Source organism: Haematobia irritans, chromosome 4 (genome assembly GCF_050003625.1).
Source record: "Haematobia irritans isolate KBUSLIRL chromosome 4, ASM5000362v1, whole genome shotgun sequence".
Lineage (NCBI taxonomy): Eukaryota > Metazoa > Arthropoda > Insecta > Diptera > Muscidae > Haematobia > Haematobia irritans.
The window spans coordinates 221,806,584-221,950,762 of NC_134400.1; the positions used below are offsets into that span (position 1 = coordinate 221,806,584).

Here is a 144,179-nt window from a genome sequence, read left to right on the forward strand (position 1 = left end):
ATTTGACGCCTTTAGACTATTTTTTGTGGGGCTACGTCAAGTCTAAAGTCTACAGAAATAAGCCAGCAACTATTCCAGCTTTGGAAGACAACATTTCCGAAGAAATTCGGGCTATTCCGGCCGAAATGCTCGAAAAAGTTGCCCAAAATTGGACTTTCCGAATGGACCACCTAAGACGCAGCCGCGGTCAACATTTAAATGAAATTATCTTCAAAAAGTAAATGTCATGGACCAATCTAACGTTTCAAATAAAGAACCGATGAGATTTTGCAAATTTTAAGCGTTTTTTTTTTTTAAAAAGTTATCAAGCTCTTAACAAATCACCCTTTAGCAGCAATACTTAGATTATCTTATAAATAAATTAAAACGAATTAAAAAATTATTTTTTTCAACTAAAAATAAATGTAAGAAGTACAATAGTTGTATCCACTGACTTTATTATACCCTCACCGAGATTGAATCTAATTACTTATTAATTTAATTAAGATTATTTGATTTTTTTAAATCAATTTATTTTACTTTTTTTATTGTATAACATTAAATTAATATAATTTGATTTATTTGTCTTAAGCTATTTCTATTCGTATTGATATAAATAATATTTTAAAGAAAAACTTTTGATAAAGATTATTTGAAACATTGCTACTGCTTCGCATCGAAATGGCATATTTGAAAATCCATTACAGTAACACTACCCTTTTCTGTTCATTCTTTTAAATCATAAGTAATGAAAATGGAAAATGAGTTTAGTGAAGCATATACCGTAATCTCGGCTTAATTACCAAACTTTAGGATATTTATCAAGCTCGCTTAACCACCTCAAAGAATGTCGTATAGTGGAAAGTGGGCAAAGTTAAACAGGCTTGACGAAATCACATACAAAATTTCTGAGAAAATAAAATGTTTGCGACAAACATGTTACATATTCACAGTACTTTTTCTGGATACATGGTCAAAAAATGTTATAAAGGGTGATTTGTTAAGAGCTTGATAACTTTTTAAAAAAAAAAAACGCATAAAATTTTCAAAATCTCATCGGTTCTTTATTTGAAACGTTAGATTGGTCCATGACATTTACTTTTTGAAGATAATTTCATTTAAATGTTGACCGCGGCTGCGTCTTAGGTGGTCCATTCGGAAAGTCCAATTTTGGGCAACTTTTTCGAGCATTTCGGCCGGAATAGCCCGAATTTCTTCGGAAATGTTGTCTTCCAAAGCTGGAATAGTTGCTGGCTTATTTCTGTAGACTTTAGACTTGACGTAGCCCCACAAAAAATAGTCTAAAGGCGTCAAATCGCATGATCTTGGTGGCCAACTTACCGGTCCATTTCTTGAGATGAATTGTTCTCCGAAGTTTTCCCTCAAAATGGCCATAGAATCGCGAGCTGTGTGGCATGTAGCGCCATCTTGTTGAAACCACATGTCAACCAAGTTCAGTTCTTCCATTTTTGGCAACAAAAAGTTTGTTAGCATCGAACGATAGCGATCGCCATTCACCGTAACGTTGCGTCCAACAGCATCTTTGAAAAAATACGGTCCAATGATTCCACCAGCGTACAAACCACACCAAACAGTGCATTTTTCGGGATGCATGGGCAGTTCTTGAACGGCTTCTGGTTGCTCTTCACTCCAAATGCGGCAATTTTGCTTATTTACGTAGCCATTCAACCAGAAATGAGCCTCAGCTGAACAAAATTTGTCGATAAAAAAGCGGATTTTCTGCCACTGATTTTGGTAATAAAATTCAATGATTTGCAAGCGTTGCTCGTTAGTAAGTCTATTCATGATGAAATGTCAAAGCATACTGAGCATCTTTCTCTTTGACACCATGTCTGCAATCCCACGTGATCTGTCAAATACTAATGCATGAAAATTCTAACCTCAAAAGAATCACCCTTTACATCTAAACGAAAACTTATTTAAAATTCTTCATTTCACATTAAAAGTAACGGAAGTGAACAATTCTATAAAAAAAAACAAGTATATACGGCCGTAAGTTCGGTCAGGCCGAAGCTTATGTACCCTCCACCATGGATTGCGTAGAAACTTCTACTGAAGACTGTCATCCACAATCGAATTATTTGGGTAAATACGTATATAATTAAGTTTGACAAAATATTCTATAGAAATAAAATTTAGACAACATTTTCTATAGAAGTAAAATTTGGAAAATATTTTCTATAGAAATACGATTTTAACAAAGTTTTCTATAGAAATAACATTTTGACAAAATTTTCAAAAGATTTACAATTTTGACAACATTCTCTATAGAATTAAAATTTTGACAACATTTTCTATATAAATAAAATTTGACAAAATTTTCTATAGGAATAAAATTTTGCCAAAATTTTCTACACTGAAAAAAATATTGTCGTGAGGTCAAAGTTTTCATGCACTCAAAAAAGCCAATTTAACTATATTTTAGTTCATGAAATTATTATATTTGGAGAAAGTTTCATTTACACTAATAATTTTTTGCGTACGTTAGTTAAATGAATTAAAAGACGGGAAAAAATTATACACAAATGAAGTAAAAAGTTTTACTAAATTCGTACTTCTCACAAAATAGTTCATTATTTCTTTAAATTTGTAAATTTTACTACAACAGCGTCCATCATGAACTTCGTATGTCACTAAAGACATTCTTGCAATTTTGAACTCCAATTTTTTCCTTCAAACTGAAAATTTTCTTTAAAAAGGGAAAAAAATTATTTATGTCTAATAAATTTTCTTGAATTTGAATTTGTGATATCGGCGTGATGCCAGCGCTTGTAATACTGTTTAGTTAAAAATTTCTAAAACTATTCAAAATTTTCTAAAATTAATGAAAAGTTTTCTTCCTGGTGGGTTCACCGTTTTTTCAGTGTGTCTTTAAAATACGAATACAAATTTTGCTTAGCATATAAGACGCATTGCTCTAAAATAAAGTTATTTTCCTTGTCCAAAAGTCGATAAACTTTTCAATGAAGTCATATTGTCCTTATAATTAAGTGATTTTACTTAAAAATGGGTATCTTAATTTTAAAAAATTTATAGGCTAAGGTCAACTTGACTTTAATAATTCAGAAAAATTCTTTAAATTTAATGAAATTGTCTTTAAATTTGTTGTCTTTTTGCATCTTGACTACAAAGCAAAAAATCGTTCAAATATAGGACATGTTTTGCAAAACTTTATTTTAAAGAAGTTTTTTACTTCAAACATAGCATAATTTCTACTGGAAGTCGAGTCCTAATTTGGAAAATAAAGTTGCCGTTAACTCGTTTTTAAAGGACTTTGATAGCATATGAAGAAAAAAAGCTGAGAAAGCGAAAAATTAAAATTTGCTTCCTAGAAGCAAGTACACAAAACCTAAATTTAAAAGAGAATTCTGTCTTAAAAGTATCCTTACTTGTATTCTCCGCTTCTTTGGCTAGGAATCAATACCAAATTTTTTAAAGTAAAGACAAAATCTTTGGAATAAAATTTGACAAAATTTTCTATAGAAATAAAATTTTGCTAGATTATTTTTGACTCGAATATCAACCATGATTATGAACCGATATGAACCAATTTTTGTGTGATTGGGGATCGGCTATATATAACTATAGACCGATATGGACCAATTTTGGCATGGCCATTAGCGGCCTATACTAACACCACGTTGCAAATTAGAACCGGATCGGATGAATTTTGCTCCTCCAAGAGGCTCCGGAGTTCAAATCTGGGGATCGGTTTATATGGGGGCTATATATAATTATGGACCGATATGGACCAATTTTTGCATGGTTGTTAGAGACCATATACTTATACCATGTACCAAATTTCAGCCGTATCGGATGAAATTTGCTTCTCTTTGAGGCTTCGCAAGCCAAATCTGGGGATCGGTTTATATGGGGGCTATATATAATTATGGACCGATGTGGACCAATTTTTGCTTGGATGTTAGGAACCATATACCAACAGCCGGATCGGATGAAATTTGCTTCTCTTTGAGGCTCAACAAGCCAAATCGTGATCGGATTGGTTTATATGGGGGCTATATATAATTATTGAGCGATATGGACCAATTTTTGCATTAGTGTTAGAGACCATATACCAACACCATTTACCAAATTTCAGCCGGATCGGATGAAATAGGCTTCTCTTATAGGCTCAACAAGCCAAATTTGGGGGTCCGTTTATATGGGGGCTAAACGTAAAAGTGGACCGATATGGCCCATTTGCAATACCATTCAACCTACATCAATAACAACTACGTGTGTCAAGTTTCAAGTCGATAGCTTGTTTCGTTCGGAAGTTAGCGTGATTTCAACAGACGGACGGACGGACGGACATGCTCAGATCGACTCAGAATTTCACCACGACCCAAAATATATATACTTTATGGGGTCTTAGAGCAATATTTCGATGTGTTACAAACGGAATGACAAAGTTAATATACCCCCCCATCCTATGGTGGAGGGTATAAAAATACTCGTATTGTTTGGATATTGGTTTTCAAAATTTTAATTTCGAAATTCTCAATTTCTTCTACATTAAATTATACGCATCTAGCAAACCATGGCGCTGTAAGCTAAATGACCAATCGGAGATAACAAAATCAATATTTATTGATTCATTAAACCTAAAAACAGGTAATTACTCTCGATGAGGGTATAGCAAATACAGTTCTTGTTTTTTCCGGCAATTCTCTTCTAGTGTCATACATCGTATTAGTAGTTTTTTAAGTAATCACAGACTTCAATCCCATGTTTCTTATAGCTATTCTTAAGATATTACATAGTAGCGAACTATGTTGTATACATATTCTGTTTTGAGTATTCACACTAAAACAGATCTAATGTACATTTATAATAATATTAATATGTAGGGCATGTGCTTTAAACTTTGATATATTTGATACATTAAGATATTTGACTTTAAGTTTAATTGAGAAAAATCAATAATAGTCTTTTCTTTATTTTACATGAAATTTGTTTCTTCATTTTGATTTGATAGTGTCATAATATTTTCATTTGTTTCGATGGAATTTGAATTTTCCAAACTGTGATTATTTCCGTTGGCTTCTACTCTACTCTCGAAATCGGCGATATCCTCTTCACACAATGGATGTTTGTTGCGTACTAACACAACTTCTTCACCGTCTTCACATTCCAGTAATTCTGGATGCAAAGGTTTAAAATTATTCCTTTGCCATTGTAAGCCAGCATTTGCAATTGCCAAATCCTTTTCATGTTGGTGGCCAACATCAGCACCATTAGACTGGATATCATTGAAAATGGTCTCCTCACCATTGCTGTTGACATTGTAGGCAACAATGTTTTGGGGTTTTTTGGTCGCCCATTCATTGGAACTTTGTCGATTGTAATGACTGTTGCCATTAAAGATCTGGTTGCGTAGCCTTATTTGTGTCGGTCCAAAAGTGGAACGTAAAGAACTTGCCCGAGTGTGCATGGACATTGTTCGCTCGTGCATTTCACCACCACTTGTCTGGAAACGACAAAAACATGTGTGGAATCTCTTGTTGAATTCACGTTTGAATTTTTCCTAAGAGAAAAAGAGAAAGAGAGAGATGAGGAAATTAAAATGCTATTGGTTTGATTATTTTGAAAACAAAGCAATGGACCTAAATTATAGTTGTTTATGGTACAAAATCTCTGTTATAGTGGTTAACGGTATAACTCCAAACGGGATTCCACAAAAGTAGTTTTTATTCCCAACTTATGATCAGGAAGTACAAATTTGCTAATGCAAAAAAATTGAAAAAATTCTCTAAGTAAATAATTTTCGACAAATTCGAGAAAATTCATTAGACAAAATTATTAATTTTCACTTATCAAAGTAAGCTTCGTAGTTTGAAAAAAAAATCGAGTTCAAAATTGAAAAAATGTCTTTAGTGCCATACGAAGTTCAAGATGGGCGCATTATTGGTAAAATTTAAAAATTTTAAGAATTTCTGAACTACTTTATGGGAGACTAATTTAGTTAATTTTCATGCTTCTTTTGTGTATAAACGTGTAAACGTACGCAAAAAAATTATTAAAGTCTTGGAAACGTTCTTAAAACGTAATAATTCCATGAACTAAATTAGAATGAAATCCGATTTAGTGAAATATTGGATTCACTTTTGTTGGTGTAGTATCATTCAAAAAAACACTTTCCTCCGGAACTAAATTTTGGACAAATGAAATTCCGCTCTTTTATAAAGTACTTTCATTTAGAATAAATAAAACCGAGTTTATGATAATTGAATCAACGATTGCTTCTATTTTTGTATTTGCTTTTAAATACAGTTTTCAAAAGAAAATTTTGAATTTCGTTCCTCAGAAAAGAAAACTTTTCTTTCAGAGATAAAGTCGAAAAATTAAGAAAAACTAATTATTTTATTTTCTTTTGAATTAAATGTAAAATATTGAAATAGCATCGCACCTGAAGAACTAATGCGAAACCAATGCAGCGGATGCTATTTTTATACCCTCCACCATAGGATGGGGGTATATTAACTTTGTCATTCCGTTTGTAACAAATCGAAATATCGCCCTAAGACCCCATAAAGTATATATATTCTGGGTCGTGGTGAAATTCTGAGTCGATCTGAGCATGTACGTCCGTCCGTCCATCCGTCTGTTGAAATCACGCTAACTTCCGAACGAAACAAGCTATCGACTTGAAACTTGGCACAAGTAGTTGTTATTGATGTAGGTCGGATGGTATTGCAAATGGGCGATATCGGTCCACTTTTACGTATAGCTCCCATATAAACGGACCCCCAAATTTGGCTTGCGATTGCTCTAAGAGAAGCAAATTTCATCCGATCTGGCTGAAATTTGGTACATGGTGTTGGTATATGTTCTCTAATGACCATGCAAAATTCGGTCCACATCGGCTCATAATTATATATAGCCCCCATATAAACCGATCCCCCGATTTGGCTTGCGGAGCCTCTAAGTGAAGCATATTTCATTCAATCCGGCAATCCGGTGTCTAACAACTATGCAAAAATTGGTCCACATTGGGCAATAATAGCCTCCATATAAACCGATCCCCCGATTTGGCTTGCGGAGCCTCTAAGGGAAGCAAATTTCATCCCATCCGGCTGAAATTTGGAACATGGTGTTAGAATATGGTCTTTAATGACCACGCAAAAAGTCCACATCGGTCCATAATTATATATTTATAGCCCCCATATAAACCGATCACCAGATTTGACCTCTGGAGCCTCTTGGAAGACCAAAATTCATCTAATTCAGTTGAAATTTGGTACGTGGTGTTAATCAATCATCTAACACCAATGCAAAAATTGGTCCACATCGGTACATAATTATTTATAGCTCCCATATAAACCGATCCCCAGATTTGACCTCCGGTGCCTTTTGGAGAAGCAAAATTCATCCGATCTGGTTGAAATTTGGTACGTGGTGATAGTATATTTTTTTTTAACAACCATGCAAAAAGTGGTCCATGTCAGTCCATAAGCATATGTAGCCCCCATATAAACCGATCCCGAGATTTGGGTTTGGAGCCACTTGGAGGATCAAATTTCAGTCAGTTGAAATTTGGTACATTGTGCTAGTATATGACCGTTAACAACCATGCCTAACTAGGTCCATATCGGTCTATAGTTATATATAGTCCTCAGATAAACCGATCCCCAATCACAAAAAAAAAATTTGCATATCGGTTCATAATTGTATATATCCCACATATTTCAATTCTGGCTCACTACATATCGTGCAAAAAGTCAATATCGATTCGTAATTATTTGTAGTCTTACCTATACATACCTTTTTTGTCCAATATATACCACGTATGGACTAACTCACAATATAGAAAACGATGTTAAGAAGTTTTAAGATACCACAAACCAAGTAAGTCGATTGTCTTTGACAGTCTTTCTTTAGAAGTTTCTACGCAATCCATGGTGGAGGGTACATAAGATTCGGCCTGGCCGAACTTACGGCCATATATACTTGTTTTTATTTTTATTGTTTTCAATGAGAAATACATTTAAGTAGCTTTAGAAAGAGAATACGAGGAATTTGATTAATTATCCCAATTTCTAAATCAAAATTTAATTTTTGTGGCACGTACACTCAAAATAAAGTTTACTTGGATCCAAAGGTTTTGACCTACTTTTAAAGATTTTGGTATTGATTCCAAGCCAAAGATGCGGCTTCTTTAAAATGAAGACATTTTCTCTTTAAATTACTAATCGCTTTAAATTTAATATTAAAATTAGGATACATATCTCATTTATCGAATTTTCATTCTCTCTTCGTGGTATATTAATGAAGCTATTCACATACAAACAAATGCCAGTTTAAAACTCCGAATTTCAAAAAAAAAAACTTTTGCTATATTTTCATCTTAAATCTAAAGATTCAATATTTCAATTTATTTAAGGACGATTTCTTTAAATCAAAAATGTGTTTCTTTACTTTAAGGAAAATTTGCCTTTAGTTAGAGACATGTAACTTTAACGGAGGTATGCAAATTTCCAAAATGTGTGTTCTAAATTTAATGGAAAAAATTGAAGCAAAGATTATAAACTTTATATTAATTAAAATTTCATTTCTTTAAAGAAATTTGCCTTAATATTTTATAAATTGCCCATCCTAAAATATAGATGGCGTAATCTTTAATATCATGTAAATATTTTTTCAGTGTAGAAAATGTTCAAAAAAATAGTTTGGCCCTAAATTACATCCACTATTAACTTCCACTACTATTTTCTGTCATATAACATATTTTATAAATAATTAAAATGATGACTAATAAATTCATAAGAAATTGGTTTTTAAATGTCAACCATTCATTATTAACTGGTAGTTTCGACAGAGCATAAAATTGGTGTCACTGAATCCTTTGCACTCTAAGGAATTTATACACTTTATATTCCTAAAATCAAATTCTCAATGACAAGAACTTGCTAACCATTAACAAATTTCGTTGAAATTTTTAATTAATGGACGATGTCCCAAGATATTTTCCCAAATGTGTTCTATTACTTGATGTCTTTTCTCTATAAAAAGCTAATACTAAAATTCAAAGAATCAAATACAAATATGACAGTTCCCACTGGGAGAATAGTGGACAAACCCCAAATTGTTTACTTCATCCCATAGAATTTCATTGGCATTGGTGGCACTTGGGATGCATCACTGATTAAAGTGTTTGCTATTGAATTGGTAACCGAACAGAGATAAAAAATACCAAACAATAGATATCAATAGCCTTCATTGAAAATTTGCTAATCATGTGGAAGAAAAGGAAACCCCGTTCCAGACGTTGAATGACCATAGAATTTGTATAGCAAAAAAAATACAAAAAGGACATTTTTTATTTTTTTTTTAATTTTCACTATTCTCATAACCCCTGACCCCTTGCAATAATTTGTTTATTTCAATTGATTGCTTTATTTCTTACTTACATTGTAAATACCATATATGAAGGGATTATAACAGCTGTTGCTCATTGCCAACCAATCGCAACTAAACCACACAATACCAATGAACTGATACTCGTTTATTTCCGGTATGGTAACATAAAGGATATTGTATAACTGCAATGGTAGCCAGCACACTCCGAATACAATGACAACAATAATCAGCATTTTGATAACCTGCAAATAAATAAAGAACAGAAACATGAGAACAACGGTCAACGGCTATTTCCATGTAGGAACTCATTTCAACAAAAGCTTATTATGTTTTTAATAATACATTAAACCGGAGACATCAGACATTTTCAAAACCAAGTATTTTCTTTATGAGGAGACAAACCCAAATGTATGACAATGGTTGTCTCTACTCTTTTTTATTTGCTTTTAAAGAAGATTTTTTAGAGCTAAAAAAAATTTCCGTTGTCCAAAAAAATTTCGTTCCTAAGAAATGACAACTCTTCTTTCAGTGTACATAATTTATGTCTCCAAGTTCATATGCTTGATGTTTTCATAAGATTTTCTTAAACACTTCGACAGAAATTTAAAATTCCCCCTAGAAATTAAATAAAAAAATTACTTGCAAATCTAAAATCTGAAGACAACACATTTCAATTTTAATTTTATATTCTCGCATATATTCTAAGCGTTTCAATAACAGCAAAATGCCAAAATAAACATAAAAGAAACACCACAAAATCATCTCTAGAGGATGCATGCTCCAAAACCAAGTACAAGTGTGGATGCTTACCTTTTTCTTATTTTTCAATAAAGTGATGTCACGCGAGTCTTGGGCATTTCCCGGTGCTCGTGTGCCCCACAAGCGTACAGCCATTTGAATGTACACAAAGCTGATGACGCAAAATGGAACCAAATACTGGACAAAAACCAATGAATAGCGATATGTTTGCAGCTGGCTCTCGGACAGATTCACATTACTGCAGAATGGGATAGTCACATTGTAGATGGTATCATTGTCATCTGTTTAATAAGAAAATTCTGGTTTAGGCAAAAGTCTGTGAGATGTTTTAATGGAAGTGTTGGCGGCCTTGATTCCTAGTATGCTAAGACAATTTGGACAAATTTTCATAAGATTAAGGATTTCTAAAGTCGTTGAAACCTTAATCAAATTTAATGCCAAAAATAGTTAAATGCTTGGGCTTTTATTTCCTAATGGAATTATGTGATGGATTAAATTGGTTTTTGGAATTGGTACTTGGCTTAGCATGCTATGATATGAAGGCAACGTGACACTCTTACCTTTACGCCTTTCATGGATTAATTCAACACGAAAAGCAATGGCACAAGGTGTAGCAAAGGTAACAGAAGCCAGCCAAATTGTAGCAATAATAAATTTTGAGACAAACTTGGTGGGACGGGCTCTGTAAAGCAAGAAAAAAATATAAAATCACTGTGGCGATTATTTAATACACAATTTAAGAATGTCAACATGATGATGAAGATTTTTTGCTATCAAAATAAATAGGTTATTTTTAAAAGTTTATAAGAAAATTTATTAAGGACATTTCTTTATGCCAAGCATGGCCAAAAGAATTATAGAGCTAAACGCGGGTATAAATTTTTAATCAGTCAATGCTGATTGAAACAGAAGAACATTTTCGGTAACGATTGGCAACTATTTGGCTCTAATGATTTTTTTCTTTACTTCTAGTTAATTTATTCTTTTATCCCCCATTTTCAGGAAGCTCCGTTAGTGCTACGTTAGCTAACGAACTTTTTAACCGTACTATAGACATATCTGTCATCTTGTCTATATATTTCATATGCCAGTTAGGATTTTACTTTCTGCTAACTGGGAGTTAAAGTCTAACGGAGATACATGAAAATGGTCGTATAACAGGGTATATTTTCGGAAATTTTGAGGAAAAAGAATATCAGATCATTACTTTTCCCATTGTAGAAATCTAAAACAAGTGTATACAATTTAGTTCAATTTTGGCATGACAGGGTCGATTTTTCTGATAAAACAGTTTTTTATACCCTTCATCATAGGATGGGCGATGTACTAACTTAACAGGTTGGCTGATAAGTCCCCGGTCTAACAAAGAAAAACACATTTTTTGTCAAAATTCGTTTTTATTATTCAACATAGTTCCCTTCAAGAGGGATACAACGATTATAACGAACTTCCAATTTTTTGATACCATTTTGGTATCGGTTTTGCCTCAAAATAGGCCTCAGTTTCTGCAATCACCTTTTCATCGCAGCCAAAATTTTTCCCTGCGAGCATCCTTTTGAGGTCTGAAACAAGAAAAAGTCGCTGAGGGCCAGATCTGGAAAATACGGTGGGTGGGGAAGCAATTCTCAATGACTTGTGGCACGGTGCGTTGTCTTGGTGGAACAACATTTTTTATACCCTCCATCATAGGATGGGGGTATATTAACTTTGTCATTCCGTTGTAACATATCGAAATATTGCTCTAAGACCCCATAAAGTATATATATTCTGGGTCGTGGTGAAATTCTGAGTCGATCTAAGCATGTCCGTCCGTCCGTCCGTCTGTTGAAATCACGCTAACTTCCGAAATAAACAAGTTATCGACTTGAAACTTGGCACAAGTAGTTGTTATCGATTTAGGTCGGATGGTATTGAAAATGGGCCATATCGCTCCACTTTTACGTATAGCCCCCATATAAAGGGACCCTCAGATTTGGCTTGTGGAGCCTCTAAGAGAAGCATATTTAATCCGATCCGGCTGAAATTTGGTACATGGTGTTAGTATATGGTCTCTAACAATCATGCAAAAATTGGTCGACATCGGTCCATAATTATATATAGCCCCCATATAAACCGATCCCCAGATTTGGTGCGGAGCCTCAAAGAGAAGCAAATTTCATCCGATCCGGCTGAAATTTGGTACATGATGTTGGTATATGGTCTCTAACAATCATGCAAAAATTGGTCCACATCGGTCCATAATTATATATAGCCCCCATATAAACCGATCTCCAGATTTGGCTTGCGAAGCCTCAAAGAGAAGCAAATTGCATCCGATCCGTTTGAAATTTGGTACATGGTATTGGTATATGGACTCTAGCAACCGTGCAAAAATTGGTCCATATCGGTCCATAATTATATATAGCCCCCAGATTTGGTTTGTGGAGCCTCTAATCCGATCCGGCTGAAATTTGGTACATGGTGTTGGTATATGGACTCTAACAACCATGCAAAAATTGGTCCATATCGGTCCTTAATTATATATAGCCCCCATATAAACCGATCCCCAGATTTGGCTTGTTTAGCCTCTAAGAGAAGCATATTTCATCCGATCCGGCTGAAATTTGGTACATGGTGTTGGTATATGGTCTCTAACAATCATGCAAAAATTGGTCCACATCGGTTCATAATTATATATAGCCCCCATATAAACCGATCTCCAGATTTGGCTTGCGAAGCCTCAAAGAGAAGCAAATTGCATCCGATCCGTTTGAAATTTGGTACATGGTATTGGTATATGGTCTCTAGCAACCGTGCAAAAATTGGTCCATATCGGTCCATAATTATATATAGCCCCCATATGAAACGTTCTCCAGATTTGACCTCCGGGGCCTCTTGGAGGAGCAAAATTCATCCGTTCCGGTTCAAATTAGGAACGTGGTGTTAGTATATGGTCGCTAACAACCATACCGAAATTGGTCCAATCACAAAAAATTGGCCCATATCGGTTCATAATCATGGTTGCCACTAGAGCCAAAAATAATCTACCAAAATTTTATTTCTATAGAAAATTTTGTTCAAATTTTATTCGGTTCATAATCATGGTTGCCACTCGAGCCAAAAATAATCTACAAGATTTTATTTCTATAGAAAATTTGTCAAAAGTTTATTTCTATAGAAAATTTTGTTAAAATTTTATTTCTGTAGACATTTTTGTCAAAATTTTCTTTTTATAGAAAATTTTGTGAAAATTTTTATTTCTATAGAAAATTTTATTTCTATAGAAAATTTTGTTAAAATTTTATTTCTGTAGAAAATTTTGTCAAAATTTTATGTCTACTTTGTCAAACTGGATTATATACGTATTGGATCGATCTTTTTTGATTTAATATATACCACGTATGGACTTAAATACAATTTAGAAGATGGTGTTAGGAGGTTTTAAGATACCTTGCCATCGGCAAGCGTTACCGCAACTTACGGCCGTATATACTTGTTTCTTCTTCATATGGGGCCCTTTTGCTGCGATTTCGACCTTCAAACGCTCCAATAACGCCATATAATAGTCACTGTTGATGGTTTTTCCCTTCTCAAGATAATCGATAAAAATTATTCCATGCGCATCCCAAAAAACAGAGGCCATTACTTTGCCAGCGAACTTTTGAGTCTTTCCACGCTTCGGAGACGGTTCACCGGTCGCTGTCCACTCAGCCGACTGTCGATTGGACTCAGGAGTGTAGTGATGGAGCCATGTTTCATCCGTTGTCACATATCGACGGAAAAACTCGGGTATATTACTAGTTAACAGCTGCAAACACCGCTCAGAATCATCAACACGTTGTTGTTTTTGGTCAAATGTTTTTTTATACCCTTCATCATAGGATGGGCGATGTACTAACTTAGTCATTCCCTTTGAAACACACCGAACTACTGGTCTTAGACCCCATAAAGTATATATATCATGGGTGTTAGTGAATTTCTTAGTTGATCTAGCGATGTCCGTCCGTTCCTTAGTCCGCATGTCCATCCATTTGATGAAATCTTCCGAAAGAAACAAACTATCTACTTGAAACGTGGTACAAGTAGTTGCTATTGGTATAGGTTGGATCGTATTGCAAATGGACCATATCGGACCACTTTATGGAGAGATGATTTGAATTCGGTTGAAATTGGTCCATGTCGGTCCATGATTATATATAGCCCTATATTGTAGCGCTGCTCTCGTTATGGTAAGGAATCGTTCTACTTGTTCTTATCCATGTAAAGGGTGATTTGTTAAGAGCTTGATAACTTTTGTTAAAAAAAAACGCATAAAATTTGCAAAATCTCATCGGTTCTTTATTTGAAACGTTAGATTGGTCCATGACATTTACTTTTTGAAGATAATTTCATTTAAATGTTGACCGCGGCTGCGTCTTAGGTGGTCCATTCGGAAAGTCCAATTTTGGGCAACTTTTTCGAGCATTTCGGCCGGAATAGCCCGAATTTCTTCGGAAATGTTGTCTTCCAAAGCTGGAATAGTTGCTGGCTTATTTCTGTAGACTTTAGACTTGACGTAGCCCCACAAAAAATAGTCTAAAGGCGTCAAATCGCATGATCTTGGTGGCCAACTTACCGGTCCATTTCTTGAGATGAATTGTTCTCCGAAGTTTTCCCTCAAAATGGCCATAGAATCGCGAGTTGTGTGGCATGTAGCGCCATCTTGTTGAAACCACATGTCAACCAAGTTCAGTTCTTCCATTTTTGGCAACAAAAAGTTTGTTAGCATCGAACGATAGCGATCGCCATTCACCGTAACGTTGCGTCCAACAGCATCTTTGAAAAAATACGGTCCAATGATTCCACCAGCGTACAAACCACACCAAACAGTGCATTTTTCGGGATGCATGGGCAGTTCTTGAACGGCTTCTGGTTGCTCTTCACTCCAAATGCGGCAATTTTGCTTATTTACGTAGCCATTCAACCAGAAATGAGAACAAAATTTGTCGATAAAAAAGCGGATTTTCTGCCAACTTTTCTAGGGCCCATTCACTGAAAATTCGACGTTGTGGCAGATCGTTCGGCTATTCATGATGAAATGTCAAAGCATACTGAGCATCTTTCTCTTTGACACCATGTCTGAAATCCCACGTGATCTGTCAAATACTATATATATATATATATATATATATATATATATATATATATATATATATATATATATATATATATATATATATATATATATATATAAAGGGTGATTTGTTAAGAGCTTGATAACTTTTTTTTTTAAAAAAACGCATAAAATTTGCAAAATCTCATCGGTTCTTTATTTGAAACGTTAGATTGGTCCATGACATTTACTTTTTGAAGATAATTTCATTTAAATGTTGACCGCGGCTGCGTCTTAGGTGGTCCATTCGGAAAGTCCAATTTTGGGCAACTTTTTCGAGCATTTCGGCCGGAATAGCCCGAATTTCTTCGGAAATGTTGTCTTCCAAAGCTGGAATAGTTGCTGGCTTATTTCTGTAGACTTTAGACTTGACGTAGCCCCACAAAAAATAGTCTAAAGGCGTCAAATCGCATGATCTTGGTGGCCAACTTACCGGTCCATTTCTTGAGATGAATTGTTCTCCGAAGTTTTCCCTCAAAATGGCCATAGAATCGCGAGCTGTGTGGCATGTAGCGCCATCTTGTTGAAACCACATGTCAACCAAGTTCAGTTCTTCCATTTTTGGCAACAAAAAGTTTGTTAGCATCGAACGATAGCGATCGCCATTCACCGTAACGTTGCGTCCAACAGCATCTTTGAAAAAATACGGTCCAATGATTCCACCAGCGTACAAACCACACCAAACAGTGCATTTTTCGGGATGCATGGGCAGTTCTTGAACGGCTTCTGGTTGCTCTTCACTCCAAATGCGGCAATTTTGCTTATTTACGTAGCCATTCAACCAGAAATGAGCCTCATCGCTGAACAAAATTTGTCGATAAAAAAGCGGATTTTCTGCCACTGATTTTGGTAATAAAATTCAATGATTTGCAAGCGTTGCTCGTTAGTAAGTCTATTCATGATGAAATGTCAAAGCATACTGAGCATCTTTCTCTTTGACACCATGTCTGAAATCCTACGTGATCTGTCAAATACTAATGCATGAAAATCCTAACCTCAAAAGAATCACCCTTTATATATATATATATATATATATTTATATATATATATATATATATATATATATATATATATATATATATATATATATATATATATATATATATATATATATATATATATATATATATATATATATATATATATATATATATATATATATATATATATATATATATATATATATATATTCTAATTTCATTAACAATACATGGATCCAACCCGCAGTCACAGGATAATAAACGGGGAGTCCAATTATCTTTCCTTTCTATCATTATTTGCATATGCTCAATACACTAGAAAATTATTAAATTCAAATTAACCCTTCGTTGTATGGCATTCAATATACACGCAAACAAACAAAACGTTTTGAAAACGTGTACCGAAAACGTTTTTCTTTTGTTAGTTTTTTGAATTGTCTCGAAAATTTTAAACTTTTATCATCAAAAAAATTCGTTTGTTACAAAATTTTTATTTTTCAATAAAAAAGTTATTTTTGAAACAACAACACAGTTCTTTTCTGACTTTAATGTAATGTTGAACAGTATGTCGGAATCTTCCGAACATATCTGGAATATATGTAAAAAAAACAAAAAAAAAACAGGGATTGAACCCAGGACCCTTGGCATGCAAGTCGGACGTAGCAACCACTGTAGTTCTCCAGTTTTGTTCTTGTCCCTAGAAGTTTCGCTGCCTTTCCGACCGTTGCACTGTTCCACGTGGAACACTTTGGCCCGCTAAACGCTCCTGCCTCTATGGGATTGCGTTCACTTCCCTTTGTGTTAAATGTAAAAATGCGGAACTAGCTGTGCATCAAAAAGGGCAGAAATTATTTAGAATCCCAAAAGTTTGACTTTAACATTGCAGCCCGAAAAGGAATAGGATCACCTGAAACATGTTTCAGAAGTAAAATGTTAGTTTTCGATGGGAAACATGTGACGTATTTGTCGCAACCATGTATCTGATTTTGGCAAACATTTTATGTTTGGCGAGAAAACAACATTTTTTTGGTAAAAGTGTTCCATTTTCCCCATCCAGGAGTAAAATTTTTCACTTAAAACACGCCGGATTTGATCACATTCCTACACAGTTCTAACATACTAAATAATTTTTATCCTTGCTCAAATCAAATTATGCAACGAAGGGTTAATTATTATACTCCTTTTCAATATAATCTAAAATATTTCTTTTAACAATTCCTATTTTTATTAACTAATAGTAGATCAATTTTATTATTTATACACATGTACATCATTCGCAATTTATTTGTTCTATCTTATTTTTTTTATCAAGGAGCTACCTTCATTTTTAACTTTTATGGAAACGTTTCCGCACTGAACGAGCTTTAAGCCATAAATACGTGTTTCTTTGTATCCTCTAGCTAAACAACAACTAAATGATGACCGGAAATGTTCATTATGTTTTCCTATACACGTGCTACTAAGAAATTCTGCATTTACCTTCTATTCACTTTACTTGCTTTGTATTTTATTGCGACGTATTATTTGTATTGGTAAAGACTCATAACAATTCAATGAAATCTTTAATAACTTTTTCCTCGAAATTTTTAATGATATGTATACGTGTGCAAATTGAAAAGAAGGTTAATTTAATGTCCCTGATATGACTGAAAAACAATTCATCTTGTCATCCCTAAATCATAGAAAATACAGTATTCCAAAAATATAATTTCATAGCTACACCCAAAAAAAAAGTGAACTCACCGTGGAAGAAAATGTAGGTTTATTTTAGAAAATTTTAACTGAAATAGTTTTCTAATTGTAACATGTTACAAATAAGTTAATACTTTTTGCCAAGTTGAAGAAAATTTGTTAAAAATAATTAATTTTTTTTGTTTTGTTTAAGAAAATTTCATACACGCAAAAAAATAATTCTTTCCTCCCAAACGAAATTTTAGACAAACAAAGTTCGTTTCTCATTTGCTTTTCGCTGTAAGGAAGTGTATTTGGAAGAAAAGTATATACTTTTTGTGATAAACGTTTATTCTTTTCCAGGATGTAAAAACAATTTCATAAAGACTAGCTCAAAAAAATATTATTTTCTTGCTAATTGCATTGCCCCTCACATCTTTCTCACATCCACGAGGATTTTTAGTTCTTAACACCTTTTCCTGTAATACCAACAATGTAGAAGAAATTATACGATTTTATAAATTTTTAAAATTTTTTTTTACCTTTCGCCTGGACGGAGAATCGAACCGAGGACCATGCACATTGTAAGCCAACACACTAACCACTGAGCTATGTACCTGTTATGGTCATCAATAGATAAATATCAATATAAGTTATATTTATATAGCATAGCTTGCGGCGCCCACGAACCGAATAAACAAAGTTTATTTAACAGAAACAAACACTTAGTTTGGCTCCGTGGAGCAGTGGTAGCTACGTCCGACTCTCATGCCAAGGGTCGTGGGTTCGATCCCTGCTTCGGCCAAAGTTTTTTTTTTGCTTTTGTTTTTTTTTTTTTACATATATTCCAGATATATTCGGAAGATTCCGAAAAAATGTTCAACATTACATTGTACTATATTAAATTTTGAACTGTAAAATGTGTCTTATTAAAGACCTAAAGTCAGAAAAGAACAGTGTTTGATATAAACGAAATGGACTGTGTTGTTATTTCAAAAATAACTTTTTTTATTGAAAAAATAAAAATTTTGTAACAAACGAATTTTTTTGGTGATAAAAGTTTAAAATTTTCGAAACAATTCAAAAAACTCTAACAAAAGAAAAACGTTTTCGGTACACGATTTCCAAACGTTTTTTTTCTTTGCGTGTATGTTGAAAGAATAAAATTGGATTTAAAAATTGTTAAAATATCTTTAGCGCTATGTGACAGGTACAATTTTAGTAAAATTTACTCATTTGAGAGACTTATGAACTCAATTTAAGCAAACTTCTGCCATTTTAGGAAAATATGAACTATTTTATTTTTTAGTCATGTTAAGGACAAAATTCTTTAAAATAATGACATTTTAATTAAAAGAAAGTTTATAATCCTTGCTTCAAAAATTTCTTTCATTAAATTTAGGACACAAATCTTGAAATTTTGTGTCTCTCTGCTAAAGTTGTAGATCTTTGAAGTAAGACAAATTTTCCTTAAAATAAAGAAAAACATTTTTAATATAAAGAAATCGTCTTTATTTCATTTAATTTCACTTTACTTATAATTATAATCAGAAGCTCAAATAAGGCCAAAATTGATTACAACTCAAACTTTAACTTAACTGACATATTGAATTTTTAAATTTAAGATAAAATCGCTTTAAATATAGGCTAAGACTTATTGTAAGGATTTGCATCTTTGGTTTAAAGATTTTTTAGCATTATGAAAATTGTTTTTACTTTGAAGTACCTGGCATAATTTGGATTTTGAAATTGGAATTTTATTAATAAAGGTATTGGAATACATACCTTTATTAATATATCGCAAAAAGAGAATAACAATCCGATGAATGAGATATGTATCCAATTTTAATTTTATTGATCCTAGATTTAAAGCCAGGGAGGGCCGCAAAAAATGTGTTTTTAAAGAAGCCGCATCTTTGGCTCGGAATCAATACCAAAATCCTTAAGGGAAGGTCAAAATCTTTGGATCCAAGTAAACTTTTTTTTAAGTGTAGAAGTAAATCTGAGGAATTTTCAAAATGTTTAGCAGTAACGATTTTACAAGCATATCAGGTAAATATTTCCAATATAATGATGACTTCTGGTATTTGGTGCCATATTTGGGCTAATCGGACCCTATTTTTCAAAGTCGGACAATTTTTAGCCAAATTATAGTTTTATCTAAATCTAAATCGATTCTATGAAAAATATGTACAGTATTTAGGACATAATTACAATATGGAGAAATATCTTTGAGATTCTGCTATATTCTCCTAAATTGGGCGTACATATACATGGGAGCTACATATATCTAAATCTGAAGTGATATGGACCCAATTTGGCACAAGATTAAATCTATTCTTTGTGTAGAATGTTAACTGAATTGTAGTAAAATACCTTTGGAAATGGGTGTATAAAATGAATTTTTTTTTTTAATCATATTTCCCCAAATCGGAAGTAAATGGGAGCTATAACTAAATCTTAAACGATTTGAACTGAATTTGGCACACATTGCTAAAATGTTAATTGTTATCTCTGTGCAAAATTGATCGAAAATTAGAGTGAAACTGTTGCCTCCATGGTCATATGCAACCTCCAAATCAAATGCAACTTTTATCCAAATCTGAACTGATTTCAACCAAACTTAGCGTACATAGCACGAACGTCAATTCTACTACCTTTGTCAAATTTCACGTAAATTGGCGTGAAACTTTGGCCTTTGTAAAATTTTGGCAATAACATAGTAAATCGGTCGAAAGATAACATATACATGCATCCAGAAAAAAGTGTCTTCGAAACTAAAGGAAAAAATGTTCATCAATTTAGTTTAGCCATTTTATTTCCATTCAGTTAAATTTTTGTGTGAAATAATAAAATTTACTTGTTTCAGTAAAAAAATCCTAAACTGAAAGCAGTTAGGAATAGTTCATTAACTAGAATAAGACATGGCATTTTACTAATACTGTTTTCTTCGCTGGGTATACGAATGTACTACTGAAAAAGAAAATTTTATTCACTGATAACAAAGCATTCGTAAAAATAAACAAAAACCGAACTAAAACCAAGTTTCCTCAAATTTAGTAAGATTTCTTATAAAATGATAATTCTGACTTCCTTTATTATAGAAACCTTATCATACATACGAATAACACTTGGCATAGAAAAATATTTTAGTTCATTCGTACAAAGAAGTATTCAATCCTTTCAAAACTTAAGGAAATACACTTGTCAGAATATAGGAAAATTTCCTACATTAATTTTATCTACCTGTAATTGATACCTGTCATCGATATAATCGATGTGTTTTCGCGTGGGTTGTTTTTTTAGTTGGAATCGCGTTGTTATGGTATACTGAGAAATTGTTAAAAATAATATAATAAATTAATATAATAAAAAACAAATAAAATATATAAAATATTTGTTATTTTAAATTAGTGAAAAAAATGTTCGTTTTTTGAAAATTGGTTTATATAAAAAAGAAGACTCCAGCAGTATAACAACCCCTTCATTCGACTTCATTTTGGAATCTTCAATTATCAGGTAATATTCAGTGACCCTAACCTTTTGTGAAAAAATTGATTTAGGATTTTTTGTTTATATTTGTAGATATTGAAATTGTAAAAGGTGAACGAAATTGCTAGGCAGCAACTTTTTCAAAGTGAAAGGTATTAGAAGAAGAAAAAAATGTGTGTTTAATATTTCAAGGCAAGTCGATGCTGTTGATTCTAAATAAAAATATTTAATATATTAATAAAACATGTCTTTTATTGAAGAAAAATTGCTTATATAAATACATAATATTGTATTTAAAAACGAAGGTAAGCAGTTCTAAAATTGAAGTAAAAGGTTTACCCCAAATATGTAAGATTTGTCCAAATGAATGAAAAAAGTTCAATAAAATCATTCCATATATGAATTCAATTCAGTTAAATTTTTTCATTCTGTAGTATAGTGGTACATAAATATAGGAAAATGTTAACTAATATATGGAATGCATTCTACCTAATTTCTACGAAAATCACATCGTTCAAACAAATAACAATGTCATTGGCGCTATACGAAGTTCAACTTTCTTCACAATGAGTTCATTTTAACTTTAAGAAGGGGTCACTTTTTTCTGGGTGTGGAAGCTCTATCTAAATCTGAACCAATTTCAACAAAATCTAGCACACTTGACGGTACTCACAGTTTTACTCTGTTTGAGGTATATAAAAGTAAAATTTTGGCTTATGGGGGCTATATAAATGCATATTGGGCGAAAGATAAAGGTTGAGTTTTTAGGAGCTTATAGGAAAACTTCTTTTTTTAGTTTCTAGAGTAAAAACTGCCATCGTTAAACTTATGCTAAATTTAATTTACCACTGTGCTACTTCGGTACTCAATACTTCGATAAGAGAATACACAAACACAAGGAAAGCAATACATTACCTCAGACAAACCAAATTCTCATGTGTCATAATATATTCTCTTTAAAATCAAATAAACTCGAATTTATGGCAAACGATGTGACTATGATTTCCAAACTTTTTTATTTGCTTGCAAAAGAAAATTTTTTAATGTCAAAGGAAATTGTCGTCTATCAGTGTATGGATTAAAAGTTTCCTTAAGCCATATTTTTTTGATAAGTCGGTCAGACATCTGGATATTATAGATTTCTCTAAGACCTTTAAATTAATTGTTTTCTTATAAACAGTACTGCCGTGTATAATATTCATTGAACCTTTCCACTGCATGCAGTATAAAAATTCCCTTGCTAAACTGATCCTAAATTAAACTTATTTTTATTAGAAAAATCATTTAGTTTTAGTTAATTTTTAAGAAATTTTCTCCATTCCACGTAGGTCTCAAACATTTTTTGAATTGAACATAAGTATCAAATTCAATGACCGCACACATAATTTCAATGTGAACTAAAGCAGAAGAAATTTGTCCTACCATTTTCAATTGTTATTAAAATGCCATGATTTTAAATTTTAGTTCAGTTTTGCTTTTATGATAAGGATTGGTATTTGAAAGTCGAAACATGTCAGTAAATGTTCATTCTCTTAACATCGCGTTAAAATGGATTACAATTTTTTTTTAATTTCCACACGAGGTAGTTCATTTTGCACACCTTTTTTTCTGTGTAGTTGCAAACAAATTCTTCCATTTGTTACAGAAGTGAATTCCACTCAACCACATCTGCCCCTATAATGGATGAGGATAACATATGAACATGTCAAGTTGATCTCCCTGCCACCTGCCCATATACTAATATATCTAACCAAAGCCTGATATTAACGAACTTTGCCACCTAATTTAGATAAGGATTAAAAAGTTCTCTAAGAGATATTTGTTTTGTTTTTCTGATTTAGCAAATTCCTCACATTATTGAAACAAAATCAATAGCAATTCCCTACATACAATAACAAGAAGTCAAAGAAGCTAAACTTTTAGCTTTAAGTTTTTGTTGGGTTTCTTGTGGGTGACATTGACAACGGTTCACCTGGTAGGAGTTTATCTTAAATCACATTTTCTTCTCACAAACCACGCAAAAAACCAACAGCAAAATAACTAAACCGGAAACCAGAGATAAAAGCGAAACTGAAGAAAAATTGAACAAATGACTAAATGGTATCGTATCCTTCATTCACAGTTTCATTTTATAACTTTTTCATGAAAACATGACTAAACGAAATGCGAGTTTGATATCCATGAATGTGAAACATTCAGATTTTTCTTTTGAACACATAAGCATAACGTACTCGTACCTCAATGGGTTTAAAATGGCCCGATGTCGATCAATGGCAATGGCTGTTAGTGTAAAGACGGACACATTGACACTAACTGCTTGTACAAAAGGGCAAAATCCGCACATAAACCAAGGCAAGGACCATCGCTGGAGGAGGGCTGCTTGAAACTGAAATTAAAAAAAAAAGATCAGCAGATAAAAACAATTTTCCAAGTAATAAACACTGAGATATAAATTATATAGAATGAGACAATTCCTTTTTTCTCCATACTTTGGCCGACTATATCCCACTAACGGCAAATGAAAAAAATTTCTTCTGCCCGGACAGTGTATGCAACCAGTCGTTTGTATGCATTAGCCGAGTGAGTAATGTACAATTTGCAATGATTAAAAGTCCCTACTTACCTGGAATGGTATACAAAAAAGGCCTATGATGACATCCGCAAATGCCAAGTTGGCAATATACATGTTGGTGACAGTACGCATTTGTCGTGTGGTAGCCACAACCCATATCACCAAAATATTTCCAATAATGGCTACCAGGCTAATGCTGCCGTAGAAAACGGACAGTAATACTACAATTTCAACTGGGGCAACGTATAGAACATCTACGAAAGAGATTAAAATAGTAAATTAAATATTTAATGACAAATATAGATAGTCAGCTTATATTATACATATTGAAAAACAATTAAAACGTCAATAAATTCGATTGGACCGAATCATATATGTTGATCTTTTATTTATTTAAGTCTATGGATTAAAGGGTGATACGGTCAAAATTTGGTCAAGGGAAAACGCGTGTAAATCGGTGAAATCATTTATTTAAAAAATCAAATTAAATTTCTTTTTCAAGTTCAATTAGTATAAAATTCAGGAAAAATATTCAGTTAGGATTTCGCTTTTCCAAATCCGGGCCTCACGCTTGACACCTGCCATCAGATTTTGTACAGCCACCTTGTCCATCTTCTTCGCCGCAGAAAGCTAGTTTGCCTTGAACTGCTGCTCGTCCTTAGCAGTTTTTTTTGGTCTTCTTTAGGTTCCGCTTGACAATAGCCCAGTATTTCTCAATTGGGCGGAGCTCTGGCGTGTTGGGAGGGTTCTTGTACTTGGGAACCACCTGCACGTTGTTAGCGGCGTACCACTCCATGGCCTTTTTACCGTAATGGCAAGATGCCAAATCCGGCCAAAACAGTACGGAACAACCGTGTTTCTTCAGGAAAGACAGCAGACGTTTATTCAAACACTCTTTCACGTAAATTTCTTGGTTGACAGTCCAGGAAGCTATGAAATGCTGATTTTCAAGCCACAGGTAAAGATGGCTTGGCAAACCAGATATTTCTTTGCGAACTTTGACAGTTTTATGTGCTTGAAAATATCTGCTACCTTTCCCCTTCCTTTTGCCGTATAAAACTCCTGTCCCGGAAGCTGCTTGTAGTCGGCTTTGACGTAGGTTTCGTCGTCCATTACTACGCAGTCAAACTTCGTCAGCATCGTCGTGTACAGCCTCCGGGATCGCGCTTTGGCCGTCGTATTTCGTTTATCATCGCGATTTGGAGTCACTACCTTCTTGTAAGTCGATAGTCCGGCTCGTTTTTTGGCTCGATGCACGGTTGTAGACGATACGCCCAGCTTATTTGCGGCATCTCGGGGAGAGAGGTTAGGGTTTCGCTTGAAACTACCGGCAACTCTCTTTGTCGTCTCAGCGGCATCCGGTTTTCGATTTCCCCCCGATCCATACTTCTTGGCTGTCGACAAACGTTCCCCAAACACTTTAATTACATTTGTAACGGTTGATTTGGCGACTTTTAGCGATTTTGCCAGCTTTGCGTGCGAGTAGCTCGGATTTTCGCTATGCGCGAGCAAAATTTTGATACGCTGCTCTTCTTGCTTGGACGGCATTTTGACATCTGAAGAGTGAATTCCAAAATCAAAATAGGAGTAACATTCTACACACACACGTCTTCAAAATGAGGGGTGTTCAGGTTTTTTAAATGCAAAATTGAAAGAAATACGTCAAGTTTATATTGACCAAATTTTGACCGTATCACCCTTTACAATCCTTACAGAATAGCAATTTTAAAAACAAATTAAATCTAAAGTATTAATAAATTTATTTAGAAAAACTGAAAAATCCAAATTAAAGTTATTATTCAATTTATTAAATTCTTTTAAAGCTCTCAAAATCTGTGGAAAATGTCTTTACAACTAACGAGAAAGTGATATATGAAAAACATATATAGCTTTTATTTATATGTTTTCAATATCAATTTCCAGGATTAAGTGTTCATGGGTTCTGTCTTCTCTGAGTGTTGGTTTTGAATGAAAGCGGTTCGAGTTAAGGTATGGCTTCGATATAATGTGTGATTTTTTATATTTTTAGCAACACTGGTTTAAACAGCTGACGAAGGTTTCGTGTTTTGTTTCACTGACAATCCTCTTCTGTTTGGTCCCTAATTTAGCCATGAATCGTCATTCGAACGAAAAACGCTTGCAAATTATTGAATTTTATTATTTAAATGTGTTCTCTGTAAAAAAAAAGCTCATAGCGTGCTTCTTGTATTTATTTCAAGTTCGAGACCGATCAATAGGCCTTCAAGATCATGCGATTTAACACCTTTGGACTGCTGTTTGTGTGAGGCTATTTTAAAGCTCATGTCTTTGCAGACAAGCTCGCTGCAATAGACTAATTGGAGACCAACGTTGAAGCATTTATTCGTAAGATGCCGGCCGAAATGTCAAATCAAGCGGATGGACCGTTTGAGGCGCAGTCGAGGTCAACATTTTCACGAAATAATATTCAAATATTAAACCATATGGACTGTACTATTCATTCCTTTTCCTGCATTGTTCTCAAGCTTATGTTTTTTGGAAAAATTTTCCTATCGCTCTTCAAAAATCAACCTTTACCATTGTACAGTTGCCATATTGTCAATAATTGCCACCAGCATAGTTTGCTGTAACCAAACATTGTTGGATGTGAAGAAATTAAGAAAAAAGGTAGGCATATTGAAAATGTCTAATCTATCAATGTTATAGAAACACGCAGGGCTAAACAAGTGAGTGGGTAGTGCTGTGAGTGTTAGACAAAAATTGTAGTTAAATTTCGAGGAAGGAATTTTCTAAACTAAAAATCATACATTTCGTGAAAATGAATTTCGAAGAATTCATTAAAAAACAAAGGGTGTTGGGCGAATATATTGTATGGCTTTGTGTGGAATTGGACAAAATTGTTCATTCTCCACATACAGAGAAAGGAAAGGTAGAAGTAGGAGAGTGTGAGCCTTAGGAAAATCCTTCTATGAGTTAAAGAAGGATTTTATAAAAAATGATGGGGAGCTCCGTCGTATGGGAGAAGTTCCATACGAACATAAAATATTCACTCTAGGTGTGGAGTATTCTTTTAAAAACTTTATTATCTAGGCAGGCTTGTTAAAATTAAAACAGGTACTAAAATAAGGAACGAGGAAGTATCCTTTAAAGTAAATAGACTCATATATGAAGAACTTAGGAATCTTGTGGAATAGAATATTTTCTTGATATTTGTGCTGATGTTATCCGAAATGATAACTTAATAATATCAGCACCAGAAAAAACATAAAAAACGATTATGTTGAAATCGGTGGAATGTGGTTTCCATTAAGAATAGCAATTCTTAAATTAGTTCCAATCGTGGATGATTTTAGTGAAGACCATTTCAAAATAAATGCAATGTGGTTTCCTATAATGAAACTTCCATTGAACTGTGAAGGAACATATGAGGGACCAAAAGTTAAAACAAATCTATGCTTACTAAGAGAACAGACAAAAGTATGCCATCGGACTGGAGGTCGGGAAGGTTCATCCAAACTGTTAATGGTTTGGAAGAGAATAATAACGACATGTCAGAGGCAAATACAGTAGTCCCAATAGATATAAATGCATCGAAAGGAAGAAAGGTTCAAAGCGATGTGTTGCGTGATGGTGAAGGAAATATTAACGTTTTGTTAAAAGAAGAAACCACTGAAAAAAAAGGAAGTTATAGCTGCCAAGCATGATAAGTCGCAAACAACAACTGAAGCAGGGACATCAATATATCCGACAGTGAAATCTGAAAAGGCGAGATAGCTGAGAAAGAGAGAGATAAAGCCAAAGAAAGCCATCCCAGTAGTAGATGCAACATACAAAGGTCAGCAAAGGAAGTCGCCGAATGAGAAAAAGATGACTGATAGAGCTGAGCCGTGTAAAGAGCTGGTAAAAGGAAAGAATGTTGTGGTGCAAACAACAATGCCTAGATCAGTTTCCGTCAAAGAAATTCAAAAGGAAAAGGGGCTAGAGCGATCGAACGTTTTGTCTCCAAAATACATCAAAGCAAATTAAAAAAAATACTTTTAAACAAAGGTGCTAAATTCTCAAGATAAGTCTTAACCTTTTTTTAAAGCGTTTTTGTCTTAAATCTTAAAAAATGTGTTTCTTTACTCTAAGAGAAATTTGGCTTAGCTTAAATCAAAAATTTGCAAAATTAAAAAAAAAAAGTTGTTTTTTTTCAAACAAAGATTATGAACTTTATTTTAATTTATTTTATTATTATTTCGGCTTGAGGTCTTTTTAATAAAAACTTGTTTTTACGATTTTTGATTAATTATTTAATTTATTAACCAATATTTCTACATCTTTATTCTTCGACGGAGATATTACAATTTTTTTTTAACAAATAAGCAAAAATGTAGAGAGAGATTTTACGTCTGTTTTTTATGAAAGTTAATTGCTAACTTAATTAAATTAAAATTTCATTATTTTAAAGAAAATGTCCTTAATATTTTGTAAATTTTGCATCCCAAAATGTAGGTTGCGTCATCTATAATATAACTTAAAATTTTATTTTAGTGTATCGATAAAGAAAGATTGATAAATATGCGCCCCTTTTCCCAAAGTAATGGGTGGTATTTTATCACCATCAACAAAGGTTTATACGGACTTATACCGCAAAAAAAATATTGACCTAATATGAAACACTATGTAACCTAAATTTTAGGATACAACACTTACATAATGCATAATGCCAGACTTCTAGTTTCAAGCAATTTGGACTCTCAAAAAGTAATATCAGGAGACCTGTGTATAGGGGGGGGGGGTCTATATGGAACTAAAATATAGATTTTCTACAGAATATAGATCTCTAATCATATCAAATGCTTTATTTCATTTGACTTTCTTGTAAGCTTACAAGAGAAGTTTAAGATTTCTTTGGAATTCAAACAAAACCAGTTCCTATAAAACATGAATCTGATATAGTCTCCACAGGAAAACATCTAGACCACTTGAAATACTGACAAAAATAATTTCTCTGTCACTGAATAAAATTGCAACTTCGCCCCTAGGGCACAATTATTCGCTTACCTTTCATATGGCAACTCACCGTATTCTTCTTCATCCAATATTTCATTTTCTTGCACATGAATTACTGGATGCTCATCCATATTGTTCGTCTTTATTATTATTTTTTTTGTGTTCTAACGAGATAATAGCCTCTGTTTGTATTTTCTATTTTCCATCAATACCTTGCGAACCAAATTCCCGGCCAGTGTATCATAAGCAGTCTTGCGGCCACCATGAATTGAATAACAGCTTACATAACAGCCTTACTTTATTTTGTAGCTAATAATGTTTCTTTATTTCTTGTGGTTAATATAATCCATGAAGAGGAAAGTTTCATAGCTCCAAGACATCATTATGTAGCGTTTACTGCAAATAAAAACAAAATTTTAAATTACATAATACAGGGAACATAATGAGCAATTTCCTGGAATATTCATGAGAAGTATTAAGAAGCTATGTTAAAAAACCAAAAATTCTTAAAAAATAAAATTTAATGGATTAAAAATCGTACCTCTCATTGTTGGAACATTTAATCATTGAAAAGAAATCAAGATAAAATGTTTATGAGAATTTATTCCTAACAGCAGTACATATCAATTTACTACAAACTTCTTAGTCAAATTTACCTACCCGGCGCAAAAATTTGGAAATTGTTCTAAAGGCACAACTTTAAAAGCACTTCCTAAAATGTTCTACCAATACATACAGATAATAAAACAATATCTGTAAATTTAAATAAATAAAATAAATTAATTAATGTCCATGTTTCCTTCTTTAGATCTAACTACAAAATTGATAAATATACAGTCAAAATAACAGTGAACTACATGGACACTAAAGTCAGTTTAACTTTATTTTATTTCATGGAATTTTTTTGGTTTGTTGTAGTTAAAATTCCCCCAATATGAGAAAGTTTCCTTCACATTAATCGTTTTTTTGTGAACGTTAGTTATATGAACCAAAACTGAGATAAACGTTTTTACAGTGGAGTATAAAGATAAAATAATATTTTTCACAAAGTAGTTTATATTTTCCTAAAATTTGTTACTTTTTGTTACGTGACAGTGGCGATTTTCAAGGATATGGGAGGGGGTTTTTGACAATAATTTACCACATCGAGCGACATTTACCAAGTTGAAGCCTCATCTAAATCTTAACCGATTCTATGAAAAGTCTGGGGAAATCATCGCTGACGTTGTGCCATTTTTGCCTAAATCGGGAAACTATATGTTGCTTTATATAATTTTGATTTGACCGATAAAATTCGACACAGTTAAATAGAATGTTAAATCTGTTCTCTTATTAGAATAAAATCAATTGGAGTGAAATCTGGTTGAAAATGGGTGTAAATTATGAAATTTTATATCATATTTAAACCAAATGTGGCACATTGCAAAATTTTAATTCTACTCTCAGTGCAAAATTCAAGTAAATCGGAATTAAGCTTTGACCTCTGGCGGTCCTATGAATCTAAATTTGTCAAAACATACACATGAGAGCCATTAGCGTAGCTAGACAATTTTCCTAGGGGGGGCTATAGCCCCCCTAGCTAAAAATTTATAGACTGAACATATAGGTTCAATTATTGTTTTATTTCATAAAAAAGAATAAAAAATAGACATCAAAATAATATATAATAAAGCAACTTAAAGTAGTTCAAATAGTTTAAAAAAAGAGTAAGAATAAATAAAAAGGTAAAAATTATTCAAATTTTGCCACAAAAATGCTAAATCCATTATAGAAAAATCGATAATTTTTGAAAATATTCAAACAAGCGTTAGAATGCATTAAAAATCATAAAAAAATATAAAAATTACTATAAATTAATGTTTCTTGAAGCTCGAGGTCTTTATAAATATTTATATAATTCTAACAAAAGGTCGACCAAAAATCAAATAAAAAACGAATAAATAAAAATTATTTATTTGGGAAAATATCACACAATTTTTTAATTCACATTCAAAACTCTGAATTCGGATCACACCGTAAGAAGTGATGCAAATTTATTGCAACGGCTGTTGAAACGGTGGACATTCGTTCTATGACGAGTTTCTATAACATTCATCGCTTCTCCCCCAATTTTGCACCACTTCCGGACCCAAAAAGAACATTTTCACTTCTTTTTTGGCGACGTTTTTTTGCAGCATTATTAAGATATTAATTTATGAAAGAATAGTTTTAATACCAATTACTATTTTTTAATTAGGATGACTAAACCAGACTAAACAATATAATAAAGGAGCTTTACAGCCTGTTTCTGTATGTCGAATGAGCTCTGTGGATCGACTAAAATGGAAACAAACAGCTGAATTTATAACCAAAAAACAGCTGTTTCTATGCATTTCAGTCGATCGATTGAACTCGTTCGACATACAGAAACAGGCTGTTGGTTATTCAACTAAACCATAAGTTCAATCACAGCTCTATTTCATAAATATCAGACTTCAAACATTGCCATCGGCAACTGCTACCACAACCCAAGTAATTCGATTGTGCATGAAAGTCTTTAGCGGAACTATGTGTGGTTGTATATACTTTAATTTTTAATTTTTATAAAAATGTAAAATCGTAAATAGGTTTTCAAATTCTGGGGGGGGGGGGGCTAAATTTTTTCTGGGGGGGGGGGTCCAGAGGCCTTCCTACGCTTATGATGAGAGCTATATCTAAATCTGAACCAATTTCAACAAAATTTGGCATACTTGAAAATACAATCAATTGTACTTTTTGCGGAAGGATTGTACTTTTTGAAGGAGATAAAGTAAGAATCTGATCTCTGGGGCCAATTAAATCCATAATAGGGCGAAAGATATATATGGGAGCTATATCTAAATATAAACCGATTTTAACCAAATTGAGCATGCATAATTGGATTGCTAATTCTACTCCATGTGCAAACTTTCACGTTAATCGGCGTAAAACGTTGGCCTATGCGGTCACATGAATGTATATCGGGCAAATGATATTATGCACGCAAAAAAATAATTCTTTCCTCCCAAACGAAATTTTAGACAAACAAAGATCGTTTCTCATTAGCTTTTCGCTATAAGGAAGTTTATTTGGAAGAAAAGTATCAACTTTTTGTGATAAAAGTTTATTCTGTTTCAGGATGTAAAACATTTTCATAAAGACTAATTCAAAAACCAATCTCTTCTGGCTAATTGCAGTTTCCCTCACATCTTTCTCACTTCTACGAGGTTTTTTAGTTCTTAGTACCTTTTTTATACCCACCACCATAGAATGGTGACGGGGGTATAATAAGTTTGTCATTCCGTTTGTAACACATCGAAATATCGATTTCCGACTATATAAAGTATATATATTCTTGATCAGGGAGAAATTCTAAGACGATATAACGATGTCCGTCTGTCCGTCTGTCTGTCTGTCTGTTGTAATCACGCTACAGTCTTCAATAATGAAGCAATCGTGCTGAAATTTTGCACAAACTCGTCTTTTTTCTGCAGGCAGATCAAGTTCGAAGATGGGCTATATCGGTCCAGGTTTTGATATAGTCCCCATATAAACCGACCTCCCGATTTGGGATCTTGGGCTTATAGAAATCGTAGTTTTTATCCAATTTGCCTGAAATTGGAAATCTAGAGGTATTATAGGACCACAAATACGTGTGCCAAAAATTGTGAGTATCGGTCCATATTTTGGTATAGCCCCCATATAGACCGATCTCCCGATTTTACTTCTTGGGCTTATAGAAACCGCAGTTTTTATCCAATTTGCCTGAAATTGAAAATCTAGAGGTACTTGAGGACCGTCAAAAGGTGTGCCGAAAATGGTCCGTATCGTTTCATGTTTTGGTATAGCCCCCATATAGACCGATCTCCCGATTTTACATCTTGGGTTTATAGAATCCGTAGTTTATATACAATTTGCCTGAAATTGGAAATTTATTGGTATTTTAGGACTATAAAGAGGTTTGCCACAAATGGTGAGTATCGGTCCATGTTTTGATATAGCCCCTATATAGACCGATATCAAGATTTTACTTCTTGGGCTTCTAGAATCCGGAGTTTTTATCCAATTTCCCTGAAATTGGAAATCTAGAGGTATTTTCGGGCCGTAAAGACGTGTGCCGAAAACGGTGAATATCGGTCCATATTTTAGTATAGCCCCATAAGAACGATCTCCCGATTTAACTCCCTGGGTTTCTAGAAACCGTAGTTTTTATCTGATTTGCTTGAAATTGTAAATATTCTGGTATTTGAGGCTCACAAAAACGTGTATCGGATTAAGTTTTTATACCCACCACCATAGAATGGTGACGGGGGTATAATAAGTTTGTCATTCCGTTTGTAACACATCGAAATATCTGTAATACAAACAATGTAGAAGAAATTAATTGATTTTATAAATTTTTAGAGTTTTATCCCGATTTGCTTGAAATTTTGCACGAGGAGTACAATTGGTAGTATAGTCGAGTGTGCAAAATTTGATTGAAATCGGTTCAGATTTAGATATAGCTCCCATATATATCTTTCGCCAGATATGGACTAATATGGTTCTAGAAGCCAGAGGTTTGGCTCAATTTGATTGAAATTTTGCACTATGAGTACAACTAGTAGTGTAGTCAAGTGTGCCAAATTTGATTGAAATCGGTTCAGATTTAGATATAGCTCCCATATATAGCTTTCGGCCGATTTACACTCATGACCACAGAGGCCAATTTTTTACTGCGATTTAGTTGAAATTTTGCACAGGGAGTATAATAAGCATTGTTGCTATGGTTGAAATCGGTTCAGATTTAGGTATAGCTCCCATATATATGTTTTTCTGATTTCGACAAAAATGGTAAAAATACGAACATTTCCCTTTTAAAATCGCCTCTGCTTAGTCGAAAAGTTGTAAAAATTACTCTAATTTTCTTCCACTTCTAATACATATATAGGTTAGGTTAGGTTAGGTTAAAGTGGCAGCCTGATTAAATTTCAGGCTCACTTAGACTATTCAGTCCATTGTGATACCACATATATATCGAGTGATAAATCATAAATAAAAGTTTGTGAAGTTTCCTTAAAATTGCTTCAGATTTAAATGTTTCCCATATTTTTTTACTAACATTTTGTTCCACCCTAGTGCATTAGCCGACTTCAATTTTGAGTGTAAAGATTTTGTAGAAGTCTATCAAATTCTGTCCAGATCGAGTGATATTTAAATGTATGTATTTGGAACAAACCTTTATATATAGCCCCAACACATTTGACGGATATGATATGGTATCGAAAATTTAGATCTACAAGGTGGTGCAGGGTATAATAAATATAGTCGGCCCCGCCCGACTTTTGACTTTCCTTACTTGTTTATATTTTACCTTTCACCAGGACAGAGAATCGAACCGCGGACAATGCAATTTGTAAGCCAACACATTAGCCACTGGGCCGTTATTGTCACCAATAGATAATTATCGTGTTAAGAGCATAGTTTGCGGCGCCCACGAGCCGATTAAACAAATTTTATTTAACAGAAACATACATTTAGTTGGGCACCGTGAAGCAGTTGTTGGTACGTCCGCCTTGCATACGAAGGGTCCTGGGTTCGATCCCTGCTTCGACCGAACACCAATTTTTTTTTTTTTTTACATATATATTCCAGATATGTTCGGAAGATTTCGAAAAGGTGTTCATCATTACATATTAAATTTTTATTAAAGACTTAAAGTTAGAAAAGAGCAATGCTTGATGTAAACGAAAGGGAAACAAAAATAATTTTGTTATTAAAAAATTAAAAATTTTGTAACAAACGAATTTTTTTGGTGATAAAAGTTTAAATTTTCGAAGAAACTCAAACAACTCTAACAAAAGAAAAAGTTTTCGGTATACGTTTTCCACCACATTTTTATACCCTCCATCATAGGATGGGGGTATATTAACTTTGTCATTCCGTTTGTAACACATCGAAATATTGCTCTAAGACCCCATAAAGTATATATATTCTGGGTCGTGGTGAAATTCTGAGTCGATCTAAGCATGTCCGTCCGTCCGTCCGTCCGTCCGTCCGTCCGTCCGTCCGTCTGTTGAAATCACGCTAACTTCCGAACGAAACAAGCTATCGACTTGAAACTTGGTACAAGTAGTTGTTATCGATGTAGGTCAGGTGGTATTGAAAATGGGCCATATCGGTCCACTTTTACGTATAGCCCCCATATAAAGGGACCCTCAAATTTGGCTTGTGGAGCCTCTAACAGAAGCATATTTCATACGATTCGGCTGAAATTTGGTATATGGTGTTGGTATATGGTCTCTAACAACCATGCAAAAATTGGTCCATATCGGTCTATAACTATATATAGCCCCCATATAAACCGATCTCCAGATTTGGCTTGCGGAGCCTAAAAGAGAAGCAAATTTCATCCGATCCGGCTGAAATTTCGTACATGGTATTGGTATATGGTCTGTAACAACCATGCAAAAATTGGTCCACATCGGTCCATAATTATATATAGCCCCCATATAAACCGATCTCCAGATTTGGCTTGCGGAGCCTAAAAGAGAAGCAAATTTCATCCGATCCGGCTCAAATTTGGTACATGGTGTTGGTATATGGTCTCTAACAACCATGCAAAAATTGGTCCACATCGGTCCATAATTATATATAGACCCCATATAAACCGATCTCCAGATTTGGCTTGCGAAGCGTCAAAGAGGAGCAAATTTCATCCGATCCGCCTGAAAGTTGGTACATGATATTGGTATATGGTCTCTAACAAACATGCAAAAATTGGTCCACATCGGTTCATAATTATATATAGCCCCCATATAAACCGATCCCCATATTTGGGTTGCGAAGTCTCCAAGAGAAGCAAATTTCATCCAATCCGGTTGTAATTTGGAACATGGTGTTAGTATATGATCTTTAACAACCGTGCCAGAATTGGTCCATATCGGTCCATAATTATATATAGCCCCCATATAAAACATTCTCCAGATTTGACGTCCGGAGCCTCTTGGAGGAACAAAATTCATCCGATCCGGTTCAAATTAGGCACGTGGTGTTAGTATATGGTCGCTAACAACCATACCAAAATTGGTCCAATCACACAAAAATTGGTCCATATCGGTTCATAATCATGGTTGCCACTGGAGCCAAAAATAATCTACCAAAATTTTATTTCTATAGACAATTTTGTCAAAATTTTATTTCTATAGAAAATTTTGTCAACATTTTATTTCTAGAGAAAATTTTGTTAAAATTTTATTCGGTTCATAATAAAATTTTCATCATTGTCAAAATTTTATTTCTATAGAAAATTTTGTCAAAATTTTATTTCTATAGAAAATTTTGTTCAAATTTTATTCGGTTCATAGTCATGGTTGCCACTCGAGCCAAAAATAATCTACCGAGATTTTATTTCTATAGAAAATATTGTCAAAAGTTTATTTCTATAGAAAATTTTGTTAAAATTTTATTTCTGTAGAAATTTTTGTCAAAATTTTCTTTCTATAGAAAATTTTGTCAAAATTTTTATTTCTATAGAAAATTTTGTGAAAATTTTATTTCTATAGAAAATTTTGTTAAAATTTTATTTCTGTAGAAAATTTTGTCAAAATGTTGTGTCTACTTTGTCAAACTGAATTATATACGCATTGGATCGATCTTTTTTGATTTAATATATACCACGTGTGGACTTACATACATTTTAGAAGATGGTGTTAGGAGTTTTTAAGATACCTTGCCATCGGCAAGCGTTACCGCAACTTAAGTAATTCGATTGAGGATGACAGTGTTTAGATTAAGTTTCTACGCAATCCATGATGGAGGGTACATAAGCTTCGGCCTGGCCGAACTTACGGCCGTATATACTTGTTATATTTGGCTTAGGCATCGTACTCCATGTGCTGCCCAGGGAGACATAATTGCTTATTTAGAAGAAGAGTTCAAGTTGAAAGTAAATGAGAAAATTATCATTTATTTAATTATTTCCTTAATATTTTGTTAATCAATAATAATGAATTTGAGAAATATCTGTTTCCTATCTCTTATTAAATATAATAATATTAATTGGCAAATGAAAAAAAATATATATATTTATAATATAGAAAATGATTTTCTTATTTGGTATCAAGGACATATGGGATGTAGACGTATTTTGTAAGACAATTAAATTAAATATACTAATCAAAAATTCATCAAGGACAAATCAAGCCAACTTTGGTTCAATTCCAACAACAATTTTGGAAAATAGAATTTTTTGTTGATTTCAGGATATATGGGAGGTGGGCGTGTCCTTTGAGATAATTTCATATAACTCACCACAGTTATCAGTAATATATCAGAGATAAATCGAGCCAAATGTGGTTCAATTCCAAGAACAATTTTGGAAAATATAAGGTTTTTTCATTTCAGGATATATGGGAGGTGGGCGAGTCCTTAGGCCGATTTTCGCAAACTTCGTTTTTTTCCTTTCCTACTTATAATAATAATGTGTACCAATTTTCATTCCTCTACGATAACTCCTTCTATTTTTGGCCGCCGTTTATATGAAAACACGACACGTCGCGACGTAGTTCATTCTTGCTATAGATTTTTGTGTAAAAATTTATAGTAAAAATCTACTTAAATTCACAATACATATTTTCTGTGCACTGTATGCAGGTCGCAAGATAACCGATTAAGTAAACTTAGCTTATAAATTAAATCTAATTTAAACTTATAATCATTCTTCTTATTTAACATGGCAGCTTCTTAATTATCTCATGGGTCAGTGCAATCAAAAGCAAATCTTAGTGTGGGATAATTATTTTGGGACTTAACTTCAAGTTTCGTCTTATTAGCATTGAATTAGATTATGCCTTTATTTTATGAAATCCATTAAAGATGGTCATTTTACATAATGAACAGTTGGTGCAAAGCACATAAAAGGCCATTATATAATTTCGAATGGTTTATACCACCGTCACTGGCAAATCTGCTCTATTTATAATGGATTTTGGTATTAACGCCAAATCATCGCTGTTAATTTAAAAAGATTGTTTATAATTGTGTGAATAAATCTCTTTCGAAACTCGATTATCCTTAATGAATATTAAAATAGGAAAAACTGTTGGATTTTGATTCAATTTTCAGCTCATGGAAACTTGTAAAACATCTCAAAGGTAATTCTACGATATTTTATCAATAGCATTATCATCGTTTCTCTCAAAGCTAAAACGAAAGAAGAAGGAAAAACATAAGAAACATTAACATTTTGTGTAGAATTTCTTGTCGTTTGTCATGAGGAATCATTGTGTTATTCATTCAATGGGTTTTTGTATCGATTTTATCAACTAGACAGGCAGGCAACGCATTGACTTAACTGTAGTGCCATTATTTTTCTCTTACACATTAAAAAGAAAACGAAAAATAATATTTTCGTAAGAAACAAATAACTTACTCTTAAAATGCCAATGCTATTTTATTAAGATACAACGATTTGTTTATATGATCAAAAGTTGTCAATAAAGACGTTTTGTTTCCAAAGTTAGGTGAATTGATTTTAAAATTGGTATCTTGCTAAAAAATGCCAGACATATGAGTGCGAAAATTAAGAGGACGAGATCGACAAAGGATGGCGTAGTTCGGGATATCCACATATCATATCATGTCATATACCATTTGCAAACAAACCAAAAAATAATTTTTTAATTCAATCACGAAACTAATTGATCCAATTAATATTTAATTGAAATGTCTTCAATCACCAAAGTTAATTAAAAATTTATTTATTCAATTAAAAATATAATTGATAATGTTAATTTTTGTGTTTGATTTATGTTTAAATTAAAACATTTGTTAAATTAAGTAAATTTTTAATTGAATGTTTTTGAAAATTCAATTAAAATTTTAATTGGAAATATTTAGGTGAACATTTTTTCTGTGAACAACATATCTTTTTGGGCTCACATCGTGTCAAGTTTCATTGCAATTTTTTTAGGATTTAAACATATTGTATTGTGGATATCGTTAAACTGTAGAATTTAATGCAAAAATATTACTCAATATTTTTTTAATCAAGAATATTCAATTTCCAATTAATTCTGTGATAGATACTACCATTTTCGTGAATTAAGCAATTTCAACTAACACCCCAGCAAAAAAATTTGGAAGTTCTTCCAAAGGCACAACTTTAAAAGCACTTCCAGAGGATGCACTCTCAATGATGTTCTTTATTTTAGCTACCCAGGAAGTTTTTTTCATTAAATTTTTTATAACATGCTTTTTTCATACTTTTTATGGGTAATTTTACCTTTTTTTCGTTTCAAATAGGTTAAAAACAGAGTAAGAATTCATAAAATGGTATAAATCAGTTAAATTTTGTTGAAAAAAATTCTAAATCCAATCTGAAAAAATTTTGCATTTTTGAAAATATTTGAGGTCAAATGTTTCAGACAAATTGACAAAATATCACAGATTTTTTTTAATTTACATCCAAAACATTGAATTCGGATCGCACCTAAAGAAATGATGCAAATTCAGTGCAACGGCTGTTGAAATGGAGGACTTCCGTCCTATGACAACCCAGCAAAAAAATTTGGAAGTTCTTCTTAAGGCACAACTTTAAAAGCACTTCCAAAAATGTGCTCCCAAAGATGTTCTTTATTTTAACTGCACAGGAAGTTCATTTGAGTCAATTTCTTATAACTCGCTTTTTTTCATATTTTTAATGGGAAAATTTACGTTTTGTTGTTTCAAATGAATTAAAAACGGATTAAAAATTAATAATATAGTGAAAATTATTTAAATTTTGCCGAAAAAAATTCAAAATTATTTCTAGAAAAATTGCGATTTTTTGAAAACATTTCATGTCAAACGTTCCAGACAAACATTAAAAATCACAAAAAAAAGTTAAAAATTATTTTAATTATTTATTAAAATATCACAAAATTTCTTTATTCACATCCATATCACTGGATTCGCATCACACCTTAAGAAGTGCTGCAAATTCACTGCAACGGCTGAGAACATTTTCACTACTTTTTTGGCGACGCTTATTTTGCTGGGAAGCCCATGCGTCAATTTTGCACCACTTCCGGATCCAAAAAGAACATTTTTATTAAATTTTTGGCGACGATTTTTTTGCTGGGACGTTAATTCAATCAGAAAAGTTTACTGTGTATAATATAAAGACAACATCATTTTTTCCACTTTACATCTGTATTAATTTACCGAATAAGTAATCCAATATTTCCTTTTCTTTCAGCACTGTTTTGGAATTCGTTGGTGTTAAAAGATTATTAAAACTTACCACTTTTTATTTCGATTTGTGAGACCACACAATTAATTTAAATTCAACTCATTTACAATTTATCCCTTCTAAATGCTTCAAGGTGGCAATACTTGTCGCATAATAAAAGGGAATCTATTATACCATAATCGAATATAAAATCCAAAATGTTCTACTGCTGAAACACTCATTTAATTCAGTTGTTAATTTATGTACATCCAGTTACGCACCTTCCAACAGGAGGAGAAAAGAAAACTCGTGTGAAATATGCAAAAAAGAAAATTTGTAACCTGAAGCAACATTACAGATTTATCCATGAAATATTGATTTCCAATAAAGGTAAATTCCATACAGCATATCAATTAAGTTGTGGCTGGAAACCGCATCTTAAAGTGGTACACTGCGATTTTCTGTTCATGAAAAAATAACTCCCATATGAAATTTTTTGGTCATCACTGTAAGGTAGATTGATTAAAAGAAATGTATAGAACTTTTGTGATAAAACTCAACTCTTTTACAGGATGTGAAAAAACGACTAACCACATTTTTTTTAATTTTCCGGTAATGCAAACAATGTACACCCAGATAAAATTGAACCCACCATGAAAGAAAATGTAGGTTTAAAATATTTTAGTCACAAATATTTTAGTCATTGCAACAAGATACAAATAACATTTCACATGTTTCAGGTGATCATATTCCTTCTCTGGGTGCGGTATCGATTTGAGCCCGTATGGTAATAATTTCTCTATGGGTGTAAATGTACATTATTTCCATTTCCAAAAGTTTGAAATTGGTTCGTCATATGTATGAAAGGAATCACCTAAAGACATTTCAACAATTTTTAATTACAATTTTTTCTTCCAGGCAAAAATTATTATTTTTAATAAATGTTATTTGTATCTTGTTGCAATGACAATCATTTTCCTTCCTTGGGTGCATATGGTACCGAACGGTACAGACGGTACACAGAGCATGAAAGTACCATACGATATTCTGAAAGCACCAATAAGGTATTGAAAATAATACTTATGCGTTATTAATATTAATACCATTAAGGTATGGATGTATAAACTGTGCGGTATTATCAAATAATACCAAAACGGTATTGGGATTAATAGAAGCTCGGTATTTATTGTTGTAATACATATTTAGTTTAATAAAACACACGTAACAAATATTTTTTTCATTAAAGCATTTAAATACTCTTTTTTAATGCATTTAATACATAACATATATACATACACCTCATCATTTTTTCCATGAAACGCTTTTCTACCAATGCAGCTTAATGTGCCATCGCAGGCACTGCAACCATCAATTTGTCTGCCACCGATACATCTAATGAAAGAACGTTGGCATTAGTAAATATTAATAATGATAAATAATACTATACTTACGTATACTTCGCCATATTCATAGAATTATTTTCTTTAGTTGCAATTTTTTCCTACAAATATTGTCGTTTGCATTATGTGAAAAAATAAACTACCAAGGCAACCAACTAGTTTTCAGCAACGGCTACATATCGTTATCGTTTAATAGTTAATACCATAATAATACCGAATGTAAATTGTTTGATATAAAGTGGTAATGGCCACGTACCGCCTTTTTCTACCAGTGTATATATATATACCAAAAAAATTCGCAAGATTTCGAAAGGATGCTTTACATTGCACAGTAAAGGTTTATCAAATTCAGAAAAATGCGTGAAATCATTATTTGAAACGATAGTACGTTCCATATAATTTAACATTTGAAGATTACGCTTCGTCCAAATTTGGCATACTCTTCGGCCGGTATCTCACGAATAAATGCTTCAATGTTGTCTTCAAAAGCGTCAATTAAAGCGGGCTTGTCTGTATAAACACAAGCTTTAACATATCCCCACAAAAATAGTTTCAAGACATTAAAACACACAAACTAGACGGCCAATTGGCCGGTCTACTGTTGCTAAAAAAATAAGGGCTAAAAAGCGCCCTTTATTACACCAAATTTTTAAAACGAAACCTCAAAGACATAAAGCCAAAGAAGATAATAATGTTTTTTTTTATAAACTAAATGTAGTACAATTTTGGAGAAAAAGGGATTTTTTATAGCAAAAATAAAAATCAATATTTCGTCTTTTGATTGAAAGATTTCATCGGGAAAAATTTTGAAAAGAACAAAAATAATACACCAACTGTAGAGTAAATAGCTAACGACGGTGTCTGTTGCATTACATATATTGAATAAATAAAAAAATAATCATACAGACCTCAGCTCGTTTTTATCAACAATTATCAATTGGAAAATCTATGTACAGGTCGAATATTATAAAAACATCCATAATATAAAAACAAAATAAAAGTCTTATAATTTTTTGGATGGTGTTCCTTTAGCTAATGGGGCCTAGCGCATTGATGTAAATAAAACAATTTTTAATTACATGTTTCCCAACGTTTCGTCGATGTATGTCGACATTATCAAGGGATATTTTTATTGTCTATAAATTGAAAAACAAATTATTATTGAATATTTTATAAGCATTTAAAACTTACAATGAAAAATGTATTTTTTTACATTAAATTAATATTATTATTAAGAGTAAAGGTCCAACGACTTTTCCGAACACACAACATATTCAACAATTACTTTTTGTTATTTAATGCAACTCTGTAGCTTGCACTTATATTGTCAGTGTCTTCTTTTCTGTTCATGGTTTTTTCTATTTTCTCTTGTATTCTTAAGCTCTCTATAATCAATCTCTTCCTCTCTCCTCTTTCCTTGTCCAATATTTTGACATTGTCAAAGTCAGCAGTATGGCTTAACTGCAGCATGTGTTGTGATACCACAACACCATGAACAGAAAAGAAGACACTGACAATATAAGTGCAAGCTACAGAGTTGCATTAAATAACAAAAAGTAATAGTTGAATATGTGTGTGTTCGGAAAAGTCGTTGGACTTTTACTCTTAATAATAATAATATTAATTTAATGTAAAAAAATACATGTTTCATTGTAAGTTTTAAATGCTTATGAAATATTCAATAATAATTTGTTTTTCAATTTATAGACAATAAAAATATCCCTTGATAATGTCGACATACATCGACGAAACGTTGGGAAAAATGTAATTAAAAATTGTTTTATTTACATCAATGCCCTAGGCCCCATTAGCTAAAGGGACATAATCCAAAAAATTATATATATATATATATATATATATATATATATATATATATATATATATATATATATATATATATATATATATATATATATATATATATATATATATATATATATATATATATATATATATATATATATATATATATATATATATATATATATATATATATATAAAAGTGGCCAAAAAAAATCATCATTATTTAAAATCTTTTAACTTAATTTTTTTTTTTAGTTTTCAAAATATGAACTTTTCGAAGAAATTCCGGGAAACAGTAACAAAAGAATAACATTTTTTTTGGGTGTAGATTTGTGTAGCAAATACGCAGTAAGCAGTGTGTCTGATTGAATGGAAACCATAAAAATCACTTAAACTTAATCCTGAAAAAAAAACCTATATTATATCTGGTACTCTTAATATATCTGGCACCAAATCACATTTTCCAGTTTAATTCTTTGGAGTGAAAAGGATGCCGTGTAATCTATTTGGACTTTTTTAATTTGATATTTTTTAGGCTAAGATAAAAACATTGGATTATATATTCTAACCCGTTTTGCCATTTCCGTTCAGGAGATGACAGATTAGAATGGTCTTAGAGAAATGTCAACTAGTAAACTTGGGAAACAAATACAGAAACAAATATTTTATATAAACACCACAAATTCCCAAGTATTGTTCCTAAAAGGATTGTGTATATTGGGTTTTTTCATATACACATGTCTTGATAGAATTGAATATCCAAAAGCAGTTGAGAAAGAAAAACTGGTGCTCGTTTTAAAATAATACCACAAAATTACAAACATCCATAAGAAAAGTCTTCCATAAATTGGGTTACGGAGTTGGAAAGTAATCGAATTCTGCGGTTTTATATGTTGATAACCGCAAAATGCCAGGACTTTCTCGAAAATTGTTGATGAATTAGAAATGTGAGCGTGACACGCGTGCATAACAGAAATGGTGAATGAAATTCAAACTAAACATCCTGAATGGAACTGACCAAAAATGTGAATGAAAATCAAATTTTGTTTGTGTATGCGTGTGAATAAAATTGCTTCACTTTCACGAATAAAATTCACAATCACGATAAAATTCACATTTGCGGTAAAATTCACGTTCACGATTAAACTCATTCTCAACGATTTCAATCATGCCCAAGAGTTCAATTACCCTCACGGATTTAATTACGCTTAAGATTCTAATAGGGCTCATTGGGTGATGTTCTCATTACTCATTAATAGTTCCGTAGTGAGTTATGAACATTTTCCTTAGTCATGAGAAACGATAAAGACCGCGAGAATGTTTGTGAATCATAAGAATTGTCGTGTCACGAAAATTTCCGTGAATCTCGAAATTTTTCGATCATCAGGAGAATTGTCGTGTCGTGAAATCGCGAGAATTTTTGTGAATCGCAAAAACTGTCGTGAATCGTTTGTGAACGTAAGCCGCAAATATTGTTCATGAGGGAGCACGACATTTAATTTTTATACCCTGCGCCACACTGTGGAAGAGGGTATTATAAGTTAGTGTATATGTTTGCAACACCCAGAAGGAGACAAGATAGACATATGGTGTCTTTGGCAAAAATGCTCAGGGTGGGCTCCTGAGTCGATATAACCATGTCCGTCCGTCTGTCTGTGAACACATTTTTGTTATCAAAGTCTAGGTCACAATTTAAGTCCAATCGCCTTCAAATTTGGCACATGTTCCTAATTTGGATCAGAATAGAACCCTATTGATTTTGGAAGAAATCGGTTCAGATTTAGATATAGCTCCCATATATATCTTTCGCCCGATATGCACTGATATGGACCCAGCAGCCAGAGTTTTATACCGTTTTGCTTTAAAATTTGTACAAACATAACACTTAGCCGTATAGTCAAGTGTGCAAAATTTTATTGAAATCGGTTCAGATTTAGATATAGCTCCCATATATATCTTTCGCCCGATATGGACTTACATGGCCCCAGAAGCCAGATTTTTGGCCGAATTTGGTTGACATTTTGCACTAGGAGTATAATTAGTAATATAGTCATGTGTGCCTAATTTCATTGAAATCGGTTCAGATTTAGATATAGCTCCCATATATACGTTTTTCTGTTTTCGACAAAAATGGTCAAAATACCAACATTTTCCTTGTTAAATCGCCACTGCTTAGTCGAAAAGTTGTAAAAATGACTCTAATTTTCCTAACCTTCTAATACATATATATCGAGCGATAAATCATGAATAAACTTTTGCGAAGTTTCCTTAAAATTGCTTCAGATTTGAATGTTTCCCATATTTATACCATGCGCCACACTGTGGAACAGGGTATTATAAGTTAGTGCATATGTTTGTAACACCCAGAAGGAGACGAGATAGACACATGGTGTCTTTGGCAATAATGCTCAGGGTGGGTCCCTGAGTCGATATAACCATGTCCGTCTGTCCGTGCGTCCGTCTGTCTGTGAACACATTTTTGTAATCAAAGTCTAGGTCGCAATTTAAGTCCAATCGCCTTCAAATTTGGCACATGTTCCTACTTTGGGTCAGAATAGAACCCTATTGATTTTGGAAAAAATCGGTTCAGATTTAGATATAGCTCCCATACATATCTTTCGCCCGATATGCACTGATATGGACCCAGCAGCCAGAGTTTTATACCGATTTGCTTGAAATTTGGTACAAACATAACACTTAGTCGTATAGGCAAGTGTGCAAAATTGATTGAAATCGGTTCAGATTTAGATATAGCTCCCATATATATCTTTCGCCCGATATGGACTTACATGGCCCCAGAAACCAGATTTTTGGCCGAATTTGGTTGACATTTTGCACTAGGAGTACAATGGTTGAAATTTTGCACTAGGAGTACAATTAGTAATATAGTCATGTGTGCCAAATTTGAGTGAAATCGGTTCAGATTTAGATATAACTCCCATATATATGTTTTTCTGATTTCGACAAAAATGGTCAAAATACCAACATTTTCCTTGTAAAATCGCCACTGCTTAGTCGAAAAGTTGTAAAAATTACTCTAATTTTCCTTAACTTCTAATACATATATATCGAGCGATAAATCATAAATAAACTTTTACGAAGTTTCCTTAAAATTGCTTCAGATTTAAATATTTCCCATATTTTTTTTTAATACAATTTTATTTCCACCCTAGTGCATTAAATTTTGAGTCTATAGATTTTGTAGAAGTCTATCAAATTCTGTCCAAATCGAGTGGTATTTAAATGTATGTATTTGGGACAAACCTTTATATATAGCACCCAACACATTTGACGGGTGTGATATGGTATCGAAAATTTAGATCTACACAGTGGTGCAGGGTATAAAATAGTCGGCCCCGCCTGACTTTAGATTTCCTTATTTTTTAATAAAATTGTGTTCCACCCTAGTGCATTAGCCAACTTAAATTTTGAGTCTATAGATTTTGTAGAAGTCTATCAAATTCTGTCCAAATCGAGTGATATTTAAATGTATGTATTTGGGACAAACCTTTATATATAGCACCCAACACATTTGACGGGTATCGAAAATTTAGATCTACAAAGTGGTGCAGGGTATAAAATAGTCGGCCCCGCCCGACTTTAGATTTCCTTACTTGTGTTTTACTATCATTGTGTTTCATCCTAGTGCATTAGCCGACTTAAATTTTGAGTCTATAGAATTTTTTGAAGTCTATCAAATTCTGTCCAGATCGAGTGATATCTAAATGTATGTATTTGGGACAAACCTCTATATATTCAGCACCCAACTCATTTGACGGACGTGATATGGTATCGAAAATTTAGATCTACAAAGTGGTGCAGGGTATAATATAGTCGGCCCCGCCCGACTTTAGACTTTCCATTCAATAATTTACTTGGATCCTATATTTTTGACATTCTCTGAAAGTTTTTGGAATTGATTCAGAGCTAAAAATGCAGCTTCTTTTAAAATGAAGACATTGCTTATAAAGCTATCCAGCCTTAAATCTAGGCTCTATAAAATTAAAATTAGGATACTGATTCAATTTTTGGGAGGTTTAATAAATAATTAATAATAAAATTAATAAATAACTTAAGATGGGTGTAGGCGAATATAAACAATCCTAAACCTACTGAATTAGTATGAGGTGTATTATTAAAGAAAAAATTTAAAATATTTGGGGTGATCGTATTCTTTTTCTGCGTGTACCGAATTTAATAGTTTTTCGTAGTTTGTGTTTATATTCAAAATTCATAATTTTAAATTTTGTGCAGATAAACTTCTACATGTCTCCTGCCAGCTACATGTCTCCTACTAGCGTGAAACATATGTACGCTTGAAAATGGCTTCAATTTTTTTCTGTTCAGAATTTGTACTCATATCAAATTGTAAGACAGATATCCTCATACCAACTACACGCAAAGAAAAAAAACGTTTGGAAAACGTGTACCGAAAACGTTTTTCTTTTGTTAGAGTTTTTTGAATTGCTTCGAAAATTTTAAACTTTTTTCACCAAAAAAATTCGTTTGTTACAAAATTTTTATTTTTTCAATAAAAAAAGTTATTTTTGAAATAACAACACAGTCCATTTCGTTTATATCAAACACTGTTCTTTTCTGACTTTAGGTCTTTAATAAGACACATTTTACAGTTCAAAATTTAATATAGTACAATGTAATGTTGAACATTTTTTCGGAATCTTCCGAATATATCTGGAATATATGTAAAAAAAAAACAAAAGCAAAAAAAAAAAACTTTGGCCGAAGCAGGGATCGAACCCACGACCCTTGGCATGAGAGTCGAACGTATCTACCACTGCTCCACGGTGCCAAACTAAATGTTTGTTTCTGTTAAATAAACTTTGTTTATTCGGTTCGTGGGCGCCGCAAGCTATGCTATATAAATATAACTTATATGGATATTTATCTATTGATGGCCATAACAGGTACATAGCTCAGTGGTTAGTGTGTTGGCTTACAATGTGCATGGTCCGCGGTTCGATTCTCCGTCCAGGCGAAAGGTAAAAAAAAATTTAAAAATTTATGAAATCGTATAATTTCTTCTACATTGTTGGTATTACAGGAAAAGGTGTTAAGAACTAGAAATCCTCGTGGATGTGAGAAAGATGTGAGGGACAATGCAATTAGCAAGAAAATAATGTTTTTTTTTGAGCTAGTCTTTATGAAATTGTTTTTACATCCTGGAAAAGAATAAACGTTTATCACAAAAAGTATATACTTTTCTTCCAAATACACTTCCTTACAGCGAAAAGCAAATGAGAAACGAACTTTGTTTGTCTAAAATTTCGTTTGGGAGGAAAGAATTATTTTTTTGCGTGTACTGAATAAAAAATTAAAACTTTTAAGCTTCTCTGAACAATGAATTGTTGAATGAATTCCAGAAATTTTTACGTTTCAGCATGTATTAAACTTTACAAAAGAAATATTTCTTTTTACAAAGCACTTCTCATAGTTTCTATCAAAGGGATACGTGTAAGTTAAACAGGATTTACAAAATTGGATGGCGTATGCTGGTGCTATGTGCGCATACATTCGGGTACATGGTTTCTTATTTTTTTTGTCCACAATCTCTTTAGTATTAATGAAGAAATATAAAAAAAAGAAACAACCGTGACGGAATTCATACCACAATGGGTCAAAAGCAAAAACAAAAAAAACATGCAATATTAATGTACCAGTCATCCATCTTAACATTGATATGTTTGGCAAAAAGGATGAGTTCCATTCGTATTCAGTAGTAGATTGAAAATATGTATGGAGGGACAAATTCCTATAGATCTTTTGATTTCAATGTTTTCATATTATGATGCTTAAATTATATTTGTGTGATTTATCACTACCATTCAGTTAAAACTGAATTTATATTCAACGCCATTTATACTTTGGGAATTTGAGGCTTGTATTTTTTATAACCACCACAAAAGGATGATGATGGGTTCATAATAAGTTTGTCGTTCCATTTGTAACACATTGAAATATACATTTTAGTCCATAAGGCTGATAAGGGTGAAATTTTAAGACGATCTAACTGTGTCCCTCTGTCTGTCTATTGTAATCACGGTACAGCCTTCAATAATGAAGTTATCGTACGCCTTTTATCAGCAGGCAGTTCATTTTCGAAGATGAGCTATGTTGGTCCATGTTTCGATAAAGACCCCATTTAACTTCTTGAGGGCATTGAAGCTATTTGCTTGAAATTAGAAATCTACAGGTGTTTTTGCTCCATAAAGAGACTTCCCAAATATGGTACATACACCCTCAAAAAAAATCGCTTCTCTAACATATGTTCCAAACATATTTTGCAGGAAGCATATATATTATTGGATACTGCCGAAACATTAATGTGTTTGTCTTATGTGAACATATTGTATGTTTGGAAGCATTTTGAACCCAAAAATATTATATGCTTGGAAGAATTCTCCCCAAAGAAGATTGTGCTCATTCCCTCACATAATTTTCATTTCCACGAAATTTTTTAGTTCTTAGCACCTTTTTCTGTAATACAAATAATGTTGAAGAAATTATTAAATTTTATAAATTTTTTAATTTTTACCATTCTCCAGAAACATACATTTGTTTGCCACGTGGAGCAATAGTTAGCATGTCCGCCTTTCATGCAAAGGGTCGTGGGTTCAATCCCTGCTCCGACCGTACACCAATTTTTTTTTTAATTTACACATTTATATTTATACTATATTAAATTTTTATAATGAAACTTCGAAATGTGGGTTATTAACAGTCAGAAACAGTGGACGAAATGGACTGAGCTTTTGGATAAAATATTATTTTTTATACCCTGCTCCACACTGTGGAACAGGGTATTATAAGTTAGTGCATATGTGTGCAACACCCAGAAGGAGACGAGATAGACACATGGTGTCTTTGGCAAAAATGCTCAGGGTGGGCTCTTGAGTCGATATAGCGATGTCCGTCTGTCCGTCTGTCCGTGAACACATTTTTGTAATCAAAGTCTAGGTCGCAGTTTTAGTCCAATCGACTTCAAATTTGGCACAAGTATGTGTTTTGGCTCAGAATAGATCCCTATTGATTTTGGAAGAAATCGGTTCAGATTTAGATATAGCTCCCATATATATCTTTCGCCCGATATGGACTAATACGGTCCCAGAAGCCAGAGTTTTACCCCAATTTGGTTGAAATTTTGCACAGGGAGTAGAATTAGCATTGTAGCTATGCGTGCCAAATTTGGTTGAAATCGGTTCAGATTTAGATATAGCTCCCATATATAGCTTTCGCGCGATTTACACTCATATGACCACAGAGGCCAATTTTTTGCTCCGATTTAGTTGAAATTTTGCACAGGGAGTAGAAATAGCATTGTAGCTATGCGTGCTAAATTTGGTTGAAATCGGTTCAGATTTAGATATAGCTCCAATATATAGCTTTCGGCCGATTTACACTTATATGACCACAGAAGCCAATTTTTTGCTCCGATTTAGTTGAAATTTTGCACAGGGAGTAGAATTAGCATTGTAGCTATGCGTGCCAAATTTGGTTGAAATCGGTTCAGATTTAGATATATCTCCCATATATAGCTATCGTCCGATTTACACTCATATGACCACAGAGGCCAATTTTTAACTCCAATTTAGTTGAAATTTTGCACAGGGAGTAGAATTAGCATTGTTGCTATGCGTGCCAAATTTGGTTCAGATTTAGATATAGCTCCCATATATATGTTTTTCTGATTTCGACAAAAATGGTCAAAATACCAACATTTTCCTTGTAAAATCGCCACTGCTTAGTCGAAACGTTGTAAAAATGACTCTAATTTTCCTAAACTTCTAATACATATATATCGAGCCATAAATCATAAATAAACTTTTTCGAAGTTTCCTTAAAATTGCTTCAGATTTAAACGTTTCCCATATTTTTTTACTAACATTGCGTTTAGCCGACTTAAATTTTGAGTCTATTGATTTTGTAGAAGTCTGTCAAATTCTTCCAGATCGAGTGATATTTAAATGTATGTATTTGGGACAAACCTTTATATATAGCCCCCAACACATTTGACGGATGTGATATGGTATCGAAAATTTAGATCTACAAAGTGGTGCAGGGTATAATATAGTCGGCACCGCCCGACTTTAGACTTTCCTTACTTTTTTACTAAAATTGTGTTCCACCCTAGTGCATTAGCCGACTTAAATTTTGAGTCTATTGATTTTGTAGAAGTCTGTCAAATTCTTCCAGATCGAGTGATATTTAAATGTATGTATTTGGGACAAACCTTTATATATAGCCCCCAACACATTTGACGGATGTGATATGGTATCGAAAATTTAGATCTACAAAGTGGTGCAGGGTATAATATAGTCGGCCCGCCCGACTTTAGACTTTCCTTACTTGTTTTTTATTGGAAAAATAACAATTTTGTAATAAAAAACTGTTTTTGGTACAAAAGTTTGAAATTTTGGAAGGAATTCAAAAACTCTAACAAAAGAAGAACGTGGAGTCGAGTATAAACATACATAAATAATTTTATAATATACACATAAATTTATTTAGGGGGTACAGTTTTTTACATGCTGTTTTTTTTTTCAAATGTCTATTCTCTTTACTCCGAATACTCATTCTAATATTCAAATTAAATAATATTTAGACTTAAGCATATCAAATTTTTGGCCTTTTCATAAAACAGTTTTCCGAAACAACATACAAGCAATTTCACACAAGTTGCTCTCTTTTGATTCTCTCGCTGTGTTATGTTGATATCTTTCGTCAACCCTCCCGGTTTCCATCTCTATTTCTTTCTCTATACTATCTCTCTCTCTCTGTCGCTCTCTTAATAAAAAATCACAACATATCTATGTTTACTCGAAATTTGTAAATGTATATATGTTTACATTAACACATATTATTTTTATGAAAAATTCATGCCCCAAACATAATATATTCTAACATACTAACATATGTGTCCCAAACATTTAGAGTTAATTTAGGAACATTACATGTTTGCACTTAAATATATTGTGTTTAAAAATTGTGCCCGAAACACATTTTGTTTATATCGGAACATATGAAAAACATATTTTTCTAACAGTGTAGGTCCACAGAAGAAAGTCCGTAGTTATAATAGCACCAAGTTTAGTTCATTTTTATACCTTCCTCCATAGGATGGGGGGTATATTAACTTTGTCATTCCGTTTGTAACACATCGAAATATTGCTCTAAGACCCCATAAAGTACATATATTCTGGGTCGTGGTGAAATTCTGAGTCGATCTGAGCATGTCCGTCCGTCAGTTGAAATCACGCTAACTTCCGAATGAAACAAGCTATCGACTTGAAACTTGGCACAAGTAGTTGCTATTGATGTAGGTCGGATGGTATTGCAAATGGGCCATATCGGTCCACTTTTACGTATAGCCACCATATAAACGGAGCCCCAAATTTGGCTTGCGATGCCTCTAAGAGAAGCAAATTTCATCCGATCCGGCTGAAATTTGGTACATGGTGTTAGTATATGGTCTCTAATAACCATGCAAAAATTGGTTCACATCGGCCCATAATTATATATAGCCCCCATATAAACCGATCCCCCGATTTGGCTTGCGGAACCTCTAAGAGAAGTAAATTTCATCCGATCCGGCTGAAATTTGGTACATGGTGTTAGTATATGGTCTCTAACAACCACGCAAAAATTGGTCCACATCTGTCCATAATTATATATATAAACCCATATAAACCGATCCCCCGATTTGGCTTGCAGAGCCTCTAAGAGAAACAAATTTCATCCGATCCGGCTGGAATTTGGTACGTGATGTTAGTATGTGGTCTCTAATGACCGTACAAAAATTGGTCCATATCGGTCCATAATTATATATAGCCCCCATATAAACCGATCACCAGATTTGAACTCCGGAGACTCTTGGAAGACCAAAATTCATTTGATTCAGTTGAAATTTGGTACGTGATGTTAATATATGGCCTCAAACACCCATGCAAAACTTGGTCGATATCGGTTCATAATTATATATAGGCCCTATATAAACCGATCCCCAGATTTGACCTCCGGAGCACCTTGGGAGAGCAAAATTCTTCCCATTCGGTTGAAATTTGGTACGTGATGTTAGTATATGGTATCCAACAACCATGCAGGAATTGGTTCCTATCAGTTCATAATTATATATAGCTCCCATATTAAACCGATCCCCAGATTTGACCTCCGGTGCCTTTTGGAGAAGCAAAATTCATCCGATCTGGTTGAAATTTGGTAAGTGGTGGTAGTATATGATATTAACAACCATGTGGGTTGAAATTTGTGGATGGCAGTCTTTCGTAGAAGTTTCTACGCAATCCATGGTGGAGGGTACATAAGATTCGGCCTGGCCGAACTTACGGCTGTATATACTTGTTATTTTGTTTTTTATTCATCTATGGAGTAATCCTTACAGACGAACAATACTATACTACAATATATACAAAAGGGTATCTTATGCCTAAGTATTTAATAATAATGTTATATTTTCCTTTAGGTTTATAGTATTTATTAAATTCAATGCATAATCGGCCAACAGGATCGTGATTTTCAAAGCTTGTACGAAAGTAATGAATGCGAAGCAGTTCAAAATTACGAATAGGTCTTAACGGTATATTGAACGATATACTGTTAAGAAGGAACTCAGATTAAAATCTGCATAAAAATATTTGTTTGTAGTTAAATTTAATTTTTGTTTTTGAAATTTTCCACAGCCCAATGAAATTTTCCTTTTTTTAGGTTTCAGACATTTTATGAACTAAACGTGGGTATAAAGTTCAATAACCGTACACATATGAACTAAAGCAGAAGACAATGCGATTCTCCAAAAACAGTAAGAATGATCTACTGTGTTTTTTGGTATATAGATTTCGAGCCCCAGAATCGGAGAATTGAAGTAAAGGCCAATTTATGACACAATTCGCTTTTAAATTTAAGTTTTGCGTACTTAATTCTAGGAAACAAAATTTTAATTTGTTTGTTTTTCAATTTTTTTCTTCGTGTACTTTAAAATCATGTTAACGACAACTTAAATTTCGGACTCGACTTCCAGTACAAATTATGCTTTGTTTCAAGTAAAAAGTCTTTAAAATAAAGTATTAAAAAAATCTCACGTTTTTAAACGCTTTCTTGCTTTGTAGTAAAGATGCAAAAACTCAACAAATTTTATAACGATTTCATTAATTTTGAAGATTTTTCAGATTTCTTAAAGTTGGCTTTAGTCAAACAAAATGTTCTTCCATTTTAGGATACCCGATTTTAGGTTGAATTACTTAACTATAAGGACAAAATGACTTCAATGAAATGATTATCAACGTTTGGACAAGGAAATATGAATTTCTATGCTAATCAAAATTCAGTTTGTATTTTTTACGATTTTCTTGATTAAGCACATTCCCTCAGAAATTCCCTCTAGTAATTAAAACAAAAACATTGCCAACATATCTAAATTCTAAATCTAAAAAATAAATCTCAAATTTAACTTCGGAAACCGTACCATTTAAACTGATTATCTTTAGAGAGGAGCACTAAATCACTAAGAGGAAATACCTTTTAACCAAAATTCCTGTACAGTAAAAAAGTCGTAAGTCTTGTTGTGCAGGATAAATAAATATATATATAAAAAGATCACAAAAACCTATTGAATATCGGGTGGCACTCAATGGTAAGAGAGAAGTTCACCATTGTGGTATCACAATGGACTGAATAGTCTAAGTGAGCCTGAAATATCGGGCTGCCACTATATCTAACCTAAACTTAGCGGCACAAAAGTATCATCGTTCGAAACAAGTGATACTTTACACAACGGTACCACTGAGTGAGGCCAATTACCTAATTAGGGACCACCTACCTAATTATTCTAATTGCTTTTGAGATACGAAAACATTTCCTTCACTGAACTTTTACTATAATCGCTCAGAATTTCAATGCTGACCACCACAGTGTATAAACTATATATTTTCGTTGTCAATTCCTTTAATCCACTATCAATATTTAAGAGTGACATTTAATGCTGCCTAAGTGTCAGTGCTGCCGCTACTACTTCAATCGAAGTATTTTGCTTCATTTTCACAAAATTTACTTCGTCACTCCTTCTTCCAAAAATCTGCTTCACTTTTTGTTCTGCTTCAAATTTTAAAATTTTTCCCCATATTACCTAATTGTTTTTCCTATTCCTTTAATTACGATGAACATAGCGGTTTTAATCATTGAATTATTAACCGATGTGGACCAATTTTTGCATAGTTGTTAGAGACCATATACATACACCATGTACCGAATTTCAGCCGGATCGGATGAAACTTGGTTCTCTTAGAGGCTTCGCAAGCCAAATCGGGGGATCAGTTTATATGGGGGCTATATATAATTATGGACCGATGTGGACCAATTTTTGCATGGTTGATAGAGATCATATGCTGAAACCATGTACCAAATTTCAGCTGGATCGGATGAAATTTGCTTCTCTTAGAGTCCCCGCCAAGCCAAATTTGGGGGTCCGTTTATATGGGGGCTATACGTAAAAGTGGACCGATATGGTCCATTTGCAATACCATCCGACCTACATCAGTAACAAATACTTGTGCCAAGTTTCAAGTCGATAGCTTCTTTCGTTCGGAAGTTAGCGTGATTTCAACAGACGGACGGACATGCTCAGATCGACCCAGAATTTCACCACGACCCAGAAAATATATATTTTATGGGGTCTTAGAGCAATATTTCGATGTGTTAATAAACCCCCTTCCTATGGTGGAGGGTATAATAAAATGAATTCTATTGTTTTATTTTCAAAAATGTATGCTACTTCAATTTTATTCAATCTACTCCACTTTTTCCCAAAATCTACTTCACTCAATTTTTCACTAGCGGCAGCACTGCTAAGTGTGCTAAAAACAACACATTTTCCTATTCATCGACAATAAAGAAAACGAGTTCGTTCACTCTGCGGTCACACGAACGCTCTTCTTTCAAATAGCATCCCACCAAAACAAAGTTTAACCAAAAATGCAATGAAAATATTATTCTGGGATCCGGAAGTGTGGCCTTTTCATAGTGAGATAGTGAGTCATAAATGTTTTTATACAATTCAGTTTCCATTGAATACTATTTATCGATGGTCCTCGAAACATGGACAAAAACTGCTGAAACTTTACTTTTACAAAACAATCTTCTACATTAACAAACAGAGGGATTTTTATTATATACACTGAAAAAAAAAAGCATGCCCGGTTCCAAAGAATTTGCCTGTACTTTAAAAATTTTAGTATTGATTCCGAGCCAAAGAAGCGGAGAATACAAGTAGGGATACTTTTGGGACACAATTCTCTTTTAAATTTGGGTTTTGTGTATGTGCTTCCACATTTTAATTTTTCGCTTTTTCAGCTTTTTTTCTTCATATGCTATCAAAGTCCTTTAAAACTAGTTAACGACAACTTTATTTGCAAAATTAAGACTCGACTTCCAGTAGAAAATATTTTTTTCAGTGTACTAAAACCTTCATGTATGTCCTTCCGTTACATATATGTGGTGCACACTTAAGGTAAGTCTATTGACTATTCGCAATGTTCTACCTTAGCCACCACAAGATATCACAACGTAATCATAAAAGCTTTAAATTAGTCCCATAAAATCGATGATTTTAAATGTTTAGAGTAGTTTTTTCATATTTCTTTTATCGCAGAATCGATAAAAGGACCAGTAGTAAACCATTTTAAGATACGAGGTACTTGTTTATGTCGTTAAGATTTTATAGCAAGGAGACAATGTATGGGAAGAAAGCATCCTTCGACGCAAACAAAATTGATATTCTCAGTTTGTGGTGTATTCCTATTTAAAAAGGAACCATTCAAAATAAGATTCTGTCACATATTTTAAGCCATATAACGCATACTTTGCATTTGCGAGATATGTGCCGACAATATGTATGTGTACTGAGTTTAAAAAATTTTACGATTATAAAATAGGCATATAAGTTACCATGTTTAGTAAGGATCGGATAAGTTTTGCGACATTTAATGATTATGTCGTATCATATCCAAGTGGCATTTTATAAGATGGAAAATAACACCTTCATATTTATCCAAGATCCCCCAATTTCCCATATTTTTAAGTATCTCAGCAAAAAATTAACAAAACTAAAAAAATATGAATAGTTTTTTTGGATCTTGAAATGGTGAATTATATCAGATCCACCTCGAATTATTGAGAGGCGGGTTTGGTGCACATTCCATTTCACGATCGGAACCGGTTAATTGGCCCCTTAGATCGTGGTTAATTAGCCACTTTTGTAGGACTATGTTAAAGCTCATCCCTATACAAACAAGGCCGCTTCAATTGACACATTAGAAGACATCATTGAAGCATTTATTCATGAGATACACGCAGAGAAGAAACATGATTGTCACAATCATATGCGAAGAGCAAAATAATATGATAGGAACTATTTTTGCGGCGACCATTTAACATGTTCACTTGTCATTGAGCTTAACATGGAATCGGGCAGCACTCAGTGATAAGAGAGAAGTTCACCACTGTGGTATCACAATGGACTGAATAGTCTAAGTGAGCCTGATACATCGGGCTGCCACATAACCTAACCTTACCTAACATGTTCACCTGCAACCATGTGAACATAGTTCAAAGAAAAATAAAGCTTCCCTCATCTAAAATGTTATTATATTGATAAAAAGAATTTTGTTTGAATCAAAAGACAATGGCCACGATATAAAATGTTATGTTATTCGTCAAAAATGGTTTTCTTCCAGTTAAAAGAACATTGTCACCACCTAAAATGTTTTGATCTTTATGAAAAAACATTTTTCGTTGTTGAAAAAAGGACGCCACTTGAGAAATATACACAAAATTAACTTTATTTATTTGTTTTTATTTATTTATAAACTAATTCATTGTTTATTTGTATTTATAATATCGTGCAAGCAAACATCACATATTTTTACACACTCTATTGTGGTTCAATTTCAACAATAAGTAATCATTGAATTTTTACTTCGTACCCATTAAATGTACCAACGCAGACATCATGTAACTGCAAATAAAAATAAATTATACCATATATCAATATGTAGAACAAAAAACAGGTAAATTACACTTTCCTTTCTTGTGTTGACATAAACCCACGTGCCACTTCTGAATAAATAAATTAACACAAAACCAAGCAATTCCGTATTCTCCGTCCATTCCAAGAAACAATCAACACACTACTGATGCACAAAATGAAAATCGTGTGTACCTGCTCAATGTTTTTATAAAATTCTTTTCGCTAACCTAACCTAAATGGTCACGAAAACGATGTACATGGTCTTTATGGCCATGTAATGGTTCTAGACATGTCTATACGTAACCTATAAAAATATTTTTTCCCTGCAAAAAAGTAAAAAAAAAAATTGAATGGTCAGGTACATGATTGTCCCGAACATGTAATGGTCTCAGAATCGATCATTTAAATAATAGAACATGTTTGCGGTATTTGAGAACCATTTAAATGCTTATTGCCAGCATACATTTTTCTATGCTCGAAAATTATTTTTACAAAGACAAAATATATGGTTTTCGCGACAATTGCATACTCTAGATAAGCATTAAATGGATGCGGCAACCATGTCCAAACAGGTTTTTTCTGTGCGTGTACCGACCGAAACGTTGCAAAGAGTATGTCAAAATTGAACTAAGCGGATGGACATTTGAAGCACAGTCGCGGTCAGCATTTGCATGAAATATTCATCAAACAGTACTATCGATTCAAATAAACATTTTATACTCAATTTTGTGTGTGTGTGTTCTGTGTTAATTTCCTATGGCTCTTTAAAAAGTCATTTTTTACAGTCCAAGTTTACATGTAAAAACTTTTCATTTCAAACTTAAAATAATCAATAATGTTTACAAATTACCTCTTCTTCACATTTTACAAGTATTTTTAAAATGTAACATTCACAAAAAAAAAACACAGTCAATAAAAATTTCCAAAGTCAATTCAACTTTATTTTGGTTCATAAAAATTAATAGATTGTAGATAAATTTTCCATGCGGGAAAAATTTATTGATTTTAATAAATGTTTCCTTACCCTAACGGCATGAACTCAAAATAAGAAACAAACAAATACACAAATTTACCAAATTCGAATTTCTCACACAAAAGACAATTATTAACTAAAATGAATAAGTTTCACCCAAATTATATCTGTCTTGAACTTTTTACACTTTTGGAAATACTTGTGTTTAATGCATTACTCATTTGTCACTTGTAATATGTTTTAGTTCAAACTTTCTTAAAATAAACCTAAATTTTTTTTTATTTCTTTTTTTGGGTAGGATTGAATTAGGTTAGTCGATTCCGTCCCTGTTGCAATTCTTCTTATTAATTAAATTAGTTTAATAAATTAATTTATTATTTTATTATTAACACTCATTTTCTTGGCTGAAGTAAATATTAAATGTATAAACCAATTTAGTTATTGAAATCAAAAATATACGTTTTTATGTGTAGCTTTTAGTTGTCTCCACACCTTACCACATATTTATGAAATGTTCTCTATGTGTATCACATGTAATAAGAGTATAATGTCCTTGAGTCACATCTTTATGATTAGCTTTGATTTATCACCAAAAGCAACTAAGTAGGCATGTAGCTAATTTACACTTCACTTCTGTGTCTTTGGGGTTAATGTTTCGCCCTTTGAAAGTAGTTAATCGCATCGCACAAATCACTATCTAATATACTTGTAATATATTTTGTTGCATCTAATACGAACTCTTGATGTACTAATTAACAAATTTTATGAATTTTTCCAAAGAACATTTTTTTGTGTGGAGTGAAAATAATTAGGCAATATACGCCTTTTCTATTATTTCTTGGACATAATTTCCTTTGGGTGGACATTTTTATTTATTTATTCACTAACTCAACATATTTGCACTCATTTTCACTGATATTTCGATTACTGCTTTATTGTAAACCCTTGTAACTGTAAAATTTCAAATTTTTATTATCCGTTTTCTCGGGAACTATTTCACCATTTCATGAAGGTATAGGTCTCAAACGGACGACGTTGTAATTCCAACTGGTTTCATTTCTTGTTCGGCCCTACTGAAAACAATCAAAACATTGTCACTTGTTGGCAAAGACAATAAACTTGAGGAAGATAGGAAATTGGCTTGCGTCATACCAAATGTTGCATTTACCATGTTAGTTCCATACATGTTTGTAATGTTTTATTTATTTTTCGTTTTTATTTTTTAAATGAAAAACTTAATTTTTTTAATGAAACAATGTTAAATTTTAGGCTACAACAAAAAAATTACATTTTCCCCTTTATGGAAATTTATTTCGTGCACTTAATTTATTTTTATTTGCATTTTAATGCTATGTCAATACTTGTCGTATACGCGTTTGGTTCGAGTATGAAACTAACACGGTAAATGGTTTGATCTCCTCAGTAGCCAATTTCATATCTTCCTAGAGTTTATTGTCTTTGCTTGTTGGGCTCTTGCTACTTCATACAAATAACAGAGTTACCTCTACTGGACAAAACAGTTTCTTTTCTTTGCAACTTATTGTACTAATCGTTATATTTTCAGCACTTCTATGAAATTGACTGCATACAATGAAATGTTTCTTGTTTTGTAATTGTTTTAGCCTCTAGGTGGCATGTTGAAAACATCGACATTTTAATGTGAAAATTAATCACATTTTAATCAAACATATTAAGGTCGATGAAGCAAAATATCTCTAATAATTGCTATATAGTGTTATACATATTTCGGCTTTCCATTCTTGATCGCTGCATTCAGATGATGACGTTTTGTGACTACACTGAAAAAAATATTGACCTAATATGGAAGATTATGCAAAATTTCTTTTCATTAAATTTAGGACACACATCTTGAAATTTTCCGTCTCTATACTGAAGTTGTAGATCTTTGAAGTAAGGCAAATTTTCCTTAAAATAAAGAAAAACATTTTTAATTTAAAGAAATCGTCTTTAACTCAACTGACATATTGCATTTTTAAATTTAAGATAAATTAATTGAGAGTTTTGGTGGAAAACCCGAACATAGTACTCACACGCAGAGAAGAACAAGGAACCTGTTTGTCGGAGAACATGGAACCTGTTTGTCGCAAAAATGTTGTTTTCTCGCCAAAAATCTACATGGCTGGCGAAATCAGATACATAATTTCTGAGAAAATAACATGGTTGCGATAAAAATGTTACATGTTTCTCGTACAAAAATAACATGTTGCTCTTAAAACATGTTTGAGATGATCATATCCCTTATCTGGGTGCACCTTTAAAAACAAAAGGACATAGAACCACTGTAACCTTTGGTACCATATGTTCTGGCCATGCTCTTTTACCAAGGATGTTAGATCCGAGTCCGCTTTTATTTTTATAGTTTATTATGGTATCAATTACCATAATAAATTATAATTACCATAAAACAAATTACATTTAATAAAATCTTATATATAGTGTAGGAAAATTAATAGTTAAAACTCGTAGTACTCACAAACATTTAATCCATTCGCTGGGTCGACAAGCGCTTGTTGACAATTACAGCTTCCAATTTCAAAAGTTTAAAGTAAATGTAATAAATCTAAATCTACTATATATATAGATTTATTCGCATTTGTCAGGTATTCAAAAAATGAATAGATATTTATCTTCCCCTTCTCTCTTTTTTATTTTTTATTAATGTCACAATTTCTTTCAATTAAAATTCAATGAAATAGATTTTTTTATATTTTCTATTGACATCAAATTATAGGTGACTTAATGGACTTATACGACTCATTTCATGAGTCATTGTTAGAGTACATAAATCTACTTCGACAACCGAGTTTCAAGCGACTTGGTTATTTTCTCATTTACAAACAAAAAACACGGCAACTCTATCGAGCAATATGACAAGTATTCGGTTCGCAACAATCATGTTCGATGGTAGACACTGTACAACCTGAATGAAATATCCCATCATTTGTTGTAAGCCAAATAAATATCATCCCTCTTTGGCCAAAGTGTGATGCCAGGATTTAGAAGAAAATAATATCGTATCATCACTGAATGAGACCAAAGCTCTTTTTATAGTTGAAAAACACACACAATCAAACAAACAAATCTTGTGGGTGTTATGTCGGTTGGTAAACACACATCTCTATGGCCGGCAAAATTCATTTCCTTTGTCCCAACAAACACTGTTTATATGTGTACCGAAGCAAAATACCCCATATTAGTTGTGGCGGAAAATTTCACACATCCCCCGACTTAATAGTCGGTCTGGTCCTTGCAAACATTTTCTATCGAAAGTGTATCGAAGTAGTTTCGCCTTGGAAGATAAAACTTTCTTATCGAATTAGTGTCCCCGTTCGGGAACAAATGTCCCAATATGCGATAGCGCCCTCGGAGAATCGAACCAGTGACTAAAAGAAGTCAAACAAGTATATACGGCCGAATGTTCGGCCAGGCCGAGTCTTATGTACGCTCCACCATGGATTGCGTAGAAACTTCTACGAAAGACTATCATCCACAATCGAATTACTCGTTTTCTAAATTGTGAGTTAGTCCATACGTGGTATATATGTATTAGACAAAAAAGGTAGGTACAAAAAAGTCTACAAATAATTACGAATCGATATGGACTTTTGCACGGTACGTAGAGAGCCAGAATTGAAATATTGGGGTCGCTTATATGGGGGCTATATACAATTATGAACTTGATATTTATGGAACAATTTTTGTGTGATTGGGGATCGATTTATCTGAGGGCTATATATAACTATAGACCGATATGGACCTAGTTAGGAATGGTTTTTAACGGCCATATACTAGCACAATGTACCAAATTTCAACTAATTCGTTACCCTTACCCTTTACCCTTATAAGGAGAGACTTTTCTTGAAAACTATCATAGAGAGGGATGCAGCGCTTATAGCTGAGTATTCGCACATTAATAGGCTTGTATTAAATGCGAATAAAACGAAATATGTACGATTTAGGCCGCATTCTTGTTTTGATATAAATCATTCTATATTTGTAGATGGTAGTGAAATTTTTGAAGAAATGAGCGTAAAATATTTGGGCGTAATATTGCAGCAGAACTTAAACTGAAAGCTGCACATTGAGCAACTCCGCTCAAAGATATCTCCTGTTATTGGCATCATGTACAAACTAAAGAACAAACTGAATATCGAATGTAAATCTTTACTTTTTCAGTCACTCATTCAAAGTAATTTGAACTATTTGGTACTTTTATATGGTTGTAGACGAAATCAAGACTTACAATCATTGCAAACACTCCAGAATAGAGCTCTGAAAATAATTTACAATTTACCACACATGTACTCCACACTTTCTTTTTATAAAGATGTTGGCAAGAATATTTTACCAGTCTATGGTATGCACATGATGCAATTATTAGTATACATGTATAAAGTTTTACACAATATTGGTCACCATAATATTAGATTTTGTACTCTCCAACACCGTTTCAGTACAAGAAATAGTACAAATTTGGAAGTTGCGAGATGTCGATTGGAGATGACGAAACAACGTATTCAATATATGGGTAGTACAGAATATAACAATATGCCACAATACTTAAAGGAAATCCGATCTATATCAATTTTCAAGCCAAAGTTAAAAGAGTATCTTTGTCAAAATATTGAAATGCTTGTCTTATAAACTGAGTTTCTATATACAATTATAAATTTAAAGTTTATCTTTTTATACCCTTCACCACTACTGTGGTACAGGGTATAATAAGTTTGTGCATTTGTATGTAACGCCAAGAAATAGTGGCCATAGACCCATCGTTTAGTATACCGATCGTCTTAGAATTAAATTCTGAGTCGATTTAGCGATGTCCGTCTGTCTGTCCGTCTGTCTGTCTGTCTGTTGATGTATATTTGTGTGCAAAGTACAGCTCGCAGTTTTAGTCCGATTGTCCTACAATTTGGTATAGGGTCCTGTTTCGGCTCAAAGACGATCCCTATTGATTTTGGAAAAAATCGGTTCAGATTTAGATATAGCTGTCATATATATTTTTCACCGATCTGGTCATAATTGGCGTTTATATCAACCGATCTTCCTCAAATTCCGTACATCCAAATATTTTATGAGTCTCGAAAAACTTGCAAAATATCAGCCAAATCGGTTCAGATTTAGATATAGCTCCCATATATAGCTTTCGACCGATTTACACTCATTTGCCCACAGAGGCCAAGTTTTTGCTCCGATTTAGTTGAATTTTTGCAAAGGGAGTAGAATTAGCATTGTAGCTATACGTGCCAAATTTGGTTGAAATCGGTTCAGATTTGGATATATCTCCCATATATAGCTTTCGCCCGATTTACACTCACATGACCACAGAGGCCAATTTTTAACTCCGATTTAGTTGAAATTTTGCACAGGGAGTAGAATTAGCATTGTAGCTATGCGTGCCATATTTGGTTGACATCGGTTCAGATTTAGATTTAACTCCCATACATATGGTTTTCTGATTTCGACCAACATTTTCCTTGTAAAATCGCCACTGCTTAGTCTAAAAGTTGTAAAAATGACTTTAATTTTCCTAAACTTCGATTCCTGCTTCGACCGAACACCAAAAAGTTTTTCAGCGGTGGATTATCCCACCTTAGTAATGCAGGTGACATTTCTGAGGGTTTCAAAGCTTCTCTAAGTGGTTTCACTGCAATGTGGAACGCCGTTCGGACTCGGCTATAAAAAGGAGGTCCCTTGTCATTGAGCTTAACATGGAATCGGGCAGCACTCAGTGATAAGAGAGAAGTTCACCAATGTGGTATCACAATGGACTGAATAGTCTAAGTGAGCCTGAAATATCGGGCTGCCACCTAACCTAACCTAACCTAACCTAATACATATATATCGAGCGATAAATCATAAATAAACTTTTGCGAAGTTTCCTTAAAATTGCTTCAGATTTAAATGTTTCCCATATTTTTTTTAATAAAATTGTGTTCCACCCTAGTGCATTAGCCATCTTAAATTTTGAGTCTATAGATTTTGTAGAAGTCTATCAAATTCTGTCCAAATCGAGTGATATTTAATTGTATGTATTTGGGACAAACCTTTGTATATAGCCCCCAACACATTTGGCGGATGTGATATGGTATCGAAAATTTAGATCTACAAAGTGGTGCAGGGTATAATATAGTCGACCCCGCCCGACTTTAGACTTTCCTTACTTGTTTTTATATAAATTCTCTTTTTTAAAACCTTGTTTTTTTCCTTTCTTGATTTTTTTTACACTACTATTTTGCTCATTTGAATTGTAATGCCAGATAACCTCAAACAAAGCCTAAAGGGCGCTGAAGTACAAAATATTGTAATATTTCATAACTAATGTTAAATTCTAAATAAATAAATAAAAACCATGCCTAACTAGGTTCATATCGGACGGACATGCTCAGATCGACTCAAAATTTCACCACGACCCAGAATATATATACTTTATGGGGTCTTAAAGCAATATTTCGATGTGTTACAAACGGAATGACAAAGTTGTATACCCCCATACTATGATGGAGGGTAGGTTAGGTTAGGTGGCAGCCCGATGTATCAGGCTCACTTAGACTATTCAGTCCATTGTGATACAACATTGGTGAACTTCTCTCTTATCATTGAGTGCTGCCCGATTCCATGTTAAGCTCAATGACAAGGGGCCTCCTTTTTATAGCCGAGTCCGAACGGCGTTCCATATTGCAGTGAAACCACTTAGAGAAGCTGTGAAACCCTCAGAAATGTCAACAGCATTACTGAGGTGGGATAATCCACCGCTGAAAAACTTTTTGGTGTTCGGTCGAAGCAGGAATCGGACTCACGACCTTGTGTATGCAAGGCGGGCATGCTAACCATTGCACCACGGTGGTGGAGGGTATAAAAAAGCGATAGCTATTAAAAAATAAAAATGATGATCGCACCGAGCGTTGAACTCGGAACCTTTCGTTTTCATGTCAGAGGCTCTGGCTCTGTGCTACCCACGTTTCACTGAAAAAAATATTGTCGTGAGGTCAAAGATTTCATGTCTTTAAAATACGAATGCAAATTTTGCTTAGCATAGAAGACGCATTTCTTTAATAAAAAGTTTTTTCTTGTCCAAAAGTCGATAAACTTTTCAATGAAGTCGTATTGTCCTTATAATTAAGCGATTTCACTTAAAAATGGGTATCATAACATGAAAGAAAAAATGTTTGGGCTAAGGCCAACTTGACTTTAATAATTTAGAAAAATTCTTTAAATTTAATGAAATTGTCTTTAAATTTGTTGTCTTTTTGCATCTTCACTACAAAGCAAAAAATCGTTCAAATATAGGACATGTTTTTCAATACTTTATTTTAAAGACGTTGTTTACTTGAAACATACCATAATTTCTACTGGAAATCGAGTCTTAATTTGGAAAATAAAGTTATCGTTAACTCATTTTTAAAGGACTTTTATAGCATATGAAGAAAAAAAGCTGAAAAAGCGAAAAATTAAAATATGCTTCCTAGAAGCAAGTACACAAAACCTAAATTTAAAAGAGAATTGCGTCTTAAAAGTATCCTTACTTGTATTCACCGCTTCTTTGGCTCGGAATCAATACCAAATTTTTTAAAGTAAAGACAAAATTTTTGGAAACGGGCATGCTTTTTTTTCAGTGTTGTTGGTTGATAGTGGCTTTTTACATATATGTACTCTCAAAGAAGTTTCATTGAAAATTTAGCTACGCCGACGTAAGGAGTTTATATTTAGACTTTTGATCGCTGTTAGTGTCGAATTTGTTTCGAAACGGAAACACCCCACGTGATAGTTATCCTTATTGTTGCTGTGCTTGAGATTTTACTACTAGAAAACCTCCTGGCTATCCGAAATAGTGACATTTTGGCGAAAGACGATAAAACAAACACCCAATTGCTTGCAGGGCTATAGTTAATGGGTGAAGCGGTGGGGTGCTATACGCTGACACCAGGGTTTTTTGTCCCACAATCACTTTGGTACTAAAGATAGAAATCTTTTAATCAGATTTTACTCTGATTTGTGGAATACAATGGAAAACGGAAGACTTTATTGCTATGGAATTCACTCATGCGATATGATTGTAGGAACTAGTTAGAATAGAAAACACATATTTATTGTTTTATTTGAATCAGGATTGAACACCTGTGCTATTCAAACCACAAAAATAAAGTGAAAACAGAATTTTTGCACCAGAAATAAACAATAAAAATATCTAGGAAAAATTGAGCAATGGAAATGGAAACAAAAAATTTTTTCGAATAGTATGAACATTGAATTTGAAAACGCATCCGAAATTCATTAAAGGGGAATAGATAGATTATATGATACATTCAAAAAATAAAATTGCACGGTTCAAAAGATTTTATCTTTATACTAATGATTTAGATATTGGATTCTGCCATCATAATCGATTTATAGCATATGCACCGTCTTACAAAAATGTATACAACCTGATTTTTTAGTTGTTAAGTAAATATGGTTCATGTTTTTGTTTATAAACAACACCGAAAAAATCTTCTTGAAAATTAACAAATACTTTTAATTACGAAAAGCTCATATATGCATATTTTACGATAGTTTAACGAAAATACAATTTCTTTAAAAATATGTAAACTTTTCTAGGACTACATAAAATTAGCTCACGATCTGCAGTTGATCCTTAACAGTTCAGGATACGCTTTTTCCTGATTCGTACACCCTCAAAAAAATCGCTTCTGTAACATATACTCCCAAACACATTTTACTTCAAGCATATATATTTTCAGGATTGGTCCAAACAAAATATTGTTGGTATTAATCAAAAATATTATGCTTCACCTTAAGGCATATACTGGTAGTAAAATTTTTTAACAAAATTTTAACACATTTTGCTTCAAGCATATATATAAATTCAGGATTGGTCCAAACAAAATATTGTTTGTATTAATCAAAAATATTATGCTTCACCTTAAGGCATACACTGGTAGTAAAAAATTTTAACACATTTTGCTTCAAGCATATATATAAATTCAGGATTGGTCCAAACAAAATATTGTTTGTATTAATCAAAAATATTATGCTTCACCTTAAGGCATACACTGGTAGTAAAAAATTTTAATGAAATTTTCTTTGTATGGATATATTTTCAAGGTGCCAATTGGTTACTTCCATTATTTTACTTGCAGCATACTCTCTAGGTCTCTCTTTCTAAACACATATATGTTTATAGTCTATTTCCAAATTAATATATGTTTGCATCTAAGCATATTATATTTACAAACATTTTATGTCCCAAACATAATATGTTCTAACATATTAACATATATGTCCCAAACATGTTATGCTAGTTTATGAACATTATATGCTTGCACTTAAAAATATTGTGTTAAAAATTTGAGTTCCAAACATATAATTTTTACACCCAAACATATGAAAAACAGTCTTTTTCGTCCGAATAGAATAGGAATTGCAGTTGTTATACCCTACGCCACACTATGTAGTTATTGCAAATGTTGGCAACATCTAAGAGAAGGCATGCTGTATTTGGCAATAATACTCACAGTCTGCTGATATTTAGTAGTAAATGTAGAATTTTTCATAAAGGGTGATACGGTCAAAATTTGGTCAATATAAACTTGACTTATTTCTTTCAATTTTGCATTTAAAACACTTGAACACCCCTCATTTTGAAGGTGTGTGTGTGTGTGTGTGTAGAATGTTGCTCCTATTTTGGTTTTGGAATTCACTCATCAGTTGTCAAAATGCCGTCCAAGCAAGAAGAGCAGCGTATCAAAATTTTGCTCGCGCATCGCGAAAATCCGAGCTACTCGCACGCAAAGCTGGCAAAATCGCTAAAAGTTGCCAAATCAACCGTTACAAATGTAATTAAAGTGTTTGGGGAACGTTTGTGGACAGCTAGGAAGTCTGGATCGGGGGAAATCGAAAACCGGAAAACCTAACCTCTCTCTCCGAGATGCCGCAAATAAGCTGGGTGTATCGTCTACAACCGTGCATCGAGCCAAAAAACGAGCCGGACTATCGACTTACAAGAAGGTAGTGACTCCAAATCGCGATGATAAACAAAATACGACGGCCAAAGCGCGATCCAGGAGGCTGTACACGACGATGCTGACAAAGTTTGACTGCGTGGTAATGGACGACGAAACCTACGTCAAAGCCGACTACAAGCAGCTTCAGGGACAGGAGATTTATACGTCAAAAGGAAGGGGAAAGGTAGCAGATATTTTCAAGCACATAAAACTGTCAAAGTTCGCAAAGAAATATCTGGTTTGGCAAGCCATCTGTACCTGTGGCTTGAAAAGCAGCATTTTCATAGCTTCCGTGACTGTCAACCAAGAAATTTACGTGAAAGAGTGTTTGAATAAACGTCTGCTGCCTTTCCTGAAGAAACACGGTTGTTCCGTACTGTTTTGGCCGGATTTGGCATCTTGCCATTACGGTAAAAAGGCCATGGAGTGGTACGCCGCCAACAACGTGCAGGTGGTTCCCAAGGACAAGAACACTCCCAAGACGCCAGAGCTCCGTCCAATTGAGAAATACTGGGCTATTGTCAAGCGGAACCTAAAGAAGACCAAAAAAACTGCTAAGGACGAGCAGCAGTGCAAGGCAAACTGGCTTTCTGCGGCGAAGAAGGTGGACAAGGTGGCTGTACAAAATCTGATGGCAAGTGTCAAGCGTGAGGCCCGGCAATTCGGATTTGGAAAAGCGAAAGCCTAACTGAATATTTTTCCTGAATTTTATTCTAATTGAACTTGAAAAAGAAATTTAATTTGATTTTTTAAATAAACGATTTCACCGATTTACACGCATTTTCCATTGACCGTAATTTTGACCGTATCACCCTTTATGTTCATAAACCAGCATAACATGTTTAGGACATATATGTTAATATGTTACAATATATCATGTTTGGGACATAAACTATTTGTAAATATAATAGATGTAAACATATATTAATTTAGAAGTAGCCTATAAACATATATGTGTTTAGAAAGAGAGACCTAGATAGTATGCTGCAAGTCAAATAATAGAAGTAACCAATTCGCGCCTTAAAAATATATCCACACAAAGAAAATTTCATTAAATTTTTTTTTCTACCAGTGTATGCCCTAAGGTGAAATAATACAAACAATATTTTGTTTGGACCAATACTGGAAATATATATGTTTGGAGCAAAATGTGTTTGGGGTATATGTTCCACAAGCAATTTTTTTGAGGGAGTACAATCGATTTTCAACCAATTTCTTCTCTGTGTGTAGTCACTCTTTAATTACTATACCTAGGCAAACGGGTGAATAAGGGTTTTGTGAACATTTACATTTCATATGTAAAATAAATAAGTGGTAGATACGAGTAACATAAATAAAATAAAATGAATAGAAAACTGAAAATAAATGAGAATTCTCGAATAAATTTAAAGCAAACCAAATTTGATATTCATTAAAAATGCTTAAATTTCCAAGCCCACCTAAATCACTTTAAGAAATTCCACAACTTTTGGTATACATTTCTTAAATCAGTCAATAAGGCATTAAAGTACCTACCCGTCCCCTATTTGCCATTAAAGTGCCTTAGAATTCTGGTATTTGTTAGAAGAACGACCATTGTGGGAAACACGCTAATTGTTTCATCCCAATCTGCTATTTGGGATGGAGCTAGATATGGGCGCAAGAAACTCTGGATGTGAACTTTAAAACAAAATTGTTGTAAAGTCATAAAAGTCATGACATAAAAAGCTCATTAGTCTATGAGGAAGGAGAAACAAATCCGCATAATTAACATTGATGCCTTGGATGAGATTTTGTTGCTACAAGGTGCCGCGAGTACTTTGAACACACAAAAGTTGCAATGAAATTTCTTGGATAAAACTTTGGAATGTGTTCTCACAAATGCTTTGTTTGCCTTTCAGAACTCAGACTTTTTATGGTGTAAAGTTAACTTGGCTTTGTTAAATTTGTTTGTTTACTTAGGCATGTTTGATATGTCATAAATACAAATATCTTATTGCAACTAAATTTCAATAATATGTAATTCGTTGCTATTGTCAATAGCAACTCTATGTAATAGAGGGCAATGATTTCGAAATCTCTATTTGGCATATCGGAGGAGAATATAATAAAAAGTATCTGAGATATTGAATCATTTGTTGGCTGCTGTGCAATAATCTTTAGTTTGCCTCACCCATTGTAATTTTTAGTTCGAGATTTTTTTTTGGAAAATTGTTACACAGAAAAAAACTAAACTGTTTTATGGAAAAAATTAACTACCTTGTGAGTAAATTATGGTACGGTTTGAAAGAATCCGTCACCACAGGCATACCAGCAGACATTTCTAGTTCATAAGTTTTCCAAAAACTCTATCCAGCTATTTCAAAAAAGCTCTCGAAAAAAACATTGGCATTCATTTTGATCAAATATTTGCCTATAGCACAATTTTGATACAGTGCACTCGCGGTAACGTGAACACCGCATAACGTGAACACGCTTTTTCATACACTAACTATTCCGTAACGCTGAAAAACATGACATTTGACGTTAAAAGCAGATTCACAATGACAAGTACAATTTCAACTACAATTTTTATTATTAGTTTAAATTGCTTTATAATTCCATACCCACTGATATTTTTCCGATCTCTTTTTTTTATTTTTTTTTTCATGAAATTAAATTAAGTTTTTAATATTACTAATAACAAAAATTAAAGACTATCACGCTAGAACGTGTAAACCTAACGAATATGGCTATGTTTTGTTCTGACATTTGCTGGAGTTCGCTAACGTGAACACCCTTGGTTTTAATTAGTTCACGTTACTGCGAGTGCACTGTATACCGCGAGTGCACTGTGTTGGTCAATATAAACTTGACGTATTTCTTTCAATTTTGCATTTAAGGTGTGTGTGTGTGTGTAGAATGTTGCTCCTATTTTGATTTTGGAATTCACTCTTCAGTTGTCAAAATGCCGTCCAAGCAAGAAGAGCAGCGTATCAAAATTTTGCTCGCGCATCGCGAAAATCCGAGCTACTCCCACGCAAAGCTGGCAAAATCGCTAAAAGTTGCCAAATCAACCGTTACAAATGTAATTAAAGTGTTTGGGGAACGTTTGTCGACAGCCAGGAAGTCTGGATCGGGGGAAAATCGAAAACCGGAAGCCGCTGAGACGACAAAGAGAGTTGCCGGTAGTTTCAAGCGAAACCCTAACCTCTCTCTCCGAGATGCCGCAAATAAGCTGGGTGTATCGTCTACAACCATGCATCGAGCCAAAAAACGAGCCGGACTATCGACTTACAAGAAGGTAGTGACTCAAAATCGCGATGATAAACAAAATACGACGGCCAAAGCGCGATCCCGGAGGGTGTACACGAAGATGCTGACGAAGTTTGACTGTGTGGTAATGGACGACGAAACCTACGTCAAAGCCGACTACAAGCAGCTTCCGGGACAGGAGTTTTATACGGCAAAAGGAAGGGGAAAGGTAGCAGATATTTTCAAGCACATAAAACTGTCAAAGTTCGCAAAGAAATATCTGGTTTGGCAAGCCATCTGTACCTGTGGCTTGAAAAGCAGCATTTTCATAGCATCCGGGACAGTCAACCAAGAAATTTACGTGAAAGAGTGTTTGAATAAACGTCTGCTGCCTTTCCTGAAGAAACACGGTTGTTCCGTACTGTTTTGGCCGGATTTGGCATCTTACCATTGCGGTAAAAAGGCCATGGAGTGGTACGTCGCCAACAACGTGCAGATGGTTCCCAAGGACAAGAACCCTCCCAACACGCCAGAGCTCCGCCCAATTGAGAAATACTGGGCTATTGTCAAGCGGAACCTGAAGAAGACCAAAAAAAAACTGCTAAGGACGAGCAGCAGTTCAAGGCAAACTGGCTTTCTGCAGCGAAGAAGGTGGACAAGGTGGCTGTACAAAATCTGATGGCAGGTGTCAAGCGTGAGGCCCGGCAATTCAGATTTGGAAAAGCGAAAGCCTAACTGAATATTTTTCCTGAATTTTATACTAATTGAACTTGAAAAAGAAATTTAATTTGATTTTTTAAATAAACGATTTCACCGATTTACACGCGTTTTCCCTTGACCAAATTTTGACCGTATACCCTTTACCATTATTATTTGTCTCAACATGTAAGACACAGTTCAAGGTCAATATATTTTAAAGTGATATCTACGTGGGTTTTGAAGACATTTCTAAAAATGTATGGTTCACCAGTATAACGTAAAAACTGCGCGTAGCAGATAAATTTTGCCCGTACGCATGCCTCATCGCATCCATTTTGACAGATGAACATATACACAGAAAAAAATGTCACAAAAATGTTTCCAATTTTTTAATTGAAACAAAAATTAATAGTATCAATTAATTTTTTAGTTGACTTTTAAAAGTTTCAAAGTTTTAATTGATACTATAATTTCTGTGATTGAAGACATTTCAGTTAAAAAATAATTGGATTAATTTCATGATTGAAGACAAAAAAATATTTATTTGTGTGTATGCACGTTAACGGAAATTGACGTCAAAATTAAGCGAGCTAAACTGAAGCTTATTGACCTATGTTCACATTCACGTTTCCCATATTTCATATAAAAATGGGGATTTAATGAACGGTGTGTGTGGGTGGCAATTTGCAATACTCTACACTTAATAGGCGAGGGTGACGTATGATTTACATACAAATCATACGCAACCCCCTGAAAAATAGTACAAGCTGATTATTTACATAAAAAGGCTAAACGAATGAGTGGAATTTAGAGAAATGTTTGTACTTCGGCTCGGCAAAAAATCGCCAAACGAACAACTTTTTCATGCCCATGTTTTTTGGCTAATACTCACTTGTGATGTTTTCGATGCACCTGAATGCGGCTCATCAAACACTGCGAAAAAAACAGTACTTAAATTTCAGTTTGTTTGTGCTTCGCAATTTAGCGTCTAACAATAAAAGCTGAATAAAAAATCGACATTGCATTTTTCTAGAACCCGCTGAAAACAATATTGTCGAGAGTACAAACATTTCTTTACTTTCGTTGAAATACCAGTTTTGCTTAGTATTCTCTTTGACCTAAAGTCGATAAACTTATCAATGAAACCGTTTTGTCATTCGAATAAGATGATTCGACTTTAAATTGACATCTTTCCATAAAGGAAAATTCAATAGAACTGAGGTCGATTCCCAAAAATAGTAAGAATGAACTAATGTTTGGTTAAAATGGCCATGATTTGGCGCCAATGATTTTCTTCTTTACTTCTAGTTAATTTTTTTCTTATACGAGAGGATGTAATTTCGTTAGTTGTAGTTAAAAAGTACAATCCGACATTAAATTATCCTGTTTTTAACAACGTTTTGTGGAAATTTCAAAATGTGGATTATAAAATAGTTCAACTTTCGTACGAGGTAGTTCATTCTTGCTATAAAACAGTTTACTTTTTTTCTGTATATATGTCGCAACGCCCTAATAACCAGGACTGCGGATTTGTAGTCGGAATTTGAAGATTTTGCTGGAGTCGGAGAAACCAAATGTGAAAAAAACATATTATACTTTTGTAACAAAACAAATATTTAAATTTCATTAGGTTAGGTTAGGTGGCAGCCCATTCAGTCCATTGTGATTCCATTAAGTCCTTCAGTCGAATAATGAAGTCTTGAAATAAAGGATTTGCTACACAGAAAAAAAGTGTCTAGTAAATTTAAGGACAATTTTAATTTTCACATCATTCAAAAAATTTACTGTAATATAGTTTCGTAACCACAACGAAAATTAACTTAGCTAAAGGAAAACTTATAAAATTGCAGTAAATGTTTTTTAGTTCACTAACTACGAAATGGGAAGGATTTTTTCCTTAAATAAATGTCCTACACAGTAGTTAATGCATTGTCGATTGTATTATAGAAATGTGGACAATTTACTAAGAAAAATGTTTGTATGAAAAAAAAAATTATAGTAAAAATTGACTTAATGATATTACCGATTGGTATGATGGCTACCTACAGCTTATTCCTTTTTATTATAAGTTGGAGTATTTTTCCTGACATTGAAGTTTTAGATAAAGTAGAATAAAAAGTAGTTAATATAATCCTTGACGGGTGTATATAATTTTTTATTGAATATAGAATATTTGGAATAAATTTTAGCTTATCGTATAGATAGAATTCCAACTAATCAATAAATGTGCTACTGGAAAGTTAAGTGAGAAGAGAGTCATGAAATCATTACATCGTGTGAGGGAATTTGTAGAGACATTTTGTGTATATATCGTACGATTGTTTATGTTTGTTATTGCGTGTTTTATGATCTTGTTGGTTGTTTTTTTTTGATTCTAAAGGCAGTTTGGATGAATTTCTGGAATGTTTCTTTGTGTGTAGTTGGTATCTTTTGTGGCGATAGTTGTTTTTGTGCAATAGCGAGATCAGAAAGGGATCGTGTGTGACGAGTTGTTATTTTTCTTGCTGCTTTTTTTACGGCAGGTATGTGTCCTTTGTGTTGTCAAGTTTTATTGCTGCATTCAGTTCTGTTGATGCATTTATGGAGTGCGCACGTGGTTTTTATTGAAATCAAAAAATTGCGTGAGGTATTGGTGTTTAGAAACTGAGCAGTGAATGTTGGGATGTAGAGAAAACAAAACACTTTATGTTGATAAAAAAAAATAGAACTAAAAAACAAATCGCCGATTAAGGAACAGTATATCTATGTGGATTTGGAAGACATTGCTAGAGTTACCATATATGGTTCACCAGTATAACGTAAAAACTGCGCGATGGTAGCAAAGAAATTTTGCCCATACGCATGCCTCATCGCATCTATTTTGACAGATGAACATATACGAGTACACAAAAAAAATGTCACGTCACATTTTTCTAATTAAAGTCTTAATTGAGTTTTAAAATATATTCAATTAAACATTTAATTCATTCAACAATTTTTTTAATTGAAACAAAAATTAATAGTATCAATTAATTTTTTTAGTTGACTTTTAATTAAAGTTTTAATTGATACTATCATTTATGTGATTGAAGACATTTCAATTAAAAAATAATTGGATCAATTTCGTGATTGAAGACAAAAAATGTTTATTTGTGTGTTTGCAAAATTGACGTCAAAATTAAGCGAGCTAAACTGAAGCTTATTGACCTATGTTTACATTCACATTTCCCATATTTCATATAAAAATGGTGATTTAATGAACGGTGTGTGTGGGTGGCAATTTGCAATACTCTACACTTAATAGACGAGGGTGACGTATGATTTACATACAAATCATACGCAACCCCCTGAAAAATAGTACAAGTTGATTATTTACATGAAAAGGCTAAACGAATGAAGGTGGGATTTAGAGAAATGTTTGTACTTCGGTTCGGCAAAAACGCCGAACGAACAACTTTTTCATGCCTATCTTTTTTGATAATCCTCACTTTATTTTTTGTAGTGATGTTTTCGATGCACCTTAATGCTGCTCATCAAACACTGCGAAAAAGCAGTACTTAAATTTCGGTTTGTTTGTGCTTCGCAATTTAGCATCTAACAATAAGAGCTGAATAAAAAATCTATATTGCTTTTTTCTAGAACCCGCTGAAAACAATATTGTCGTGAGTACAATGATTTCTTTTCCTTCAAATACCAATTTTGCTTAGTATAGAAAACACATTTTTCTGCACCTCGTTGTCGATAAACTTATCAATGAAACCATGTTGACATTCGAATAGGATGATTCGACTTTAAATTGATATCTTTCCATAAAGGAAGATTCAATATAACTAAGGTCAATTTGTCCTAAAAATCGAAAATGTAAAATCAAATTTGTTCAAATTGGGTAATCTTTTGTCAGCGTAGTTTCCACAAGTGGCAAAAAAATTACAAGTCTGATTCGAAATTACAACAATAGCGTTTCATAGAATGTTCTCGAGATATTTCATCATTGGGAGGTAAGACTAAGTACATGTCGCTCCACCCAAATAATTAGGACAGTTGGGTGGTGCGGAGTCTGAAGAAGACCCAAATAATCAGGACTGTTGGGTGGTGCGGAGTCTGAAGATTTTGCTGAAGTCAGAGAAACCTAATGTGAGAAACAATTTATAGTTCTGTAACTAAACAAATATTTAGATTCCATTAAGTCCATCAATCGAAGAACGAAGTCATGAACTAAAGGATTTGCTAATACCCATATCGAAAATAGGATTCAGTTCATACAAGGTTTATTAGTATGGGTAAAAGTCAATTGGGGGTTAAGCTCACTATAACCCCCAATGATGAAATTTTTTTTAAGTCTTATGCACTCAAAAAAAAAGTGAACCCTATATTTCACTAAAGCCATTTTAACTTTATTTAAGTTCATGGAATTATTATGTTTGGAGAAAGTTTCTTTTACTCTAATAATTTTTTGCGTACCTTAGTTAAATGAACTGAAAAACGGGACAAATTATACACAAATGAAGCATACAGATTTACTAATTTCGTACTTCTCAAAAAAGAGTTCATTATTTCTTTAAATTTGTAAATTTTACTACAAATGTGCCCATCTTCAACATTGTATGGCACTAAAGACATTCTTGCAATTTTGAACCCAAATTTTTCCTTCCAACTACAAAATTTTTTCAACAAGTGAAAAAAAAATTAATTATGTCCTAACAAATTTTCTTGAATTTGTTGAAAAATATTTACTTATTTTTGTGATATCGGCGTGATGTCGGCGTTTGTACCGTTAACCAAAAATTTCTTCCTGGTGGGTTCACTGTTTTTTCAGTGTGGTCGATTTGACTAAAATATTGGGTGAATTGATCCATATTATTGTCCATTATAACTTTGACATTCCATTTGTAACATATAAAAATATCTATTTTCGAATTGTACACTCTTGCTTAATTTTAAGACAAAGAGATTTGCCACAAAGAATTTTGTGGCATAGCACACTGCATATAAACCGATCTTACGATTTGGGTTAGGATCCGTATTTCATGTATGGTGTTGGCAAAAGTTCTAGCGAATTTTTGTTGCTGTTTTGTTTTTTATAGACAGAATTTTACTTCTTAAACTTTAGATTCTTTTTTTGATGTTTTGTGTTTTTATAAATAATAATGCTGAAGATCATTGGTATCTGACCATATTGATGGCGCCCTATTTCCATTTATTGATCTGAAATTTGAATATGGTGTTCTTTTAGACCTCCAAAATGCTGAGATTTGTCGTGTCAAATTAATTAGTGTCATCTTGGACACATAAATTCATATGGCAAACAGGAATATTTATAGCGGTCAATTTTTTAAACCCTCTACCATAGTATTTCTATTGGAGTGCTATTAAAATGATATTTACTTACATTTCCCGGAGTCAGAGTCGAGGCTAATGAGAAATGATGGAGTCGGAGTCGAACAAAAATGGCTCGGCTCCACAGCCCTACTCATAACGACTTCCTTCTGTCCAAAGATAAATTTTTGTAATTATATTAATGATAAAAAGGTTATGTAGGTCAGGAACGATTTTAGTAGAAATTGCCTTCAGACTTCAAAATTCCCCCACGTTTTAATTGTATTCAAAATTATTACTTTTTATTAAATATTTAACGATATGAAATGTTTTCGCATACGACGATACTTTTTTTCAGCGTACAATAGTAAAGTGTTTCACTTTCTATTCAATGCTAAAATGTAGAAATCACCGACCTACGTTGATCTTTCTGAACCATTAATTTAACCCCAAAACCAGTTTCCGTAATACCCAACCACATGCCGCAATTTGTCGGGCAGTGTTATTTCACACACAATGCATATGATATAAAATGATAATTACCTCTCCTAGAACAGCACAACACATAAATGTAACAGATAAAGCTATGCGGGGGGTTAGCCATTATCGATGATGGATATTTAGCATTGATTTGCTTACTTTTTGATATTTTTTTTTTTTGGGTTTCTTTCAGATATGGATAATTATTTTTTTTTTTTTGCCAAATCCACAAACTTAATTGAGAGCACTTAACGGCGGCTGGCAAAGAAGAATGCGATTATATAGAAATAACGTTAATTTGAAATCAATATTTTTGCCCGCACAAACGCACGCACATACAAACAGACGTATATGTAGTAAACACCACCAGACCAACAAAAAAAATGAGAATATTGTTATATCTCAATGCAACATTTATCAGCACGAGATGTTACGACTGATTCCCATATAATTTTTATTTATTTCACTTTATTTTTCTTTCTCTTCTACTCGATCACATCTACATTTACACTTAAACCAGGAACAAAATTTTTTTTTGTAGACACAACAAAATAAAGCCCATTAGTATCGGTCTATCAAAGAAAATGATTTCGTTTTCTGAAGATTTTGGCTATAAAAATACCGAGTTTTACGATTATTGTTTGTAATCACAAATCATTGCATGGTATTTTCATTGAATTCTTAACAAAATCGTAATTTCGCTTCTGTCTAGTGACAGTATACGGAGGTGATTTTTTCCTCGACCAGCTACCGAAAGTGCCAATGAACGACTGAACATTATCAAATCGCAAACGCAAGGAGAAAAACACATCCAGCGCTTGAAATTAAATTCTGGAAATATTGTTAAATGCTCTCTTTCATTAGCGCCACTGTTGCAGCCATATCGAAAGCGTTCTATTTTATCAGTGCTTCATAAATTCTTTGATAATTCCTCTTTAACGATGGTATTGTTACACAGTATTGAAAATCTCAAAAAGAGTAAGCAATTGTATCTTTCGAGGAAATTACGTTACGATTGGAGGTGTACATACATTTATGAATGAACAGGCATGGAAGAGTTCACATCAAGAGGAACTGGATGTATTACACACACAACAAAATATCTCCTTCTTCTTTTCTCTTCAAGGCAAAAATGTTTTTATACCCTCCACCATAGGATGGGGGGTATATTAGCTTTGTCATTCCGTTTGTAACACATCGAAATATTGCTCTAAGACCCCATAAAGTATATATATTCTGGGTCGTGGTGAAATTCTGAGTCGATCTGAGCATGTCCGTCCGTCCGTCCGTCCGTCTGTTGAAATCACGCTAACTTCCGAACGAAACAAGCTATCGATTTGAAACTTGGCACAAGTAGTTGTTATTGATGTAGGTCGGATGGTATTGCAAATGGGCCATATCGGTCCACTTTTACGTATAGCCCCCATATAAACGTATCCCCAAATTTGGCTTGCGATTGCTCTAAGAGAAGCAAATTTCATCCGATCCGGCTGAAATTTGGTACATGATGTGAGTATATGGTCTCTAACAACCATGCAATAATTGGTCCACATCGGTCCATACTTATATATAGCCCCCATATAAACCGATCCCCAGATTTGGCTTGCGAGGCCTCTAAGAGAAGCAAATTTCATCCGATCCGGCTGAAATTTGGTACATGGTGTTAGTATATGGTCTCTAAGAACCATGCAAAAATTGGTCCACATCGGTCCATAATTATATATAGCCCCCATATAAACCGATCCCCCGATTTGGATTGCGAGGCCGCTAAGAGAAGCAAATTTCATCCGATCCGGCTGAAATTTGGTACATGATGTTAGTATATGGTATGTAACAACCATGCAAAAACTGGTCTACATTGGCCCATAATTATATATAGCCCCCATATAAACCGATCCCCCGATTTGGATTGCGAGGCCGCTAAGAGAAGCAAATTTCATCCGATCCGGCTGGTACATGGTGTTAGATGGTCTCTAACTACCATGAAAAAATTGGTCCACATCGGTCCATAATTATATATAGCCCCCATATAAACCGATCACCAGATTTGACCTCCGGAGCCTCTTGAAAGACCAAAATTCATCTGATTCAGTTGAAATTTGGTACGTGGTGTTAATATATGGCCTCAAACTCCCATGCAAAAACTGGTCGATATCGGTCTATAATTATATATAGGCCCCATATAAACCAATCCCCAGATTTGACCTCCAGAGACCCTTGGAAGAGCAAAATTCTTCCCATTCGGTTGAAATTTGGTACGTGATATTAGTATACGGTATCCAACAACCATGCAGGAATTGGTTCCTATCAGTCCATAAGTATATATAGCTCCCATATAAACCAATCCCCAGATTTGAACTCCGCTGCCTTTTTGGAGAAGCAAAATTCATCCGATCTGCTTGAAATTTGGTACGTGGTGAAAGTATATGATATTTAACAACCATGCCAAAAGTGGTCCATATCAGTCCATAATCATACATAGCCTCATATAAACCGATCCCGAGATTTGGTTTTGGAGCCTCTTGGAGGAGCAAATTTCATCCGAGAGAGTTGAAAGTTGGTACATTGTGCTAGTATATGGTCGTTAACAACCATGACTAACTATGTCCATATCGGTCTATAGTTATATATGGCCCTCTGATAAATCGATCCCCAACCACACAAAAATTGGTCCATATCAAGTTCATAATTGTATATAGCCCCCATATAAGCGACCACCATATTTCAATTCTGGCTCTCTACGTACCGTGCAAAAAGTCCATATCGATTCCTAATTATTTCTAGACTTAACTAACATCACTTTTTTGTCTAATATATACCACGTGTTTAATGTAGTTTAAATATATTGAGTATGAATTTTGAATTATTGAATTGAAATTTGAATTAATATTGAATTCCTATCGTTAAGATAAGTTAAATGAATTTTCTTTTTAGATTAGCCGTTAGCGTGTAATAGATTAGAGTTTTAAGCAGTCATAATTTTAAGTAGCAACTTTGTTTTCTATTTGCTTTCCCCTTTCTTCTTTTCTGAAACTCTGAATTCACCTGTCAAATCTAGTCTAAGTTTCCGGCCTCTTTCTTCAGCCAGCTTTTAACGTAAAAGGATCTATCCCTCCTCAATAAAAAGTTTGTCATCTCAACTTAAACTCAACTTGTCTCTTTTTCTCTCATTGCGGTATATTGGTTTTCCATGTAAGTATTCATGGTGGCAGTGTGATCATATAAAGTGACCCATTAACCCAGGAACCTAAGTTCCACCAATCTCTGCAGAATCCCTTGGAATCTTAGTTCCCCATTTTTCCCTCTTGATAATCTAACTGAAAGCCTTAGCTTTCATATCGAGCCTTAGCTCTCAATTGATAAAACGTAATATAATCTTCACCACGTATGGACTAACTCACAATTTAGAAAACGATGTTAAGAAGTTTTAAGATACCACAACCCAAGTAATTCGATTGTGGATGTTACGCAATCCATGGTGGAGGGTACATAAGATTCGGGCTGGCCGAGCTTACTGCAGTATATACTTGTTTTTATTATGGTGTTACCATTTGTCGTTAAATGTAAAAACGATTTACCAATGTTTTTTTTTCTCTGGTGGCAAGCACCTGATGCCCCCTTTCGATATGATCCACTTTAATTTCAGTATTCAAATTTTTTTTGTTTTTTTTGCGTATAAGCTGAAAATAAAGACGAGTTCTTTTACTATTATCATCTATGTTAAGAACAAACAAATTATCACTATTAAGACATCGATTTAATATTAGTAGTTTTTTTTTTCTACGATGACAATATCGAATTCCAATATATACCTCCAAATTCGGCGTGCAACTTCAATTAACTCAATAAACGTGATTCAGAAAACACACAAACAAATAGACAATCATACACACCAAGAAAAAAATGTTTGGAAAACTGGTATCACAAATGTTGTTCTTTTATAACATTTTTGTAAATTTCTATGAAATTCCCAGTCCCATCCCTTTTTATATCCTGTACCAAACACGCCTAGATGGAGACGAGATAGACACATGGTGTCTTTGGCAATAATTCTCAGAGCAGATCGGCTTAAGTCGGGTCTAACAAGACATTTTCTCTTTAACAAGACATTTTCTATTTAAAAAAGATTGCATAAAGTTAAAACACACGTTCTTGCTCCCCACTTTATATGTATGGTGAGATTTACTCCCCGAGATCTATATTGAATTTGAATCGATTTTACTGTATCCAATACATTTTTGGTGTTGTGGTGGAATAGGTTTTTGGTGACTTCTCCAAAATTACGAGCCAAAAATCTGATCTGTTCTTTGATACTAATAACAATATTCATACCGACGGAAAGCCTAAAATGTAACACAGTGATACTGAAACCATTTCCCAATAACATTGGGAATCTCCTTTTGTATTTGGTGTTACACGCTTAGCACAAATATCTTATATGCCCACTTCAAATTCAAAAATATATAAAGACAAAAATTTAGGTGGAGAATACAACTTAACTATGACCTAACAGTGTGTAAATTTTAGCATCATTGAAATTACGCATTTTTTCATTCTACTGTGCATATGGCTTGAAAGAACCTTAAATACAAACAAACAAAACAACGAATTTCCACATGATATTGAATCTCTTATGCTATGGTCACACTGGGCAAATATTTGACAGAAATCAAAAATGAATCCGTCGCCACAGCCAAACCAACAAACATATTTAGCTCATATTGGATATATAACATCGTTGTAGAATTTTGTTCCAAAAAACCGTATTCAGATATTTGAAAAATGGTTCTGGAAAATGTTTGACACTCATTTTGGTCAAATATTTGCCTAGTGTGACCATAGCCTTAGTGTACGAATATTTTGAGATTACTACACAATCAACACAACCGACCACCTGAGTGCGATAGAAGGTGAATGGTTGTGGGTATGTGTGTGAGTTTGAAAAGTGCTTCCCACCTACACACGTACTCGTCTACTCGCAGAAACACTTTGCCCATTGTTTGTTTTGACATTAATCGAACACATGCATTCTTCGAAGAGTAATCAGGAGGGTGATTTTATGGTTGTTGAAAATCATATAATGGCAAATTAATATATTTGTCATTTTCATTCAAATGGAATCGACGCCTCTTCGTACCATCACATAAAACGGTGGTACCATAAACACTTTGATAAAAACAAATACATAAATCATAATATTGATTTTTTTACAATATCTGCAATAGAATGGGGTACATGAACTTTATGGAATTACACCTGGTCATGTATTGGATATCAGTTAACTGTCGAAACATAATTTGTATGAGAGTCTGTGAATTAGATTGGAATTTATGCTTTCAATAGCTTTGATTTATTATTTGTTTTAGTTTATGCATACTAAACGATGGCTCATTACTAAAAATTATGTTACCTTACTTGATTTTGGTTATTTTTTACAGGAGGTGGAAATAATAAACCGGTAAAATTATAATAAAATTTTTTTTTAATATTTTAATATTTTTCTATTAATAATTATATTAGAATTTTTTGTATCTAAAATTTTACGGATTCTATTAAATTTTTGCCTTCTCTTGCACAGCAGCTAAAAGTCGAGTTTTCATGTTAAGGCATCGAAATATATAATTTATTGAATGTAAAAAAATTCTTTAAAGGGTGATACGGTCAAAATTTGGTCAAGGGAAAACGCGTGTAAATCGGTGAAATCGTTTATTTAAAAATCAAATTAAATTTCTTTTTCAAGTTCAATTAGTATAAAATTCAGGAAAAATATTCAGTTAGGCTTTCGCTTTTCCAAATCCGAATTGCCGGGCCTCACGCTTGACACCTGCCATCAGATTTTGTACAGCCACCTTGTCCACCTTCTTCGCCGCAGAAAGCCAGTTTGCCTTGAACTGCTGCTCGTCCTTAGCAGTTTTTTGGTCTTCTTTAGGTTCCGCTTGACAATAGCCCAGTATTTCTCAATTGGGCGGAGCTCTGGCGTGTTGGGAGGGTTCTTGTCCTTGGGAACCACCTGCACGTTGTTGGCGGCGTACCACTCCATGGCCTTTTTACCGTAATGGCAAGATGCCAAATCCGGCCAAAACAGTACGGAACAACCGTGTTTCTTCAGGAAAGGCAGCAGACGTTTATTCAAACACTCTTTCACGTAAATTTCTTGGTTGACAGTCACGGAAGCTATGAAAATGCTGCTTTTCAAGCCACAGGTACAGATGGCTTGCCAAACCAGATATTTCTTTGCGAACTTTGACAGTTTTATGTGCTTGAAAATATCTGCTACCTTTCCCCTTCCTTTTCCGTATAAAACTCCTGTCCCGGAAGCTGCTTGTAGTCGGCTTTGACGTAGGTTTCGTCGTCCATTACCACGCAGTCAAACTTCGTCAGCATCATCGCGTATAGCCTCCGGGATCACGCTATGGCCGTCGTAGTTTGCTTATTATCGCGATTTGGAGTCACTACCTTCTTGTAAGTCGATAGTCCGGCTCGTTTTTTGGCTCGATGCACGGTTGTAGACGATACACCTAGCTTATTTGCGGCATCTCGGAGAGAGAGGTTAGGGTTCCGCTTGAAACTACCGGCAACTCTCTTTGTCGTCTCAGCGGCTTCCGGTTTTCGATTTTCCCCCGATCCAGACTTCCTGGCTGTCGACAAACGTTCCCCAAAGACTTTAATTACATTTGTAACGGTTGATTTGGCAACTTTTAGCGATTTTGCAAGCTTTGCGTGGGAGTAGCTCGGATTTTCGCGATGCGCGAGCAAAATTTTGATACGCTGCTTTTCTTGCTTGGACGGCATTTTGACAACTGAAGAGTGAATTCCAAAATCAAAATAGAAGCAACATTCTACACACACACCTTCAAAATGAGGGGTGTTCAGGTTTTTTAAATGCAAAATTGAAAGAAATACGTCAAGTTTATATTGACCAAATTTTGACCGTATCACCCTTTATATTAAATATAGTTACTTTATTTGAAATTTTTTGGACAAATAGGATTAAGGAACTTGTTTGATTGATTCATTGGAAATTATCCGCCAGCTTACGCGAATCGATCGCAATAAGTGGAGCAATGTCTAGGCTGGACGGTGGGTAGGGTCCGAGGAGTTTTTAGGGTTATTGTAACATGTGATTATTATTAGTGTGGAAGCTAAAAGCCCAAGCAATTAGTAATGAAGCATGCTAAATGCCGATTCAATTAACAATTGGGTAGGAAGCAACTGAAATAAAGCCAGCATCGATTGATATGTGCGTCACAGTAAAGGCATGTAGTGTAGTGGTTGAGTAACCATATTAAGTGGAGTACTATGTGATTTTCGGGAAATAGTTGAAACTGTTATATGTAATAAAATTTTTAAAACTATTTTTACAATCAACGAGAAATTTTGAGAACGTTTGGCTACAGCTCACTCACCACTTATATTATTTTGATGTATTCACGGACATTGATAAAAAGTTTACATGAAATTACATTAATGAATCACTAAAAATTACATTATTAAAGAAATAATTGTCGGTCAACTCTAAACATACGAGGGCGGTTCGGAAACTTCTTAGCCTATCAATGAAAGAGAATAAATAGTTTTTCAAAAATATTTTTATTTTTCAATATACGTTAATCTCCTGAAACTTCAATACACTTATTCCAACGCTTTTCTAGCAATTCCAACCCTTGATTAAAATAGTTTTCCTCAACTCGTACTTTAATTCGTTGATTTTAGCCATTGTTAAAACACTCTTGTGCGCTGGTGCGTTGTCTTGATGAAAATTACTTTTTTGTGTTGTAAGCCAGGACGTTATTCTCTGAATTTATTGTTTTACCCTTTTGCAGATAGTCAATCAATAAAATACCTTTGAAGTCCCAAAAAAATCGTTGCCATAACCTTACCAGCCGATTAAATTGTTTTTTCCTTCTTTGGGGCACTTCCTCCAGCTTAAGTCAATTGTTTGGATTGTTCTTTTGTCTCTGGAGTATAGTGGTGGATCCACGCCTCATCAACAATTATGAAACGACGTTTAAAATCCATTGTATTTCGCTTAAAACGATACAAATAAGCATGAGAAATGTTCATTCTTATGCGTTTTTGATCGACTGTTAACAAATGCGGCACCCATATTGCAGAAAGCTTTTTCATCTGTAGTTCTTCATGCAAAATTAAATGGACTCGATCATTTGAGATGCCCATGATATTAGCAATTTCACGCCCATTTATTCGTCGATCATTTAATACCATATCATGCACTTTGGCTACAATTTCTGTTGTTGTTGCTGTTTTTGGACGTCCACTACGTGGTTCATCTTCAATGCTTGTACGACCACGTTTAAATTCAGCAACCCAATTTTTTACTGTTGCATATGAAGGAGCACTTTCACCTAACACATTCACCATATCATTATGAATTTCTTGTCCCGATAAACCTTTTTTATGTAAATATTTAATGACAGCACGCATTTCTAATTTTTCTATTGTAAAAATTGCGAATGCGTCTTTTTTGAACACCTGTTTCTATATGAAGGAGCAGAGAATGAAGCCGCCGAGTCGCGCCGCCTATTTCAGTCGCCGCCGACCATTTTTTGCCAGTCGACGCCGCCGCCGAATATGTCGACTAATCTCGACTCAAATTTAGCCGCCAAGTAATCAAAAATATCGATTTAAATCAGAAAAATGTTTATTAAATTGTCGTATTTTTTCCAAAATTTTGAACACAACCAATCATATTTAATCTGCTATAATAATTTAGCAAAAATTTAGCTCAGAAAATTTGAACGAAAAGTAAATTTGTTTGTAAGATAGGTTGTACAACTAATCTCATTACCATTCGATTAACTTCAAATTGATTTTATAATGGATAATTGTCCGCCGCCGAGTGAACAAATTTATATCGGCTCAGCCGTCAAGCCGCCGCCGCCGGAGGCAAAAATTTAGTGTCCGCCGCCGCCGACAAAAATGGGTCGGCTTCATTCTCTGTGAAGGAGTTGCCATATTGAAACAAAATTTAACATGTGTTCATAACGGAGATAGAAGTTTCCAAAAGACTTAACTTTTTCTGTTTATACCGCGCTTTTTGTGCTAGACTAAGAAGTTTCCGAACTGCCCTCTAATGGTCTAAAGATAATGTTGCCAAATAACAATGATCCCATTTCGGTAATGAAAACCCTACTCGCTAAATGCGCCATGTCTTAATTCACGTTTAAGAAATTGACATTGGAAAAGCATTACCGCTTCCTTACATATTAATGTGTTAATTTTATAGACTAATTGTTTATATTGGCTCTTGCGTTTTGTTTATCTATCACATTTAATTAATGATATTCTTTTATTAGAACCATGTCAAACTTGGATGTGACACAAAGAAATTCAAAGCGCCAACAGGCCACTGAGTACCAGTGTTTATTAATATCGAACAATGATGGACAGAGCGTAGGACTATTAAATCGGAACAAATTTCAAAGAATGTTGGGACAATAATATACATTACACGGACGAAAAAGACTGTTTTTCGTATGTATAGGTGTAAAAATTATATGTTTGGGACTCAAATGTTCAGCGTATTATTTTTAAGTTGATGTAATATTGAATGTTTGCTGCACGCAGAGAAGGAATATGATCACCTCAAACATGTTTCAAGAGCAAAATGTTATTTTTGTATGGTGACCATGTAACATGTTGGTCACTAAAATGTTATTTTCTCGTCAAATAAAACCTGCTTGCCGAAATCATATACATGATTTCCGAGAAAATAACATGGTTGCGAAAACCATGTTACATGGTCACCACCCAAAAATAACATTTTGCTCCTAAAACATGTTTGAGGTGATCATATTCCTTCTCTGGGTGTGGCCCACTAACGCCTAAGGTTGTCCCAATCTCACGATAGGTAATAAGACTATCTTGCTATATCAGCTGGCACACAGCATCAATGGTTTTTGGAATAACAACTGATTCTGAACGACCTTCACGAAATCATACTACATCAGTTGAATTTACCATACCATCGATAAACACTTGTTCAAAATCGCCAAAAATAGAATTAAGTTCATCGATCTACTGTTTTAAGTCAATCCACGACGAAAATTGTAAGAGGTAATAGTACAGAAATGTTGGCGATTTACTTTAATTTTTTGGGCGAGATGAATCTTTTAAGTTTCTGTAGACAACATAAATACCTCTCGTATGGCAAAACGTTCTGAGTATGTAGAACCTCAAAAATGTCAAGCTTTACGATAGAGCTCAGTCAGAGCGCAGATTGCAATACAGGGGTTGTACACTCCCGAAATATAAAAGGCAACCCGCGTAGACCAATGTGTAATGTGCACACAAAGCGCATTTAACAAACGTCTCATAGTTGCAAACGTCCCTTAATCACTTTCTTATAAACAATACAAAAACGGAAATAGTTTACACTCATAGAAATAATCATGAATCAATCCTACTACGTAAAATTGACACAATACGGTGTCAAAACAACAACCAACGTTCATGATCCGAAAACATAATTTTTACAAATTTGTAATCAGGCATGTACGACTTAGTGTTTAATAGCAAGCAAGAGCTTTATGGGACCAAGGTTCGAAACCCATATCGGAGAAATTTTATACCCTGCGCCACACTGTGGAACAGGGTATTATAAAATAGTCCATATGTTTGCAACACCCAGAAGAAGACGAGATAGACACATGGTGTCTTTTGGCAAAAATGCTCAGGGTGGGCTCCTGAGTCGATATAGTCACACACAAAAAAATTTCACGAAAATTTTTCCAATTAAAATTTTAATTGAGTTTTAAAAAATATTCAATTAAAAAAGTAATTGATTCAATAAATTTTTTAATTGAAACAAAAATCAATCACAAAAATAATAGTATCAATTAATTTTTTAATTGGATCAATTAACTTTGTAATTGACCTTCAATTAATTTTTTAATTGATACTATCATTTCTGTGATTGAAGACATTTCAATTAAAAATTAATTGGATCAATTAATTTCGTGATTGAGTCAGAAAAAAAATTTTTGTGGACACACTTTTGTAATTAAAGTCTAAGTCGCAGTTTTATTCAAATCGACTTCAAATTTGGCACAAGTATGTGTTTTGGCTCAGAATAGAACAGGGATGGAAAATACAATTTTTAAGAAAGTACAAAAAAGGTATTTTTTTGAGCGGAAAGGTACTTTTTGCTAAATTTCAACAAAAATTTCACTGGAAGATTATTGTCAAGAGACTAAATTTTAAAGAAAATAAAATTTTGACATCATTTTCTATATAAATAAAATTTTGCAAAAATTTTCAAGTGAAATAAAATTTTGACAAAATTTTCTATAAAAATAAAATTTTGCAAAAATATTCTGTAGAAAAAAAATGTTGCAAAATTTTTTCTATAGAAATAAAATTTTGCAAAAATTTCCTATAGAAATTAAATTTTTGCAAAATTTTCAAGTGAAATAAAATTTTGACAAAATTTTCTATAAAAATAAAATTTTGCAAAAATTCTATATAGAAATAAAATTTTGACAACATTTTCAACCGAAATAAAAAATTGACAGTATAGAATCGCATTCTTTTTTCGACTAAAACATTCTTGAAGTTCAATAAAATCCTGTTTTTTACTATGTCTTTTACAAAATCAAGATTTTCTTCCCACATGAACATGTCTGGTTTGCCATATTTGTAAAAGGCTATTAGCAAATAAGGTTGATAAAGACTTTCTCAAAATATTAAAATATTTTGTCAAAGCTATTGTACCATAAATCTGATATCGACTCAAAAATGTCTACACAAAAGGTACTAAATCATTGGCGGGGGTACTACGGTACTGACCGGGGTGAAAAAGTATTGAAAAAAGTACTATAGTACTGCATTTTCCATCCCTGGAATAGAACCCAATTGATTTTGGAATAAATCGGTTCAGATTTAGATATAGCTCCCATATATATTTCACCCGATATGGACTTATATGCCAGAGTTTTACCCCAATTTGCTTAAAATTTTCCACAAGAAGAACAATTAGTACTATAGTCAAGTGTGCCACATTTTATTGAAATCGGTTCAGATTTAGATATAGCTCCCATATATATCTTTCGCCCGATATGGACTAATACGGTCCCAGAAGACAGAGTTTTACCCCAATTTGGTTGAAATTTTGCACTTGGAGTACAATTAGTAGTGTAGTCAAGTGTGCCAAATTTGATTGAAATCGGTTCAGATTTAGATATAGTTCCCATATATATCGTTCGCCCGATTTACACTCATATGACCACAGAGGCCAATTTTTAACTCCGATTTAGTTGAAATTTTGCACAGGGAGTAGAATTAGCATTGTAGCTATGCGTGTCAAATTTGGTTGAAATCGGTTCAGATTTATATATAGCTTGCATATATATGTTTTTTTTTTATTTCGTCAAAAATGGTCAAAATACCAACATTTTCCTTGTAAAGTCGCCACTGCTTAGTCGAAAAGTTGTAAAAATGACTTCAATTTTCCTAAACTTCTAATACATATATATCGAGCGATAAATCATAATAAATAAACTTTAAAATTGCTTCAGATTTAAATGTTTCCCATATTTTTGTACTAACATTGTGTTCCGCCCTAGTGCATTAGCCGACTTAAATTTTGAGTCTATAGATTTTGTAGAAGTCTATCAAATTCTGTCCAGATCGAGTGATATTTAAATGTATGTACTTGGGACAAACCTTTATAACATATGTAGCCCCCAACACATTTGACGGATGTGATATGGTATCGAAAATTTAGATCTACACCCCGCCCGACTTTAGACTTTCCTTACTTGTTTTTTTATTATTTTTATATAAAACTTTTTTTTATCTCTTTAAATACTAAAAAGATAAGACAAAATATTTTTTACACATTTTTTAAACCTGCAGATCTAAAAATTGCATACATCCAAAAATTTTTCCGCTACCGTGATTCGAACATGGCCTGTATGATCCATTCGCGTTAACAGTCACCTTAACACATTGTACCGTCGACGGAGTTGCCATAACAACGATTATTTTAAGACTTTTCATGACCAAAGAAAAACGAACGCCATTCACGAAATCGTGAACGTCCGTGGACTAAAACGTGAAGAATCTGTTTTAGGTTTTTCTGAAAGTTTCCGTTTTATTTAGTCACCATTCGTTAACCATTTTGGATCGTCATTTTTCTACTAGTGTAATTATTCAATATATTCAAAAAATGTTCGTGCAATTTTGAAAAGGTAAATTAAGGATGTGTGAAGAACGAAATTGGCTATGTCGGCTTTAGAATCAAACTGTTTATTTTTGGACTAAAACGTGAACATTCTGTTTTAAGTTTTTCTGAAAGTTTCCGTTTTATTTAGTCACCATTCGTTAACGATTTTGGAACGTCACTTTTTCTATTAGTGTAATTATTCAATATATTCAAAAAATTTCGTTCAATTTTGAAAAGGTAAATTAAGGATGTGTGAAGAACGAAATTGGCTGTGCCGGCTTTAGAATCAAACTGTTTATATTTTCGGCCAAAATAAAAATTTGGTAGTAAAAAAAACTGTGTTGGCGGTACAAATTTATACAATCCTGCAAAATACCTGTTTTATTTTATTGTTTGGTGTTTTTTTTCACATGTTTAGTTTACCAAATGTTAGCTAAGTTCCACCCAAGGAAAGTAAATTTGCAAACTCTTAGTTTATGTTCCAAATTTTCACACATAATTCATTTCAATAACATCTTGAATGAACAAAGTTCAAAACTCAACCAAACAAAGGTATTATAAATATTGGAATATCTGCTTCTTACCTGCTACTATTGCTGCTCCTTGTTATCTTTCATCAATTTCAAGGGTTTATCTTGAGCTCTCCAAACACCCATGCACCCACAAGAAACCATATTTAATAGAATCGTTATTACAATTGGCGTATGGTTATCTATAACAAAAGCGGCCTGAAGCATTTGATCTTTCCACGGTAGGCAAAAAAAAAATACGGTGGAGTGCTCCATCCCATTCCACCATATACCCCGTCCCCACATGTATTTTTCTTATACATGAGTATTGTCGCTAATATAAAAAGAACACAATTAAAGATGATTAAAATTGCATTGAGGTGCTCGAACTTGTTTAACTTCTTAAAACCTATTTACGTTTGTTCAAGTAAATCCCTTTAATTGTGCGCACTTGTTTGATTTCAATTCTGTTTTTGGCGAGAAAGCAAATACAGATACATATATGTGTAAATTTCTACATAAATATTTAATCGGAAGTCATAAACTGTCTTAATTTATTGGCACTACTCCAAATTCTATTAATGAAAGAAATAACAAGAGGAAAGACAACAAGAAAATAAGAACATTAATTGTTAATGGGTATTCAGAGCAATACCGCAACATTAAAACTGTGCAACAATAAACGCTACGTCAAAACATATTTGAGGTTACGTCAAATTATAAAAATTCAATAAAATCTACAAAAAAAAAACAACAAAAGATATTCAAATGTTTATGGATATTTCCGGGTGAATTATACACGTTTTGTTTACTAGAATTCATTTTTATGGAAATCAGATAATGGAATTCATTTAATGATTTTTTTTTTTTTATGTTAAAGTGCGATTTTTCCATCCAAACACTAAATTAAAAGTGCAAAAATATATATGAGGACGATTATATTTTTATCAAGTTATAGATGTAAAAGGTCCAGGACATTGATTGCCAAACATTTTATACCCCTAAATTAATTGAGTAATAAAATTAACCTTGAAAACAAGGTGGTTTTCAGCTTGAAAACTGAACACAGTGACATGTTTACCCAGCAAAAAAAAATTGGAAGTTGTCCCACAAACATTTCTTTTAAAGCCCATCCCAGAATCCCCCATCGAGTTTTTTCAACTTTCGATGCAGTCCTTTTGGACAAGTCCACAAACATTTCTTCTAAAGCGCATCGTGGGGTCCCCCAATAATTTTTTTCCACTTCCGATGCAGTCCTTTTGGACAAGTGCACAAACACTTCTTCTAAAGCGCATCTTGGGATCCCCCAATGATTTGTTTTTACTTCCGATGCAGTCCTTGTGGACAAGTATTAGAAAGAAAGCAATCAGGCTATTTTAAGTGCAAATTTTGTACAATTAAATTTTACAAAAAAAAAGGGAGAATTTTTAATTTTTTGTTGATTTTTAATGGAAAAAATATATTTATACGAAAATAAAAAATAACAAGTATATACAGCACTAAGTTCGGCCGGGCCGAATCTTAAATACCCACCACCATGAACCAAATATTAGGGTTTCCTTTGAAACTTCAGGAGGGCTAGAGGACACTTCCCGAAGATAAATTTAAAGATTTCACCTATGAGGACTATATCAGATTCTGGATTTATAAGAACCATTTTTGTTTGAGTTTTAGAGGAATCATTAACATCTCTTGTAAGTGTGCAAGAAAATTATAAAATAACGTCTTGATTTGAAATCTTAAATCTGTAGAAGAAAAATCTGGAAGTTTTACATTGAGTTTCAAGCAATTTTCATGATCAGTACGCCTTCTACACCCTCAAAAAGTGAAGTCGGTCTATATGGAGGCATTGCCAAATGGACCGATAAAAACTTAATCCGATACACGTTTTTGTGAGCCTAAAATACCAGAATATTTACAATTTCAGGCAAATCAGATAAAAACTACGGTTTCTAGAAACCCAAGGAGTTAAATCGGGAAATCGTTCTTATGGGGGCTATACTAAAACATGGACCGATACTCACCGTTTTCGGTACACCTCTTTATGACCCGAAAATACCTCTAGATTTCCAATTTCAGGCAAATAGGATAAAAACTTCGGATTCTAGAAGCCCAAGAAGTAAAATCGGGAAATCGGTCTATATGGGGGCTATACCAAAATATGGACCGATACTCACCATTTTCGGCACACCTCTTTACGGTCCTAAAATACCTCTAGATTTCCAATTTCAGACAAATTGGATAAAAACTACGGTTTCTATAAGCCCACAATTCCAAATCGGGAGGTCGTTTTATATGGGGACCATACCAAAACATGGACCCATACTCACAATTTTTGGCACATGTATTTGTGGTCGTACAATACCTCTAGATTTCCAATTTCAGGTAAATTGAATAAAAACTGCGGTTTGTATAAGCCCAAGAAGTAAAATCGGGAGATCGGTCTATATGGGGGCTATACCAAAATATACTCACAATTTTTGGCACACGTATTTGCGGTCCTACAATACCTCTAGATTTCCAATTTCAGGTAAATTGAATAAAAACTGCGGTTTCTATAAGCCCAAGAAGTAAAATCGGGAGATCGGGCTATATGGGGGCTATACTAAAACATGGACCGATACTCACTATTTTTGGCACACCTCTTTATGGTCATAAAATACTTCTAGATTTCAAATTTCAGGCAAATTGGATAAAAACTACGATTTCTATAAGCCCAAGACCCCAAATCGGGTGTTCGGTTTATATGGGGACTATATCAAAATCTGGACCGATATAGCCCATCTTCGAACTTGACCTGCCTGCCGACAAAAGACGAGTTTGTGCAAAATTTCAGCACGATTGCTTCATTATTGAAGACTGTAGCGTGATTACAACAGACAGACAGACGGACAGACGGACATCGTTATATCGTCTTAGAATTTCTCCCTGATCAAGAATATATATACTTTATATAGTCGGAAATCGATATTTCGATGTGTTACAAACGGAATGACAAACTTATTATACCCCCGTCACCATTCTATGGTGGTGGGTATAAAAACGATGTATGACATAAAAAAAAATTACCGCTGGTGAGATTTGAACCTGCGTTTCTTATTTTTTCGTTCATACTACAAAAGAACATCTCGAGAAGCAATTAGAATGTTATTCCTTGGTGTCGTATTACGATCATATCACAAACATTTGAATTGACCTTTCGACGCTTTATGTGGCTGAGTGTGTTAAGGCGTTCTGTTATGGTGCCAGCAAACCCAGGTTCAAACCCTGGTCGGAGCGAACAAGTTTTTCAAATTGTAAAAACTAGATAATAGGAAAATAATTGTGTAATAAAACATATGGATGAAAAAAAGTGAAATTGGTTGAAAAAATTGTTTTTTTTTTTCGCTTTTTAAATTTCTTCATTCAAATTAACTTCCAGGGCACAACTTCTAAAGCAATGCAAACGATCCAAGAAGTCCGTCCTATGACAAGCCCATTTTAAATTCATTGGAGATGATCCAAGTTTGCACTACTTCCGGATCACAGATGGTTGGGGATCCAAACTCCTTTTTTGGAAGCTCTTTTTTTGCTGGGTAGCTCAATGACAAGAGACCTCCTTTTTATAGCCGAGTCCGAACGGTGTTGTACATTGCAATGAAACCACTTAGAGAAACTTGGAAACACTCAGTATTACTGAGAGCGGATAATCCACTGCTGAAAAATTTTTGGTGTTCAATCGAAGCAGCGATTCAACCCTCAACCTTTGTGTGCAAGGCGGGCATGCTAAAATGAGCTATATCGGTCCAGGTTTTGATATAGTCCTCATATAAACCTTCATCCCGATTTGGGGTCTTGGGCTTTAGAAACCGTAGTTTTTATCCATTTTGCCTGAAATTTGAAATCTAGAAGTATTTTAGAACCATAAGATGTGTGCCGAAAATTGTGAATATCGGTCCAGGTTTTGATATAGCTCCCATATAAACCGATCTCCCGATTTTACTTCTTTGGCTTCTAAAATTCGTAGTTTTTATCAAATTTGCCTGAAATTAGAAATCTGGAGGTATTTTAGGACCACAGATAGGTGTGCCGAAAATTGTGATTATCTCTCGATTTTTCTTCTTGGGCTTCTAGAAACCGTAGTTTTGATCCAATTTGACTGAAATTGAAAGTTTTTAGGACTTTATATGGTGTATCGGTACAGGCTTTGATATAACCCCTTATAAACGGTCCCTCCAGTTTGGGGTCCAGATTCTAGAACCTCCATATAGACCGATTTCGCTTCTTAAGCTTATAGAAGGGGCACTGATCATGAAAATTGCTTGAAACTGAATGTAAAATTTCGAGATTTTACTTCTCGTAATCGTTTAAATAATGGGGGTAAAAATCTACAAATTTTAACCATTTTCTTGCACACTTACACGAGATGATTGACATATGATTCCTCTAAAACTCCAACAAAAATGGTTCTTAAAAATCCAGAATCTGATCTAGTCTTCACAGGTAGATTTTTTAAATGTATCTTCGGCAAGTTTACTGGTAGAACTGATCTACTCTTCACTTTAACAGCCGTTGCACTGAACTTGCTTCACTTCTTAACGTGTGATTCAAATTCAGTGTTTTGGATGAGATTTAAAAAAAAAATATGATATTTTGCAAAATAAATAATTTTTATGATTTAATGCATTCTAACGTCTAAAACGTTTGACCTAAATATTATTATTATCCAAAATTCGCAATTTTTCACCAATGGATTAAGCATTTTTTCAAAAAAAAAAATTTAATCTACTTGAAAAAACAACAGTTAAAATTACCCATTTAAAATATGAGAAAAGCGATTAAAAAAAAAGAATTGAATGAACTTCCTGTGTTGTTAAAATAAAGAACATCTTTGGGAGGACATTTTTGGAAGTGCTGGTATAGTTGTGCCTTCACGGACGTAAAGTAATGTATATATGTTTGGGTGTAAAAATTCTATGTTTGGAACTAAAATTTTTTAACACATTTTTTTTAAGTGCCAGCATATAATGTTCATAAACATGTTTGCGACATATATGTAAATATGTTAGAACATATTATGTTTTGGACATAACATTTTTGTAAATATAATATGTTTGGATGCAAACATATATTAATTTAGAAATAGCCAATAATAATATATGTGTTTAGAAAGAGAGACCTAGAGAGTAAGCTGCAAATAAAAGGATGGAAGTAACAGGTTGGTTGATAAGTCCCCGGTCTGACACATAGATGGTCGCTAGTATTAAATGCATATTATTTTTATATAGTACCAACCATCAAATGATTCGTGTCAAAATTTGACGTCTGTAAGTCAATTAGTTTGTGAGATAGAGCGTCTTTTGTGAAGCAACTTTTGTTATTGTGAAAAAAATGGAAAAAAAGGAATTTCGTGTTTTGATAAAATACTGTTTTCTGAAGGGAAAAAATACGGTGGAAGCAAAAACTTGGCTTGATAATGAGTTTCCGGACTCTGCCCCAGGGAAATCAACAATAATTGATTGGTATGCAAAAAGCGTGGTGAAATGAGCACGGAGGACGGTGAACGCCCGAAAGATGTGGTTACCGACGAAAACATCAAAAAAATCCACAAAATGATTTTGAATGACCATAAAATGAAGTTGATCGAGATAGCAGAGGCCTTAAAGATATCAAAGGAACGTGTTGGTCATATCATTCATCAATATTTGCAGTTTTTCCGTCGATATGTGACAATGGATGAAACATGGCTCCATCACTACACTCTTGAGTCCAATCGACAGTTGGCTGAGTGGACAGAGACCGGTGAACCGTCTCCGAAGCGTGGAAAGACTCAAAAGTCCGCTGGCAAAGTAATGACCTCTGTTTTTTGGGATGCGCATGGAATAATTTTTATCGATTATCTTGTGAAGGGAAAAACCATCAACAGTGACTATTATATGGCATTATTGGAGCGTTTGAAGGTCGAAATCGTGGCAAAACGGCCCCATATGAAGAAGAAAAAAGTGTTGTCCCACCAAGACAACGCACCGTGCCACAAGTCATTGAGAACGATGGCAAAAATTCATGAATTGGGCTTCGAATTGCTTCCACACCCAACGTATTCTCCAGATCTGGCCTCAGCGACTTTTTCTTGTTCTCAGACCTCAAAAGGATGCTCGCAGGGGAAAAATTTGGCTGCAATGAAGAGGTGATCGCCGAAACTGAGGCCTATTTTGAGGCAAAACCGAAGGAGTACTACCAAAATGGTATCAAAAAATTGGAAGGTCGTTATAATTGTTGTATCGCTCTTGAAGGGAACTATGTTGAATAATAAAAACGAATTTTGACAAAAAAAAATGTGTTTTTCTTTGTTAGACCGGGGATATATCAGCCAACCTTTTAACCAATTGGCGTCTTTAAAATATATATACTCAAAGAAATGTTCATTAAAATTTGTTTCTACCAGTGTATGCCTAAGGTGAAACATAATATGTTTGAACAATACAAACAATATTTTGTTTTGCTAGTAGCAAAATGTGTTTGGGGTATTTGTTACAGAAGCGATTTTTTTTTTTTTTGAGGGTGTTTAGAATACATTCTAATTTTTTGTTTGCTGCCAGAATATCAGATGTTTTAGAAGAAAAAAAGGGTTCAAAAGCAGTTTTTATCTGCTTAAAAATATCATTCAGTGTTTTCCAATAGCAGTCTATTTGCTATGAGTGTAGCATTAACTACAATAATTTAGACATCCTCATAAAAAAATGAACTAAAAGTACACGCAGAGCAAAATGTTATTCACCTCCTAGAGCAAAATGTTATTTTAGGATGGGGAACATGGAACATTTTCGCGAGAAAACAAAAATATTGTTATCTTGCGAAACATAAAATGGTTGTCGAATACAGATAAATAATGTCCAAGAATATAACATGGTTGCCACAAACATGCTACATGTTCACCGCCCAATAAGAAAATTCGCATTCTTTTTATACCCTGCGCCACACTGTGGAACAGGGTATTATAAGTTATTGCATATGTTTGTAACACCAAGAATGAGACGAGATAGACACATGGTGTCTTTGGCAATAATGCTCAGGGTGGGTCCCTGAGTCAATATAACCATGTCCGTCTGTCCGTCCGTCCCTCCGTCCGTCCGTCTGCCTGTGAACACATTTTTGTGATCAAAGTCTAGGTCACAATTTAAGTCCAATCACCTTCAAATTTGGCACATGTTCCTAATTTGGGTCAGAATAGAACCCTATTGATTTTGGAAAGAAATCGGTTCAGATTTAGATATAGCTCCCATATATATCTTTCGCCCGATATGGACTAATATGGTTCTAAAAGCCAGAGCTTTGGCCCAATTTGGTTGAAATTTTGCACAGCGAGTAGATTTAGCATTGTAGATATGCGTGCCAAATTTGGTTGAAATCGATTCAGATTTAGATACAGCTCCCATATATATCTTTCGCCCGATATGCACTTATATGGACCCAGAAGCCAGAGTTTTATCCCGATTAGCTTGAAATTTTGCACAAGGAGTACAACTGGTAGTATAGTCATGTGTGCCAAATTTGATTGAAATCGGTTCAGATTTAGATATAGCTTCCATATATATTTTTCGCCCGATATGGACTTATATGGCCCCATAAACCAGAGTTTTGGCCCAATTTGATTGAAATTTTGCACTAGGAGTACAATTAGTAATATAGTGATGTGTGCCAAATTTGGTTGAAATCGCTTCAGATTTAGATATAGCTCCCATATATATGTTTTTCTGATTTTGACAAAAATGTTCAAAATACCAACATTTTCCTTGTAAAATCGATACTGCTTAGTCGAAAAGTTGTAAAAATGACTCTAACTTTCCTAAACTTCTAATACATATATATCGAGCGATAAATCATAAATAAAATTAAAATTGCTTCAGATTTAAATGTTTCCCATATTTATACCCTGCGCCACACTGTGGAACAGGGTATTATAAGTTAGTGCATATGTTTGTAACACCCAGAAGGTGACGAGATAGACACATGGTGTCTTTGGCAATAATGCTCAGAGTGGGTCCCTGAGTCGATATAACCATGTCCGTCTGTCCGTCTGTCCGTCTGTCCGTCCGTCCGTCTGTCTGTGAACACATTTTTGTGATCAAAGTCTAGGTCGCAATTTAAGTCCAATTGCCTTCAAATTTGGCACATGTTCCTAATTTGGGTCAGAATAGAACCCTATTGATTTTGGAAGAAATCGGTTCAGATTTAGATATAGCTCCCATATATATCTTTCGCCCGATATGCACTAATATGGACCCAGCAGCTAGAGTTTTATACCGATTTGCTTGAAATTTTGTACAAACATAACACTTAGTCGTATAGTCAAGTGTGCAAAATTTGGTTGGTTCAGATTTAGATATAGCTCCCATATATATCTTTCGCCCGATATGGACTTATATGGCCCCAGAAGCCAGATTTTTGGCCGAATTTGGTTGAAATTTTGAACTAGGAGTACAATTAGTAGTATAGTCAAGTGTGCAAAATTTGATTGGAATCGGTTCAGATTTAGATATAGCTCCCATATATATCTTTCGCCCTACATGCACTAATATGGTCCTAAAAGCTAGAGTTTTGGCCCAATTTGGTTGAAATTTTGCACAGGGAGTAGATTTAGCATTGTAGATATGCGTGCCAAATTTGGTTGAAATCGATACAGATTTAGATATAGCTCCCATATATATATTTCGCCCGATATGCACTTATATGGACCCAGACGCCAGAGTTTTATCCCGATTAGCTTCAAATTTTGCACAAGGAGTACAATTGGTACTATAGTGATGTGTGCCAAATTTGATTGAAATCGGTTCAGATTTAGATATAGCTTCCGTATATATTTTTCGCCCGATATGGCTTTATATGGCCCCAGAAGCCAGAGTTTTGGCCCAATTTGGTTGAAATTTTGCACTAGGAGTACAATTAGTAATATAGTCATGTGTGCCAAATTTGATTGAAATCGGTTCAGATTTAGATATAGCTCCCATATATATGTTTTTCTGATTTCGACAAAAATGGTCAAAATACCAACATTTTCCTTGTAAAATCGCCACTGCTTAGTCGAAAAGTTATAAAAATGACTCTAATTTTCCTTAACTTCTAGTACATATATATCTAGCGATAAACCATAAATAAACTTTTGCGAAGTTTCCTTAAAAATGCTTCAGATTTAAATGTTTCACATACACCCAGAAAAAAGTGACCCTTTCTTTAAGTTAAAATGAACTCATTGTGAAGAAAGTTGAACTTCGTATAGCGCCAAAGACATTTTTACTTGTTTGAACGATGTGATTTCGTAGAAATTAGGAACAATGTATTCCATATATTAGTTAACATTTTCCTATATTTATATACCACTATACTACAGAATGAAAAAATTTAACTAATTTGAATTCATATATGGAATGATTTTATTGAAATTTTTTCATTCATTTCGACAAATCTTACACATTTGTGGTAAAACTTTTACTTCATAATTAGAACTGCTTACCTTCGTTTTTAAATACAATTTTATTTATTTCTATAAGCAATTTTATCTTCAATAAAAGACATGTTTTATTAATATATTGAATATATTTATTAAGAATCAACAGCATCGAATCTCTTTGAAATATTATAGTTTATTATTCCAATATTTCCAATTTCCGTGTGGTATTATCAACTGTAAAACGCACTTTTTCTTCTTCTTGTACTTTTCACTTTTAATAAGTTGCTGCCTAACGATTTTGTCCTCCTTTTACAATTTCAATACCTACAAATATAAAAAATCATAAAACATTTTTGTTGCAAAAGGTTAGCGTCACTGAATATTACCTGATAATTGAAGATTCCAAAATGAAGACAAATGAAAGGGTTGTTATTCTGCTGATGTTTTCTTTCTTTATACACTATCACGAACATTGATAGATTTATTTAAAAAAACGAACATTTTTCTCACTAATTTAAAATAACAAATATTTTATATATTTTATTTGTTATTTATTATATTATTTTACCATATTATTTTTTAACAATCTCTCCGTATACCAAAACAACGCGATTCCAACTAAAAAAAACAACCGACGCGCAAATATATCGATTACACCCACGCGCAAACACATCGATTACGATGACAGGTATCGATTACAGGTAGACAATAGAAATTTAGGAAAATTTCCTATATTCTAACAAGTGTGTTTCCTTAAGTTTTGAAAGGATTGCATACTTCTTAGTACGAATGAACTAAAATATTTTTCTATGCCAAGTGTTGTTCGTATGTATGAAAAACTTTCTATTATAAAGGAAGTCGCAATTATCATTTTATAAGAAATTTTACTAATTTTGAGGAAACTTGGTTTTAGTTCGGTTTTTGTTTATTTTTACGAATGCTTTGTTATCGGTGAATAAAATTTTCTTTTTCAGTAGTAAATTCTTATACCCAGCGAAGAAAATAGTATGAGTAAAATTCCATGCCTTATTCTAGTTAATGAACTATTCCTAACTGCTTACAGTTTAGGATTTTTTTACTGAAACGAGTAAATTTTATTATTTTTCACAAAAATTTACCTTAATGGAAATAAAATGGATAAACTATATTGATGAACATTTTTTCCTTTAAGGTGAGTATTAAGTTCGAGTTTAGCCGCTAATTTTCACTAAAGTGAAAACTAAATCATTAAAAAAAGTTATAAAATTATACATATATTTTGCAGATTTCATTATGAATTGATGGGGAATATCCCAAAGCAAATTTTCACAAAGTGTGTATTCCTTAAAATGGATTATTAAAGAAAAGTAATCGTGACAAAATTACGATTTTAGCGGCTAAACTTGAACTTAATACTCACCTTTAGTTTCGAATGCACTTTTTTCTGGGTGTATTTTTTTACTAAAATTGTGTTCCACCCTAGTACATTAGCCAACTTAAATTTGTCCAAATCGAGTGATATTTAAATGTATGTATTTGGGACAAACCTTTATATATAGCCCCCAATATATTTGACGGATGTGATATGGTATCGAAAATTTAGATCTACAAAGTGGTGCAGGGTATAATATAGTCGGCCCCGCCCTTAGACTTTCCTTACTTGTTTTTTAATAAAATTGTGTTCCACCCTAGTGCATTAGCCAACTTAAAGTTTGAGTCTATAGATTTTGTAGAAGTCTATCAAATTCTGTCCAAATCGAGTGATATTTAAATGTATGTATTTGGGACAAACCTTTATATATAACACCCAACACATTTGACGGGTATCGAAAATTTAGATCTACAAAGTGGTGCAGGGTATAAAATAGTCGGCCCCGCCCGACTTTAGATTTCCTTACTTGTGTTTTACTATCATTGTGTTTCACCCTAGTGCATTAGCCGACTTAAATTTTGAGTCTATAGAATTTGTAGAAGTCTATCAAATTCTGTCCAGATCGAGTGATATCTAAATGTATGTATTTGGGACAAACTTCTATATATTCAGCACCCAACACATTTGACGGATGTGATATGGTATCGAAAATTTAGATCTACAAAGTGGTGCAGGGTATAATATAGTCGGCCCCGCCCGACTTTAGACTTTCCTTACTTGTTATATTTGAAAATTGTAAAAAGATGTATGTGCAATGTGAACAAACGATTTTATTAAGGTCTTTTGAAGTTTCTACTATCTATTCATACATAATATTGTCCAAAACAAGCAAATATTCAATAAAGTTGCCCAAAGCAATTTTACAGTACGAATTACAAATACCCTTGTGTTACATAATACATGTGAAAATGATAGTTATATTCACATTGAAGAATATTTTCTTGGAAAAATAATACATCTACTTAAATTAATTTTTAGCTTGCGTTTTTTTTTAATATTTATTTATTTTACAAGGAAAGTAACAACTTAAGCAAAAATGTTTATGATATTGTTTATATATGTGAACAGAAAATGTTGTGCTAATGTAGTTCATGTATTTATTAATAAAATTTTATGATAAACTTTTATTCGTGTTCTTCATTGAGGCTATTAGATGGTGGGCGAACTATACCTTTCACATATATCCCCAAAGATTATCAGCCCATGTTCAGCTTGGATGTGAGATAGCCTGAAACGAAAAACAATAAACATATTTCATAACACATTTTTCATATAATAATAGTATACAAAAATAAATTACATATGCTCTTATTCATACCCTTAGTTGCTTCTGAAATTTTGCAACTTACGACATTTAGGATTTATGTACGAGCAAGAGGATATTTCTAACAAAATTTCAATGTGGTGTGTAACATGTGTGTATTTCAAGTCGTCATACATTTGCAATAAATAATATGTCAATGTACTTTTGACAATGATCCTACTCTCCTTATTTGCTGATTCTATGCAAACATCGTGTCTAGCGGTAGGTCGGAAGAGAATTTAATAAAAATGCAAGTATCTTTAAGTTTATAGAGATGAGCAAATATTTAGAATACAAAAGACTCGCATTTAGGAAATCTAAACATTTCAGTATGGACAGATGCGGAACCTTCTGATAGAATTAGGCAAATGTGAAATGTGTCGAAAAAAGAATCTTGGCTATGATTTTTTAAATTTGAATTTTCGGAATTTTTCTATGGTAAAGCAAAATTATTGATCATAATTATCATAATTAAGCCTCGTGAAATGTTTCAATTCTAATATTTGAATAAAAATTCTTTATTGATATAAAAATAATTGTCCTTGACGATACTAAGCGGTTCTTATTTGGATCCCATGGTCAATGAATGGGACTCAGCCGTTACGAGTCCCACACTACTCCGTTTGGAATGGCTCCTCATCGGAGAAAACCAAATTCGATAACTGAACACTTTTAAGCGAATCAACTCTTAGATTAATCTTCAAATTAAGCTTCGTTTCTATATGACAAATGAATTAAAAAACACCTGAAAGTATGCCCTGTACTCCAGTCAACTTTGATTAGGAAAAAGCGTATGGTATGGCTGGCAACGCTACAGGGTAATCTAGATGGAACCTATCGAACATATTTCTAGGCGCAGCTATGATATCGCTATTGGACTAATATACAACAACGACCTCTATTGGGGTTAGTTAGGCACATTAATTATCAATCTGGTAACATAACATTCCGTTGTGTTTTTGTAGCATAGTTTTGTGCGTCGATATTAATCTCTTTGTCAAAGAGAAATTATAGATAGAAATATAGATAGAAATTATAGATAGAACTCTCTCTATAACCGAAAACCTATTTGTATGTTACTAATAATACATACATATTTACCACTAACTAGGACAATGTAAAACTTTTTTTTGTAATCAATCGATTCCGTATTTCATCTTCATGTCCCGTATACATCTACTCCGCTCGGTTTGGCATGCAGAACTATGCTTTATAAATAAGGCTGTGAAACCCAGAAATTTGTCGAAGATTATTGACCAATGCTTTGGCCTCGTTTTGAACGAATGTACTCTTAATGCTTCACTAATATTTACACTTGCTGCGGAAATTTTGATTACGACGTATCGATGAAATTCGTGACATTCCCAGTATATCACGGCAATCAATTTGCAATTTTGGTGGGATTTCTTGGTAATTTTCGAAATAAGAATCAATTAACACACCAATTTGGTCTTGATAAGATCTAGAGATACTCTGTGATACGTGCCAAGCATAGATTCTTAGACTGACGAACTTAAATAGAATCATTTACCATTGGTTGTTGACAATTCTGAGTATCTTGCATTATCTTAGGAGTCACCGTGGTGCAATACTTAGCGTGTCCGCCTTGCATACTAAGAGTCTGGGTATTGGATTTAGCTTCGAATGAACACCAAATACATTTCTGAATGTTTCAAAGTTGTCGAACTAGTTTCATCGTAATGACAAACACCGTTCGAACTGGGCTATAAAAAGAGGTCCCTTGTCACTAACAATGACAAGAGCGAAGTTCACCACTTGGGTATGGCTTTATTGCCAACCTTGATGCACTATAAAGAATATAAGATCTCAAGTAATATATACATAATTACCCAAACGAATATGATTAAGAAACTACACTTTGAAGAGCAATGGTATCCAATTCCACAGACGTTATATGAACCGGTTAAGAATGATATCAGTTACAGAGTATGATGCATAACTCTAGGCGCTTTCATAAACCGAATGGAGCCACATGGTTTAAATTATCCATAAGTCATATGGCAACTCCTACTTCACAATGAAAAAAGTGAAGTAGACTTTTAGGCGGTTCTTAAACTGCATCAAACGATAAAGAGAGAGACTCAGAATTCCAGAGAAACTTTTTACCATACGAAAATATTTTCTATTTAACATGCCACTCTCGAACAATTGCATTCATTTGGAAAACAGCTGATTAAAATTATTTAATGAGATTTTGTTGACACATTAATTTATCTTAATGAAAAGATTTTAGTATTAATCTTACCTAGAATGTTGTCATAGTTGACAAAGTTAGCTCCATGACAATTTAATGGGCTTGAAATTGCCCATGCAAACCCATACATGGGAATAGAGCTTAAGATATTCAAGTACAACTCCTATAGATAGAACAAAAACAAAAATAGATGGATAGACAAACAGACGGACATGCAAGTCGAAACGCACAACTACATTTAAATAATTTCAGTAAAATATTTCAATAAACCAAACACAAAATCTAATAAACAAATGCGATACGTTCATTTTGTCCACAGAACCATTACAATGAATATATTTTTGTCACAATCCGCAATAGCAAGAAATATAACAGCAACAACAATTGAAAATATTCCCACATCAAAATTTATGGGATTTAGTCATAACCCCTGCAAGAACGAGATGTCATACCCTCAGTTTCTTGCCTGGCACTGTTATAGCGATGTTCTTTAATGAGCTTTGGCAGACCATAACGATCAGTATTTTTATAATAGCCATAGCCAAGATTTCGACGGCCTACATAATTAGGATTCCAATAGCCATAGTATTGATGTAACCCACCATTACCTCCATATCCACCATAGCCTCCATTTCCGGTCCCACCAAGCATATTTGTGCCACTAGTGGGATAATAAGTGCTAGATGGATAATATCCAGCATTACCATATGTTGTGGAATAAGGATATCCACTATTTGGATAGGCACTTGAGGGATAATATCCATTCGATGGATAATTTGTGGGATAATATCCATTTGTGGGATAACTACCGGTGGAGGGATAGAAACCACCACTGTTGGGATAATATCCTCCGCTGTTGGGATAATAACCTCCGCTGTTGGGATAATAATTTGGACGATTGTTATTAGGATAATAGCTTCCGCCTCCTAGTAGACCTCCTAAATTAAGCACTGGAATAAAAATCATTTAAGATATAATATTGAAATTCATGTTTTTTTTAACTCGGCTATCTTACATTTGGCCGATGTGGCTGATGTTTGCATATCCGATGATGAGCCAGAGATTTCATTTTCAGAGTCAGCATTTATATCGGAAGCCCATGATAAGCCAAGGCATAATACGAAGAACTAGAAGAAAAAACAAAAAAAAAAAAACAAATAAGGCAATGTTGCATACAAATAGAAGCAAAATGGCTTAAGTGCTATTGAACAACAATTAGTGTTAGTACACTGAAAAAACAGTGAACTAACCAGGAAGAAAACTTTTGGTTAATTTTAGAAAATGTTAAATATTTTTAGAAAATTTTCTCGGGTTCAAGCCCAATTTCGACCAATCACCAAGAAGTTTTTCAGCGTTGGATTATCCACTCTCATTAATGCTTCATAAAGCTTCTTTATGTGGTTTCATCGTACTGTGAAACTCCGCTCGGACTTAGCTATAAAATCCAGACAAGGAATATGATCGCTCCGAATAGCATAATATTACTTTTTCAGGGAGAACATGAAACAGTTTTGTCTCAAAAATATGTTGATCTCGCCAAACATAACACGCATGCCGAAATTAGAAACATAATTTCCGAGAAAATAACATGGTAGCCACAAACATGTTCCCTGTGAAAAAGCTGCATTATGCTTTTGAAACATGTTTGGGGTGAGTGACCTGCGTGATGAAGGAGGTCCCTTGTCATTGAGCTCGACACAGAATTGGGCAGCACTCATTGATAAGAGAGAATTCGTCACAGTGGTATTACAATGGACGGAATAGTATAAATGAGGCTAAGAGGTATATGATCGCCTCCTAGAGCAATATATTATTTTTAGACGGTGAATACGTAACATATTTGTCGCAACCATTTTATTTTCTCGGAAATTATGTATCTGATTTCGACAACCATTATATGTGAGAAAACAAAAATGTTCCATGTTCTTCTCCATCCAAAAATAATATTTTGCTCTATATTCTTTCTATGCGTGTGATTACTTCAAACATGTTTGAAGCCAAAAGCAGATACGTAATTTCAAAAAAAAAAAAAAATAATAATAATAATAATAACATGGTTGCGGCAAGCATGTCACATGTTTCCCGTGCAAAAGTCACACTATTCACTTGAATCATATTTGAGGTAATCATATTAATTTTCTGGGTCTAGGGTTTAGATTCCGTAGTTTTGTTGTAATTCTTATAATTTCAGGAAAATTGGACTGATTGGTTTTTATGGTAGTTTTTCATCGAGGACTTTGATTTTTTTCTATAGTGAGCTTCGACCCCGGGGAACTAGGCACTTTTAGATTTGTTTCAGTTAATGTCCATTAAAGTTAATACTAACCAACACATCAGCTATTTTTGTAGTCATATTGAATTTGCCAAAGTTTTTGTTTTTTTTCGGATAAATATTTTCCACAAAATCTTCTGTGAAAATCTTAAGAAAAACACTCGCACACACACGGACACTCTCAATTGATCTTTTAGCTGAAATTTAAAGAACAAAACGAAATGTACACCCGAAGTTGGAGACGTTCTGTAGAACAATAATGCTAATTCCCAGAGTGAAGTTGAATTTATATTTTATACTTTCCGGATGAGTGGAAGGCAGCGGTGGTGGCGTCAAATGTTTTGTCTTATTTGATTTGCAATTGTTACTCATGGAATATCTGTGTGTGTTTTACGTTTGTTGTCTTTTTAAAGTCTCATTTACAGATGAACTAAAACAATGCTCAGAATTACCTTTGGCTATTTCTCGGCTTAAAGACTTGGAAAAAATAGCTCTTAAAATTACTTATCGACACGCTCATATCACCATGTGATGTCACTTTGTAATCTTCCTCCAAGTGAGGTGTCAAAAAAAAAGTTTTGTCTTGGGAAAATTGGTCATATCAGTATGCCACACCTGTGATTCCACAAAAGCAAAACATTTCATAATTTCAATTCATCTATTCAATGGCATAATGGGCCAACACTTTGTTTGACAAACACTGTAAGTTGGGGAAAATTGAATTCGTTTAACTTTGCTTCGATTGCCAGTAGACCCCAAATATTTAAATGGTAATAATTCCTTAAACTGCTATTAAATTATTATCGCACTACCGAAATTTTTTCACATTTCTCGACATGCCAGTCAAAGATAACTTCTTTTGATAAGACATTAATTATAGACATTTGAACAAATTAAAAACCGACTAAGGCCTTGCTCTACACTGAAAAAAATATTGCCGTTAGGCCAAAGATTTCATGTCCTTAAAATACGAATTCAAATTTAGCCTAGCATAGGAGACGCATTTTTCTAATATAAAGTATTTTTCCTTGTCCAAAAGTCGATAAACTTTTCAATGAAGCCGTATTGTCCTTATAATTAAGTGATTTGACTTAAAAATGGGTATCATAACATGAAAGAAAAAACGTTTGGGCTAAAGTCAACTTGACTATTAGTTCATAAAAATTCTTCAAAATTAATGAAATTGTCTTTAAATTTGTTGCCTTTTTGCAACTTGATTACAAAGCAAAAAATCGTTCAAAAATAGGACATGTTTTCCAACACTTTATTTTAAAGACTTTTTTACTTGAATCTTAGCATAATTTCTACTAAAAGTCGAGTCTGTATTTGCAAAAACAAGTTAACTCGTTTTTAAAGGACTTTGATAGCATATGAAGAAAAAAAGCTGAAAAACGAAAAATTAAAATTTGCATCCTAGAAGCATGTACACAAATCCCAAATTTAAAAGATAATTGTGTTATAAAAGTATCACTACTTGTATACTCCGCTTCATTGGTTCGGAATCAATACCAAAATTGTTAAAGTAAAGACAAAATCTTTGGAACAGGGAATGCTTTTTTATTTGAACATTTAACAAAAAAAAAAAAAAAAAAACAAGTAAGGAAAGTAAGAAACCGCCGACTATATTATACCCTGCACCACTTTGTACCCAAAATTTAAGTCGGCTAATGCACTAGGGTGGAATGTTAGTAAAAAAATATGGAAAACATTTAAATCTGAAGCAATTTTAAGGAAACTTCGCAAAAGTTTATTTATGATTTATCGCTCGATATATATGTATTAGAAGTTTAAGAAAATTAGAGTCATTTTTACAACTTTTCGACTAAGCAGTTGCGATTTTACAAGGAAAATGTTGGTATTTTGACCATTTTCGTCGAAATCAGAAAAACATATATTTAGGAGCTATATCTAAATCTGAACCGATGGCACGCCTAGCTACAATGCTAATTCTACTCACTGTGCAAAATTTCAACTAAATCGCAGCAAAAATTTGGAACTTTGAGTTATCGTAATACGCTCTTTAATGACTTTGATGGAATATGAAGAAAAAATCTGATAAAACGAATAAATCCTACGATAAATAATTTCCTAGAATCAAGTACGCAAAACTCAAATTTAAAAGAGAATTGTGCTTTATAGACATCCTTACACCCTCAAAAAAAATCGCTTCTTTAACATATGTTCCAAACATATTTTGCAGGAAGCACATATATTATTGGATACTGCCGAAACATTAATATGTTTGTTTTATGTGAACATATGATATGTTTGGAAGCATTTTGAGCCCAAAAATATTATATGCTTGGAAGAATTTTTCCCAAAGACGATTGTGCTCATTCCCTAACATTATCGTAATTTTCACTTCCACGAAATTTTTAGTTCTTGGCACCTTTTTCTGTAATACAAATAATGTTGAAGAAATTATTCACTTTTATAAATTTTTTAAATTTTACCTTTCGCCTGCACGGAGAATCGAACCGAGGACCATACTGTTTGTAAACCAACACACTATCCACTGGGCTACGTAGCTGTTATGGTCACCAGCAGATAATTATCGTTATAAGTTACATTTATATAGCATAGTTTGCAGCGCCCACGAGCCCATGCAAACATAACATTATTTAACAGAAATATACATTTGTTTGCCACGTGGAGCAGTGGTTAGCATGTCTGCCTTGCATGCAAAGGGTCGTGGGTTCAATCCCTGGTCCGACCGAACAATTTTTTTTGTTTTTTTTTTTTAATTTACACATTTATATTTATACTATATTAAATTTTTATTATGAAACTTTGAAATGTGGGTTATTAAAGATTTATAGTCAGTAACAGTGCTTGATATAAACGAAATTGGCTGATTTTTGGATAAAATATTATTTTTTTATTGCAAAAATAACAATTTTGTAACAAAAAACTGTTTTTGGTACAAAACTTTAAAATTTGGAAGGTATTCAAAAACTCTAACAAAAGAAGAACGTGGAGTCGAGTATAAACATACATAAATAATTTTATAATATAAACATAAATTTATTTAGGCGTGAACAGTTTTTTACTAGCATTTAATACCATCGCTCTAAAATGCCTTTTATATTTCTTTAATAATTCATTTTAAAGAAAATAAACTTTTTAAATTGTTTTAGCTGCAAAACTCGAACTTAATGCCCGCTTTTATATTTGAAGGTGTCCGTCAACTCCTCGTGGACTACTTATTAATAAAGAGGAACTAAACTTTGTTTTTATACATTTTACTGCGTAATTTTTCACTATTTCCTCCTTATTTCATTTTACTGTCCCAACTCTAAAAAGAGTATAGTGCCCTTTTTGTTATTTTTATGAAGACCACTGATTTCTTTTAACGAACCAAGAAAAAAATTGTGCCCATAATGCCAAAATGATAAACAAAACACATGTCCACACATACATAAAATGCTGCTCTCAAGGCGAAAACGTATGCTGTTTGTTTTTCAAATGTCTATTCTCTTGGTTCGGAATGTCCATTCTCTTTATTCAAATTAAATAATATTTAGACTTAAGCATATCAAATTGTTGGCCTTATCATAAAACAGTTTTCCGAAACAACATGCAAGCGGTTTCACAGAAATTGTTCTCTTTTGATTCTTTCGGTGTGTTATGTTGATATCTTTCGTCAACTCTCCCGGTTTCCATCTCTATTTCTTTCTCTATACTCTCTCTCTGTCGCTTTGAATAAAATATCACAACATATGTATGTTTAGTCGAAATTTGTAAATTCATATATGTTGGCATTCACACATATGATTTTTATGAAACATTCATGCCCCAAACATAATATATTCTAACATATTAACATAGATGTCCCAAACATTTAGTGTTAGTTTAGGAACATTACATGTTTGCACTTAAATAAATTGTGCTTAAAAATTGTGCCCGAAACACATTTTGTTTATATAGGAACATATGAAAAACATATTTTTCTAAGAGTGTACTTGTAGGGAAATCGAATTCACACTCAAAACAATTGAACCCTCTATTTCACTAAAGCCAATTTAACTTTATTTTAGTTTATTTGTTTGGAAAACATTTTCGTTACTCTAATAATTTTCTGCGTATGTTAGTTAAATGAATTAAAACATGGGAAAAAATTATACACATATGAAGTTTAAAGATTTACTAAATTCGTACTTCTCACAAAATAGTTTATTATTTCCTTAAATTTGTAAATTTTACTACAAATGCGCCTATCGTGAACTTCGTATGGCACTAATGACATTCTTGCAATTTTGAACACTAATTTTTTCCTTCAAACTACAAAATTTTCTTTAACAAGTGAAAAAAATTATTAAGTCAAATAAATTTTCTTGAATTTGTCGAAAAATATTTACTTATTTTTGTGAAGTCAGTGCTTGTAATACTATTTAGTTAATATTTTCTAAAAATAATCTAAATTTTCTAAAATTAACCAAAATTTTTCTTCCTGGCGTGTTCACTGTTTTTTCAGTGCAGTAATTTTTATACCCTCTACCATAGGATGGGGGTATATTAACTTTGTCATTCCGTTTGTAACACATCGAAATATTGCTCTAAGACCCCATAAAGTATATATATTTATTTATTTATTTTGAGTAGTTGATATTAATGTAGGTCGGATGGTATTGCAAATGGGCCATATCGGTCCACTTTTACGTATAGCCCCCATATAACCCCCAAATTTGGCTTGCCGATCCTCTGAGAAGCAAATTTCATCCGATCCGGCTGAAATTTTGTACATGGGTTAAGTATATGGTCTCTAACAACCATGCAAAATTGGTCCACATCGGTCCATAATTATATATAGCCCCCATATAAACCAATCCCCCGATTTGGCTTGCCGAGCCTCTAAGAGAAGCAAATTTCATCCCATCCTGCTGAAATTTGGTACATGGTGTTAGTATATGGTCTCTAACAACCATGCAAAAATTAGTCCACATATATAGCCCCCATATAAACCGATCCCCAGATTTGACCTCCGAGCCCCTTGGAAGAACAAAATTCATCCGATTCGGTTGAAATTTGGTACGTGATGTTAGTATATGGTATCCAACAACCATGCAGGAATTGGTTCATATCAGTCCATAATTATATATAGCCCCCATATAAACCGATCTCCAGATTTGACCCCCGGTACCTTTCTGAGAAGCAAAATTCATCCGATTTGGTTGAAATTTGGTACATGGTGGTAGTATATGATATTTAACAACCGTGCCAAAAGTGGTCCATATCAGTCCATAATCACATATAGCCCCCATATAAAGCGATCCCGAAATTTGGTTTTGGAGCCACTTGTAAGAGCAAATTTCATCCGAGTCAGTTGAAATTTGGTACACTGTGCTAGTATATGGCCGTTAACAACCATGCCTAACTAGGTCCATATCGGTTTATAGTTATATATAGCCCTCAGATAAATCGTTCATAATTCTATATAGCCCCATATAAGCGACCCAATATTTAAATTGCCAATAACCAACTTTTTTGTTTGAGTATAGAGTGCATAAAAATAGTTGATGCTTCAAATTTTAAACACAAATAAACCAAAAAACTATTTAAACAAATGAGTAAAGTAGAAAGTCGGGCGGGACCGACTATATAATACCCTAAACCACCCCTACTGAATTAGTAAACATAAGCATTGGTGGGGTATCATTGGTATAGGTTTTGGAGTATCATTGGTATAGGTTTTGGTGAACATAAAGGGGGGGTACATGTTTATGGGAGTCTTGTCACAATCTGAGCAGAAATGTCTAATATTAGGAGCTATAGTTTCTTTTGCACCACAAGAATTAGTATGCCACTAATATTGGGTCCATTATTAAAAATGAGGATATCGGTCAATTAGTTGTGGGTAATAAATCCAAATTTCTGCAAATTGAGCAATAGATTTATGTAAGAGCTACATGTAAGTCTGAGCTACATGTAAGAGGAACCCTGAACTGGATATTTTTAATTAACCCCGGAAAATCTATTAAAACGGAAAAAAGTTTACAAAATGAGTACTAAATACAAATAGCAACACCTATTCGCCAAAGTTGTCATATGAATTAAACGACATTATGCTGCGGTACATACAATTTAATTGGATAAATTGCAAAATAAGACCTAACTGAAGCAGACTATATTAACTTAACCGAATAAGGATCCATGAAATCTCTACAATATCTACAAGCCAAACAATGAATATGACCTTTAAAAGTATAGTTGTACAAGATAGGCTTCCTGCACTAAGAATAAAAAAATTATTACATTTTGGAATTAAAGTTATCAGAAGATTTATACTACTCCGATCTGCTACCTTTCTCAAATTCTATTACATATGGAAATAGTTAATATTTTCTTAAATGTTTGAAGCTTTCTTAAATTGCATTTATAAGTTTCTCAAATGAGTAAAGTTTTCTTTAATTGTGTTTGTCTGGAACTTCATACAGCGCTAAAGACATTTAACAATTTTTAACTCCAATTTCTTCCAATTTTTATTATTTTTAACAAACTTTATTCAATTTGAAACTATCAATTTAATACTATTAGTTGACTAAACTACAAGAGCAGCTTAACCAAGAGAGGAAATGTATATATGTACAATTTATTTGGGCTAAGCCCTTTAGACTGCAATATGGTTGGATGGACTACCGTTTCGGAATTACCACATTCTTCATCAGCACCCTCTACTTACCACGAAACAATAAACCAATTATCAGAATAAATAAAGGTAATTCACTAAAGCCAAAGTTTTTATAGCCGTGTCCGAAGGGCGTTCCACATTGCAGTGAAACCACTGAGGGTTTCAAAGCTTCTCTAAGTGGTTTCACTGCAATGTGGAACGCCGTTCGGACTCGGCTATAAAAAGGAGGTCCCTTGTCGTTGCACCCTCAAAAAAATCGCTTCTTTAACATATGTTCCAAACATATTTTGCAGGAAGCACATATATTATTGGATACTGCCGAAACATTAATATGTTTGTTTTATGTGAACATATGATATGTTTGGAAGCATTTTGAGCCCAAAAATATTATATGCTTGGAAGAATTTTTCCGAAAGACGATTGTGCTCATTCCCTAACATTATCGTAATTTTCACTTCCACGAAATTTTTAGTTCTTGGCACCTTTTTCTGTAATACAAATAATGTTGAAGAAATTATTCACTTTTATAAATTTTTTAAATTTTACCTTTCGCCTGCACGGAGAATCGAACCGAGGACCATACTGTTTGTAAACCAACACACTATCCACTGGCTACGTAGCTGTTATGGTCACCAGCAGATAATTATCGTTATAAGTTACATTTATATAGCATAGTTTGCAGCGCCCACGAGCCCATGCAAACATAACATTATTTAACAGAAACATACATTTCTTTGCCACGTGGAGCAGTGGTTAGCATGTCTGCCTTGCATGCAAAGGGTCGTGGGTTCAATCCCTGCTCTGACCGAACATTTTTTTTAATTTACACATTTATATTTATACTATATTAAATTTTTATAATGAAACTTCGAAATTTGGGTTATTAATCATTTTACTGTCCCAACTGTAATAAGAGTATAGTGCCCTTTCGTTATTTTTATGGAGACCCCTGATTTCTTTTAACGAACCAAGAAAAAAATTGTGCCCATAATGCCAAAATGATAAACAAAACACATGTCCACACATACATAAAATGCTGCTCTCATGGCGAAAACATATGCTGTTTGTTTTTCAAATGTCTATTCACTTGGTTCCGAATGTCTACTCTCTTTATTCAAATTAAATAATATTTAGACTTAAGCATATCAAATTTTTGGCCTTATCATAAAACAGTTTTCCGAAACAACATGCAAGCGGTTTCACAGAAATTGTTCTCTTTTGATTCTTTCGGTGTGTTATGTTGATATCTTTCGTCAACTCTCCCGGTTTCCATCTCTATTTCTTTCTCTATACTCTCTCTCTGTCACTTTGAATAAAATATCACAACATATGTATGTTTAGTCGAAATTTGTAAATTCATATATGTTGGCATTCACACATATGATTTTTATGAAACATTCATGCCCCAAACATAATATATTCTAACATATTAACATAGATGTCCCAAACATTTAGTGTTAGTTTAGGAACATTACATGTTTGCACTTAAATAAATTGTGTTTAAAAATTGTGCCCGAAACACATTTTGTTTATATCGGAACATTTGAAAAACATATTTTTCTAAGAGTGTGAGCTCAACATGGAATCGGGCAGCACTCAGTGATTAGAGAGAAGTTCACCAATGTGGTATCACAATGGACTGAATAGTCTAAGAGAGCCTGATACATCGGGCTGCCACCTAACCTAACCTAAACTAACCTAAACCCAAAGTAAATTACACATAAACCTCTCGAAAAAAAACGTTTCGATACTTTTAGGCTTTGCCTAAATAAATTTTCATAGAAGTTTTTCACTTTTCCATTTTTATACCCTGCTCCACACTGTGGAACAGGGTATTATAAGTTGGTGCATATGTTTGCAACACCCAGAAGGAGACGAGATAGACACATGGTGTCTTTGGCAAAAATGCTCAGGGTGGGCTCCTGAGTCGATATAGCCATGTCCGTCTGTCCGTGAACACATTTTTGTAATCAAAGTCTAGGTCGCAGTTTTAGTCCAATCGATTTCAAATTTGGCACAAGTATGTGTCTTGGCTCAGAATAGATCCCTATTGATTTTGGAAGAAATCGGTTCAGATTTAGATATAGCTCCCATATATATATTTCGCCCGATATGGACTTATATGGCCCCAGAAGCCAGAGTTTTACCCTAATTTGCTTAAAATTTTGCACAAGAAGAACAATTAGTACTATAGTCAAATGTGCCAAATTCTTTTGAAATCGGTTCAAATGTAGATATAGCTCCCATATATATCTTTCACCCGATATGGACTAATACGGTCCCAAAAGCCAGAGTTTTACCCCAATTTGGTTGAAATTTTGCACAGGGAGACGAATTAGCATTGTAGCAATGCGTGCCAAATTTGGTTGAAATCTCCCATATATAGCTTTCGCCCGATTTAGACTCATATGACCACAGAGGCCGATTTTTTTGCTCCGATTTAGTTAAAATTTTGCACAGGGAGACGAATTAGCATTGTAGCTATGCGTGCCAAATTTGGTTGAAATCGGTTCAGAGTTAGATATATCTCCCGTATATATCTTTCGCCCGATTTACACTCATATGACTACAGAGGCCAATTTTTAACTCCGATTTAGTTGAAATTTTGCACAGGGAGTAGAATTAACATTGTTGCTATGCGTGCCAAATTTGGTTGAAATCGGTTCAGATTTAGATATAGCTCCCATATATATGTTTTTCTGATTTCGACAAAAATGGTCAAAATACCAAAATTTTCCTTGTAAAATCGCCACTGCTTAGCCGAAAATTTGTAAAAATGGCTCTAATTTTCCTAAACTTCTAATACATGTATATCGAGCGATAAATCATAAATAAACTTTGTCGAAGTTTCCTTAAAATTGCTTCAGATTTAAACGTTTCCCATATTTATACCCTGCTCCACACTGTGGAACAGGGTATTATAAGTTAGTGCATATGTTTGCAACACCCAGAAGGAGACGAGATAGACACATGGTGTCTTTGGCAAAAATGCTCAGGGTGGGCTCATGAGTCGACATAGCGATGTCCGTCTGTCCGTCTGTCCGTCTGTCCGTGAACACATTTTTGTAATCAAAGTCTAGGTCGCAGTTTTAGTCCAATCGACATCAAATTTGGCACAAGTATGTGTTTTGGCTCAGAATAGATACCTATTGATTTTGGAAGAAATCGGTTCAGATTTAGATATAGCTCCCATATATATATTTCGCCCGATATGGACTTATATGGCCCCAGAAGCCAGAGTTTTGGCCCAATTTGGTTGAAATTTTGCACTAGGAGTACAATTAGTAGTATAGTCATGTGTGCCAAATTTGATTGAAATCGGTTCAGATTTAGATATAGCTCCCATATATATCTTTCGCCAGATATGGACTAATACGGTCCCAGAAGCCAGAGTTTTACCCCAATTGGGTTGAAATTTTGCACAGGGAGTAGAATTAGCATTGTAGATATGCGTACCAAATTTGGTTTAAATCGGTTCAGATTTAGATATAGCTCCCATATATAGCTTTCGACCGATTTACACTCATATGACCACAGAGGCTAATTTTTTGCTCCGATTTAGTTGAAATTTTGCACAGGGAGTAGAATTAGCATTGTAGTTATGCGTGCCAAATTGGGTTGAAATCGGTTCAGATTTAGATATAGCTCCCATATATAGTTTTCGCCCGATTTACACTCATATGACCACAGAGGCCAATTTTTAACTCCGATTTAATTGAAATTTTGCACAGGGAGTACAATTAGCATTGTTGCTATGCGTGCCAAATTTGGTTGAAATCGGTTCAGATTTAGATATAGCTCCCATATATAGCTTTCGCCCGATTTACACTCATATGACCACAGAGGCCAATTTTTAACTCCGATTTTGTTGAAATTTTGCACAGGTAGTAGAATTAGCATTGTTGCTATGCGTGCCAAATTTGGTTGGAATCGGTTCTGATTTAGATATAGCTCCCATATATATGTTTTTCTGATTTCGACAAAAATGGTCAAAATACCAATATTTTCCTTGTAAAATCGCCACTTCTTAGTCGAAAAGGTGAAAAATGACTCTAATTTTCCTAAACTTCTAATACATATATATTGAGTGATAAATCATAAATAAATTTTTGCGAAGTTACCTTAAAATTGCTTCAGATTTAAATGTTTCCCATATTTTTTTACTAACATTGTGTTCCATCCTAGTGCATTAGCAGACTTAAATTTTGAGTCTATAAATTTTGTAGAAGTCTATCAAATTCTGTCCAGATCGAGTGATACGTATATGTATGTATTTGGGACAAACCTTTATATATAGCCCCCAACACATTTGACGGATGTGATATGGTATCGAAAATTTAGATCTACAGAGTGGTGCAGGGTATAATATAGTCGGCCCCGCCCGACTTTAGACTTTCCTTACTTGTTTTTTACTAACATTGTGTTCCACCCTAGTGCATTAGCCGACTTAAATTTTGAGTCTATAGATTTTGTAGAAGTCTATCAAATCCTGTCCAGATCGAGTGATATTTAAATGTATTTGGGACAAACCTTTATATATAGCCCCCAACACATTTGACGTATGTGATATGATATCGACAATTTAGATCTACAAAGTGGTGCAGGGCATAATATAGTCGGTCCCGCTCGACTTTAGATTTTCCTTACTTGTTATACCCACCACCATAGAATGGTGACGGGGTATAATAAGTTTGTCATTCCGTTTGTAACGCATCGAAATATCGATTTCCGACTATATAAAGTATATATATTCTTGATCAGGGAGAAATTCTAAGACGATATAAGCATGTCCGTCTGTCTGTCTGGCTGTCTGTTGTAATCACGCTACAGCATTCAATAATGGAGCTATCGTCCTGAAATTTGGCACAGAATCGTCTTTTGTTTGCGCGCAGGTCAAGTTCGAAGATGGGCTATATCGGGCCATGTTTTGGTATAGTCCCCATATAAACCGACCTCCCGATTTGGGGTCTTTCGCTTATAGAAACCGTAGTTTTCATCCAATTTGCGCGAAATTGAAAATCTAGAAATATTTTGGGACCTTGAAGAGGTGTGCCAAAAATGGTGAGTGTCGGTCCATGTTTTGGTATAGCCCCCATATAAACCGACCTCCCGATTTGGGGTCTTTCGCTTATAGAAACCGTAGTTTTCATCCAATTTGCGCGAAATTGAAAATCTAGAGGTATTTTGGGACCTTGAAGAGGTGTGCCAAAAATGGTGAGTGTCGGTCCATGTTTTGGTATAGCCCCCATATAAACCGACCTCCCGATTTGGGGTCTTTCGCTTATAGAAACCGTAGTTTTCATCCAATTTGCGCGAAATTGAAAATCTAGAGGTATTTTGGAACCTTGAAGAGGTGTGCCAAAAATGGTGAGTGTCAGTGCATGTTTTGGTATAGCCCCCATATAGACCGATCTCCCGACTTTACTTCTTGGGCTTATAGAATCCGTAGTTTTTATCCAATTTGCCTGAAATTTAGAACTAAATCCAGAATTTGATATAGTCCTCATAGGTGAAATCTTTAAATTTGTCATCGGGAAGTGTCCTCAAGTCCTCAAGCCCTCCTGAAATTTCAAAGGAAACCCTAATAATTGGTTCATGGTGGTGGGTATTTAAGATTCGGCCCGGCCGAACTTACTGCTGTATATACTTGTTTTTTACTAACATTGTGTTCCACCCTAGTGCATTAGCCGACTTAAATTTTGAGTCTATAGATTTTGTAGAAGTATATCAAATTCTGTCCAGATCCAATGATTTTTAAATGTACGTATTTGGGACAAACCTTTATATATAGCCCCCAACATATTTGACGGATATGATATGGTATCGAAAATTTAGATCTACAAAGTGGTGCAGGGTATAATATAGTCGGCCTCGCCCGACTTTAGACTTTCCTTACATGTTTTTTACTAACATTGTGTAGTAGTAGTGCATCGCCGACTTAAATTTTGAGTCTATAGATTTTGTAAAAGTCTATCAAATTCTGTCCAAATCGAGTGATATTTAAATGTATGTGTTTGGGACAAACCTTTATATATAGCACCCAACACATTTGATGGATGTGATATGGTATCGAAAATTTAGATCTACAAAGTGGTGCAGGGTACACGCAAAAAAAAAAACGTTTGGAAAACGTGTACCCGAAACGTTTTTTCTTTTGTTAGAGTTTTTTGAATTGCTTCGAAACGTAAATATACACTTTTATCCCCAAAAAAATTCGCTTGTTACAAAATTTTTATTTTTTCAATAAAAAAAGTCATTTTTGAACCAACAACACTGTCCATTTCGTTTATACCAAACACTGTTCTTTTCTGACTTTAGGTCTTTAGTAAGACACATTTTACAGTTAATTGTAAACATTTTATATATCAGAATGTAATGTTGATCATTTTTTCGGAATCTTCCGACCATATCTGGAATATATGAAGAAATGTATATTTGTACAAATTATTTGGGCTAAGCCCTTTAGACTGCAATATGGTTGGATGGACGACCGTTTCGGAATTACCACATTCCTCAGCAGCACCCTCTATTTACAACGAAACAATAAACCAATTATCAGAATAAATTAAAGTAATTCACTAAACCCAAAGTAAATTACACATAAACCTCTCGAAAAAAGCTTTTCGATAATCGGCTTTGCCTAAATTCATTTTCATAGAAGTTTTTCACTTTTCCATTTTTATTTGTATCATATTTTTATTTGTAAAATAAGTAAAATATTTTAGCTAAAATTTTCTAAAATTAACCTACATTATCTTTCATGGTGAGTTTAACTTTTTTAATGGATGTCATATCATTTGAGATGGTGCTGGTCACCTTTTTGGTTTAGATAAGTTTCAAGTAACTATTCACTCTCATTAGTATGTGTAGTTAATTCTTCTTCATGCATTTCCAGTATTACATAATTCCGTATTTCACAAATTCAAAATGAGGGTTAGTCGAATTTCCGCTGGCCTTTCAATATGCCGGAGGTCAAATATTCTTTACCTTTAGGCGGTTCTTTTTTCGCACAAAGGCATTGGCGTTTTATTTACCAGCTAAAAATGTCTCATAATTGTCATTTATTTACCCTGTGTAAATATTTACCTTAAAATGCTTAACTATATCAAGTTGTGAAGATACATTGGTGTAACAATGAAAGAACATCTCTGTCGAAAACAATTTCAATGTATTTAAATTGTGTTGCCTTCGGTGAATTTTGTGGGGATAGTGCTACAATTACGAGTATATGACACTGAGTAAGGTTGCCCATATGAAATTTTGGAAATTTTGCTAGTTGAAAGGTTTGAAACGGATTTCGTTTGCTGATTCCCTAGATTTTGTTTTTACACTAAAGATTTTAGTACTGTTTCAGAGCAAAGAAGCGGATAATCCAATGTTACAAGTAAAACAACTTCTTTAAAATAAAGTATTGAAATACATTTTTGAACGCATTTTTGCTTTGTAGTCAATATAAATAAATGAACAAATTGGAAGAGTATTTAATTAATTTTGAAAAATGTTTCAGAATTATTGTCTTAGTCAAACAAAATTTTCTTTCACATAAAGATACTCATTTTCAACTCGAATCACTTAACTATAAGGATAATACGACTTCACTGAAAAGTTTTTGGACAAGGAAAAACCTTTATGCTATGCTAAATTTGTATTCGTATTTTAAGGATGAGAAATATTTTGCCTCAAGAGCGAACTTAATGTTATTTTAACTTCACTCTATTAATAGAAGATAAAGTCCTTTGATATTAAAAGCGCGTATGGACAATAGTCAATAGGAACTAGATGAGTGGCCTCAACATCTACATAAATAGAACTTTTGACAAAATTTTCTATAGAAATAAAATTTTAAGAAAATTTTCTATAAAACCAATCCAAATTCAATTTTAATTTTCATAACATTCAACTCCATTGTGAGTTAGTTCTCCATTATTGCACAGAAAAAAATATCACCAAAATATTTCCAATTAAAAAGTTAATTGAAGTTGAAAATTTTTTCAATTAATAAATTAATTGATACAATTAACTTTTTAATCATGATAGAAACATTAAGTTAATTAAGTCAATGATTGAAATTTTTAAAATGTTTAATTAAAAAATTAATTGATACAATTAACTTTTTAATCAAATTCGGAAGACTAATTCTGTTAAAAAAAGTGCTGATTTTTTTTTTTTACTTTTTTAATTAAAAATGTATTTCAAACAATCATTTGTTAATCCAAATAAAAACTCAAAGCCAATCTAACTAAGTAATTAAAAATAGTTACCTTTTTTAATTAATAAATTAATTGCGTTTTGCAATCAACATCAATTAAATTTTTAATTGAATCAATTAAAAAATTAATTGAATTTTGCTGAAAAAATCAATTAATTTTTTAATCAAGAATTTTTTCTATGCCCAATTAAAACTGTGATTGATACTATCATTTTCGTGATTGAAGATATTTCAATTAAAAAATTAATTGGATCAATTAATTTGGTGATTGAATCAGAGAAAAAAATTTTTGTGTGTGTAGAAGTAATAACTTTCCCTTGTTGGTGCAACCTTAAATCATAACAAGTATATACAGCAGTAAGTTCGGCCGGGCCGAATCTTAAATACCCACCACCATGAACCAAATATTAGGGTTTCCTTTGAAATTTCAGGAGGGCTTGAGGACTTCAGGACACTTCCCGAACATAAATTTAAAGATTTCACCTATGAGGACTATATCAATTCTGGATTTATAAGAACCATTTTTGTTTGAGTTTTAGAGGAATCATTAACATCTCTTGTAAGTGTGCAAGAAAATTATAAAATAACGTCTTGATTTGAAATCTTAAATCTGTAGAAGTAAAATCTGGAAATTTTACATTGAGTTTCAAGCAATTTTCATGATCAGTGCGCCATCTACACCCTCAAGAAGTGAAGTCGGTCTATATGGAGGCATTACCAAATGGACCGATAAAAACTTAATCCGATACACGTTTTTGTGAGCCTAAAATACCAGAATATTTACAATTTCAGGCAAATCAGATAAAAACTACGGTTTCTAGAAACCCAAGGAGTTAAATCGGGAGATCGTTCATATGGGGGCTATACTAAAATATGGACCGATACTCACCGTTTTCGGCACACCTCTTTATGACCCGAAAATACCTCTAGATTTCCAATTTCAGGCAAATAGGATAAAAACTTCGGATTCTAGAAGCCCACGAAGTAAAATCGGGAAATCGGTCTATATGGGGGCTATACCAAAATATGGACCGATACTCACCATTTTCGGCACACCTCTTTATGGTCCTAAAATACCTCTAGATTTCCAATTTCAGACAAATTGGATAAAAACTACGGTTTCTATAAGCCCAAGACCCCAAATCGGGAGGTCGTTTTATATGGGGACCATACCAAAACATGGACCGATACTCACAATTTTTGGCACACGTATTTGCGGTCCTACAATACCTCTCGATTTCCAATTTTACGTAAATTGAATAAAAACTGCGGTTTCTATAAGCCCAAGAAGTAAAATCGGGAGATCGGTCTATATGGGGGCTATACCAAAACATGGACCGATACTCACAATTTTTGGCACACCTCTTTATGGTCATAAAATACCTCTAGATTTCAAATTTCATGCAAATTGGATAAAAACTACGATTTCTATAAGCCCAAGACCCCAAATCGGGAGGTCGGTTTATATGGGGACTATATCAAAACCTGGACCGATATAGCCCATCTTCGAACTTGACCTGCCTGCAGACAAAAGACGAGTTTGTGCAAAATTTCAGCACGATTGCTTCGTTATTGAAGACTGTAGCGTGATTACAACAGACAGACAGACAGACAGACAGACAGACAGACTGACGGACAGACGGACATCGTTATATCGTCTTAGAATTTCTCCCTGATCAAGAATATATATACTTTATATAGTCGGAAATCGATATTTCGATGTGTTACAAACGGAATGACAAACTTATTATACCCCCGTCACCATTCTATGGTGGTGGGTATAAAAACATTTGAAATTCGACACATTTACAAATTTAAGAAAATTTTCTATAAAGCCAATCCAAAATCAATTTTAATTTTCATAACATTCAACTCCATTGTGAGTAAGTTCTCCATTATTGTAGAAGTAATAACTTTCCCTTGTTGGTGCAACCTTAAATCATAAAAACATTTAAAATTCGACACATTTACAATTCTAGGGATACTTTTACAACCAAAAATTTGTCGCTAATCAGACTGATGTTTCATTCATTGGAAGAAAATATATTTTATTGGTACTAAACACAAACATTTGAAAATAAGATTTTTTTTAAATTTGGTAGATTTGCGGTAATTTTTTTTTTTTCAAAGTTTGGTAGATTATTTTTGGCCAGAGTAGCAACCGTACCCCATTTGGAGCTACTGGGGATAATTGTAACGGTGAGGGAGGTGCGTGTAGGCATTCTAAACGTATATAAATCTACCGGTTCTGTTCTCCTCAGTAGTGAACAAACTATCCTGAAGGGGGTTGGATACACATACCGACTGTTGGTACTCAGCGCATGAATGTGACGCCAGGGCAGAATTTATTGTCGGTCATTTGGATATCATAGATTTCTATATTTTAAATGAAGACCACCCGACTAACAGGGCGACCTCATATCGAAGCCCCCCATGGGTAGCACCGACTTCGTGTAAAAATAGCCATGAACGCTAACCATTCCCGATCATGGTGAAAATTTATCAATGGACAGACTTCTTTATTTCCGAGAAGAGAGATCACTGCATCGAGAATACTGAATGTTTCACGTCCTCTTCACTACATACAACTTCCAATTGGAAATGTGCAACCGAGCTTTAAAATTCTAAAATGTCCAGAAAAAAATTCCTTTAATTCTTCTGATCCCTAGTGTTTTTGTCTAAATAAGTTTCTTTTGAAAAATCTTATGTTGTGAAAGATCTAAAATGTTCCACAGTCACATTTTAAATTCAACCGTTTACTCCCATACTGCTAGAAATTCTTGCCAAACTGTAAATTGGTTTACTGATAACACACTACACTAAATATCATTTTAACCAGTTTGTCGTCACCTTCATTCAGTACAACAATCGCTCCCTTAAGCGTTTAGTGTGAAAGTTTCTTAGAGCACTTCTCGTTTTCATTGAAAGGTGTTGCTGTTTGCACGCTCAAACTACTTTCATTTACTATTTATAGAGTCCACCTACATTTATTGGTGAACCGCATGTAAATTGAAGCAAGTGCTTCCAAATTATCCACAGACGGTTTTGTTGTCCTTTGTAACCAAACTCATCGGGTCAACATAAATTCAATAATCAAAAAAAGAAACAAACAAAAAGGGGATAAAAGCTAACGACAAGTGTCAATTTACCGGTGTAAAATAAACTGAATTTTCTCCCTTCAATTTCCGATTCTAAATGCGATGAGAGTCTAACCCCCTTTTTTGCAATAAATTAAATGACACTACTGTTGGTATACAAATGAATTTAAAGAGAAACATGAACAGCTACAGGAATTTAAATTGCCAAGTAAAATTATGAATGGGTAAGTGAGCGATAGGCGGGAAAAGCAATAATTTTTTACCTCAAATTGCTGGTGCGATTTTTTTCGCAACTTAAGAAACGCATTTCTCTAATATGTAGATTTCATTTTGGTCATAAAAATTTCATTCAAGGCATTGTGTCTTACACTGAAAAAAATATTGTCGTGAGGTCAAAGATTTCATGTCTTTAAAATACGAATACTAATTTTGCTTAGCATAGATGACGCATTTCTCTAAAATAAAGTTATTTTCCTTGTCCAAAAGTCGATAAACTTTTCAATGAAGTCGTATTGTCCTTATAATTAAGTAATTTGACTTAAAAATGGGTATCTTAACATGAAAGAAAAAATTTGTAGGCTAAGGTCAACTTGACTTTAATAATTCAGAAAAATTTTTTAAATTTAATGAAATTGTCTTTAAATTTGTTGTCTTTTTGCATCTTGACTACAAAGCAAAAAATCGTTCAAATATAGGACATGTTTTTCAAAACTTTATTTTAAAGAAGTTTTTTACTTCAAACATAGCATAATTTCTACTGGAAGTCGAGTCCTAATTTGGAAAATAAAGTTGCCGTTAACTCGTTTTTAAAGGACTTTGATAGCATATGAAGAAAAAATACTGAGAAAGCGAAAAATTAAAATTTGCTTCCTAGAAGCAAGTACACAAAACCTAAATTTAAAAGAGAATTGTGTCTTAAAAGTATCCTTACTTGTATTCTCCGCTTCTTTGGCTCGGAATCAATACCAAATTTTTTTAATGTAAAGACAAAATCTTTGGAACCGACTATGCTTTTTTTTTCAATGTAAGTGTCAGACGATGCGTTAGAGTATGACATAAAAAAATTCTTTTAACCTGAGATCGACGGAGCTGTCGTGATCATTACGGAAGTTTTTCTCAGAGAAGTGAAGTGCAAAAAACCACGCTCAAGATCCCTTTTTATACCCTGCGCCACATTGTGGAACAGGGTATTATAAGTTAGTGCATATGTTTGCAACGCCCAGAAGGAGACGAGATAGACGCATGGTGTCTTTTGGCAAAAATGCTCAGGGTGGGCTCCTGAGTCGATATAGCCATGTCGTCTGTCCGTGAACACATTTTTGTAATCAAAGTCTAGGTAGCAGTTTTAGTCCAATCGACTTCAAATTAGGCACAAATATGTATTTTCGCTCCGAATAGAACCCTATTGATTTTGGAAGAAATCGGTTCAGATTTAGATATAGCTCCCATATATATATTTCGCCCGATATGGACTTATATGGTCCTAGAAGGCAGAGTTGTACCCTAATTTGCTTAAAATTTTGCACAAGAATAACAATTAGTACTATAGTCAAGTGTGCTAAATTTTATCGAAACCGGTTCAGATTTAGATATAGCTCCCATATATATCTTTCGCTCGATATGGACTAATACGGTTCCAGAAGCCAGAGTTTTACCCCAATTTGGTTGAAATTTTGCATTCGGAGTACAATTGGTAATGTAGTCAAGTGAGCCAAATTTTATTGAAATCGGTTCAGATTTAGATATAGCTCCCACATATATCGTTCGCCCAATTTACACTCATATGACCACAGTGGCCAATCTTTTACTCCGATTTAATTGGAATTTTGCACAGGGAGTGGAATTAGCATTGTAGCTATGCGTGCCAAATTTGGTTGAAATCGGTTCAGATTTAGATATAGCTCCCATATATAGCTTTCGCCCGATTTACACTCATATGACCACAGTGGCCAATCTTTTACTCAGATTTAATTGAAATTTTGCACAGGGAGTAGAATTAACATTGTTGCTATGCATGCCAAATTTGGTTGAAATCGGTTCATATTTAGATATAGCTCCCATATATATGTTTTCCTATTTGGACAAAAATGGTCAAAATACCAACATTTTCCTTGTAAAATCAAATGTGTTGGGGGCTATATATAAAGGTGTGTCCCAAATACACACATTTAAATATCACTCGATTTGGACAGAATTTGATAGACTTTTACAAAATCTATAGACTCAAAATTTAAGTTGGCTAATGCACTAGGGTGGAACACAATTTTAGTAAAACAATATGGGAAACATTTAAATCTGAAGCAATTTTAAGGAAACTTCGCACAAGTTTATTTATCATTTATCGCTCGATATATATGTATTAGAAGTTTAGGAAGATTAGAGTCATTTTTACAACTTTTCGACTAAGCAGTGGCGATTTAACAAGGAAAATGTTGGTATTTTGACCATTTTTGTCGAAATCAGAAAATCATATATATGGGAGCTATATCTAAATCTGAACCGATTTCAATCAAATTTACACACATTACTATTTTACTAATTGTACTCCTAGTGCAAAACTTCAACCAAATTGGGGTAAAACTCTGGCTTCTTGGACCGTATTAGTCCATATTGGGCGAAATATATATATGGGAGCTATATCTAAATCTGAAGTCGATTGGACTAAAACTGCGACCTAGACCTTGATTACAAAAATGTGTTCACAGACAGACGGACATGGCTATATCGACTCAGGAGCCCACCCTGAACATTTTTGCCAAAGACACTATGTGTCTATCTCGCCTCCTTCTGGGTGTTGCAAACGTATGCACTTATAATACCCTATTCCACAGTGTGGCGCAGAGTATAAAAATGGTTGAAGCAAAGATTATAAACTTTATTCTAATTAAAATTTCATTAGTAATTTTGTCCTTATTTTTTTTGTAAATTGCGCATCCTAACTTGCTCAACTTGGCTTTAATAGTTCTGAAAATTTTTCAAAAGTAATGAAATCGCATTTAAATTTGTTGACGTTTTGTGTCTTGACTACAAAGAAAAAAAATGTTCAAGAATAGGAGATGATTTTCAACACTTTCTTTTAAAGACTTTTATTACTTACTAAATGACATTGATTGCACATGAAGAAACAAGTTGAAAAAACGATGACATTTAAAACGGTTTCCTAGAATCAAGTACGCAAAAAGAGAATTGTGGCTTAAATGCGTCCTTACTTCAATTCTCCGCTTCTTTGGCTCGATTTTCATTTAGTTATGTGAAATCAAACTGGCTATTAAATTTGGCACAAAGTTTGCCTTTGTATGTTTCAATATTCGACTCTGATCGATATTTTCTGTAGGAAAATGGCATTCGTAAATTGTGAAAAAATTGTGGAATAAAATAGATGTTTGAAAACTTATTCTATTCAAATTCATATATTGTCAAGAACTTAGTATTTTACGTAGGTTTACGACGTTGAAGTGCTAAGTTAGCAATAAGTATTTACTGCTGTGATTATTTATGACACTTTACCAAATTAAATTTAATTTTATTCCTCGATCGTGAATCGAGGAAACATCATTTGGTCAAAATGCAATCTGACAACACCGACGCGATTTGCACTGATGAGATATTCTGAATAGAACACCAGGGCAACGATGTTCCGGATAGCTATCCGGTTGTATAAGAACATTTGTCTAACATGAATATATGTATTTTGCTTGGTCTAAAGTTTGAAATCGGGTTTCTTAAATAAAAGAAAATTATTCATAATTCCATTTATCTATGATACGTTACAAATTATGTACAATAAGGGGGAATACAGATGTTTCGATAAAATGTACTGTCATCGATAATCAATATTTTTACGGTAAAAATAATAAATGTTCATAAATTATCATCGTAAAGCTAAAGCTAAATTTGACTTACTTTTATTGCGAATAGTTTGTTTATATTTTGTATCGACATTTTCCAAAATCGAATTATATTAAGTGTGTCCCACATATATACAATAATGTACTCAATTGTTCATACGAATTCCGCAGGGCACTGAAAAAATATTTACGTAATATTAAAAATTACGCAACCTGAATTTCAGGATGCGCAATTTACACATTATAAAGGACAATTTTGTTGAAAATAATGATATTTTAACCCTTTCTACCCTAAAGTTGCCTGTGGACAACTTTGTGTGTTTTGAGACTCACTGTCAGCGTTGTTTTTGTTCATAAAACTGTAACGGTACCGAAAGCTACAAGTGTTTTCTTCAAAAATAAGCTAATTTAGTTGTCAATTAGCAAAAATTTTTTTCAAGAAAAGAAAAATTTGAGAATTTAAAAAGAGGTTTTTATACATGTGACTTTTTTCAAAAATTACAACTAAAATGTTGAAAGTTTTTATTAAATCTGTTGTAGTACATGTCAAATAAAATATTTCTGGAAGTCAAATCTTAGGATTGCAAAAAAAAACAACAGATAAGAAATTTTTAAAATTGAAAAGTTGCTTTTGGGCAATTGTGGTAGTAAAATTACATATTTTTGGACATAAGACCTGGAGAAAAAAGGTTAGAAAAACAATAATTTTGAAAAAAATTTGAACTTCGATTGAGATGTCCCAGTGACGAGAAATGCGGCGATGATGTGGAAAACATATCTGCAGTGCAGTGGGGAATTTGAAAGGAATCGTAAAAAGGGAGAAAGCCACTCCTTGGCAACATACTAGTGGATTAGCACGAATATTGGCGCTTTATAATACTTTGTTTTTTTTTTACACCGCCAGTTAAATTGACATGGGTTAAACACAAAAAAAAAAAAAAAAACAAAACATTTTCGTGAGTCACGCGTGATTCACGCGAAGCCGTGAATGAAATTTAAACGAAATCTCGTGAATGTGCGTGAACGGCACAAATTGTGTTCGTGATTGTGAGTGAGTCAAATTCTCCGAAATCACCCTCCCGATAAAAATTTACTTTCACAACCCAACTCACACTAAAGATAAATTTCACGTTAACGATAAAATTCATGTTCACGAGAAAATTCACACTTACGGTAAAACAGAGACACAAAAAGTCACAATCACGAACAAATTCACGTTCACGATTAAATGCAAGCTCACCGATTTTAATCACCTTTACTTATTTAATCTCTCTCAAGATTTCAATAGCGTGAGTCACGAGAAATTTCTTTAATTACCAGAATGTTATTGAGCCACGAAAATTTTCGTGTTCCGAAAATATTCGTGAATCACGAGATTTGTCGTGAATTACGAAAATTGTCGTGATTTCGCGTGAGTCATAAACGTTGTTCATGTATGAGCATGCGCGAGTTTCATTTCGTGACCGTAAATTCCTGCCCACATGGCGTGCGTGAGTACAAGTATTTCTTCGTGAATGTGTTTGAGCGTGATTGAAATTCCACTCACGCGCGTATCTAAGTATATTTTTACTGTAAAATAACAAAAAACTTAAAAAAATCCAATGAAACGTAATACGTCTATCATTACAAAACAAACTATTTTGTAGTCACAAATGCCCAAAGTTGCCCACAGGCAACATTCTCTACCGCCTAAACGAATGGGCGTGGCGACCCGAAATTTTGGCTAGACGCTTCTTAAATGACTTCAACATGATTAAAAGTAAAAACAAATTTGCGATACCTATAAAAATTCGGGGTCGAAAGGGTTAATTAAAAGAAAGTTTAAAGTTCTTTGGTTCAAAAATCTTTTTCATTAAATTTAGGACACACATTTGGAAAACTTGCGTCCCTTCGTTAAAGTTGCATGTCTTTAAACCAAGAAACACATTTTTGATATAAAGAAATTGTCCTTAAATTAACTGAAATATTAAATCTTTAGATTTAAGATAAAAACGCTTCAAATATAGACTAAACTTTATTTTGAGGATCTTTGGTTAAAAGTTTTTTGGTATTAAGAAAATATTTTTTACTTCCAAGTATCCGTCATAATTTGGATTTTTAAACTGGCATTTGTTTGTACGTGAATAGCTTTATTAATATACCGGAAAATATAATAAACATTCGATAAATGAGATCTGTATCCTAATTTAAATTTTATAGATCCTAGATTTAAAGCCAGATAGGCCTTTAAAAATTACTTATTTTAAAGAATCCGCATCTTTGGCTCGGAATTAATACTAAAATCCATAAAGTAAGGTAAAAATCTTTGGATCCAAGTAAACTTTTTTTTGCGCAGGCAATCAAGTATTTGGCTCCAGTCTACTTTAGCTCCATCTTCCTTGTTTTATATAAGGGTGAGCGGAAGCTCCATGTGGTATTAAAATCAATCAAATTCAATGGAAGAAAATTTTCGAACAGTTTCCAAAGATATTAAAAATAAACTACGGCATGGTTTATATGGTCATTTTTGGCACCAACGATTTTTTTTGCCTTATGTTTATGTTAGGGTTCGATTCCTGCTTCGACCGCACACCAAAAAGTTTTTCAGCGGTGGATTATCTCACCTCAGTAATGCTGGTGACATTTCTGAGGGTTTCAAAGCTTCTCTAATGGTGTTTTCTTTTCCGAAAAAAGTGCTTTGCCTTCATTTTGTCTGTACAGAATGCGCATTTTTAAAATGTTGCCAGCAACTTAAAAAATGCTGTCGTTTCAGCGGGCAGAAAATTCAAAAAAGGAAACAGGGCAATCGCAGCACTCTCGTTTGTCGGCGGTGCTGAAAATGCCCGCACTTTGTCTATATGCGTGGCGCTATTTTAACAAAAGAATTCGAAGCCTTTTCGCACTTTTGCCTGTTTTTTTAGAAAAGAACATAAAAAGTACATTTTCCGGACATTTTATACAAGAAAAGAAAACGCCATAAGTGGTTTCACTGCAATGTGGAACGCCGTTCGGACTCGGCTATAAAAAGGACGTCCCTTGTCATTAAGTTTAACATGGAATCGGGCAGCACTCAGTGATAAGAGAGAAATTCACCAATGTTGTATCACAATGGACTGAATAGTCTAAGTGAGCCTGATACATCGGGCTGTCGCCTAACCTAACCTAACCTATGCTTATGTTAACCCACTGTGAAAGTCTCAAAAATTATATAAATTTTAGTTTTATTTACGCACGAAATAGTTCATTATTGCCATAAAATAGTTTACTTTTTAGTTGCGTGCAGCAAATGTAGGCCATCTATAACAATTTTCCTAAGCAAAAATAGTGTTAGGCTTGCCATGATTCGTTTAACAATCATTCCTATATTACCCTCGTTATGAGACTGTGCCTGTTTAGAAGAATAGCATACTTTTAGGCATACTAAAATATATTCAAATTACAGGGATGTTACGCACAAAAACCCCGTTTGAAAATTCTTTTGTACTCCGATTACATAAACCAGCAATAACATGTCCTTGCAAAACGCATTAATAGCATATAGACTTGGTGCGGAAAACATCTGCACGTTTTACATTCGCCATGAATTCAATGGGGGCAAGGAATACAACAATTTTGTTTTCCGGCAAACAAGGCCACCCACATAAAACATCGTTTGTTTGTGTTTACAAATGTGCATAATTGAACTTAAAATTACTTTTTTTTTGTGTAGATAAATTTAATGAAGTTCAACAGCTTTGGTTGGAAAATGTGATGCAAGGTATTAAGCGAAGCAGATTGGACTAATACCGTGTTATTACTAAATATGTTATTACCAACAATTATAATCCAATTTTAAGTCAAAAATTAAAGAAACAAAAGTTGTAGGCCCTTAGAGGAATAATAATCCAAGTTTTCCTGCACATACACTTACAAAAAAGTGAACCATCTATTTTACTACAACCAATTTAACTTTATTTATGTTCATGGAATTGTTATGTTTGGAGAAAGTTTCATTTACTATAATAATTTGTATACCCTGCGCCACACTGTGGAACAGGGTATTATAAGTCAGTGCATATGTTTGCAACACCCAGAAGGAGGCGAGATAGACACATGGTGTCTTTGGCTCAGGGTGGGCTCCTGAGTCGATATAGCCATGTCCGTCTGTCTGTGAACACATTTTTGTAATCAAGGTCTAGGTCGCAGTTTTAGTCCAATCGACTTCAAATTTGGCACAAGTATGTGTTTTGGCTCAGAATAGAACCCCATTGATTTTGGAAGAAATCGGTTCAGATTTAGATATAGCTCCCATATATATATTTCGCCCGATATGGACTTATATGGCCCCAGAAGCCAGAGTTTTATCCTAATTTGCTTAAAATTTTGCACAAGAAGAACAATTAGTACTATAGTCAAGTGTGCCAAATTTTATTGAAATCGGTTCAGATTTAGATATAGTTCCCATATATATCTTTCGCCCGATATGGACTAATACGGTCCCAGAATCCAGAGTTTTACCCCAATTTTGTTGTACAATTAGTAGTGTAGTCAAGTGTGCTAAATTTTATTGAAATCGGTTCAGATTTAGATATAACTCCCATATCTATATTTTTCTGATTTTAACACAAATGGTCAAAATACCAACATTTTCCTTGTTAAATCGCCACTGCTTAGTCGAAAAGTTGTAAAAATGACTCTAATTTTCCTAAACTTCTAATACATATATATCGAGCGATAAATCATAAATAAACTTTTGCGAAGTTTCCTTAAAATTGCTTCAGATTTAAATGTTTCCCATATTTTTTGAGTCTATAGATTTTGTAGAAGTCTATCAAATTCTGTCCAGATCGAGTGATATTTAAATGTATGTATTTGGGACAAACTTTTATATATAGCACCCAACACATTTGACAGATATGATATGGCATCGACAATTTAGATCTACAAAGTGGTGCAGGGTATAATATAGTCGGCCTCGCCCGACTTTAGACTTTCCTTACTTGTTTTTTACTAATATTGTGTTCCACCATAGTGCATTAGCCGACTTAAATTTAGATTTTGTAGAAGTCTATCAAATTCTGTCCAGATCGAGTGATATTTAAATGTATGTATTTGGGACAAACCTTTTTATATGTAGCTCCCAACACATTTGACGGATGTGATATGGTATCGAAAATTTAGATATACAAAATGGTACAGAGTATAATATAGTCGGCCCCGTCCGACTTTATACTTTCCTTACTTGTTTTACGTACGTTAGTGAAATGAACTAAAAAAGGGGAAAAAGTTATACACAAATAAAGCATTAAGATTTACTAAATAGTTCATTATTTATTTAAATTTGAACATTTTACTACAAAAGCGTCCATCTTGAAATTCGTATGTCACTAAAGACATTCTTTCAATTTGAAACTCCAATTTTATCCTTCAATCATCAAACTTTTCTTTAACAAGTGAAAAAAAAATGAATTATGTCTAATAAATTTTCTTCAATTTGTCAAAAAAATATTTACTTATTTTAGTGAAATCGGCGGGCTTTTAACACCGTTTAGTTATTTTTTTTTTTCTAAAAATAATCAAGATTTCTAAAATTAACCAAAATTTTTCTTCCTGGCTGGTTCACTGTTTTTTCAGTGTAGTTTACTATATTAAATTGAAGAGGTATCTAACAAATAATGTATCGCAAAACAAATTAACATGTTCTTTTTTTTTTAAGTCAGAAACAAAGAAACAAAGAAATCAATTGTACATCCACTCAAAAAAGTAAAGCCAATTTAATTCTATTTTAGATCATCGAGTTATTATGTTTTGAGAAAAATTTCCAGACTTTAATATATTTTGTGTACGTTAACAAGGGGGAACAATTATACTCAAATGAAGCATAAAGATTTACTAAATACGTACCTCCTACAACATAGTTTAACATTTATTTAACAAGTGAAATAAAAATAATTATGTATAATTTATTTGTCGAAAAATATTTACTTATTTTTGTGAAATTTGCGTCACATCTGCGTTTGTTATACGGTTTAATTAAAATTTTCTAGAATTGTCCAAAATTTTCTAAAATTACCAAAAATGTTCCTTCCTGCACGCACAGAACATGTTTGGACATGCACCCAGAAAAAAGTGCCTTCGAAACTAAAGGAAAAAAATTTCATCAATATAGTTTATCCATTTTATTTCCATTAAGGTAAATTTTTGTGAAAAATAATAAAATTTACTCGTTTCAGTAAAAAAATCCTAAACTGTAAGCAGTTAGGAATAGTTCATTAACTAGAATAAGGCATGGAATTTTACTCATACTATTTTCTTCGCTGGGTATAAGAATTTACTACTGAAAAAGAAAATTTTATTCACCGATAACAAAGCATTCGTAAAAATAAACAAAAACCGAACTAAAACCAAGTTTCTTCAAAATTAGTAAAATTTCTTATAAAATGATAATTGCGACTTCCTTTATAATAGAAAGTTTTTCATACATACGAACAACACTTGGCATAGAAAAATATTTTAGTTCATTCGTACTAAGAAGTATGCAATCCTTTCAAAACTTAAGGAAACACACTTGTTAGAATATAGGAAATTTTCCTAAATTTCTATTGTCTACCTGTAATCGATACCTGTAATCGATGTGTTTGCGCGTGGGATCGCGTTGTTTTGGTATACGGAGAGATGGTTAAAAAATAATATGGTAAAATAATATAATAAATAACAAATAAAATATATAAAATATTTGTTATTTTAAATTAGTGAGAAAAATTTTCGTTTTTTTAAATAAATCTATCAATGTTCGTGATAGTGTATAAAGAAAGAAAACACCAGCAGAATAACAACCCTTTCATTTGTCTTCATTTTGGAATCTTCAATTATCAGGTAATATTCAGTGACGCTAACCTTTTGCAACAAAAATGTTTTATGATTTTTTATATTTGTAGGTATTGAAATTGTAAAAGGAGGACAAAATCGTTAGGCAGCAACTTATTAAAAGTGAAAAGTACATGAAGAAGAAAAAGTGCGTTTTACAGTGGATAATATCACACGGAAATTGGAAATAGTGGAATAATAAACTAATATTTCAAAGAGATTCGATTCTGTTGATTCTTAATAAATATATTCAATATATTAATAAAACATGTCTTTTATTGAAGATAAAATTGCTTATAGAAATAAATAAAATTGTATTTAAAAACGAAGGTAAGCAGTTCTAATTATGAAGTAAAAGTTTTACCACAAATGTGTAAGATTTGTCGAAATGAATGAAAAAATTTCAATAAAATCATTCCATATATGAATTCAAATTAGTTAAATTATTTCATTCTGTAGTATAGTGGTATATAAATATAGGAAAATGTTAACTAATATATGGAATGCATTATTCCTAATTTCTACGAAAATCACATCGTTCAAACAAATAAAAATGTCTTTGGCGCTATACGAAGTTCAACTTTCTTCACAATGAGTTCATTTTAACTTAAAGAAGGGGTCACTTTTTTCTGGGTGTGGTTGCCACATCCATTTAATGTTTATTTAGAGCATGTAATTGTCGCGAAAACCATGTATTTTGTTTTTGTAAAAATAATTTTCGAGCAGAGAAAAATGTATGTTGGCAATAAGCATTTAAATGGTTCTCAAATGTCGTAAACATGTTCTATTATTAAAATGATAGAGTTTGAGACCATTACATGGTCGGGAAAATTATGTACCTGACCATTAATTTTTTTTTTACTCTCTTATCGGGAAAAATTATTATTTTTTATCGGTTACGTATAGACATGTCTAGAACCATTACATGACATTAAGACCATGTACATTTTTTTGTGACCATAGTATTTTTTTGTTACTTTTTTGCAACGAAAAGAATTTTATAAAAACATTTCATTTTGCGCGTCAGTCGTGTGTTGATTGTTGCTTGGAATGGACGGAGAATACGGAATTAATGTGTTTTGTGTTAATTTATTTATTCATAAGTGGCACGTGGCTTTATGTGAGCATTGGAGGTGTGCGCGTGAGTGAAATTTCATTTACACTCACGCACATTCACGAAGCAAAATGTTTATTCACGCACGTTACGTGTAGTAGCCAATCCCACTCACGCACATTGACGAAATGAAAACCAGTATTCACGCACGCTCACGCACGAACTACTTTCAAAGACTCACGCTCACGCACAATTCACGAGAATAACGTGATTCACGACAAATTCAGACATTTTCCAAACGGAAATCAGCAAAGGTAAAAAAATTCAAAAATATAATATAGTTCGAGACCTAATCTTGTTTTTTTTTTCGTCAGCGTGGTTTTGCAGAAATTTTATTCACGAACTGATTTTATTTCTCACGCACGACATATCTATTTTAGTCCCATTCACGCACATTCACGAGAGTTGCCTTAGATTTTGTTCACGACTCAAGTGATTCACGCGGGAATCACGCGTGTCACGAGAATTTCATGCTAAAGGGTGATTCTTTTGAGGTTAGGATTTTCATGCATTAGTATTTGACAGATCACGTGGGATTTCAGACATGGTGTCAAAGAGAAAGATGCTCAGTATGCTTTGACATTTCATCATGAATAGACTTACTAACGAGCAACGCTTGCAAATCATTGAATTTTATTACCAAAATCAGTGGCAGAAAATCCGCTTTTTTATCGACAAATTTTGTTCAGCGATGAGGCTCATTTCTGGTTGAATGGCTACGTAAATAAGCAAAATTGCCGCATTTGGAGTGAAGAGCAACCAGAAGCCGTTCAAGAACTGCCCATGCATCCCGAAAAATGCACTGTTTGGTGTGGTTTGTACGCTGGTGGAATCATTGGACCGTATTTTTTCAAAGATGCTGTTGGACGCAACGTTACGGTGAATGGCGATCGCTATCGTTCGATGCTAACAAACTTTTTGTTGCCAAAAATGGAAGAACTGAACTTGGTTGACATGTGGTTTCAACAAGATGGCGCTACATGCCACACAGCTCGCGATTCTATGGCCATTTTGAGGGAAAACTTCGGAGAACAATTCATCTCAAGAAATGGACCGGTAAGTTGGCCACCAAGATCATGCGATTTGACGCCTTTAGACTATTTTTTGTGGGGCTACGTCAAGTCTAAAGTCTACAGAAATAAGCCAGCAACTATTCCAGCTTTGGAAGACAACATTTCCGAAGAAATTCGGGCTATTCCGGCCGAAATGCTCGAAAAAGTTGCCCAAAATTGGACTTTCCGAATGGGCCACCTAAGACGCAGCCGCGGTCAACATTTAAATGAAATTATCTTCAAAAAGTAAATGTCATGGACCAATCTAACGTTTCAAATAAAGAACCGATGAGATTTTGCAAATTTTATGCGTTTTTTTTTAAAAAAAAGTTATCAAGCTCTTAACAAATCACCCTTTATATGGTTTCATTTATTTTTATTTGCAGTAACATGATGTCTGCGTTTGTACGTTTGATGGGCACGAAGTAAATATGGAACACAAATAAACAATGAATTAGTCTATAAATAAATAAAAACAAGTAAGTAAAGTTAATTTTGTGTTTTCTTTTCTCAAGTGGTGTCCTTTTTTCGACGACGAGAAACGTTTTTTTCATAAAGATCAAAACATTTTAGGTTGTGAGCATGTTCTTTTAACTGGAAAAAAAAATATTTTAGATCGTGACCATTGTCTTTTGATTCAATTCTTTTTATCAATATAATAACATTTTAGATGAGGACAATTTTATTTTCCTTAGAACTATGTCCGTTGAGCCAACTTGGTTGCAGGTGAAAATATAACATGATCGCTGCAAAAATAGCTCCTACCATATTATTTTGATTTTCGAATATGATCGTGACAATCATGTTTCTTCTCTGCGTGTGGTGGCATCACTGTGTTTTGAGTGTCGTATGTTACCACGATCAAGAATATAGATATATTATACTTTATCGGGTCTGAGACCACTATTACAAGGTCCTTCAGGACAAACCCACACCCAGAGAAGGAATATGATTACCTCAAAGATGTTTGAAGAGCACCATGTTACTTTTTCACGGCGACTATGTAACATTTTTATTGCAAAATATTCTTTTCTCGTCAAACATAACATGCTTTCCGAAATCAGATATATAATTTCGCAATAAATAGCATAGTTTTGACAAACATGTTACATGTTTCCCGTGACAAAGCGACATTATGCTCTTGAAACATTGTTGGGGTGATCATATTCCTTCTCTGCGTGCACATGAACCAATTTCTATGTGTTTTATCTAGGATACTCTTCTCATGGATATGTTGAAAAAAAGGCGTGCCGGTGCGCTAATAACTGAACTAAAAAAGATTTTAACCTTATATAAAATATTATGCAACGTTAACTTTTTTGATAAGGAAATATTCGAAATAACGCTCTTTCCTGTCCTTAAAGTAAAGAAACCCATTTTTGAATTAAAGAAACTATTTTTAAATTAACTGAGATATTGTATCTTTGGATTAAAGAAAATAAAGCCTTCTATATATAAGATAAGACTTATTTTGAGGATTTTGCATCTTGAAATGAGGAAAACATCTTTTACATTCAAGTATCTGTAGTAATTTGGATTTTTAGGCCAAGATTTCTTTGTACATGAATAGATGTGTTAATATATCGGAAGGAGAGAATGACAATTCGATACATGAGATCTGTATTACAATTTTAATTTTATCGAGCCTACACGCAGAGAAGGAATTTGATCACTCTAAACATATTTCAAGAGCAAAATCCCAGCAAAAAAATTTGGAAGTTCTTCCAAAGGCACAACTTTAAAAGCACTTCCAGAAGATGCACTCCCAAAGATGCTCAGGGAGTTTTTTAATTAAATTTTTTATAACTTGGTTTTTTCATACCTGTAATGGGTACAGGCAGAGAAGAAACATGATTGTCACAATCATATTCGAAGAGCAAAATAATATGATAGGAGCTATTTTTGCGGCGACCATGTAACATTTTAACCTGCAACCATGTTGGATCAATGAACATGGTTCTAAGAAAAATATAATTGTCCTCATCTAAAATGTTATTATATTGATAAAAAGAATTTTGTTTGAATGAAAAGACAATGGTCACGATTTAAAATGTTATGGTATTCATTCAAAATGTTTTTCTTCTAGTTAAAAGAACATGGTCACAACCTAAAATGTTTTGATCTTTATGAAAAAACTTTTTCATCGTCGAAAAAAGGACGCCACTTGAGAAAAGAAAACACAAAATTAACTTTATTTATTTGTTTTTATTTATTTATATACTAATTCATTGTTTGTTTGTATTTATAATGTCGTGCAAGCAAACATCACATATTTTTACACACACTATTTTATTTCAATTTCAACAATAAGTAATCATTCCATATTTACATCGTGTGCCCATCAAATGTACAAACGCAGACATCATGTAACTGCAAATAAAAATAAATTATACCATATATCAAAATGCAGAACAAAAAACAGGTATATTTTTCAATTACACTTTCCTTTTTTGTGTTCACATAAAACCACGTGCCACTTATGAATAAATAAATTAACACAAAACACAGAAAATCCGTATTCTCCGTCCATTCCAAGAAACAATCAACACACGACTGACTCGCAAAATGAAAATCGTGTGTACCTGCTCAATGTTTTTATAAAATTCTTTTCGCTGCAAAAAAATTAAATGGTCAACAAAACGATGTACATGGCCATGTAATGGTTCTAGACATATCTATACTTAACCTATAAAAATACTTTTTTCCCTGTAAAAAAGTAAAATAAATTTAATGGTCTCAAATTTTATCATTTAAATGATAGAACATGTTTGCGGTATTTGATAACCATTCAAATGCTTATTGCCACCATACATTTTTCTCCGCTCGAAAACTATTTTTACAAAGACAAAATACATGGTTTTCGCTGCAATTACATGCTCTAGATAAGCATTAAATGGATGCGGCAACCATGTCCAAACATGGTTTTTCTGTGCGTGTAATTTTAACTTTTTTGTTTCAAATAGGTTAAAAATAGAGTAAGAATTCATAAAATGGTACAAATCATTTAAATTTCGTCCAAAAAATGCCAAATCCATTCTGAAAAAATTGTGAATTTTTGAAAATATTTGAGGTCAAACGTTTCCGACAATCGTTAGAATCCATTAAAAATTATAAAAAATAATAAAAATTATTTATTTGACAAAATATCACAGAATTTTTTAATTTACATCCAAAACATTGAATTCGGATCACACCTAAAGAAGTGATGCAAATTCAGCGCAACGGCTGTTGAAATGGAGGACTTCCTTCCTATGACAAGTCCATGTTAAATTCATCGCTTCTGCGTCAATTTTGCACCACTTCCGGATCTAAAGAGAACATTTTCATTACTTTTTTGGCGACTCTTTTTTTGCTGGGATATTATTGTGTTTGTTGTTTTCGTTCAGTCGTTTTGTTTTTAAATGCATATATCATCTGTGATGCGCATTTAGACTGATTGTCTGTACGAAGTACACATAGTGTACCGTAGTACATGTAATGATATAATGGAACATAGATGCACGCTCACAAAAAATCGCTTCTGTAACATATACTCCCAAACATATTTTGCTTCAAGCATATACATTTTTGGCTATTGCCCAAACATTTATATGTTTGATCTCTTCCATATATAATATGTTTGAAAGCATATTGGTCTAAACAATATATGTTTGGGTAGTCAATTTCCAAACATTTTGTATTTTTGCATCCAAATTCAATAATGTTGTCTTCCAAAAAACAATATTTTATTATTTGAACATATAATATGTTTGGAAGCATTTTGCACCCAAAAATATTATATGCTTAAAAAAATTCTCCCAAACAATATTGTGCTCAAAATTTTATTTATTTATTTATATATTTACAATCATTATGAATTATGAAAATAAACAGGTAATATAGGTGCTAACAACATAGGTTTTCGACCTGAATGCTCAAAATTTTGTTTCTGCCCAATTGTATATTCCCCCACATCTTTCTCACTTCCACGAGATTTTTTAGTTCTTAGCACCTTTTTCTGTAATACAAACAT

General features: G+C 33.4%; 2 protein-coding genes across 3 annotated transcripts; both read right to left on the bottom strand.

The window, feature by feature from the left end:
* Nucleotides 1-4,904: 4,904 nt before the first annotated feature.
* On the bottom strand, nucleotides 4,905-79,821 carry Lkr (Leucokinin receptor). Its single transcript, XM_075307051.1, has 8 exons — nucleotides 79,134-79,821; nucleotides 29,010-29,335; nucleotides 24,017-24,219; nucleotides 23,631-23,779; nucleotides 10,680-10,801; nucleotides 10,171-10,400; nucleotides 9,411-9,602; nucleotides 4,905-5,527 (listed from the first exon to the last, which is right to left on the bottom strand). The coding sequence occupies exons 2-8, from the start codon at nucleotides 29,068-29,070 to the stop codon at nucleotides 4,943-4,945; spliced, it is 1,542 nt and encodes a 513-aa protein (XP_075163166.1). The 5' UTR covers nucleotides 29,071-29,335; nucleotides 79,134-79,821; the 3' UTR covers nucleotides 4,905-4,942.
* Nucleotides 79,822-104,570: 24,749 nt separating this feature from the next.
* LOC142235266 (uncharacterized) lies at nucleotides 104,571-109,656 on the bottom strand. 2 transcript variants are annotated; one of them, XM_075306520.1, is made up of 4 exons: nucleotides 109,448-109,656; nucleotides 108,137-108,248; nucleotides 107,730-108,071; nucleotides 104,571-104,831 (listed from the first exon to the last, which is right to left on the bottom strand). In XM_075306520.1, exons 1-4 carry the CDS (start codon nucleotides 109,472-109,474, stop codon nucleotides 104,800-104,802), a joined length of 513 nt encoding a protein of 170 aa, XP_075162635.1. In that variant the 5' UTR covers nucleotides 109,475-109,656; the 3' UTR covers nucleotides 104,571-104,799. The 2 variants fall into 2 exon arrangements, with proteins under 2 accessions (XP_075162635.1, XP_075162634.1); XM_075306519.1 differs by lacking the exon at nucleotides 104,571-104,831 and having other exon boundaries at nucleotides 107,425-108,071.
* Nucleotides 109,657-144,179: the final 34,523 nt, after the last annotated feature.

Bases quoted from the DNA above. Each gene is read 5' to 3' on its own strand.
- Lkr (XM_075307051.1), bottom strand. From the start codon at position 29,070: ATGGATGAGCATCCAGTAATTCATGTGCAAGAAAATGAAATATTGGAT. The intron at 10,401-10,679 runs GTAAGAGTGTCA...CTTATTAAACAG, and splicing joins AATCCATGAAAGGCGTAAAG to ATGACAATGATACCATCTAC. The intron at 5,528-9,410 runs GTAAGTAAGAAA...TTTTTCTCTTAG, and splicing joins TCATATATGGTATTTACAAT to GAAAAATTCAAACGTGAATT.
- LOC142235266 (XM_075306519.1), bottom strand. From the start codon at position 109,474: ATGACTACAAAAATAGCTGATGTGTTG. The intron at 108,249-109,447 runs GTTAGTATTAAC...TTTTTCTTCTAG, and splicing joins CAAAAATAGCTGATGTGTTG to TTCTTCGTATTATGCCTTGG. The intron at 108,072-108,136 runs GTAAGATAGCCG...TTTTTATTCCAG, and splicing joins ATCAGCCACATCGGCCAAAT to TGCTTAATTTAGGAGGTCTA.